Source organism: Anas acuta, chromosome Z (assembly GCF_963932015.1).
Source record: "Anas acuta chromosome Z, bAnaAcu1.1, whole genome shotgun sequence".
Classification (NCBI taxonomy): Eukaryota; Metazoa; Chordata; class Aves; order Anseriformes; family Anatidae; genus Anas; species Anas acuta.
In genome coordinates, this window is record NC_089017.1 from 13,731,162 (window position 1) to 13,853,756 (window position 122,595).

A 122,595-nucleotide genomic window follows, 5' to 3' on the forward strand; every position below is an offset into this window, starting at 1 on the left:
TGCACCTTGGAAAAACATCTCTGGTGATAAAAATATAAAAGATCTTTTTAGAGCAAGAATTAGAAAAAAATGTCAGGCAGGAAGAAACAAATTAGCATAGTAGAGAGACTGAATTTACTTTAGCACAGCAAGAGGCAAGAAGAGAACGCTGAATAGGATCCTGAAGTGCTCCTGCAATACAGACAATAGTAATATAACATTATCCATGCATGTGAACATACTGCTTGCCTGATTTTTCTTTTTTTGATAGCTCATGGTATTGAGTCATGGAGGGAATATCAGGAATATTGAATAAAGATTATGAGCTATAGGTGTGATAAATCCCCATTCATGTTAACTTTTCAAGTGTATGTATCCACACGTTTGCATGCTCAGCTAATGGGGTTAATACGTGTGTACTTTTCTTGGAGCAGCATGGGTTTGAACAGCCCCGCACGGGACTGGGACTTCTTTGTACTTCACTCCATAAGCTCACAGGAAGACATGGTCTTTGTCCCAAAGCATTTTAATGTCTACGTAGAAACAATGGCATGAAACAAAAGGAGGGAAGCAGAGAGGGAAAGGGACAATGAGGTCTCGCAGTTACGTGAGTCAACTCCATGTACAATAGAATTGACCTGAATCATCTGAAAGGCTCCTCGGGTAAATAGCTTTACTGTCCTGGGATGTGTCCGGGCAGCTGTTGCTTTTACACAGCTTTGATGGTCTGTCTATTCAGTTTTTGTTCTGATGTGGAGGATGGAGGATGTTGTTTGCCTTGTAGAAGAAGGAGACCTGGTTTTGAAAAGGGAAGTAGGACTTCCAGGTTTCCATGCCACTGCAATGGTTTTGGGAAATAAAGTGAAACATTGGACATACAGTGTTTTTTACAGCATGTCTGATGAATACAACAAGAACAGATACTGTTTTTATTATCTGTCCTAGACTTTTCCATCTCTAGAGTCTCAGCAGGCTCGGAGATATATTTGGACAGGGAGGATATATTGGACAGGGATATATTTTGGAGTAGAGAGGATCCTCCTGTGATTTAATTTATATTCCCCAAGAAATCAATAACATTTAATTGCAGCTGACAATTAGCAAAATTCATGTATACCTTCTGTCTTATCTAAAAGCATATTTGTGTGAAGAAATGCTAGTCCCAAAATATCTATGTGAACAAAAATGTTTTCACATGAATCTTCCTGGAGAAACAGTTGTGTAAATGCACAAGCCTGCTAGAAACAAACGTCTGGCCAGAGCTGAAAAAAGCATTCATGACTCTTTTGCAAACTTACTGAGCCGAAATAAATCAAACCAACATTATCCGTGTCTTGCTTAGAGCTTCTTCATTAAAATTGGAAGGCTCTAAGATACAGAATAACTACACATCCTTCACTGTAATCAAGTCCCCCATGCCAAACCATAGAAACCAGAAGTCAGACTAATACACATCCTTCTTATTATTAAAGTATTGGAGGTTTGCCTCACAAATGTTCTCCAAGTACTTCGTGGAAGAACATAATCCAACACAAAGGTCACCAGCTATAGCTATCTGGAGGGAGCCCTTGCTCTGGCACAGGGTACCATGAGTGGAACAGCTGGTCTCCTTCTTCCTTGGTTTGCCATCTGCAATCTGTAGTGCCTTCCTGTCTGTGGCAGGAGCAACAGGGAACACTAGCAGTGGTGAGATGCTCATGAAATTTTAAAGGAAGCACCATAACATGGTGAAAGGCTTTTATTATCCATCACACTCCATGCTGTAATTTTCATATGTAAAATGTTCTTGTCTGGTCAGCACAGTCTCATCTGAGTTTCTTTATAAATTACATTGGTGCTTTTTAGAGCGCAAGAGCTACAGGTAGCTCATTTGCTATTTCTCTGTATGTGAGCGCTGCCAGATGAACTCTAAATGCTTCTGTCTCCTTCCTTATTAAGGATGCTATTTATAGCCCCTTTGGCTGCATTCCACCTGAGGATCAGATTGTTTACATAGAGTGAGGATATATTGTGTTTTTCTAAATAGAGAGCACATTTTTTGATTCATAAAAAAAAATTCTTTTCCCTGAATAACATAATGGACAGATCGTACTTCTCACTCCTGGCTGAAATTCCAAGGTGTTCCAGAAAAAAAATAGGATAGTAAGGATATTCAAGTGCATGCAGGAAAATAAAGTGTGTCCAAGTAATAAACACAAATAAATACACATAAATGCAAGTAAAGGTCATTTATCTCAATCAAATGTTTAACACAGGTTTGTGGTTGCATTTCTTGCATCTGGTCCTCTCTGCTACTAACAATATATGAAGTTCTGCACAGTTTTATCTTTCTTAGGCAGTGCTACTGATCCCATTATTTCTTTTTCAGAAATTTTGCTGTCTTCTTTTTTGGATGCAGGATGGAGTCAAGACTTTTGAAGATCTACAAATCCAAACGGAAAAGGAAAATGGTAGATGGTGTACAACATTAAATGGCAGTTTATGTGGATATATAACCTATTATATCTTTTTTTTTCTTCCACCAAGTTCTCCATGTGTTACAAAAGTGATCGTGTCTTGGAAGAACAAAAGAGTCCTTGTATGTGACATGATATGCTTTTTTTCTTTTTCCATTGTTTTTCAGTTCTTCAGCTTCTCCTCACATCACAGGGAAAAATATTACAAACGTAAGAGCTATTCTCTCCATCCCAGTGTATAAAAACATAACTTTAAAAAAATAAAATAAAAATGAGACATTTTATTACTATGGTATTGCAGCAGTTTCCAGGATAGTAACACATGGAATGGGCATAAACTCTCACATGTTTAACCAGGTAGTGAAAACGTATCAGCCAAGAGAGCTGCTTTTGGCATATCAGTTTGATCCTAGGGAATTAAGTGTCCTAAGAAGGAACTCTTATCCAGTATATCACAAGAAAGGCCAGTGTGTGGCCACTGAGCCAGTTACAGGCTCAGGCTTATGTGGAGAATTAAGTTAATTATCTTCTCACCTCCCATTAATTCCAGCCACTGCTGCATCACACAGTTGCAGCCTGCCCCTGAAATGCAGCCTTTTAGCTGCCTTAAAGCCTGGTCTTTTCTTTCCTTTACTGCAAAGTTAAGAGCCTAAAGAAAAGAAATAAAGGTTTAAAATTGAAAAATAGACAGGAAGTTTAAACTGAAGTGGCTGGAAAGGGAGTTTGAGTACCCACCACCCTGAAAAGGCACCCACAAAGCCGAGTGGTGGTGCCCGGCTGTATGGCAAGGGGGAGCAGGCCGGCTGCAGGCCCCATAGTTGAGTTCACTAATGTGCTGTGGGCAATTGGGAGGCTTACTGGGATCACGTCAAAGAATGAACACTGTGGGGCTGGGGGTTAAGGTTGGGTGGTGCCTCTTTCCCAGATAAATCATGTCAGATACCAGAAAAACAAGGGTTTCCAGGAAGCCATCCTGCCTTGGACTAAAACTTGTGCGAAGCTGCAGGTGGGCCACTGGTTCGTGAAGTGACCAGGCTGAGGGCTGCCCAGCCTCTCCACTCACAGCCAAGTCTTTCAGGGCTGTTTTGGGGCACAGCACAAGCATCTCTGCCACCTCCACTGGTAGGTGCCATGCAGCATGGTTCCCTACCTTCTTGTTTATCTTTTTACCTGGTCACTGGAGAGACTGACCAGTGTACTGGAGAGGTCCTGGGAAGAAGAAAGCAATCTATTTCTGGACTGGACCCATAGGTCTCATTTTTAGTTGTTAGTTTTTTCAATTACTGAACAGTAAGCTACCAATACATTTACTACCTCTTACCTTTTTTTCCCCACGACATGTAAAGGCACTGATAAGTATGCTGCAATGCCATATAATACTTTCTATTACAGCCTGTACCATAGGATGTTGCAGACACCATTATGGTACAAAGAATATACCATTTTAGAGTGTCATCTGAAATTCACAGAGGAATAAAAAGCCTATATCCCTTCCACAATTCAAATAATATATCAAAAATATATTTCCAGCATAGACCAACCTTTAATGACAAACAGCCTTATCAGCTTGAACTGTGTAAAACATCTTTAATGCACTTTTAAGTTCAATTTCCTTGTACAAATACATTCATGCAACTGTTGTTAGACATATCACTGCCTAATCACCAGAGTGTGATTAACAGTATAAATTTGCCTCTGTGATCTACCCAGACATATGCATTAGAGCAAACACACTAAAGTATATGTTTTAAAGGAAAATATATTTATTATCACCTCTGTACATACTTGATATCTATTTAAATGGACTGTCAGGTCACAGCAGTGTTTTGAAGGTATTTCCTGACACCTGCAGAGTTGGTAAATATTTCCTGTTTTTGTTGTGTCTGTTGAAAATAGGAATTTTACAAGCTGGAACAGATAACTTGACAAGCACCATGATCCCCAGTCTAGCAGGTCTTAGTGTGGTTTCCACTGGGGTTTGTGACTGTTCAAGGGCTGGACAGTCCTTGATTATCCTTGGGCTGACAAAATGGCATGTTGTTGCTTTCTTGCTCTCACAAAATAGGCACTACTGCTACTCAAGCACAGTCATTTGTGTATCTGTGTCCTGAGCAGCCACCAATGATGCAAAACCCAGCTGTGTGGTTTAATTTTTGCAGAATGGGTGAGCATAGCAATTATATAGGTGACAATACAGCAAGATCTCTGAAAGCTGAAGCATTCTTTCCTGTCTCTCAAGCAGTAAGCACCCTGTGCGTTTCCGGGTTAGGCAAGATGCTCCGTGTAAACAAACAAACCTGTGTTTGGATGAAGAACAAGGCAGAGATTTCCTTAACTTTATTAGTATGCTGTGCTCCTGATCCTCCCTGATCCCCTCCCATCCACCATGCTCCCAAACCAGTCGCAGTTCAGACTCACGTGCTGGCTCCCTTCTCACTTTTGAATGCTGTCAAGTCAATACTCAACTGAAATTCAGAGCAGGAGTTAATTGTGCATAAGCTGATCTTCACTGTTCTAATGAGACTCAATTGATTTTTTCATGAAACAACAAAATTCACATAGTCCTTCTGCTCCCAGCAAATGCCAGGCATATAAAAGTATTATATGATAAATTAGGACAGCCAAAATCATATGAACATTACTTGAAAAAAATCTTTCTTCCTCACAAGAGAAACATCTATTTTTGAAGAACAAATAATGGATTGGAATGCCATTGAAATCCAAACACAATATTAGTATGTTCCTGAAAAAAAAAAAAGGTACAATACTGAGGGAGAATGCACAAGAGCCCTTGCAGCTGTGTCACACTTTCCTGTTTGTTATTTTTAGTTTTCTATTCCTGCTTTTTATTTTGGGCTTTGCTTTGCTTCCTATGCAGCTTCCCTTTAACTCCTGTATAGCTCTTTCTTACATATTTCAAGCACATGGCTTTTTTTTTCCTCATTTTTTTTCTCTCTCTTTTTTTTTTTTCAAAGGAAACCCAGGCAGTACTGTCCAGTTTCAGGAACTTAGTTTCTTTTGGCAGGGGTCGAGTTCTTGGTTTTCTGAAGGCATTTAGGAAATTTACATTGCTAGTTTTCAGCTTTGAACATGATAAGGCTTTATAAGCATAAGAAAAACATCAGCTCACAAGGAGAATGCAAGTCTGCAGTTTGGTATGTCCTGGTCCACTTTGCACCTGGGAAACTGATGGCATCTGGACCAACATTACATTTCCAGGACAGCATTTAACAAAAAAAGGAACAAAAATGGGTTCTGGTTTTAAAACACTGTATTATGTTTTTTTTTTTTTTCTTTCTTATTTATATATTGAAGTATTTGCAATCTTGTACAGACATACAGCTTGTCTTAGAACAGGAAATGTTATCACCCCTTAAAATTGTACTACAAATATCCCATTTCTGAGTAGTTTGCTTTCAGGCCAGGATCTATCCATACATAATTTGTTAAGAACATCAGTTGATGTCTAAAAAAGATATTTGAGGGGTGGTGGGTGAAGAAAAGACTTTATTTCCCTCACAATAAACTTATTGCAGGAAAAGGTTTACGAGTGTGCACAAGTAGACTCAGAAATCGGTAGCCACTTGTTAAAATCCTGGAAGATTTTGAATTTGGTATCTTGATTTCTAGGACTTGGCTCCCAACAGAAACCGAAAGCTTGGGGCTGGCAATATTGATACTGTCCAACAGTAAGTATGAAATTAGAGTACACAGAAAAGAAGTGAAAGTATCTGCTTCCCTCCTGAACCTTTCCTCCCCCTACTTTAGAAAGCTTTTATTGATTGCCAGGGTGGACACAACCTAAGCAGAAGGTGAAATCGGACTCGGCCAACTCATAAAGGCAAATAATGGGACACCAGAAACCTGAAAATTTCACACAGTAGGTGCATAGTAACTGGTCTCAGTTCTGGTATTAGGTAAAGTAGAGCTATCTTTCAATACTGCTGCTTACTTCAGTGAACAGGACAATGCAGGAGCGAGTTAAAATGGTCATACTAGGACAGGCTGAAGATCCGTCTAACCCCACATCCTCTTCATAAATGGCACTTAGCACTCTCACATCCAGACAGACTGCCATTCTTTTTCCCATCCCAGGTGGCACCTACCAGCAAAGGTGGCAGAGATGCTTGTGCTGTGCCCCAAAACAGCCCAGAAAGACTTGGCTGTGGGAGGAGAGGCTGGGCAGCCCTCAGACTGGTCTTCAAGAACTTCATGAACTTCATGAACTTCATGAACTGGTGGCCCACCAGTGGGGGTTGGTCTGTTCTCCCACGTGCCTGGCGACAGGATGAGAGAGAATGGTCTAAAGTTGTGCCAGGGGAGGTTTAGGTTGGATATTAGGAAGAACTTCTTTACCAAAAGGGTTGTCAGGCATTGGAACGGGCTGCCCATTGAAGAGGTCAAGTCACCATCCCTGGAGGTCTTTAAAAGACGTTTAGGTGTAGAGCTTAGGGATATGGTTTAGTGGAGGACTGGTTAGTGTTAGGTCAGAGGTTGGACTCGATGATCTTGGAGGTCTCTTCCAACCTAGATGATTCTGTGATTCTGTGAGTGTGCAGTGGGAAGCCAGTACAGATGTGAAAAGAAAGGTCAAAAGATGAAAAAGTAGAAAATAGAGAGGCAGGCTAAGAGCCTTGGTCCCATAATCCTCATTTCATCATTTGCATCATTCCTTCTACGACATTAATTTCACTGCCACTAGTACCAGCAGGTAGAAGTTTCAAATGATAATGGGTACAATTTTCTTCCATTATAATTTCACGTTGGAAGCTATTGTGTGTGGATCAATCTCTCACAAGGGCAGCTGAAGAAATACAAAAGAATTTTATAAATTGGATGGAAAAGAAAAGAAAGCGTCCCTAAATGGTTTGCAGATGTCTCCCTCCTTCTCCTTTCATCCTTTATTTGCTACGTGTAAATCTATAGGTTACACCCATAGGGTAAATCAAACAATGCCAGGGAATCACAGCCACTGGTCCCTGGCGTGGCAGTGGCCTGACCTGTGAGAGGGCTCCCAGACCTTTCATGTGCTCAGGGATCAGCCAGGGAGGGACCATTCCCAGTGAGCAGTCTGGGCCCAGACACCTTGTGTTGGAGGTGGAGGTGGTTGAAAGACAATGACACAAGCCATTCTGGACACAAGCCATTCCCTGCCACTCAGCTTCAGCAAAGAATGGTCCCCAGCAAATTCACTCAAGTAGATGCAGGCAATGTAAAAGTACTTCTATGGATTTGGGAGCAAAACTGTGCTGAGCTTCCATGCGTAGTGGCTCTGCCATCACCAATCTTGCTCTGTCATTAATGGATAGGCACAACAGTGATGCTTTCAGTCATGTTTTGTTGTTTTTTTTTATTGAACAATAATAACATATACTTTTAAAAATCAACCAGCTTATTAGATTTACATTCAAGAACTCATAATGTCATTTATGACACTTGCAAAATAGTAATAATGTATGCAAATATTTACTACATTCTTTAAATAATTCTCTTCAGTCTGCTGAAGGAACACGGTTTTGATCCTGCTCTCACTGAAATTGAGAAAAGATTACTTTTTATATCAATAGATGAGAAGCAATATCGTTGCCTATAAATATCCCCAGATAATATTATGCTCTCTCTATCTCTCTACAGGTTAAAATGTGGTATATGCTAGTTCAAGATTTGTATTTATGTTTCTTGGACTGTCATGGCAAGAGGACCTGTGCTGCCCTACTGATGTCTGGATGTTTGCTGCTGTTATTGTCCTTTTGTTCTGACACGGCGCGGCTCAGTGCTTCCCTCCCAGCTGAGAGCACACTGCTTTCACTGAAGCTGGCTTTGCATCAGGGTTTGGACTCTTGAAAGTCTTTGGAGTTTCCTGTTAATAGTTTTAAGTTATGTTTTGAGACTCTGCACCAAACCTTGCCTGTGGTACTGCATGCGCCTTCTCTCACTGAGGTCACTGCCAAAGCTCACGTTGCTTTCAGAGGAAATAATTCAATTCAAACTGCATTTCCAATGAGCGTGCTCTGCCTTAGGTGGCAGTTCATGCAATCCAGGTTCACTCAGATATAGCTGCATTCATTTCCATTGTCTGAGGGTCTGGTTGTTTCTAAATGTGTTAGAAAACCCATCAAAGTGTAGATTATTATGTTACAAATTCATAATCCAGTTTGGGCTGAATGATGGACTGACAGTTCCTACAGCACTCTAAAGTAGATAAATTATGGGGCAGGAGCCAATGATGAGGATGGAAAGTACAAAGACCCATTTGCTGATGTCTGGCCTTGATCCCAGTCTTCCCCAAGGAATGCAAGTATTGCCTTAATGGCACCAAAATAGCTGCTTTATAGAAACATATACATTTAAATAATGCTAAACAGCTTTTTTTCTTTTCAGATTATCCTCTACAAATCTGTATAATTTACTGAGCATGTTTCTCTGTACAGAATTCAACTTTAGAAATCACCTTAATACAATATATGACTGCAGTATCTCAGCTAAGTTTTTCATAATATATAAGCTTTAATGCTGTGTGTTTTCTTCCTGAAGAAAGGTGTATTTATCTCCAAGGGATTGTCACCAAATTAAAAAAAAAAAAAAAAAAAAAAAAAAAGAAACAGAAAATTATGGGTGACTAACATTGGCTTATTTCATTCACACTTCTGTGCTCCTACATTGTTATTTATTATTCTTGTCAGTGTGACTCAGGAGGGGCATTGCTTTCTACCCTGGCATTTGTTGATGTGCATTTCTTTTGCAATAGTTTCACACACCCAAACTGTCCACTTAATTCAGTGAGAGCTTTCCTGGCCTGAGGCTGCAAGAATCAGCCTTTGTCATTATTTAAATGAATTGTGTTGTGGTTTGTTGTTTTTTTTTCAATATTACTATACATTCAGCAATCCACAATATGTTTCTCTGTTCAAATACTTATCAAAACAAATATCAAAAATCATATACACTGTACAGTCTATTTTTAAGTAAACATTTTTTCTCATGAAAAACAGAATCACAATTGGCCTTCAGAGGTTACATTTTCATATGATATAGATCTACTTTGTTCTTAAAGTGTGTTGTTGCATATTCAATAATCTGTGAGAAATGCATTCACTTGACAGTCTTACTAGCGTCAGTAAATATCAGCGAGGATTTAGCCATTTCATTACCGGAGACCGAATTGCTTTCTCCTTAACAAATTCCTCTTTTACAGAATTGCCATCCCCTGATGCCATGTCGTTGTCTGAAAATATAATTAAGAAAAAAAAAATAGTAAATTTCATAATAATGAGAAAAATAGAATATTTTCCTGCAGCAATGTTTCTGTCTTGGGGAACACCTAGAAAAAGGTCAGTTGACAACTCTTCTTGCAGGAATCAAGCTGAATGCCTCCAGTTAGCCAGTCATAAAATTTCTGCTAAATTATGGCACAAGGCAGATGTGTTTTCTAATAGTTTAAGCATAAGGCAGGTGACCTGAGTTCAGTTTCCAGTTCTCACTGTAGCACTCATATGTGACATGGGACCAAACCACACATCCTCACAGGGATAGCTACAGCAGTAAATTAAAGATGCCTGCAACTATTCTGTGGCTGAGGCCAGCTGGCATACAATAGCTTGATCCATGCCATTAAGCTCTCTTGTGCTCCAAAAAAAATAAAAATAAAAAAGTAAAAGATATCCCATTTGTCTACTGGAAGTGGTTCCTGGCTCACGCTAATTCCTGAGCTGCGGCTGAGGCTGCTTGGCAGGGCTGGCTGGCCTGGGGCACGCCAACTGCTGCCCTACTGTTTGACAAAGAAGGTGATCACATTGCAATACACAGGAACACACTTTGGCACCCTTTAATTCACTAGAGCATATGTAGCCACAATGCCTATATAAATTAGTGTCAGAAACTCATCCAATTAAAATACAGAAGCATTCACAGCTGTTTTAATTAGCTGAGAATCTGTTCTGGGTTACAGAGCTGACTCTGAAGACCACAATCAAATCAAATCTTGCATGGTCATCCCATGAACTACTGCACACAGAGGTCCTGGTTCAGTGATGAACTTCTGAGGGACAGATTTCAGCATGAAATCTTTACATGGGTGAAAAAGTTCCATTTGTTTCCATGGGGTCAGGATTTCGTCCTGGCTCCTATCAGGCAACGTGGTGAACACTGAGCGTGCTGAAGGCTTGGGACAAAACTCGAGGAAGAGGAAAGGGGTGGAAGCACTGAGGAAAACAGGCTACCTGGGAAGATCTGGAGTATAGACTAGGCACAGAAAAAAAAAAAACAAGACAGGAATGATTTTCATGATGTCTTAGTGCCTAATAATAAAGGCAAAAGAACACAATCACACAGGAAAATCAGGAAGGATCAGGACTGATCCATCTTGCAAAGTGTTTTTCAAAAATCCTTTTAAAAGTAGTAGGAGCATAGGCTCAAGCAGTTTGTTTCTGTCTAACCTTTTCTAACTAAAGAGGGGGAGGAAGATACGTACCAAGGCAACAAACTCTAGATACTTTAATATAACAGGAGAAAATCAAAACAAGGCAAGCAAACTGCAGCAGGAGGAGAAATATAATTCAAAAACTTTGGGGTGAAATTTTAAAGAAGCCAGTAAGATCTAGGATTAAGTCTCTGATATTTATTTAAAATGCTTGTATTTCTTTTCATTTTGATTGTGTTTAAATTTTGGGTAAACATAGTTTGGTTAGATATACCTCAGTGTCATCAAGAAAAAGAGTCAAAAGAGGAAGAAAAATTAATCACAGCTATAAAAAAAAAATATTCCAGCTTTTCACATCTTAAAAAAAAAAAAAAAAAAAAAAAAAAAAAAATCTTGAAAAATCTGTTACAGGCTTCACAAACAGTCTTAAACATAATAATTTATTCCAAAGATATTGGAATAATTAAACTAAGGCATTTCATAAAACAGCTCATTGACATCTGAAAAAGTAGAAAACTCTGTCTTAATGAGAAAAAGATATTATTTTTACTGTATATAGCTGACAGTGGTAAAATAATCTAGTGAAATTGTATTTGGATTTCATCTGAAGTGGCTAATGCAAGTCCTAGTGTATCCTCCCTTTGCACAGGTGGCATCGCACTGCTAGTGCATTCAACAGCTGCAAAGTATTTTGCCCATGTTAGTAGTTCAAAATGTTTTTACCATGTTTTACAGCTCACATAAATCCTTGCCTTATGTTAAGAGAGCTGCCAACAAGGAAAAAGAAAGAAAAAGAAAAAAAAAAAAAAAAAAAAAAAGCTACGTAGCTTGTGTTGTTAGCTGTTTGCACTGGTCCACCAAAGTACACACCACTCATGCACAGCATGCACAGCGTGCTAGTAGATCACATACAAGGCAATTTCTGCTAAAATCGCCTGCCCCACCAAGTCTTACCTGTGTGTGAAATTATTTTTCGTCGATTTGGAGGCTTTGAAGCAGACAGCTGAAAAAACGGGAACTTCAAGCACTTCCCAGTTACTCTGTCACAGATGCCAGATGGACAATTGCAGGTTTTCCTGCACTCCATGCCGTAGGTACCGTAGGGACACTCTGAAAATAAAATTAAAAAATAAAAAAAATAGAGAAGGCCGTATAGCACTGCAGTCATCAGTGATCCAACTCAGCACTCTCAATAGCTGGCCTGCATATAATAGCTGGCCTGAAACTGCTGTAGTATTAAATTGCAAATATAAAGCAATATGCATATGCGAACATGTAATCACAGAGGATGTCATTAAAGGATTAGTATTGCATTTAGAGAAGAACACTTCCAAAAGTTTCTGAGCCCACTGCTTGGGCATGACATTACCTAACCTGGGGGACCCTCAGGACTCGGAGCTGCCCACACCGAGGCTGCCTGCAGCAGGAGCACGGCACCAGCTGGGAGACAGCCACCAGCATGACCCTGAGGAGCTCTCCAGGGTGGCAGTGCATCCTCCTGTCCCCAAACCCCGGCGAGGTGAGGAACGCTCCCAGGGATGTGCAGGGATGTGCATGTATGAAAAGACTACTCAAAGGTCTGCCTTCCGCTGGCCAGCAGCAGCAAGCTCACACACATCTTCAGCCTAGCGAGTAAGTGTGCTCAAAAAGGATCACGGCACTAGAAGGTCTGTCTGCTGATATACTGCATCTGGCCATGTACTGCCCCATTTCTGATCTCCCATCCCTGAGCAAGCTGGCAGAGAAGCACCAGAAGGCAGGTGTCAGGTTGGAAACTAAAGTTTCTTGGCAAAGATTAAATCAGGTGCAGAAGGTTTGCCCCATCCCATGACAGATATAGATTGCTTGATAGGGGATGCTTTGCCTGTGCTAGATTGTGTAATGCTTCAGAGTGTTTAGGCCTGGTGTCACAACACTTTTCATCCTCTCTTTTTCTGTTTTCCTCTCTTTTGCTGTTTGTACATTTGCAGGACCCAAGCTTAAATGATGGAGACAAGGAAAATCCAGTTCCAGCATCCTCTTTCCAAACCACCCAAGAAGAGATCATCCCAAGTGGTGTTTAGGGTGTAGCAGGAGAAGGATCTGTATGCTCAAACTATCCTTTCCAACCCAGGGTGTATGGTCACCCTAAATGAGAAGTCCCAGAGAGTTTCCCTTTCAAGTCCTAAAAGCAGATGAATTCTGTGTTAGACCAAGGATCCATCTAGCCCATGCTGCCACAAAATACTTCAGAAAAATGATGATCATAGCACATATGATACTTTCCTGTCATGACTTACCACATGTGACACCTCCCTATCATGTCTTCCTTTTCTCTCCCATTTCAAGCTCTGGGAATTCCCAAACCAGACATGGTTTCTGTGCATTTAACAACCCACAACACAGTTGTCCTTCTCTGCCCAGTTTCCTCTTGAATCAATGCAAATATGTAGTTTTGCTATACAACCTAGACTATCTGGAAGATCAGGCTAATGAGGCCAACATTTGACAGTTCTCTGCATGCCCAATGGGTATACATTTGTAAAGAAAAAGCACTTTAAAAACAGCCAGCTCCCTCCTGGGCACTGTGCAGTGACTCCCTCCAGCTCAGAGGACCTCACTGAGCTTTGTCACCTTCCCCAGCAAGGGGGAAGCATCCCAGCCAAGGATGCTCTTTGATCAGCAGTTTGTTCACATAAAGCAAAACCCAGATCCTGACCAAAAAAAAAAAAAATAGTCTGCTTGTGCAGAGTCCTCCCTGAAAGACAAGCTGCGAGGGCTGACAGCATGGGGCATTAATCTGCGTGTTGTGGCTGCTCAGCCACCCAGCTCAGCGATGTGGGTTGCAAAGCTGGGCACAACAGAGTGGAAAAAAGCCTGAGTCCACAGCGCTTGGCTCCATGTGCAGTAATCCTGGCCTTGATGATGCTCGTCAGGTCTGGTGAAACTGAGAGATCTGAGTCAATTCTGCCGTTCAAAGGTTATGTTCAGCAGGAGCCTGCTCCTACGTTAATTAGCAAGTAGCCTACCATGATTTAAGTGAAACAAGAGCAGACTCTCACTGTGACAGAAATGTCTCAAACTAAGAGTCTATTTACAAATAGAAGGACAAAGCACCTTTCTTCCTTAGTCTGATTTGGATGATAATAACATTGTTACTGATAAGAATACGATACACTCTTATAACACTTTTTAGATAAGAACCACCAAAAATATTAATTAATACTCAGAAAACTGCTCAGACACACACAGGGCATACTCTACACATTCTAGAATTAAGAAATTAAAGAAAAGAGAACTCAGGTTATTTATCTACAACTCTAAAGTAAATCAGTCACATTAGAGAGAATCCAATCACACTGGCTACATAAATTATTACAAGCATGAAATTTATTAAAATGAGTGAGTGATCTACTATCACGGTTATAAATGCATACTTAAAATAATAATACTTGGTCTGATGAAGTTCACATAGTTACAGAAAGAGATTGCACTATCTCAGAGCTGATATCTCAGAGCTGATCAGAGATTAAAAAGAATAATTAGAAATGAGATATATATATAGTATTATATATCTATAACATCTAGTGCAAATCTGTATATGGGGAATACAAGCTTTAAATACCAACTTAAAGTTTAGCTATGGCTTTATTGAAATCAATGAGAGAGTTTTCATTGACTCACTGGGAGAAAGAATTTTACATTTTCTACAGAGCTTCCAAGACTCAGCTACAGAGATTCAGATCTCATGTCTCTCAGTGTTGCTTTTTTCCCATTTCAAGCTTTCTATTGAAAATACATTTACATGAGGTTATTGAAAAGTACAGAATAGTTCAAAAAACTGTTAAAAGAACTAGAGCTGGTACCTTGCACTGCAGCATTTTTAATACACTGAAGATCAGTCAGCTATCTCTGGAAAATACTATTTTGGTGGGTGCACCAAAGTTACTATCTTTATGCGTAAATTCTAACCTTTAGAGACAAGAGGAGTGTTTTCAGTTTCACCCTCAAACATGCACATTAATACATTTTTACATACCAACGTAAATAAACGTGTGCTCTATGCAAGTCATCCTGAATGATTTTTGCAGCGTCTGGTCCTAAGTCATGCCTTGAGCTGAGACTATTAATACTCCTAACATTTAACTGCCAAAACGCCTCTGTGTTTAAGGAAGTTATTCAGAGGCATATCTGTATCTGCTTACTGAAGTGGTACACGAACACAGGAAAACTCACTGCTTCCACGCTTTGCAAAGCATCAGTTTTACTTACTTTAAAAGCTTTCCTCCTACCTCTCAGCAGCTTGATACCCCCTCTCCTTTAGAAGATTGTCCTTTTTGCACAGAACAACAATAGCTCTTAATTGAAAAATGCCGTCATGACGAAAGACATCAGCATGCAGCCTACCTGGCGTCAGCTGGGAGCAGTGGCTGCCTGCTCCTCTCCCCTCCAGCTCCTGCTCTTTATCCCTGCCCGTCACGCAGGAGGGTCTCTGCCTCCCCTGACCACATCCCCGGAGCAGCTGGGTACCTCAGAGGCAGGAGTGAATGAGGCACGACAACGTCCCATGGCAAGGTTGGACGTGCAAGATTAAGGTCTCTGCAAGTTACACAAAGGCACCCAGCCGCTCAGCAGAAGGGTCAGGACTAGCACCTGTGTCTCCAAAGTCCCAGTCACAAGCCTTATCTCTGTGCACAACCCATCCAGATTTCCTCACAGGTGTCCCCAGGTCTAAACAACACTCTCCCATCAACAAGGCTGTTCCTTCCTACGTGTAACACCTGTTAATACCAGCAGGTATTTTTCACTTTCTTCTTGGCTAGGGGCCTGTTTCAGACCTTCCAAGCAAGAGGCAAGTCCTACAGGTCGGCTGCTGTCAAACTGCCACAGCGGGTGCATGCAAAGTGAAGGTCGTTACCTTTGCAGATACCAAATTCATCACCAAAGTCATCCTCCTCAGTGTAAAACTGGCACTTCAGCCCCGGGCCACACTTGACACCATCCATACCGGAGACGGTGCGGTAGCAAGTCTCCCCCAGCGCGGCCGCGCACACCCTGCAGCAGCCGCAGTCATCCAGCACCGTCCGCTTACAGCGCAAGGTGCTTTTGCACGCATTGCTCTCACAGGGCTCGGGGCAATCTACTGCATATTTCGCACTCCAAGCGGTTCCAGCGTGCATGGGCGTCAGCAGGAGTGTGAGCAGCAGGAAGACCTTCATGTCTTGCGGGGGTCAATGCTCGGTCCCAAAGAGCAGGTTTTAATGTTCAGCCCGGTGCCTGGTGCTGAGGGAAGCAGCAGTACAGAATCCAAAGCAGTAGCTGCACACATCAGCCTACAAGTTTATGAGCTTTATACAGCGTGTTGCCCACATGCTGCACCGTCGTCAGCTTCCTCAATCCGGCAGCGCTGCTCCTGCCAGCCTCCCCTGTTTCAGTTTATGAAATCCAGGATGAAGGTTGGATTAGCACTCTGCTGCCATCCAGGAATTGAAAAGCCTGAGCTGATGTAATCTGTTATGTTTAGTTGGTTGTTTTGCATGAGGACTGAAAACTCTCTCACATCCGTCTCAAATGCTCAAGGACGTCTGCCAAAAGGAAAGAAAAAAAAACACACACAACCAAAAAAAAAAAAAAAAGAGAGAGACAAGTAGGTTGCATACCTTCCTTCAGGACAGGGATGGCTCTGAGGCGGGCGCTGCTGACAGCACCACTCTGCCCTGCACACACAGCTCCTGCAGCCAGAGGAAAATCACACCGACTCGCCTCCCAGCTCAAAAGGATAATTTTGCAAAGAGCAAAGCTTTGCTTTCCCCTTCGAGGGGAGGTGGGCAGTTGCTGCAAAGCGCAACGTGAGATCATGCCATTTAATGTCCGAGTTCAGATATTTCAGCACCGTTTTTCCTGCCTGCTCTGAAATGGTACTTTTTAATAATTATTTAGGTGGGGATGAATTAAACATTTCACTCAGAGGTTATTGCTAGAAACAGGTCAGACAGAAACCAGAATTTTGTGGGATCTTCCGCAGGAAGTTGAGGAAAATGGTCAATGGGATGCCCCTGACCTCACAACCAAAGGGGGAAATCCCCATCTGTCACCAACACCGGCTGCACAGCCCAAATGTGGATCCGGAGGGACTGATTCTCCCCTCCTTTACACTACCTCTACCCTGACCAAGCTCTGTGGGATGCCCTGGTGTTGCTCCTGAATGAAACTAATGTAAATAAACTGAAAATAAGCCTCAATTTCCCCTCAACCCTTCTTAGACTTCATTCACGCTGCCAGAGACTTGACAAGAAACAGCAAACAAGCTAGGAGTTCAACACAACAGACGAGCCACCAGAGAGACGGAAATTTCTGCTCTAGAGAAAGATCTGCAGGAAAGGAGAAAAGGAACAAACCTAATCATAGAGAAATCTCTGAACAGCAAAAATTGCTGCCACCGAAGTTAGTGGGAAGAGAGTCAAAGTAAACTTGTAGGTGGCTAGCTTGCCGTTTGGGAATCCTGCATCTTGCGTGGGCTGAGGATGCTGCCAGGAGGTTGCCAAATAGAAGGAAAGGCTGGAAATATGCTGGAAATACAGGGGATCAGGAAAGCCTTTTCTTCATGAATGCAAATGTTTATTGATAGGTCCTAAACAAAATGCTTGACTCTTCTGCCTTGCAAGGAGGCAAAGAAAACCAACATATAGTACGTTGCATTTTAGGAAATGTTTCTGGTACATGTGGTATATGTGGCCATAACAGAGAGGAGAGGAGAGGAGAGGAGAGGAGAGGAGAGGAGAGGAGAGGAGAGGAGAGGAGAGGAGAGGAGAGGAGAGGAGAGGAGAGGAGAGGAGAGGAGAGGAGAGGAGAGGAGAGGAGAGGAGAGGAGAGGAGAGGAGAGGAGAGGAGAGGAGAGGAGAGGAGAGGAGAGGAGAGGAGAGGAGAGGAGAGGAGAGGAGAGGAGAGGAGAGGAGAGGAGAGGAGAGGAGAGGAGAGGAGAGGAGAGGAGAGGAGAGGAGAGGAGAGGAGAGGAGAGGAGAGGAGAGGAGAGGAGAGGAGAGGAGAGGAGAGGAGAGGAAGTAATAATTCAATAAATAATAAGTAACAATTCAGTACTTCTAATCACAGTCGGCAGATGCAAGAAGTTTACATGCCTGTTTTCACACGTAATTCAAGATGACAAACAGTGAGTTTAAAGTGTAAAATTAAAACATCAGGGCTGAAGTCTCACACAAACTGCACGAGTTCTACCGGTAGCCATGAAGAGCAGTAGTAGACAACCTTATCTTCAAAATCGCATGTAGCTGTCCTCTGGGAAGGGAGGGAAATACTGTAAGCATGGAAGTGAAGACCGCAGCTAAAACTGTGGGGAAACAAAAGTGTAAGATTATAGCGGGGAGATAAATCAGAAATGGATGTACTACCCTCGACCCCGTCACAGTCACAACACAGCCAAAGCAGGGCAGTCACCGTTTCAAGCCTCACGCCTCAAACTCTTTGCAAGGGTGAAATAGCACAAAGCAGCAGGTTGCATACTCAGTGCACAAGACCTTACAGGTCTGGAGCAACCAGGAGCATGAACAGTCTCCCTTAAGTCACTCCCTCAAGTTAATTCACACCTGCCCTTAAATTCAGATCTGCTTGTTCACTAACAGGTAACAGAAGAGTGTGCAGACCCATCCACACATGCACTTTGGCATTTATGCCTGGTAATAAACATCAGCTGGTAAAATCCTTTTATGTATGTATGTTTAGGAAATGCTCCTTGCATGAACACCAAATGAGATCTGAAAAGGCAGCATTTCACATTTGGGTTTCTCACAGGGAAAATGTCCTAGGGAGATGATAAATAAAAAAATTACACACAGATGTGGTGAGGAAAAGAAATCGTAAAAGAAATCAGCACACTCCCCTAGCAACAAGCCAATATTATTTGGAATAAAATGGAAACTGCATTCTGTGCTTGGAGCTAGAAGCCAAAGTAAATTATTACAATGGATCAAAAAATACATGTAATGGAAGAAAACAATATGAATAGATAGAGGTCTGGCTAATACATGAGTGTCATAGAGAAAATAATGACCTTCCACACTGTCCACTGACTGAGTTGTGAAATAAATCCTGTGTTCAATCCCTCTGGTATTAGTGTTTCTTTGTTGTTTTACCTGTTCAATCCATTAAGCTTTTCTTTCCAATGAACAGCTTGATCCTGTAAAGCCCTGAACTAAGTTCTCCCTTGAAAATTGCTGCGATGGGAATTAATGAAGCTTCCCCAACTATCAACAGCAGAAAAATTGGCACCATTATTTAACTTGTGGTACAAATATACTTTAAATGTGGGAGATTTTCTGGATCACATCAGATCAGTGCTAGAAATTTTTCAAATTTACAGTACAATTTGTCTTGGTGCCAGTTTACATCATAATTACATCACCATATATAAGGTTTGTCATTCCTGCTGGAAGCAGGAAGGGTTTCAGCCCTTAGGTCTGACAGGGAACTGAGCGACCACAGCTTCAACATCAGTGAGCTGTGAACTGTGGTTCCAGCTGAGTACTTCAGAGCACAATTTTTCTACTTTGCTAATTATCCATTTCTTAAGCAATAGCAACTTGTGTGAGGGTCTCAAGGTTGTATTTATACCTTATGAGAAGTCTGACCCACTTGTTAAAGATAGTCATGAAATGACACACCTTGTGACACATGATTAACCTGTGGCTGGTACACAGAAGTCTATCCATTAGGCCAATACTCCCAGGCTTAGTTCATTTTACTCTTCAGATCAAGTATCCATCACTTCTAACTTAAGTATTTTGATCGCTGCAGTCATCCAGCCTTTTGAACATGTAAAGTTGGGATAAGCAGGAAGCACTAATACCTCCTTGAACATTGGAAAGGTTTAACACATGACCCTTGTTGCTGATTTCCAAAAGGCAGTCCCTAAACTAAAAATATGATACCATGCATTCCTGAATGATCCAATGTTTTCCCAGGCTTCCTTTACAAAAAGCCATAAGCACAATACTACACCTCAAGCAAAGATTCAAAGGGAAACACCGAAAGGAAGCTGAGCTGCAAAGTCCAAAATAAAAAGCCAGAAATAGGAAGTAAAAGATAAGAATCAGGAAAGTGAGATAGCAGCAAGGACTCCCCTTTGTATGATTTCTTTTCTTGTATCTTTTCAATGAGTTGCTAATTACTCTTTGTTTCGACTGTAGCATGGCAACTGGGCTTCACTCTGGTAAAAATAGATGCTTTGGGACATTTCCTACTTGCTGTCGGCAAGAGGTATTTACATCCTTTCTCCAGGCAGACCAGGTGCTATGCAGAGAACTGGGCAGACTGGACACCTCTATGCAGACTTCAGTAGCTGCTACAGAAATGGCTGGATATGGTAGCATTATCTGCAGAGATCCTCAGGAGCTACAGCCACAGCATGTTCAAAGCATATTAAAAGCAAGCCCAGTCTGAGAAATGGAAGCCAAACTGCATGGGGAAGCAACACAGCTGCACATAACTTTTTGTCTTTCTATCAATTAATTTGTGAATTAAGTCAAATAATTCCACTGAGCTTGGAGAACATGTTTAAGAGACCAAAAAAAAAGTATATCAGAGATGTGGAAAAGGTCTACTACATGGTAACAGTGGTCAGCATTCTCCGAGGCAGGCATGTCTAGGTTTGTCACACACCATAAATATGCAGTTGAATTGGGAAAAGTTAATGAAAAATGTGTTGTGATTCTTTCATGCTGAAGTCTTTATTTGCTACTTTAAAATCATCTACATTTCCAGAGGAAGAAAGGCTTCTCATTACTGACCATTTCTAAGATCTACAACAGTTAGTTTCCTGAAAGTATGAAAAAGTCACATACCTTGTCTACTTCAGAAAATCTACTTCACTGGGTATAATGCTAAACTTGATCCTTCACAGCCCAGACTAGAGCCTCACCTTCACTTCCTCACCACCTCATCAAAAGTTTTGTCAGCAGCTTTCTCTTGTGAGAAAGAGCTACATGTCCACCTAGGAGACTGTGGCTTTTTCCACAAAGAGAAACATCTCTGCTGCTATTCATAGGAACTGATTTTCAAGCACCTGGGGTAAAAAAGAAAAAAAAAAAAATCTTGGACATGAATTTCAGGTAAAATAAACCAGTATGTCAGTATGTGAATAATGTTTTTTTGCATGTTTTACTTAGGTGCTCAGGTGCATATATTTTGCCCTTATAGTACACAGTTTTAAACCTGAGATAATGTGAGAGAGATTTTGCTTCTTGCTATTTCATAGAAGTAGCTGATGTAGGAATATACTGATTGCTGTATTGCTATGCAGGAGTTCACTGTAACACAAGAATAAAACATGAGACTTGAAAAAGCGTTTTAATTAGATTTTTTATTATATAAATTATAACACAATGGTCAACAAAAATGGCATATATCATGAATTTTATTCTTTTCCTACCTGGTATGATCTGTAAATGTATTCTTATTTTACCAGTTTCTGACAACTAATCTGAATTCCTAGATGAAAAATATTTGTTCTTAGCACCTGTACAGAATCTCAGTGCAGCACTTGGTTTTCAGGTCCTAGCTATAAATTTCAGAAGCAAACTTTTTAGGATTGGTGGGGCATATCTTTTTACTTGTAGCCCAAGCTAATTTTGGTCTTTGTTCTTTAAGAAAAAAAAGCAACATCTCTGTACACAATGATGGGAATAAAACCATACCTTAGACATTAGTGTGATTTCTGCTTTTCTGTACTAAAACACGTTTTTGAAAACGTTGTTCCATTTAAGCAGTGTTATTGTCTTACAACATTAACATTTATGAAAACGGTTTAGCTATGCTTTTATTATAGTCGAGACTATGTATATTGACTAAGTAGCTGTTTCCTGTAATGAATGACAAAGCTATTAAAAGCTCAGCTCATGCTGTGCTCCTTGGGATGCCAACAAGAAAGTCTGTGGTCATATGTGTGAGATGTTGTTACTTGTTGTGTTTGGGACAGGTGTCCTCATGAGTTAATATTTCCAGGTACTATTTGCAATATCACTGGGACCTTTCCACTTTTTTTAAAAAAAAAAAAAAAAAAAAAAAAAAAAAAAAAAAAAAAACCTGCTAATTCATTTAGATAAGCAATACGATGAAATGTTTATCAACCATTTTTTTTTCATTGGGAAGAAATCTCTCTTCCTTTTCATAAGTACCCATCTTTGAAGCATAAGCACTTACAAGAATAATTAGATGATCCCAGAAAGGCCATAAGAGGAAATCAGCATCTCCTAGGTGATAAAATTTCAGGGAAGAGGCAGCCAAAGGCTGAAAGCAGCAAGGACACTGGTGGGAGCTATTAAAGAAATTTCCATTGTGATACATGCACCTTCTTTCCCTAGGATAAGTGGCTGTTTTTATCCCTGCTTTTCTCTGCCTCACAATCTTTTCATCTCACACTTAGTCTTAATTCTCCTGTTTTTCTTCAATGCTGACATTTCATTCTCTTTATTTAAATGTCCTCTCTCTCTCTGTTTTACAGCTTTATTCTTCACAAGTCTACTTATGCCACATGCAAAATATCCCCTAAACTAAGAGTGGAATAAGAATATGCCCTTTCAGCCCATCTTCACTGTTTTCTCTTGCTCAGTCATCACACTTGCACACATCTTGGCTAGCCATCCTGAAGCTTCTGAGAATTTGGGCTACCTGGTGCAGAACCTTCTTCAAGCAAGAGAACCTTGACAGTTGTTCTTCAGGCATTTCCATGTTATATGCAATTGATATCTACTTCAGCGAACGGATTTGGACACAATTTAAATGAAAAACTTGGTTTCCATGAAAAAGGTTGCCAGTCAAGGTCTTGCAGAACAATGCCCTTGGTGGGACCTAGCACCAAGCAGGTCAACAGATCCATTTGTTTCCCCAAGGAGTTAGCAGGATTTTCATGTATGCACATGCTTCCTACATCCTTTGTCCTTTGCCTCATTAATCACATGTCTGTATTTTCAAATATTTGAATACATTTCCCTTTTTTTATTGCAGTGCACATATTGTGGGTGAACACAGATGCCCATGACATAAATGTTCTGCCACCCATTTCACTAGGGCCGTGATTTCACACAACGCTTTCAGCACATTATGATCTCCTCTGCTGCAAAGAAATGAAAGACAGTTCAAAGCTTTTTTTGTGTGTGTGTTTTCCCCTCAAAGGAAAGGAATGTTTGCAAACAAGCTCTAATTAGAAAGCAATGAGGGGTAACAGCTGCACATTGCCTGTGATAAGTTTGTGTTTCATTAAACAACAAAACTGCCAGAAAGCTTAGAATTATAAGCCATAAACCTAAAAATGCCTCATCACTTCCAAGTCTATTTTAGCACAGATCTCATTATTTTCTACCTTCTTAATATATTGCTAAAGAAAAAGTCTTATCACTAAGCAGTGTTACAAGTGCAGAACACAACACTGTGTTCTTTTTCAGACAAACTTGCCTTCTGCTTCAGCTCAGGGAGACCTACTATTCTAAATCTGTGCCTAATTTAAATCGACTAAATTAGTGCATAAATTCTGGATTGACTTTAAGATGATTTTTTGTTTACTGATATTTATTTATTTACTTTTATTATTATTTACTTTTATTTATATAAAGAAAAAATTTAATTCAGAGCTGAAAATCTCCTTGAAATGAATTGATTTTCTTTCCTCACTGAAAGAATATACAAAAAACTTAAGCACTGGCCTATTTTAACTACCATCTAATGGCAGGTAAAATATGTTCAAATGAACCAAACCAACTTTGAGTGGGACTTCTTAGAAATTTGGTAATTTATACGCATTTATATTCCTGCAATATATTTGAGTGAATGAAGTAAAATATTGTGAGTTCATTGCTTTACTTTATTCATAGATCAACTCAAATTATTTAATCAGAAACTTGATGTTAATTTTCAGTCATATAATCAAAAGCCCAGAAGCTTAATCTTTTAAGATAAATGCTTGGGGAAAAACAAATAAATAGATGGACAGATAGATAGATATAATTAATTTTTAAAAAAACTAAATTATTCAAAGCTGCAGCTGTTTTCCCAAATTATGAATCTGCCAGGTTGAACATGTGATTTCTGCACAGAGGTATACTCCTCTTTAGCTTTATTTTTTGAATTATCACAGACTGACCACAGGTTATTTTAGCTTCCTGTTGCTGATAAACTACATAAGCCTGCAGAGTTTCTGAAATATTTTGCAATAAGAAATATCAGAAATTAGATGATTTATACAAAATAGTACAGATACCATTCAGCCCCAAATGCTGTAGTCCAGTTGACCCCATGAATCCTTTTCACGGTGCCAGGGGTTGATCTACAATGTGACAGATGTCTGGCTGTTGGGTTATCTCATCCTGCCTGTCAAAGGGGACCAGGAGAAGGCCAGCTACTGATGGTTATTGACAGGAGGAAGCAGCCCCAAAGCTGTGGCCCATGAGATATTCCCTAATATGGATCCCATGAGGGCAGCTTGGCCAGAGATTGGCAACAGTATCTTCAGTTCTACCTTAAGTGGTTTATTCTGTTTTCTAAAATGTAAAAAGCTTTTCATTTCATAAAGCAACGCTAATAAGAAAATGAGCCTGTTCTCTACAACTAGAGGGAAAGGACATTGTTGTTGTTGTCTACTGCCTGTTGTAAGTGCATGAACCAGGACTCATGAATGAGTGCTTGTGCCCATTGAAACCCACCTACAGTCACCAGCAGTGTTTGGCTAGGCAAGTGAGTAATTGTGCACTCTCTGTGAACAATTGTTACTTCAACTCTGCTAAGACCAGTGCTAGGACAGGACTGTGGTTTTTGGAACAGGTTGCACATGCCCTGGGGTGAAAGCCACATCACTGTCAGCATGGTTCGCTGCTATTTGAAAATGCCAAGGCTTTTGCATACAAGATAGTCCTCCTTCTTTTCAAGCATCTGCTTTTATCTGATACCAAGGGGGCTGAAAAGATGATTTATGTGGCTTTGGTAATGGCAGTTTGAGATATGGATGTTCCAAGAAACCTTGACATCAGATTCTGATAGGTAAAGTCCCCTACATGATTTCAAGATAACCTGAGCAACCATGTGCCATTTATTCATTTAAACAGAAATCATTAATTAACTACTCATGCTACTCATGACTAATAATTCTTGATTACAGTAATTTACAAGTGATTAACATTTTTTTTTCATTTTCTGAATCACATTAGTTTTGATTATTACTTGTCTTTTTTTTTTTTTTTTAATGTGGCTGTGAAGAGGCTTGATATTTTATCTAAATAAAGGCTTTGTGAGAGTGTGTTCATAGGGAAGAATTCTTATTTTTTACAATCAAATGTGCATATGAATGAGATTTGTGAAAATCAATTACTTATTCATTGAATCTATGTTGTGGTTTAACCCAGCCGGCAGTTAAACACCACACAGCCATTCGCTCACCCTCTCCCCTCCCTCTATGGGATGGGGGAGAGAAATGGAAAAGTGAAGCGTGTGGGTTGAGATAAAGACAGTTTATTAAGACAGAAAAATATAATAATAATAATAACAATAATGATGATAGTACTACTAATGTGTATGAAACAAGTGATGCACAATGCTATTGCTCACCACCCACTGACCAATGCCCAGCCTAACCCAGAGCAGTCTGGCTCCCCTCACCCCAGCTAGCCCCCCCTACATATTGTTCAGCATGACCCCATATGGTACGGAATACCCCTTTGGCCAGTTTGGGTCAGCTGTCCTGGCTCTGTCCTCTCCCAGCTCTTGCTGCACCCCCAGCCTGCCTGCTGGCAAGACAGAGTGAGAAGCTGAAAAGTCCTTGGCTTGGTGCAAGCAGTGCTCTGCAACAATTAAAACATCGGTGTTTTTATCAGCACTCTTCTCATCCTAATCCAAAGAGATTAGAACATAGAACTCTACCAGCTACTAGGAGGAAAATTAGCTCTGTCCTAACTGAAACCAGGATAACATAGTATGTGCATTTGGAAGTTGCTAAGATCTGTTAGTTTCTGTTCTAATTTTGATTAAAAATAAGGTTTTATCTTTCTCATGGAGTCGCACTTTGTTGTGACAAGGATGTGGGTCTTGCTGCAGCTTTTAGGATCAATCACATTTTTTCTAATTGGTGGCTGATTTATAAGGCACATTTCACAGCTAATTTCAAAGGCTTTGAAGCAACCTGTTCCATGGTAAATTTAACCTACATGCATTTTGATACATATCTGTTATTACATATTATTAGTAAATCCAAGAAGATTTTTTCAGAAGTTTGTGAGGTTATAAACATATTGGAATGGAGGTATCTGAAACATGTGCCAAATCTTTAATAAGATGAGGATAAATTTTGGAAACTGGTAAATCATGACTAAAAGATATTAAGCATTTAAAAATCACATGCTAAAACTTGTCAGCCTATGGTAAACTGACCTATTGAGACTTTGAGTATCCTCTGGGTTTGTCTTTAATTCTCTTTGGTAAATATCCAAGAAAATTATCTGGAAAATCTGATGGCTTTGTTTGTTTTAATTCTGTTCTCTAAATGTTTCTTCCTGATGCCAGATTAAGGTGCCCAAGATGAAAGTTACTTTTATTAGCTTGCTAGACAGGCAGGTGGTTCTGTAGCCAGAAGATAAAACAAAGACTTAGACTAGAAGCTGTGGAGGCTATCCATGCTCCAAACACATCATGTTTTCAGGAAGCAGCATTTGTTGACAATAGATAATGCCACCCTCTATACTGAGAACTAGAAGTTTGTTTAAAGAAAAAAAAATTATTCCCACATTAGACATAAAATGCATTAGATGCACAGCCAAAACAAGTACAAAACATCAGTCAGTACTGCCCAGTACAAAGGCGAGGTGGCAGAAGGAGCTAAGGACTAAAACTAACTAGTATGCACATCCCTGTGAGATGTGTGAACATGGGTTGTCAGCCCCCTCTGTTGGATAGAGAGCTGTTAACCATATAACAGCACAGTGTGCTCTCTGGAAGCGCCATACATCACATGTCAGTGCCATATGTCATGTCATGCATGGTCTGGTCAGCCTTAGGGGCTGCTGTCCATGCCCAGCCATGAGTATGTGACAGGTGATGAACAACAGCTCGGATTCCTTAGCACATACTCCTTAAGAAATGCTGCATAACCCGAAGACCTCAGTAAAAACAGAAACAGTTGCAAATGTAAAAACAAAAGTGAACTCGGGAGAGTCTATGTGTACTCAAAGTTAACTCAGTGTAGACCTTGCTACAAAGTGCAAGTGTAGATGGGAACCTGGTCCTGGCCTAGGGCAGAAGGATTCCTGGGACAGGACTTCTTTAATCCACTGTGAACTTTCCAGTAAAAATAAAAACAGATAGTATGGGAGACCTCATCTGGTGTAAGCTGGCAAGAAATGTGAAAGTGTTGATTTGTGACAGGTTGAAAGAAATAAGACTGGATTCCTCCTGCTGAAGGAAAGTGGAATTGCAAATGCTGTGCTGGAAACCTGAAATCTTCAGTAAACTCCAGCACAAGCTGCTAAGTATGAGCTCCTCTCAGTTGAATAAGAGCATAAGCTTAATTTCTTCAGGCTTCATGGGTATTTGGTATTGTTCAACTGGAGCTACTTTCTGTGGCTTTCCTGTTTTCAGCTCAGTTCTGTGAACCACCCAGCAGAGGTTTCAGCAGCAAGTGATACTAGTGGCCAAGCAGTTTAGCCAAAAACTCTCAGCCATCCCTAAACCTTTGCCTACCCTGTGCTGCAGGGTAGTCAGCTTTCTACCATGTGCTTTCACTGTAGTTAATAAAATGCAGAATTGCAGGGCATTTTGCTTCTCTGCTGCAAAACTCCTACCACAGTACCTGGCCCACACTGCACATAACCCGGAGGGGCTTGTGGGCAGGAACTCTTGCAAGCCACGGGGATCTGAGCCCCTATAACGAGGAAGACGTTTATCACCTTGTTTTTTCTTGGGTGTGTTGACACCCCACAAAACTTTTACAAAATTGCATTCAGTTTCAACAACCAAATTGATGGGTGTTTGTGAATATACAGCTTTCTGAATGTGGGAGACAAGTACTACGGCATAGGAACATTCAGCCTTGCGCCTGTTACACAAAAAGATGAGGCACTGATCTATTTATCTGCATGCAACTATGAGCATGAAAGCATTTGTCTTACAAAAGCAAACTGCTTATTGAAAGCAAGACTAGTTCTGATATTATATGTAGACACGTTTGAATGTGTGTGCATATAAAACCCAGGTGTACATGTACTACCCAGCCCCTAATCCTCATAAAGCAACCCACAGGGAAATTACATTGATATAACTGCCAGCCAGGGAGTTTTGCTCTGAGAACAGGCAGTAACCTCCAAATTGCAGCCATCAAAGTGTACCATAGACTGCAGTACAACAGTATCCCTGCAGCAGCAATCCCTCCAACTAGGCTATATTGACTTACCCTGTGCATGGCAATGGCAGCCATGTAAGAACTGTCATGTGAAATGAAAAACTATATTGCTCTGAGAGCAATCACGTAGCATAAAATGGAGAATAGTTGTAGAGGCAGCAGGATTTATCTGACTGTGCTGTTACTTGCAGTATAGTCTGTAAACAAAGCCAGAGAGAAACAGTTTATAAGAAATATCTGTGGGACTGTTACTATTTCCAATGTAATTTTAGGTGTGCTATTTTTGCTCATTTCCCTCCACTGCCTCAGAGCTTAGTACAGCTTTGCCGCCTATGACTAGTCAAATTACCTAAGCAGCAAGTATGCAATGACCAAAATCCTAGCCAAAAATGAGTGATTTTTCTAATTTCTGCCTTAGCAGACTTCAAGCATTTGCAGGATGGCGGGGTTGGGCTGGCTATATCTTGAGTGAGCCCCACGTTTGGGTGGCTCGTGACGTCAGGGGGATTGCTGGTTACACTGTGCTGCCCACAGACATCTCCCTGTGGACTCCAGGACTCTCTCTCCAGGACTTGGACCTGCAGTGGGCCCAGCTCCATGGGACAAGTGACCGTGGGTAGACTGAGGAGACCCCAGGGACTGCTTGGGGCAGTTAAGGCCTGCTGGTGCCCTCTGGGCCTGGTGGCAATGCCCTTCCACTTGCTACACAACCCATAAAGAAAGATGGTGTAAATGAAGTAAAGAGATTATAGGGGGTCACACATACAGTATCTGAACTGGAATTAACTGCTGGCTTATGGTTTCCACACTGTATCACTTCAGTGAATCTATGACATGGTCCTGGGCCCCTGCTTGAGTACGAGTATTGGACCAAATGGACTTCAGAGGTCCTTCCAACCTCAGCCTTTCTGATATTACCCATCAGTAGCAGGGATAAGACTACTATAAGGGAAATCCTTGCCTTTGGGAGATGAAACACCAACATTACTGGGCTGTGGAGTGTGAAGAGTCTCCTGTAGAACAGGAAGTAAGATATCCTTGCTGTCATTTAACTTACAAAGGTAAAAGGGGCCAAATTATTTGCAACCCCCTTTGGGGACTTCCAGACAAAAAGTGTTAACAGCAATATGCTATTCTTTGCATTTTAATATCATATGCCTATTTTTTCCATTTTTTCCCAATTTCCATCTGTGTTCAAAGCCTCAGCAAATTCATTGACATCTTTTGACAAGTGTCCATGACCTTCAGTGAGAACTGGATGAAACCCCCATAAAACTTATAGGCAAGTTTCATTACACCATTACAGATCACCAACACGGCTTTGAAATGTCCATTTGCTCCTTTATTTGCAGAGCTTTTACAAGACAGCTTTCCTTTGCTCAGCTAAGTGATACAGCTGTTGATCAATAACCAAGGCAACCACACTGAAGTGCTGTAGTTATTTATTTGTGCCTCTGAAAGATCTCAGAGTTTACAGCATTTAATACAATAACCAAAGAACCAGAGAAACCCTGCAGATTGTCACTTCCAAATGCTTGGCAAAAAAAGAGATCTTGAGAATATTTGGAAGGTGATGGGAGAACAGCAAGCTAACCACAGGCTTATTCAGAAACACACCAGGTACTTCTGGTATCAGAAGTTTACTGAAATCCACAGCAAAATCACTGTGCTTTATTTGTTTGTTTGTTTGTTTGTTTGTTTGTTTTTTAATAGGTATTATACAAGCACTATATTTTTTTAGAGAAAGGTAGTTATGCTCGTTACAATGAACAGTAATGCTTTTTTCAACAGAAAATTTTAATTCTTTCTTCAACTGTGAAGAATGGTATCATGGACCAAGATCTGAAAAGAGATGATTTTGTTGATTTGAGCATGAAGAAAGGGAGGGAAAATAACCTAGAAGAAAAATGTGAATTATTTTTTTCACACTAACAATGTAAGATTAGCTGGAAAAAATATTTATCAGCTTATTATTTTAGATCTGAACATTAAATTAGTTAAATATTTAGTAACAGTTAAAGTATATAGTATTGAAAAAAATAAAAGTCAAACTGATGCATTTGAACATTTCAAGTTTTTTTACTAGTTTTGCTCATTCAGTACACATTTCATTAACTATCAGTCTGAATTTGAATTTTTCTGTGAATACACATTCAAAAATATTGCTTTATCCCAGTCACAATGGAAAAGATGAGTAGTACTTTCCAATCACACCAAAAAATAGGGTGAAATCCAATACAAATTGTGTTGTCTAAGAGGCAGTTTCCTACTAAAGATTAGTAAACATTTTATTTATACAAAAGGGAATATTTTCAACTTTCTCATAAACCTGTGGTGGTGTTAGTAAAGGAGTAAAGCTAGGACCTACTTTGTAAAGTTGGCAGTGTAAGGCAAAATCTAGTTCTAAAGCATAGCACAGTATCTATTAAATCTATTAAATGTCTTGCCTGTCTTAAGGCACTCTGTTATGGGAAACTATTTCTTTTATCCAGTCAATATAGTTTTTAGTCAGTCGTGTGTAAACTCCAGGCAAGTGTCCTTTGTGTCCTTTTCCACATTTGTCTCCAAAAGAAACAATCCCACTGTAGTGACCACAACAGATGAGCGGCCCACCAGAGTCTCCCTGAAAGAAAAAAAAAAAAGAAGAAAAAAAGAAAGAGAGCTATCAATGTGTTTGCTTCTATGAAGAGGAAAAAAAGATAAAATAAAATAAAATTTAATAAAATAAAACAATTTTTATTTTTAATTTAAATTTTTAATGAAATTTTAATTAAAAATAATATTTAATTTAATAAATTCAATAAAATAAATGATGTGTAAACACATCATTTTGGAAACATTGCTTCTGATCTGTTCTAACCTATGAAATGCATCAGATGGCATAGGGCACTTCAGGGGAGTTGGGTGAGGTATGAGGTGTGTGGATGCTTGTAAAGCCTGACGGAGTCTTTGATGTAAATGTCGTAGACCAGCACAGTGCTATTATAATCTCATTTCATTTTTTTTCAGTTTGTCTTTTTTATTGTTGTTATAAATTGAGTTACACTTCCGTAACAGCTGGCCTTTCTGGATTATCATAGAATCATAAAATCATAGAATTAGGCACAGAAAATGTCAAAAGGAAGATCTAAGCAGAAATTTTGAATGTACAGTTAAATTTGTACTGTTTGGATGGGGACATCTGGAAAGTATCAGATGATTCAGACTGAAAGTTCTTCTGTCCATCAGGTACAAGTGGATTCTAAGGAGAACAGCTTGAAGAAATGCACCTGAATTCAACTGAAGTAATTCCCAGGCTCAAAGTCCCATACTCTAGATCTTGTTTTGTACAGTGACCAAAACTACCCAAAGATTTAACACTGCTTTTTCGCAGCACTAAAATGTCTTATAAATGTGTTTAAATCCTCTATGAATCTGGTCAGCCTGCAAAGTGTCTAATGCTGCTTTGTTCCTCGTGAAAAGGAACAACTGTTAAAAGCACATCCCCTCATCTTTGTAACTGCTTCTTACCTTGCAAGCATCACTCCTTCGAAACTTCTTTTTCCCTGTAGCACACAACATGTTGCTGGTTATTTTCACTTTTTTTTTAATATACTGTTTTTCACAAATTTTTCTATCAACAATTTTAAGAGTTGTTTCCTGAAGACATTCTGATGGCTTTCGTGAAGATGTAATTCCCCATCCAGCCACCGTGCACTCTGTGCCATGTTTGATATCTTCAACATATTCAGGCAGACGCAAAGGTTGCACATATTTATTCAGATTTGCCACACGATCCAGCTGGAGAAAAAACAAATAAATAAATAAATAAATATGCTTTTTCATGCAGAGAGGAAGGAAGATATATATCACTAATTCAGTGGGCTAAATAGTCTATTTTTATATTTTTTACCAGCATTTTCTCTCCTAATAAACCACTTTTCAATATTTAGGAACTTATTCTGAACTTGCTTGCACTTCTGTGGATCCAGACGTACTTTCCTTATGTCTGTATAGTAATTCCATAACCATGGCAGCATTAATGAGTTCACACCCAGATTTCGCATTGATTACAGCAGGAAATTAAAAAACTATGCAGGTCTCGTTGTTAGATCTGTGTCCTGTTCAAGAACCTAACATGCCACTGAACTGCTGTGTTGAAATCAGTCTGGTGTTTTGCTGACATGCAGACAATTGAAATGGACCAAATAACAAAGATGTAAAGAAAAGTCATAAGCAATTAGATGTGACAGCAGAGACCTAAACTGTGAAAAAGTAGGTCTTGAAGTCTTTAGATTGACAGGCTTTTCCTCTGAGAGACTCAAAAGCGCTTAAATGATTCAAACCTTATGTGTTTTGTTGGCCTTTATGTGACAGATTCATCCTTCAGCATAGGCCAATTAAAGTCTGTAAATGCAAACATAATAAAACATGATTCCATATCCTCAACACATTTACTAAGGATTCGCAGCTACAGAACTAAGCTTATTTTCTGTTTTACACATGATTACTACACTACGACTGATTTCACAGGTGCTTACATGTTTTGCTGAATGGTTGTCAGTTAAATAATTCTGGCTTTATACATTTTTTTATCAAAGGAACTACAATAAATCAGATGTTTATCTCCCTCCAAAAACATGGATTATTGTGTCATATGCTGGTGGAAATTTCCAAAGATAGAAAGTTTATCACAAGTCACTTAACGCTCCACCACAGCAGAACTGTAGTAATGGGAGGTGAGCCCTGGTGCTACCACTATCCCTGTTACTATGTCAAATTCAAACCATGGATTTTATGCTATCTTCATCATTCTGGAACAGGGCTGTAACTTTCTGCTCTAGAAATAACGTTTTCTAGGGATCCATTTTGGTATAGTGTTCATGCTCATCAAATAACTTGGGGTTTCTGATAAGCTGGTGGTGGACGCAGGCACAGCCAGTGACATGAAACTGCCTGTCTTTGCACTGAAGTAGATGAAGAATTGTTACTGACATCTGAGGGAAGGGGCTTCTCATACTTGGACAGCGATAAGTCACTGAGGACACAAATGGCTGTAAACGCTCCAGCTAGTTTCAGAAAGAGACATTGCTAATTTCTTTCCTGTGTCATTACACCAAACTGGTAATAACATCTAACTATGAGAAATCAGGTTCAAGTCATCAGATCTTTTTCCATATAATTCCACCAATTATTTCAGAAGAGTGGTAATATTCTTAATATGGTGTTAAGAGCTGTAGTACTCTTAGTATCAGTTACTTTAAATATACATCTTGTCTTTCGTGTTAAAATAATTCTTGATTAACAGAACATAATATTAAAACATAGCCTGAATATAAGTCCATATGTGGTTTCTTAGGCATTGTACAGAAGTCATGACGTTTCTAAAGATATAGCAAGATGATCACAGAATCATAGAACAGCTGAGGCTGGAAGGGACCTCTGAAGATCGTCAAGTCCAAATACCCTTCAAGCAGGATCACCTAGAGGATGTTGAGCAGGAACAGCAGGATTTGTGTATCTCCAGAGAAGGAGACTCCACAGCCCCTCTGGGCAACCTGTCCCAGTGCTCTGTCACCCTCACAGTAAAGAAGTGCCCCCTCATATTCAGCTGGAACCTCCTGTGCTTCAGTTTGTGCCCATTGTCCTGTCTCTGGGCACAACTTAAAAGAGTCTAGCCCCACCTACTCAACACCCTCCCCTCAGATATTTATACACATTGATGAGGTCTCCCCTCAGTCTTCTCTTTTCCAGGCTAAACAGGCCCAGCTCTCTCAGCCTGTCCTTGTCCGACAGGTGCTCTAGTCCACTCATCATCTTCATAGTCCTCCTCTGGACTCACTCCAGTAGCTCCATGTCCCTCTTGTACTGGGGAGCCCAGAACTGGACACAATACTCCAGGTGGGGCCTCACCAGGACCGTGCAAAGGGGCAGGATCACCGCCCTTGGCCTGTTGGCAACACTCTTCCAAATGCAGCCCAGGATCCCATCAGCCTTCTTGGCCACAAGGGCACAGTGCTGGCTCATGGTCAGCCTGCTGTCCACCAGGACCCCCCAGGTCTCTCTCTGCAGAGCTGCTCTCCAGCAGGCCAGCCCCCAGCCTATACTGGTACTTGGGGTTATTCCTCCCTACATGAAGGACCCTGCACTTGCCTTTACTGAACTTCATGGAGTTCCACTTGGCCCATCTCTCTATCCTGTCCAGGTCCCTCTGAATGGCAGCACAGCCCTCTGGGGTATCAGCCACTCTTCCCAGCTTTGTGTTATCAGCAAACTTGCTGAGGGTGCACTCTGTTCCATCATCCAGGTCATAGATGAATAAATTGAACAAGTCTGGACCCAGTACTGACCCCTGGGGGACACCACCAGCCTCCAAGTAGACTTTTCACTGTCCTCCTTGGTGGCTTTGGACTGGCCCTGAAACTGATGGTACAGGAATCCATTCCTCCAGAACCATTTTGACCATCTACAGGTTTTCTGTACAGACACTGGACACCCTATTCAAAACACCCACGGCTGACTCCATGTGAATCTGAGTGCTGCTTTAATGGAGTTCTCACTGCAGGCACACACAAGGCATGAGCTAGGATGAGCCAGGAGCCGGTACTCAGCAAATCCCTGTTCCACACAGGCATCCAGGATGATGGTGTCAGCTAACACCTTTCCATGCCTCATTCCACAGCATCCTGAGCCTTTTTCTCTGTGTGACCACTCTGTGCTCCTAGAACTGAATTCTTCTATGTCTTTATTATCTGTACTTATACTTTATGTGGACACACAAAATAAAGAATATGTTTCATCCCCATTTTCACTCAGTCCAGCACAATGTATCCCCTCAGAGTACAGCTGTGGCCCAGACTCCACTGTATACATCACTTCAGTACTGCCTTTGATAACTGACAAAATAATGTGATTTGGGTTTTCAGAAGGGTTGCAGCAGTGAGTACATAAAAGAGAGTTTTACAACTGAATGATCTTGAAGTGTCCTCATTGCTCAGCCTGCCACTGATCCTGTAACCTTATCTAGATTAGTAGAACCAAAAACAGAGTTTTCTGAGATGTTGTTAAATAAATATACTCTAATATCAAAGAATAGCCAAAATGATCATCAACAATATTCATTTTGTAATAATAATTTTAAAAAAATGATAATAATTAACATTACCTTGAGGAGCATTATATCATTTGTCTTGGAAGACCTGTTAAACTGGGGATGAGAAAATATATTCATAACCTTAAATATCTGCTGTTCTTTTTCATTTATGGATGCTCGGTGGGCTCCAAGAACAACTCTGAATTCTTCTTTTTTTAATCTAAAATTTAACGAAAGTACAGGAAGAGATGGTCACTACTGGAACAGAGAGCAACATCTCTCAAGATAATCAAAAGCTGTGTAACACAATTAACAATTCCATTTTACAACAACTTATTTAAAAATATAGAAAGATACTGTTCATTTTGATAGCTTGACATGAGCTTGTGTTTTCCTCTACAAAGTAGCATTTCTTTACCTTGAATATCATTTAGTAAAATAACTGCATGATAGCTGACCTTCAAAGGATTCCAGAGTTTTGAATTAATGTCACAGAAAAGCTTACTGACTTTAGGAAAAGTGTCTTGCACAAGGATTGCTGTGGATTGCCAGTGGATTTATGATCTAATCTTGCAAAGGATAGAAACATGTCTGGCTAATAACACAGAGGTTGTCTTACTGGCATCAGAGTGATGTCAATACACACATCAACACTCAGTATTCATGCTGAACATTATACATGAAGGTAAGTGTGAACGTCTTTAATATTAATAATACTTTTGTCCTCAATTTCACCAAATGCAGCTCAGCCCAAGAAGAAGAATGGATGTTGCCTACCTCAAGACATCCCTGAAGAATATTACAAAGTAAGACTGACAAAACCCACAGAAAGTTATACATCCAGTTTCTGATGACAGCTAGTAAAAGTCAAGCAACTCATAAATCTCCCGCTCCCCTAAGATCTCTGAGTGTCATCAGAAACCCATTTATGCAAGTCTGTCTTTCTTGCTTTTGCCCTTCTCAACTTAATGCAGCCCAGTAAGAAGACGCTGCCAGAAGACACACTACTGGGTTCCTGTGCTTCATCTTCAGAATACAAACTCAGTACACACAGGACAACTCTTTCAAGCCAGAATAAAGACTTTATCAATCCAAAAAAAAAAAAAGTTATTTTCTTCATTCATCATATTTTCTTCATTCTAGCTCTATGTCCCAAGGAAAGATACAATTTATTTATTTGTATGTAAATTTTTGCTTGTGAAAATGACTGCACAGACAATGCAGGAGCCTAAAAAATTCTCTTTTTATCTACAGAGCTTGTACAGTGAAAAGTATTTTTTAAGAGTTGAAAAACTCCTTCCCTGTGACTCTTTCATTTATCATCCATCCCCAAAAGAGGTGTAACTTGCTGCCGAGGTATAACTACTGCAGGACTTGTAGAAAGCTCAAGCAATCTGCTGCTGTGCATACAGAGAAGCCTGGGAAAAAGTTAATTAATTAATTAATTAATTAATTAAAATTAAAATTAAAGAAAAAAAATGCCACCTAATCCAGGTCCCTGACAGGTTGTTTGCAGGCCACATAGAAATTCATGCTGCTGTACTCATTCTAATTTGTCTAAGCCAAAATATTTTCAGAAGTGATTATGTGTATCAGATAGGAAAGCTGCAACAACATCTACTAAGAATAGTCTATAAACAATGTATGAGTGGTGTTTTTTGTGTGGTCATCATCATACAGCTCAGAAGGAGACCAGGCAGATGTTGTTTCAGTTTGCCACAGTTAGGCAGACTCAAAGACAGCCCAAGACAATGTCCTTGTCAGAAAACCAAGACAGTGAACAGAGCTGTCCTTTCCACAAGACCAGAGAAAACTAGTGCTGTTTCCACTGAATAGCTCCTAAATCTGAATTTTTACAACCATAACTGACTGGATATCTCTGATCCACTGGCTGAAAAGTGAAAGCCTCCAGCACCCATCAAAACATCCCTTAATTCCAAAGAGGAATGTTTGGATTTTATTTTGTAAATGCCCATAATAGCATGTGCTAGGTGGGAGTATTTCTACCTTTACAAAATAATAATAATAATAATAAAGAAAGAAAAAGAAAAGAGCAACCAAACCTGACTCAGGTAAAGAAGTGAAGACCCGTGGAAGTTAACTTTACTTTGAAAGGAGCACTGTCCTCTATTTCAGACTCATTGGTGGATGAAGACTGGACAAGGTGCCCAAACTTGTGTTTGAGTAGGTCAAGTTTTCACAGTTTTCTTGTAACTGGCTTGCTTTCAGTTACTTAAAATATAGAACAATAATTGGAAAGCTAGAATATGATTCAAGTAACATTTTAGCTAAAACAGGAGAATTTTTCTTCCTAATGTGAACAGTAGATGTCCCTTACTTTGAGTCAGGTGTACGAAATATGTGGCAGCCATGGGGTATCCAACCTGGGGAAGGGATTTTTGCATCCACATTTGAACGGTCAAAAGGACACGGCTTCTTGTCATAGTCACAGCTCTGGCATTTAGTTTTTGTGCACCCAGACAGGGCATTTACAGTGAAGGGAACAGTGGTTACATCTAATTCAGCTTCATCTCAGGGTGTTCTAGGCTTAGTCCCAGGCACAGTGGTAAATTATATACACTTTGCAATATATCCCCTTCTCTAAGACACTGCTGTTTCAAGTGAATAATGCATTGGGTCTGTTAACAGCACAGTCATTGTCCTGCAGCACTAGCTAATCTGACTAGTGAAGAAAACAGTCCTCAATGCAGATCAGTAGTTAAGAAACAACTTAAAGCAGGATGAAAAGAGAGAGAATAGCAGCTTTACCAATCCTTCAATATCCATCTTTCGTCACTTACAGGCTTGCACACCATGCCCCACCTCTGCGCAGCATAAGACACTTACGTACAGTGCGCTGCTGTCAAAACCCACTGGTCACCCACCAGAGCTCCTCCACACACGGTTGAATTCTTTGTCTGGATGGCAGCCATGTAGGGCCGGGAATGGGGAGGCACAGGGTGTCCTCCGATAATGTCACTGCAGCCATCTGAAATGCAAACGAAGGGTAATTTATTACTTACGTGTTATCCAGGTGAAGTGGGAATCTGGATATTTTTATCCTTAGAGGACCACTTACATCTCAGAGGTAGGATAACAGCAATTAGAGAGAGAAGAAGAGCTAACAGCTGGCTGGTCATAGCTGTTACTTCTTACTCATGAGAGCATTGTAAATTACAATACTGTCTTTCTATTTAAATGTTCTCTACAGGATATGGTGGTTAGTACGTTTTATAAAAAGCACTCTCTTGAAGTTTCTTTACTTCCTTAATAGTGCATTGTGTTAACTGCAGCTCAGTTTCTTTAGGTTCCTTCTTTGGGTTTCTTTAAAACCTGTATATTCCTTGAATCCCCACCACTCATCAATTCACATCTCACAGGAACTTCAGCAGACCTCCATGTGTCTGACACCAGAAAATAAATGACCAAGACAATTCCTGAGCATTATATGGGATGAATGTGTAATAAAACTGTAGTATGACAGTTAATTCAACAACTCTTGCAACTCTAAAGAAAGGCAAGTGAACAAATTAGAGAACAAACAAATGGGCAACCTGAAAAGGATTCACAGAAACTGAGAGGGAGAACTCAGGGCATGTGGAGTACAGAGTTCATTCCCAAGCAGTGGGCAAAGCCAGCAGCAGCAGTAGCCATAATCCTCTGCAGAATTATACTGTCCAGGCAACATTTTCAGTTGAAAGGACAATGAGGATTCATACATCAAGTTTAGGAGAGCCACTAAGAGCTGTCAGAAATCTGTTGGTTGATAGCTTAGGAATACCTCACACAAAAAGACAAGCTACACATATGAAAGGCACAGCAAATCGTTTTTTTCTTAGTAATAATTTCTAAGGGTGCAGGGTTCAGATACAGAAACCCCAAGAGCGTCCAAGTGTCAAATGCAGACAAAATACCGAATCAATGATCACAAGAAAAAAGATTAAAAGACCCAGTGGTGGGAGAGACTTTACAGTATTGCTAACCACTCTGTCTGCACCCATGTTTTTCACAGAGTGCTGGTAAACCACTACAAAAATAGCATGCCATCAGATCAAGAACTTAAAAAAATAAATAAATTAAATAAAATAAAAAATCTGTTATCTTAAGTACCCTAGAAAAGAATCAGAAACCAATACGTCTAGCTCTCATTGATCTTATTTAATTCAAGAGAATAGCAACTCTGAAGATTGTTGAATGAAATTGACTATAAAATTGAGATGTTTATTTCTATGACATAGAATCTTAGTGTAAAAATGGAAAATATGTATACAAGGCAACATTACATATTTTGTATTTCAGAAAACTCTTCCAAAGCTTTTTTTAAAGGAAAACACATGACTTTCAGAATTAATCAGCTCATAAAAGGACTAGCACTAGTTACCCCAAAGTCATTCTCCATCTTCAAGCTAATCCTAGGATTTATTCACACACCAGAGGTTACCTCTGCAAATCAGTGCTTTGGCCCAGAGGGTCCTAAAGGCATGATTAGGTTCAAGTTTTTTATGACTTTACCCTCACAGTGGCTTAAGTGGCTGGCTTAAAAAAGCAGTGCAAAACCTACAGCTACAGAGAGACTAAATGGGCAGCAGCCCCATGTTCTTACCAGGCAGGACAAGGCCTGAGCTTCCACAACATAATACCTGATGGTGCTTTATTTCTGTTAGGTACACACAGTTTTATAGGCATGGTGTTGATTCTCTACAAAGCTTTGAGGACTCTCTAAATTAACTGTGCAACTAATTTTTTTTTCTGTGATATCACACAGCAAATAGGCAAAAATAAACCTAGATTATTGCACATAGATGAGACAGATGAGACAACAGAAAAATACTATGACACTGGTATGAAAGAAGAAAGTAAAATAGGCATTCTGAGTAGAAAAGGGTGTTCAGAGCAAGAAATAATGTCAAGTTGAATAAAACTGAAATCAAAATGGGGAGCAAGATAAGAAAAGAGTATTAAGATCAGTAGGTAATGTATGGTTAAACAAGACTAAGACAAGAAAATTTCTAAATGCAAGTCAGTAGACCATAACAAACCTTTAATCCCAGATCGTGACCACATTGAATATTCAGGCAGTTCAAAAGATCATCCCATAAAAGTTAATATAAACGTGGTCGTCTTTGCTCATTTGTTCTGGGGACCTGTTGTTCTCAGGTAAACAAACACAGGATGTAAGTGACAACCATTTTTTCCCAACCTCTTCCAGCTAACTTCTTAGCAACTCACTCCCTTAGTTCAACTCCTTTCTCCACATGCAGGACCCCACCTTGCCAAGACCAAGTGCCAAGGCAGGCATGATCATACCACTCATAGCAGTGAAATAGCAGTGGCCCACGCTTTACCCTCTTGGAAAATTTTGCAAAAATTAATCAGATTGCAGGGGGAGCCAGTAATACATGGTGGTTACATTGTGAAGTGCTTTGTGTTACAGGAACTGGTCTGCTAGAGTGTCAGTACAGAATGAAGAAAGCCAGTGTTGCCTAGGCATGAGTGACAAGCTCGGGATATGTGCTCATTGGGAATCACAGAATCACAGAACCACAGAACTGAAGGGGTTGGAAGGGAGCTCTAGAGATCATCTAGAGATCATCGGGTCCAACCCCCTGCCAAGGCAGGTTCCTTAGAGCAGGCTGCCCACGTAGCTGTCCAGATGGGCCTTGAATATCTCTAGAGAAGGAGACTTCACAACCTCCCTGGGCAGCCTGGGGGAGCCTGTCCATCACCCTCACCGTAAAGAAGTTCCTTCACATGTTGGTGCGGAACTTCCCGTGCTCCATTTTGTGGCCATTGCCCCTTGTCTTGTCCCCGCAAACCCATGAAAAGAGGTTGCCCAAGTCCTTCTGTCTCTCACCCCTCAGGTATTTATACACATTGATGAGATCCCCTCTCAGTCTTCTTTTCTCCAGGCTGAACAGACCCAGGTCTCTCAGCCTTTCCTCACAGGGAAGATGCTCCAGGCCTCGTATCATCTTTGTGGCCCTCCGCTGGACTGTTTCCAGGAGATCCCTGGCTTTTTTGTACCGGGGAGCCCAGAACTGGACACAGTACTCCAGGTGAGGCCTGACCAGGACAGAGTAGAGGGGGAGGATCACCTCCCTTGACCTGCTGGCCACACTCTTTTTAATGCATGCCAGGGAAGATGGAGCTGTTTAGTGCAACACTCATGCTGACATCCTTCAGAAACTTGAATGTGCATTGGAGAAATTTAAGATTTCCTCATTTTCTTTCCATACAGAAATTATCCCAGACAAATAAAGGAAGAGATTATTATTATTACTTTATTTTTTATAAGAATAGCTGGGTTTGAAGCAAAAAGGAGGTAAAATCTCCCATTTATTAGGGAAGTGCTTAGCCACTGGGCCATTACATATAAGATGGGTTGTTATTGCATCTGTGCTTCAAGAAGAGCTTGTACACCATGCCCCCCTCTCAGAGTCAGATAAGACTCCCCAGCTCTGCCTTGCTATGCTCCTGGTGGTGTGCCCACTCTGCACTGCTCAACTTGTGCAGCTGGAGGCTCTGAGAGGTATAGAGCTTAGGTATAAATGGGGCTCCTATATTGGTCCACCAAAGTTGTATTTGGTTTTTGCCTTTAGCAGCACAGGAAGCAGCATGAATGAAAACGAAACACAGTTATCAGGGAAGCAAAATTATCAAAATGACTGTGTATGAGCTAGGAGACAGAGGAGTATTCAACAGTCAGAATGGAGCTGAAAGTGACCCATTGACCCATGCATAATGCCCATGGGAAACTTCCTCAAAGGCAAAGGCTAGAAATAGCAGCTGGAGAGATTTGTTCTTTTGTTCAGGCAGTAGTTTCCACTGAAAGAGTGGCTATGCCTCATGGGCACAGCAGGGGGAAAGAACAGAACATTTTGCTTACATGTTTCAGACTTCTTGAAGTCCAATTGCTTATGCAGCACAAGAACTAATAAAAAATCTTGACTATGCACTCAATGGAGAAAGAAGATTTGCTCTGAGGTTTCCTCCCTTTACACAAAGACTGAGAATATAATCTAAACTTGACCATAAATTAACTTATTGACACGGCCAAAGTACTCCAGCTGACTTGTTTACCGTATGGAAAAAAATATCAAACTTTCAACCTCATCTAAATGAATTACAAGCTGAAGAGGACACTGACAAAAGCATTTGGGTACAAAACTAGAGGCTGATTATGTGCTTGTCAATCTGATCTTTAATACCTATGCAGTCAGTCCCAGGAGTATGTGATAGAGGTAACACTCAGAATGAGCTTGCACAGCTAGCAGTTATTATTTGTGCAATCCCAAGCACAATACAAGTACAGGCTGGCCAAAGAATGGATTGAGAGCAGCCCTGATGAGAAGGACATGGGGGTTCTGGCAGATGAAAAGCTCAACATGAGCCAGCAGTGTGTGCTTGCAGCCCAGAAGGCCAACTGCGTCCTGGGCTGTATCAAAAGCACTGTGCCCAGCAGGGTGAGGAATTATAGAATCATAGAATATCCTGACTTGGAAGGAACCCACCAAGAATCATTGAGTCCAACCCGTGGCACCACACAGATCTACCCAAAAATTCAGATCATAGGGCTAAGAGCACAGTCCAAACACTTCCTAAACTCCAACAGGCTTGGTGCCATGATAATGTCCCTGGGGAGCCTGTTCCAGTGCACGACAGCCCTCTCAGTGAAGAACCTCTTCCTGATACCCAGCCTGACCCTCCCCTGATGCAGCTTGACTCCATTCCCTCGGGTCCTATCGCTGGTCACTGAGGAGAGCAGATCGGCGCCTGCCCCTCCACTGCCCCCTGTGAGGAAGCTGTAGGCCGCACTGAGGTGTCCCCTCAGCCTCTTTTCGAGGCTCAGCAGGCCAAATGACCTCAGCTGCTCCTCATATGTCTTCCCCTCAAGGCCCTTCACCATCTTCATAGCCCTTCTCTGGACACAATGAATGTGTATGTGGAGGCTGGAAGTAGATGATCTTCAAGGTCCCCTCCAACCTGTGCTATGGCTTTAAACTGAAGGAGAGATTTAAATGAGATAGAAGGAGGAAACTCTTCACTCAGAGGGTGGTGAGGCCCTGGCACAGGCTGCCCAGAGAAGCTGTGGATGCCTCCTTCCCTGGAGGTGCTCAAGGCCAGGCTGGATGGGGCTTTGGGCAACCTGGTCTGGTGGGAGGTGTCCCTGCCCATGGCAGAGGGGTGGAACTGGGTGGTCTTTCAGGGCTCCTCCAACCCAAACAATTCAGTGATTATCAAAGAGTAGTCTAGACAGCATATTCATAGTTCTAATCATCAATATAAATGAGGTGTTTAAGAATTAGATAGGATATTTTTAAGGCATGGGTATGCAAACACCTAAGAAATTACAACAAAATTGTCTTTAGAGGTAAATCAGAGTGTATTCAGAGAATGAAAGAATATGGACAGGCCATAAATAAATTGTGTTTAGATGGTAGGTATAGATTTATCTGAGTAGCCTGAAAAATGTCTAGGAATACTTGTTAATGTTTTATTCTGTTTCCCAAATAGTCTTTCCCTGAAAACAGACCAGGTAACAAGAAGATGATATATATAAAACCTCGTTTCTCTACATACTGCACCTCATACAAGAATATTTGAGGACTGTAGTTGTATGAGTTTAAACAGGTCTGGGTTTAAGAAGGTATTTTAAAACTGCCTATTAAAATGACATAAAGTCAGACTTTATCACCTATTTTTAAGTGATGAATGCAAGAATGGTACCTATGTCACTTGGTGATACCATGTTCAGGATAACACTGAAAAAAGGAATGCTAAGAGTGCTTGAACTGCTGATAGTTACCAGGGGTGTGCAGGTAGTGAGGAGAAAACTGAAAGAAAATTAAAAGCTTGACATGGGTTGCAGTGCATGGACCTGTCACTGTGTCACATAGGTACAGTTTCTCCAAAGGGCTACAGCAGTCTGATAAGCTCTGTTATCTCTAAAACTAGCTCTGCTTCTACCTTCTTCAGAGAAATCACCAACAGCTAGCCTATGCCCAGGAAAGAAAATGGCAAATTTGAGCCAGCTGTCTGTCCAGTATCTTATGTGAGTAAAAAGCGTCAGGCTGAGCCCAAAGATGTGACACAGCCAACATGCAGAAGCTTTCTTCAGGCTGATTGCAGTGGGGCTAAAGTCCTCATGAAACCTTCCAGGCTGTGTAGTAATGACACTTCATTGGATTTAGCTAACTATCAGAAATTCCAAATATTTTTAATATTTTAAATTAAAAATTTGATGGAAGGTATTGCTGTATCTGTGTATATATTTGGAAAGGAAGGAAGTGAGGAGCTGTGAGTCCAATAAGACTTATTTGGCTTTCATCCAGTGGAGATCCAATAGCTGTAGTTAGCAGAGCCTGAGAAGTGATTCAGCTCAGATAAACAAGCCTGTAGCAGCTGATGCACTGAATGTCTCTGAAGCATTTCTTCAGTAAATTGACTAGGTAGACTTCAGAAATTACCTTGCAAGCTTAAATTGCAGATGCTAAGGCCTGTGAGCTGGGGTCTAGACTGATATGGTCTGTCTCAGCCTTATGAATTTTTTATTCTCCAGGTCCTCACTCTAGACTACCCAGAGGTGTCTAGACTGGAACTAAACATCTTCATGGAGGCAGCTGAATTAAGCTGAAATTTAGGTAAGCCAAGTTCCACTGTGTAACTTGATTTGTAGTGGCTTGCAAAGATTCACTCTGATGCTCATATTAACTGTCCAGTAATGCTACAGAAAGAACATGAAAGAAAGGAGATTTTGTCCTCACACCACAACATGACGCAACTTCTCACTCGTACCTCTGCTGTGAGCTATGTTGTTGGGGAGGGTTTTCTTTTCTTCAGAGTTACAAATTTCAAATACCCTTAAGAGGAAAAACAAAACCCACATCCTTTTTGTTTTGCTATATATTGCATAGTGAACAGAGGAGAACAGCAGCTAGTAACCATGGGAGCTTTCTTTACCTTGTCGACCTCTGCTGCTGTCATCCTCCTTGTAATTCCTGGAGGTAAGTAGAAAACTAGACGTTTTTGAAGGTAAATGCCGATGCGTGCAGTTCCACTTAAGCAAACGTGCATTAGCATAAAGAAAGTACTTGCAATTGTTATTGTGGTTCTTACAATAATAGAACTCTCTGTATCTCTTTGAGCTTTCATACAGACAAAATCATTTCTGAATGGATAATAATAACTAAAGCTACACAGATGACAGGCTATTTGGAAGAATTTAAAGAAATTAACATGATCATTTTTCCATCTTTCTCTCTACAGGCATGCACTTACATGATTTGCTTGGTTTTCTGCTTTTCTGACAAACACGTTCATGTGATGTTACTTACCATATACAACCCAGTTCCCAAGAATCTGTGTAGGACAGATAATGCACAACATTTATCTGGTGTCAGAGTTGGGGTTCTTACAATGACAGCTAAGAACTTAACCATTGCCATGAACATCAAGAAAATAAATCTGTGCAAGATCAATAATGTTGTGGTGGGTTTGGGGTCGTTCTTCTTTTTTTGTTTTCTTTTTGTCACAGCACTGACCTAATTTTGGTCCTACTGAAACACACAGCAGTAGCACTGCTGAGCAATCTTAGAAATCTAGCCTGAAGACCAGCATTGTGACACACATACATACCTGTGTGTCTGCGTACTTTGTGATTACATAAAATGTTCTTTTCCAGGAGACTGCAGTGCCTGTCAGTATTTGTTAGCCCAGCTGTATGTATTGTGGCTTATTTTTATTTTTAGGTTTATGTGTGGAAATAATTGGAGGAGATGAAGTAAAACCACACTCAAGACCGTTTATGGCCCTAATCGTAAAAGAGAAAACAAAAGTTATCTGTGGAGGAACTTTGATCAAGCCAAACTGGGTGTTAACAGCTGCCCACTGTCCTGTGTAAGTTTTTGCTCTGAGTGGGAGATTGTCCTTAGTATTTTTGAGTTTCTAGCTGCAGGCAAGCACAGAATACCAACACCGAAGTGGTAAATCTGGGGGAAAGACCCATGCCTGTTTTCTCAGTCACTTGGCGAGAGGACTGGCCAGTCTAAATAGCTGCTCAGAAAACAGAAACAAATTCCTGTCATTTTATTCTGCAGAAGACACACTGGGCAACACAGAAAGACAACATGCAATTACAAAGGAGCAAAACATTCTCCAGACAGATGACAGGAATCACTTAGAGACCTCTGCTTTACTGGATGTGTTGCTCCCTCCTGTCTGACTCACGCCGCACACGGCTATTTGGCCCAGCGCATTCTCCCTGCCAGGAGAGATGCGAGGTTCAAATCTCACATCCCACCCATTGCCTCTGCTGGGAGCACTGGAGCTGCTGCTGAGCCAGACCTCACACAGGCTCTGTCAGCAGCCTGCCCAGGAGCAGTGAATCGCTGGGCTCTGCAGACATCAGAGGCTTCTATCCATTTCTCCTGCCACCAGACAGGGAGATCTCTACTACCCAGGCAGCACAGGGCCCAAAAGCAGTAGTATCAATATATGGCCACTATATGGTGATTCCAAAAGAGATCTCTCTGAAGAAAATATGCAGGAAGTAATCAACATAATGATGCTCAGTGAACAGTCACACAGCCCTTAACAGCTGCAGGAACGGGAGCAACCATGTCCTCAGGGTTTGCATTGCTGCAGGAAGAGGCATTTGAGGGCCAGCCTGCACTGACAGGTTTTACCCATTCGGCAGCTGCAGGCATCCAGCTCCCGAGGGTAACAACAGGGGTAGGTTCCCAGTGAAGTACCTGAACCCTTTCTAATAGTGCCAAATTGAAGGTAGAATAGCATCAGTTGTGATTCACTGAGACACTTTCATTAACTACTTGTAAAACAGGGTAATTTTTTACATTTTTCTGAATTACTCCTGCTTTTCAGGCATGAGAAAAGAGATTTACAGCACCACATTTATCAGCAATGAATTATGGACTTGCAACAAGTGAATCCCAATAACCATGTTGTCTTTCTCCTCAGGGAAAATAGCAAGGATGAAGTTGTTCTTGGAGCTCATTCAATAAAAAGAAAAGAAAAAGAAAAACAGGTTTTTAAGATTGCAAAACTAATTCGCCATCCATGCTACTGGCCTGGAAGGTGGGATCATGACCTTATGCTGGTGCAGGTATGTACTTACTTCCACGTCACTCAAGCAATATGCATCTCCTATGATGCACCAGTTTCCTCCTTCTTGTGAGGAAGGGAAATCAAGCACAGGAGTGTCTGGTAACTGTTTCTGCAAATCCAGCTGACTGGGGAACTGGGGATGCAATGGGGACGAGGGCACTCAATATTTCCTGCAATGCATGCAAATACTCAAAGCAGAAAAATTCTGCAGCTTGGCCTACATATTGCAATTCCTGGCTTTTCCGTGGAATAATAAAGAAGCATGTGAATTTTATTCACAGAAAGCAGCATGCTTCAAATGTAAAAAATAAATTGTCTAAAAACCGTAACGTTCTGACTAAAAAAACATTCCATTAAAAATTTCTCAACTCTCATTCTCTTTTTTGCCAGCTTCACTTATTGCTGTTATTTTGCTCTAGGCAAACAGGCCCAGATTCCCTCTTCTTAGGTACCTCCCAATGATATGAGTGCCAGAGAAGGAAAATAAGGTCTTTTCAGACATAATGTTTCAGCAGAAGTTGAATGGGTTTTCATAAGACAATATATACCCATTTTCTTTATTTCTATATTACCTCACTGATTATATAAATCCCCTCACAATCAATTGATGTATCTGAAAGACAGGTTGCAGTAATCATTAATTGCCATAATGGGATAGATCTAACTTTCATGTGTTTCTGTTGGACATAAAAACTATTTGCTATATCTTCCTCAGCTTAATAGAAGAGCAAAACTTAATAAAGCTGTGAAACCCATTCGCCTACCTACCTCAGGTGATGATCCAAAGCCAGGAACTGTTTGTAGAGTAGCAGGATGGGGAAAAGTTACAAATGAATCCAAGGACTTTTCTGATACCCTGAGGGAAGTCAACGTCGCTGTCATCAGCAGAGCAACTTGCAACAGCGCAAAATATTATGAGAACGAGACTACTATAACAGACGGGATGATATGTGCAGGGTCTGAGGAAGGCAAAACGGACTCATGTCGGGTAAGTATCCTTACATATATAATCCCATATACACATAGGTTATATTAAAAATAAAATAAAATACTAGCTTCTACAGACATAGGATCTGCCTATGCTCAGCTCAAGAAGGAATGATCCTAGAGTTGAGAATTTATCAGGGCTTTTTCTTCTAGTATTTAAAATCAAAAATTCACCTTCACGGATGTTGTTTTAATCCAGGCAAGGCAGATAGCTGTTCTTTTCTCCATTCAAATGTTTTTTGATAGAAAAATCTTTACAAGCCCTTTCTCAAGCAGCTAAATTCAATGGAACACCTTCTCTGACACCAGGGGGTTTTGGAACAGATTTTGCTAAAAAAATAAATAAATAAAATATGACTGGATGCCAAGTCAAATGCAAAACTTTGTAAGAACTACCGCATTTTAAAATAATTAAATACTGAAGTAACAATACTACAAATATATATTTATACATATATAGCAATTTCTAGACACCTTTAAAGGTGTCTTTAAAGAGGAAAGTGTCCATTTTTTTCATTTCACATTCATTAAGACCTGCTGTACCTTGACACTGAATTAAATTTATTCCATTTAAATCACACTTGAAAGATCACATTGAATTCTTTTTTGTTGTTGTTTTTGTTTTGTTTTCCTTTTGCTAATGAAAAGTGAAAAGCTTATCCTCTAAGAAGAAAACAAGAAAAAGAAAACACCAGCACTGTCTATGTTTTTATTTTCACTGTGGAGCTGGAGTGAGCTTTATGTAAGGGAAGGATTTTTTCACTTTTATAAATCTGAATAACAATTTTTGTCCTTTCTTTTGCAGGGGGATTCAGGTGGACCTTTAATATGTAAAAATGTGATGAGAGGCATCACCTCTTTTGGGAAAAAAAATAAGTGTGGTGCTATTGGTGCCCCTGGTGTCTACACTCGCCTCACAAAGCAATACATTCAGTGGATAAAGAAAACCATAGGGGGAGACTTATAGACTGGCAAGCAAATTCCTACTTTGTACTTGCATAGCAAAATCTAGTTTTGAAATATACTTTTAAAACAGGTTCATCTTACTGGTAATAATGATATTCCCATGCAGCTATTCCCATGCTGAATTTCACTAGCTTGATGTCCTTATAGATGAAATGGCATACATTTATTTTCAGGACAGATGTCTTTTTAATAGGACCAGGACACAGAACACTCTGGTAGAACAGCATTTGTAGCTTACACTGCCATAGAGTCTATCTATGACTCAGACTTCCAATGTCCTTGTGTTGCATGTTCAAACTGAGCCCTACCTGGATGAGTACATCTGAGCAAGAATCTCATCCAGCCATTTGTGTCCTCACTGCACATTGAGTATATACTGCTCTCTTCTCTATCTTGACTTCTGCAAATAACCCTAAGTGGTAACGAGATGCTAGGTATAACACCAGACACCTGAAAAACTTGTTAGTTATTTGGCAGAAGATCTCCTGATTATATAGGTATAGAGGACTGACAAATTTCAGAAAATTAATTTTCAGCAACTGTTTAGTTGGACTTCTGACCGCGGGATATAAGAACGATTTCCTAACTTTCATGTATTTGAAACCTCTATACTTCATCCCTTCATGTAATCTGCATTTAATAAAGAAACAGCAATAAAACCTATTGTTTGAAGCTGTCCATTTATGTGGAACACAGTGTCTGTTGCAGTACAGATATTCTGTGCCCATAATGTTTTGGATGTGCACTATGTTCAAAGAATAAAACAAGGTCAGCAAAGTTATACTAAAAAAAAAAAAATCAGCTGAAAAGCCATCTTCCCTTTGTTGTTTCTTTAAATGGCAGAAGGTATCTCAGCTGGAGTATTGATATGATAAAGCACTGTTTGTAACATTTAAAAAAAAAAAAAGAATCTTACTTTTGTGGTTTCATTACTGCCATTGACAGACATGCAGTGAAATTTCTGCGTGCTTCAACAACCGCTTGTCAAACATCAAACAGACCTACTGTGAAAAATGTTTCCCCCTATTTCTATATTAACAATCTTGGGTATTTACAATGCCATGAACACCATAAGTTTGTTTCATTGGAAATAGGCATTAGCAAAAAGAAAGTGGAGCACTTTCAAAAGGTGGAGCAATCTTGTATGATTTTAATTTTAAAAATCAGTTGCTGTTTTCAACATGAATATATACATCACTTATAAACACAACACACAAAGGTAGAGATTAAAACTTTTTACAGGACTGCCTCCACCTCATATCTTGTTGAGAAGAAAAAGCAGTTTTGTCACAGAGAATAAGAAAGGGTAATAAGGGGGAAAGGTTTAAACTATGGGGATATCTATTGAAATTTCTGATGCTGAACATCTTCATCTTCTTTGCTGAAAATGTAGAAGCATTTAGTATCTCTGCCTTCTCGGTGTGTCCCGTTACCAGGACACCCCCCTCATTCAGCCAGGGATCCACATTATCCCTAGTATTCATTTTACTGTTTATATACTTAGACAAACCCTTTTTACTATCCTTTATCTCTTTTGCAAACTTCATCAATTAGTCTTTTCCTGAAAACAGACCAGGTAACAAGAAGATGATATACATAAAACCTCGTTTCTCTACATACTGCACCTCATACAAGAATATGTGAGGATTAATCACTGTAGTTGTATGAGTTAAATGAGGTCTGGATTTAAGAAGTTATTTTAAAACTGCCTATTAAAATGGCATAAAGTCAGACTTTGTTACCTATTTTTAAGTGATGAATGCAAGAATGGTACCTATGTCACTTGGTGATACCATGTTCAGGATAACACTGAAAAAAAGAATGCTAAGAGTGCTTGAACTGCTGATAGTTACCAGGGGTGTGCAGGTAGTGAGGAGAAAACTGAAAGAAAATTAAAAGCTTGACATGGGTTGCAGTGCATGGACCTGTCACTGTGTCACATAGGTACAGTTTCTCCAAAGGGCTACAGCAGTCTGATAAGCTCTGTTATCTCTAAAACTAGCTCTGCTTCTACTGTCTTCAGAGAAATCACCAACAGCTGGTTTAAATCCAGTGGAGATCCAATGGTCATAGTTAGCAGAGCCTGAAAAGTGATTCAGCTCAGATAAACAGGCCTGTAGCAGCTGATCCACTGCTGTGGTTTAACCCGGCCAGCAGCTAAACATCACACAGCCGTTCACTCACCCTCCCCCCTCCCTCTCAAGGATGGGGGAGAGAAACAAGAAAACTGAAGCCTGTGGGTTGAGATAGAGACAGTTTATTAGGACAGAAAATATAATAATAATAATAATAATAATAATAATAATAATAATAATAATAATAATAATAATAATATGTACAATAAAAGTGATGCATGATGCAATTGCTCACCATCCGCTGACCAATGCCCAGCCTAACCCTGTGCAGTCCAGCCCTCCTCCCCGCGGCTAGCCACCCCTATATGTTGTTTAGCATGACCCTATATGGTACAGAACTTTGGCCAGTTTGGGTCAGCTGTCCTGGCTCTGTCCCCTCCCAGCTCTTGCTGCACCCCCAGCCTGCCTGTTGGCAGGACAGAGTGAGAAGCTGAAATGTCCTTGGTTTGGTGTAAGCAGTGCTCTGCAACAATTAAAACATCGGTGTGTTATCAGCACTCTTCTCAGCCTAAATCCAAAACATAGCACCCTACCAGCTACTAGGAGGAAAATTAATTCTATCCTCGCAAAAACCAGGACATATATCCACCCCTTATTCCATATGAATTATGTCATGCTCAGGTTACACCCTTTCCAATACATTCCAGTTGACCATCATTTTCATGTATAGTATACAGAATGTCCACTGAGTTTGCATAGTCCATGACTGACTTCAGGCTCCATCTGTCATCACAGTCTTTCAGGGCAGAAAAGATGGTGTGTGACGTTGGATTGTCACACACTGAAGCCTGTTCTCATTCCATCACGTCACTTTGCTTGTCCAATTCTATCAAAATTCATTAATCTGTATCTGCATGGTTGTTACTGCGATACCATTAACAGGAAATTAACATATAGGAATCATGGTAGTGATGACATACCGTGTTATATAATAATTAACATAATATAATTCTACTCATGGGCTATTAAATCCATTAAATCCCAGTATTAAATCCCCTTAAGGTGCACATTGGACCTCCCAGTTCTTTTGCATTGCCCACCAAATGCACCCAGGTCCCTGAGCAAAAGCAATCCCACAAATGGTTTTGCCTTTTCCTGAGGCAGGAGTAGCCCAGACTGTCTTCCCCAGCATGTTTCTTACATGCACTGCAGGAACCTTATCCCCTTCTACAGTACATAACAGGTTTGGTTGTGCAGGTCCAGCTCGGTTGGCAGATCCCCTAGTATTGACTAACCAGGTGACCTTTACCAAATGCCTATCCCAATTTTTGAATGTCCCAGCACCCGTTGCTTTCAATGTAGTCTTTAACAGCCCATTGTATCATTCAACTTTCCCACAGGCTGGAACATGATAGGATATGTGATACGCCCACTCAATACCATGCTCTTTGGCCTGAGGGTCTATAAGGTTGTTTCAGAAATGAGTCCCATTCTCTGATTCAATTCTTTCTGGGGTGCCATGTCGCCATAGGACTTGCTTTTCAAGGCCCAGGATAGTGTTCCGGGCGGTGGCATGGGGCACAGGATATGTTTCCAGCCATCCAGTGGTGGCTTCCACCATTGTAAGTATGTGGCGCTTGCCGTTGCGGGTGTGAGGGAGTGTGATGTAATCAATCTGCCAGGCCTCTCCGTATTTATATTTCAGCCATCGTCCTCCATACCAAAGAGGCTTTGACCGTTTGGCTTGCTTGATTGCAGCACATGTTTCACAGTCATGAATAACCTGTGCTATAGTGTCCATGGTCAGGTCTACCCCTCGATTACCATCTGTATGTTGCACCTCTGCCCTGATGGCCCGAGGTGTCATGGGCCCAACAGGCTATACATAATTCACCTTTATGTTGCCAGTCCAAGTCCACATGAGCCACTTCAATCTTAGCAGCCTGACCCACCTGCCCATTGTTCTGATGTTCTTCAGTAGCCCGATTCTTGGGCACATGAGCATCTACGTGGTGTACCTTTACAACCAGGTTCTCCACCCAGGCAGCGATACCTTGCCACAATGCAGCAGCCCAGATGGGTTTACCCCTGTGCAGCCAGGTGTTCTGCTTCCATTGTTGTAATCACCTCCACAGGGCATTTGCTACCATCCATGAATCAGTGTAGAGATAGAGAACTGGCCACTTTCCTCATTCAGCACTATCTAAAGCCAGCTGAATGGCTTTCACTTCTGCAAACTGACTCGATTCACCTTCTCCCTCAGCAGCTCCCTCTGTACAAACTTCCACCGCATGGGTCGTGTACACTTGACTTCATCTGGATCTGTGGATGTTTGTCCGAGGTCTGGGTCCTCATAAATCACCTCCAGTATGGCTAATTCCCTCAGGTACTAGATTTCCTTCTCCATAGTGGTCCACTTGCCTGGTAGACATACAAGTTCTTCCTTGAAGGGATACCTTTCCCTCACAGCTGACAGGAGATGCCTCCAGAGGCTGTGAGATCGTGCTCCATCTCCAATTGCTTTGTCAATGCCTGCGAATCTAGCAAGAGATCCCAGCTGCCTGGTTTCCCCGCTCTCTAATTCCACACAACTGGCTCCAGTGTCCCAGCACCAGAGAGGCCAGGTGACAAGCTGCTCACCTATACATTGACTGAAAACTTTTCATATATCTTATAGCTCAAACTCGGATAGGTTTTGGCTAGATACTGCTGTTCTTGCGACGTCCTCATCTTCATCCTCCTGCTCCTCTGATGGCTCGGCCTCACCTTCTCTACACCTAGACCTAGCAGAAGACTCTCTGCGTGCTCAACAACCTGACTCTCTATACCATTTTTTCACCTTGGTTATGGGTGCAACTGATACTAGTACAGTTTGTTTCCCTGGCTCAGCCGTGGGGCCCATTTTAAACTTAGAGTGGCCACTGGGCCTGTCTCAGAAGTTGAAGTGGCCACCAGGTCTGTCACTGGGGTTATATTGGCATTGGGTGCAGCTCGGTAAGCATAGGCCAAACCCCAGCACGTTGGAGTGATTTCTGTATGTCTGGTACTGCCAGGGTGATGCCACACCTTTTTCAAGCACTCTACCACTTTTTTAGGATTTTTCAGTTGTTCGGGGGTAAATTTCCAAAGCACTGCAGGTGCCCACTGCTCTGGATTCCTGCCCATATCCTCCCACTCTCCCTGCCACTCATAACTATCCTGCCTCAGGACAGATCTCTGGATGACACTCTTAAGTATTTGTGTAACCTTAGACAAAACCTGAAGTGCATTCAGGAGACATAACAGTGAGAACATGCTGGTCTGAACACCCCAAGAATATTCAAAGTTTTGGAAAGCTACCACAACTCGCCTGGAGGAGAAAAATGGAAGAGTGAACAAATGGGAAAAAACATCTTCCCCTGACCCCTCCATAGATTGGCTCCCTGAAGAAAAAGCATGAAAGGTGTAATTATTAATAGTTTCTGAGGTAGGGTTCCCAAAGTATGGAGTTGATGACAATGCTGAGTACAAATACCAGATTAGTCTCATGGCTGGTAATTTTATCATATCGTAAGCCAGTGTTACATACTACAGCAAAATAATAACCCTGTACAAAACCCCAGAAGTGATAATCAACATGACAGGGAAAACACACACTAAGTAATGTGCTATATAACTCAATTTGGAAAACAGGCACAGCAGACTTGAGATCACAAAAATCGGCATTGTGATTAGTAACTATTAAACCGATGTAATGCTTATCAGAATTTTGTTTTAACACACTCTGGTCAGATCTGTCATTGTCTCAACCCTTTGTGCCCCACGTTGGGTGCCAAAAAGACTGTTGTGGTTTAACCCGGCCGGCAGCTAAACACCACACAGCCGTTTGCTCAGCCTCCCCCCTCCCTCTCAAGGATGGGGGTGTGAAACGAGAAAACTGAAGCCTGTGAGTTGAGATAGAGACAGTTTATTAGGACAAAAAATATACTACTACTACTACTACTACTACTACTACTACTACTACTACTACTACTACTACTACTACTACTAATAATAATAATAATAATAATAATAATAATAATAATATAAAACAAGTGATGCACAATGCAATTGCTCACCATCCGCTGACCAATGCCCAGCCTAACCCTGAGCAGCTGGTCCCACCATATCCCGGCTAGTACCCTCTATATATTGTTCAGCATGACCCCATACTGTACGGAATACCACTTTAGCCAGTTTGGGTCACCTATCCTGGGTCTGTCCACTCCCAGCTTTTGCTGCACCCCCAGCCTGCCTGCTGCCAGGACAGAGCAAGAAGCTGAAATGTCCTTGGCTTGGTGTAAGCAGTGCTCTACAACAATTAAAACATCAGCGGATTATCAATCTTATTCTCATCCTAAATCCAAAACATAGCAAACTACAAGATCCTAAGAGGAAAATTAACTGTATCCTAACTAAAACCAAGACATCCACTGAATGTCTCTGCAGCATTTCTTCAGTATATTGACTAGGCAGACTTCAGAAATTACCTTGCAAGCTTAAACTACAGATGATGAGGCCTGTGAGCTGGGGTCTAGACTGGAACTAAATATCTTCATGGAGGCAGCTGAATTAAGCTGAAATTTAGGTAAGCCAAGTTCCACTGTGTAACTTGATTTGTAGTGGCTTGCAAAGATTCACTCTGATGCTCATATTAACTGTCCAGTAATGCTACAGAAAAAACGTGAAAGAAAGGAGATTTCTTGTCTTCACACCACAACATGACGCAACTTCTCACTCGTACCTCCGCTGTGAGCTATGTTGTTGGGGAGGGTTTTCTTTTTTTCACAGTTACAAATGTCAAATACCCTTAAGAGGAAAAACAAAACCCACATCCTTTTTGTTTTGCTATATATTGCATAGTGAACAGAGGAGAACAGCAGCTAGTAACCATGGGAGCTTTCTTTACCTTGTCGACCTCTGCTGCTGTCATCCTCCTTGTAATTCCTGGAGGTAAGTACGAAATGAGACGTTTTTGAAGGCAAATGCTGACGCATGCAGTTCTACTTAAGCAAACGTGCATTAGCATAAAGAAAGTACTTGCAATTGTTATTGTGGTTCTTACTATAATAGAACTCTCTGTATCTCTTTGAGCTTAAAAACAGACAAATTAACATGATGGTTTTTGATCTTTCTCTCTACAGGCATGCACTTACATGATTTGCTTGGTTTTCTGCTTTTCTGACAAACACGTTCATGTGATGTTACTTACCATATACAGCCCAGTTCCCAAGAATCTGTGTAGGACAGACAATGCACAACATTTATCTGGTGTCAGATTTGGGGGTTCTTACAGTGACAGCTAAGAACTTAACCATTGCCATGAACATCAGGAAAATAAATCTGTGCAAGATCAATAATGTTGTGGTGGGTTTGGGGTTGTTCTTTGTTTGTTTTCTTTTTGTCACAGCACTGACCTAATTTTGGTCCTACTGAAACACACAGCAGTAGCACTGCTGAGCAATCTTAGAAATCTAGCCTGAAGACCAGCATTGTGACACACATACATACCTGTGTGTCTGCGTACTTTGTGATTACATAAAATGTTCTTTTCCAGGAGACTGCAGTGCCTGTCAGTATTTGTTAGCCCAGCTGTATGTATTGTGGCTTATTTTTATTTTTAGGTTTATGTGTGGAAATAATTGGAGGAGCTGAAGTAAATGCACACTCAAGACCTTTTATGGCCCTAATCATAAGAGAGAAAACAGAAGTTATCTGTGGAGGAGCTTTGATCAAGCCAAACTGGGTGTTAACAGCTGCCCACTGTCCTTTGTAAGTTTTCGCTCCAATTTGGAGATTGTCATTAGTGAGTATCTGTTTTCTCATAAAAAAAAAAAGATCATATTGCTGGTGGGTGTGTGCAGTTAGTTTGATCATGATCATGTTCTGACTGCTATGTTTAAAAATTATATTGACAGCTGTGCTTAGGTGAGTAAAAAATACTGTAACAAGGTATGCTGTTCTTTGTTGTTTCTAAAGAGACATTTCTGAGTTTCTAGCTGCAGGCAAGCACAGAATACCAACACTGAAGTGGTAAATCTGGGGGAAAGACCCATGTCTGTTTTCTCAGTCACTTGGCGAGAGGACTGGCCAGTCTAAATAGCTGCTCAGAAAACAGAAACAAATTCCTGTCATTTTATTCTGCAGAAGACACACTGGGCAGCACAGAAAGACAACATGCAATTACAAAGGAGCAAAACATTCTCCAGACAGATGACAGGAATCACTTAGAGACCTCTGCTTTACTGGATGTGTTGCTCCCTCCTGTCTGACTCACGCCGCACACGGCTATTTGGCCCAGCGCATTCTCCCTGCCAGGAGAGATGCGAGGTTCAAATCTCACATCCCACCCATTGCCTCTGCTGGGAGCACTGGAGCTGCTGCTGAGCCAGACCTCACACAGGCTCTGTCAGCAGCCTGCCCAGGAGCAGTGAATCGCTGGGCTCTGCAGACATCAGAGGCTTCTGTCCATTTCTCCTGCCACCAGACAGGGAGATCTCTACTACCCAGGCAGCACAGGGCCCAAAAGCAGTAGTAAAAATATATGGCCGCTATATGGTGTATACCTCAACCCTGCCTGTTCCTGGCAAATTGAAGGTAGAATAGCATCAGTTGTGATTCACTGAGACACTTTCATTAACTACTTGTAAAACAGGGTAATTTTTTACATTTTTCTGAATTACTCCTGTTTTCTAGACGTGAGAAGAGATTTACAGCACCACATTTATCAGCAACAAATTATGGACTTGCAACAAGTGAATCCCAATAACCATGTTGTCTTTCTCCTCAGGGACAAAAACAAGGATGAAGTTGTTCTTGGAGCTCATTCAATAACAAGAAAAGAAAAAGAAAAACAGGTTTTTAAGATTGCAAAACTAATTCGCTATCCATGCTACTGGCCCAATCGTCAGGATCATGACCTTATGCTGGTGCAGGTATGTACTTACTTCCACGTCACTCAAGCAATATGCATCTCCTATGATGCACCAGTTTCCTCCTTCTTGTGAGGAAGGGAAATCAAGCACAGGAGTGTCTGATAACTGTTTCTGCAAATCCAGCTGACTGGGGAACTGGGGATGCAATGGGGACGAAGGCACTCAACATTTCCTGCAATGCATGCCAATACTCAAAGCAGAAAAATTCTGCAGCTTGGCCTACATATTGCAATTCCTGGCTTTTCCGTGGAATAATAAAGAAGCATGTGAATTTCATTCACAGAAAGCAGCATGCTTCAAATGTAAAAATAAATCGTCTAAAAACCGTAACGTTCTGACTAAAAAAACATTCCATTAAAAATTTCTCAACTCTCATTCTCTTTTTTGCCAGCTTCACTTATTGCTGTTGTTTTGCTCTAGGCAATCAGGCCCAGATTCCCTCTTCTTAGGTACCTCCCAATGATATGAGTGCCAGAGAAGGAAAATAAGGACTTTTCAGATATAATGTTTCAGCAGAGGTTGAATGGGTTTCCATAAGACAATATATACTCATTTTCTTTATTCCTATATTACCTCACTGATTACATAAATCCCCTCACAATCAATTGATGTATCTGAAAGACAGGTTGCAGTAATCATTAATTGCCATCATGGGATAGATCTAACTTTCATGTGTTTCTGTTGGACATAAAAACTATTTGCTATATCTTCCTCAGCTTAATAGAAGAGCAAAATTTAATAAAGCTGTGAAACCCATTGACCTGCCTACCTCAGGTGATGATCCGAAGCCAGGAACTGTTTGTAGAGTAGCAGGATGGGGACAAACTCAAAATAATCCCAGAAAGACTTCTGATACCCTGAGGGAAGTCAACGTCACTATCATCAGCAGAGAAACTTGCAATAGTGCAAAATATTATGGGAACAAGCCTACTATAACAGACGAGATGATATGTGCAGGGTCTGAGAAAGGCAAAAGGGACTCATGTCGGGTAAGTATATTTACATATATAATCCCATATACACATAGGTTATATTAAAAATAAAATATAAAATACTAGCTTCTACAGACATAGGATCTGCCTATCCCCAGCTCAAGAAGGAATGATCCTAAAATTGAGAGAATTTACCAGGGCTTTTTCTTCTAGTTTAAAATCAAAAGTTCATCGTCACGGATGTTGTTTTAATCTAGGCAAGGCAGATAGCTGTTCTTTTCTGCATTCAAATGTTTTTTGATAGAAAAATCTTTACAAGCCCTTTCTCAAGCAGCTAAATTCAATGGAACAGCTTCTCTGACACCAGAGGGTTTTGGAACAGATTTTGCTAAAAAAAAAAAATAAATAAAATATGACTGGATGCCAAGTCAAATGCAAAACTTTGTAAGAACTACCACATTTTAAAAGAATTAAATACTGAAGTAACAATACTACAAAAAAAAAAAAAAAATAGCAATTTCTAGACACTTTGTGCCTTTCAAGAGGAAAGTGTCCATTTTTTTCTTTTCCCGTTTATTAAGACCTGCTATACCTTGACACTGAATTAAATTTATTCCATATAAATCACACTTGAAATATCACATTGAATTCTTTTTTGTTGTTGTTTTGTTTTGTTTTCCTTTTGCTAATGAAAAGTTAAAAGCTTACCTTCTGAGGAGAAAACAAGGAAAAAAACCACCAGCACTGTCTATGTTTTTATTTCCACTGTGGAGCTGGAGTGAGCTTTATGTAAGGGAAGGATTTTTTCACTTTTAGAAATCTGAATAACAATTTTTGTCCTCTCTTTTCCAGGGGGATTCAGGTGGACCTTTAATATGTAAAAATGTGATGAGAGGCATCACCTCTTTTGGGAAAAAAAATAAGTGTGGTGCTATTGGTGCCCCTGGTGTCTACACTCGCCTCACAAAGCAATACATTCAGTGGATAAAGAAAACCATAGGGGGAGACTTATAGACTGGCTTTTGAGCAAGCAAATTCCTACTTTGTACTTGCATAGCAAAATCTAGTTTTGAAATATACTTTTAAAACAGGTTCATCTTACTGGTAATAATGATATTCCCATGCAGCTATTCCCATGCTGAATTTCACTAGCTTGATGTCCTTATAGTTGTTAGTTGTTATGTTTTGTTGGACTTCTGACTGCGGGATATAAGAACTATTTCCTAACTTTCATGTATTTGAAACCTCTATACTTCATCCCTTCATGTAATCTGCATTTAATAAAGAAACAGCAATAAAACCTATTGTTTGAAGCTGTCCATTTATGTGGAACACAGTGTCTGTTGCAGTACAGATATTCTGCGCCCATAATGTTTTGGATGTGCACTATGTTCAAAGAATGAAACAAGGTCAGCAAAGTTATACTAAAAAAAAAAAAAAGATCACCTGAAAAGCCATCTTCCCTTTGTTGTTTCTTTAAATGGCAGAACGTATCTCAGCTGGAGCATTGATATGATAAAGCACTGTTTGTAACATTTAAAAAAAAAATAATCTTACTTTTGTGGTTTCATTACTGCCATTGACAGACATGCAGTGAAATTTCTGCGTGCTTCAGCAACCTCTTGTCAAAAATCAGACAGACCTACTGTGAAAAATGCTTCTCCCCATCACTTGGGGACAATCTTGGGTTTCTACAATACCATGAACACCATAAAAATGGATTTTATTTTGCGTTGCTTTCAAGTTTGTTTCATTGGAAAAAGGCATTAGCTAAAAGAAAGTGGAATAGACCCCCACTTAGGTACTGGAAGGCCACTACTAGGTCTCCCTGGAGCCTTCCCTTCTCCAGGCTGAACAACCTGAACTCCCTCAGCCTGTCTGCTCTGGACTCACTCCAACAGGTCCATGTCCTTTTGTTGGGGGCCCCAGACCTGGATGCAGGACTCCAGGTGGGGTCTCAGAAGAACAGAGCAGAGGGGAAGAATCATAGAATTTTCATAGAATTTCAAAAAATGGCACAGGTTAGAAGGGACCTTAAAGGTCATCTAGTTCCAACCTCCACATTCACATTCATAGTGTCCAGAGAAGGGCTATGAAGATGGTGAAGGGCCTTGAGGGGAAGACGTATGAGGAGCAGCTGAGGTCATTTGGCCTGCTGAGCCTTGAAAAGAGGCTGAGGGGACACCTCAGTGCGGCCTACAGCTTCCTCACAGGGGGCAGTGGAGGGGCAGGCGCCGATCTGCTCTCCTCAGTGACCAGCGATAGGACCCGAGGGAATGGAGTCAAGCTGCATCAGGGGAGGGTCAGGCTGGGTATCAGGAAGAGGTTCTTCACTGAGAGGGTTGTCGCCCACTGGAACAGGCTCCCCAGGGACATTATCACGGCACCAAGCCTGTTGGAGTTTAGGAAGTGTTTGGACTGTGCTCTTAGCCCTATGATCTGAATTTTTGGGTAGATCTGTGTGGTGCCACGGGTTGGACTCACTGATTCTTGGTGGGTTCCTTCCAAGTCAGGATATTCTATGATTCTATAATTCCTCACCCTGCTGGGCACAGTGCTTTTGATACAGCCCAGGATGCAGTTGGCCTTCTGGGCTGCAAGCACACACTGCTGGCTCATGTTGAGCTTTTCATCCGCCAGAACCCCCACGTCCTTCTCATCAGGGCTCCTCCCAATTCCTTCTTCACCATTCTAACCTCTAATCTAAATTCCCCCTCTCTAAGTTTAAAACCATTCCCCCTCGTCCTATCATTATCTGATTGGGAAAAGAGTCACTCTCCATCTTTTTATAAGCCCCCTTCAGGTACTGAAAGGCTGCAGTGAGGTCACCCCAGAGCCTTCTCTTCTCCAGGCTGAACATCCCCAGCTCTCTCAGCCTGTCTTCACAGCAGAGGTGCTCCAGCCCTCTGATCATCTCTGTGGCCCTCCCCTGGACCCGCTCCAACAGCCCCACATCCTGCTTGTACATGGGGCCCCAGCCCAGGACGCAGCACTCCAGGTGGGGCCTCACCAGGGCAGAGCAGAGGGGAACAATCCCCTCCCTCCACCTGCTGCCTAGCCCTCTGTTGGTGCAGCCCAGGATGTAGTTGGACCTCTGGGCTACAGGCACACACTGCTGACTTGTGTCGAGCTTTCTGTCCACCAGAACCCCCAAGTCCTTCCCCACAGGGCTGCTCTCAATGGGTTCTTCTCCCAGTCTGTGCTTGTGTCTGGGATTGCCCCAACCCAGGGGCAGCACCTTGCACTGATCTCTGCCTCAGTCTGGGTCTAAACATGAGTCAGCCACATGCCCGTCCTGATCAGAAAGCTAATGGTCTTGTTCTTGGCTGCATGAGGCAAAGTTGCGCCAGCAGGTCAAGGGAGGAGATCGCTCCACGCTACTCAGCACTGGTGAGGCCACCTACAGCACTGTGTCCAAAGATGTGGACACACTGGAGAGGGCCCAGTGCAGGGCCACCAAGATGATGAGAGAGGATGAGCCTATGAAGAGAGGCCGAGAGAGCTGGGACTGTGCAGCCTGGAGATGAGGAGGCACGGTGGTGGGATCTCAGTATGTATAAATACCTGAAGGGGGCTGGGGATGTAAAGAGGACAGAGTCAGGCTCTTCCCAGCAGTGTTCAGTGACCAGATGAGACAGTGTGCACAAACCTGAGTTTCCATCCAAACATCAGGAACTTGCACTTCCTCACTGTGTGCATGAGGGATCTCCTCCTTGGAGATCTCCAAAAGCCACCTGGACATGGTCCTGGGCAGCCTGCTCTGGGTGTCCCTGCTGGAGCAGGGGCTGGGCCAGATGGACCCAAAGGTCCCTGTAAGCTTCAGCCCTTCTGGGATGCTGTGCTTCTGTGAACCACAGGCTACACACCTAAACAGCAATGAGCTAAAAATATACCACATTTTACAGGGAAGAAGTCAAGGTTTCACATTTTGCCTGATTTCAGATGTTAAGATCTCAGAATGAGGCAGCCATGCATGAACATTGATCTACCAACTGTGTGCTCTATGCCTGTAAGTATTCAGAAACAAACTAAAAGTTTAGTGAAGCAGAAGCATGCTACCCACTCAAGTCCTCAAATTTCTATTACAGCAAGACAGATATTGGCCATGTGAAAGGAACTGACAGTAGAGGAGCCCATTTAGAAAAGAAGCATATCCAGAAAAGGCATATGTTTAATTTGTATATGTTTAATTTGTCTCAGATTACAGAATCACAGAATGTTAGAGATTGGAAGGGACCTTGAAAGATCGTCTAGACCAATCCCCCAGTTAGTCACAGTCTCGAGTTTAAATACATGTTTAAATGCTTTCTTAGGCAGGGTCATAGAACAGAGCTACAGTGTGCACACACACACAGTTTCAGATATTCGTTTACTGGCTAGTTCTAGAGAAATCGTTGACTTCTCCCACTTTTAGGTATTGTGTTAAAATACGTCCAGGGCCAACACAGCTTTACAACTCATTAATGAACAAGGATAATTGACTAAGTACTGAGCACTTCTCAGTCTGAAAGTACGGTAGTTTTTTTTTTTATTTTGACAGTTGAGCATCCAATAAAATATGCTTGAGTATTAACTAACTCCTTCTCCACCACAACTCCATCCTCTTTTCTTTTGTTTGGCAAACCAATATCATTTATGTACCATCATAGGAAGGAAAGAATTTCTGAGGGCATCCCAGAAATATATGAGTAAAGAACTGAATGTCATTGCTTTTTTTTTTTTCCCCAATCATAAACCTAAAAAAAAAATATATACTTTTAACCTTTAAAAAAATGGTGTTTTGAATATTTAATTCATATTCTAAACATTTGATAAAATCAGCTGCAGGAAACATGCTCATATGAGAAGACAGGCACAGTATAAGTTATTTCCCATTCTTAGACATCTTCACAGTCATTTCTAAATTGATAATCAATGTTCCCATTTTCGAGCCTCTTCTGAAGACCAAGCGAGATGACCACAGAAACCAGTAACTTGGTGGCAGATGTACTGTAAATTATCAACTTCTTAGGCAAAAAAGATGAGTGGTCTCAACCTTCCAGACCTAAAGTTAGTGACCACGTGACTTATGAACGGCAGATGAGGTTTTAAGAATGATGAGAACTAAAGACATGACAGTTTCACATTCATTTCCAGTGATGCTTATGCCCCTTTAACGTTGCCTATCTCTTCTCAAGCATTTTGTCACTGCTTAATTTTCCATTGACTGACACTGTATCTTCCATTTTCTCCCAGTTCATCTACAAGAAATACTCAAAACATATTTAACACTGGGGGGTGAGGGGAAGGGGGCAAAAGCAGTATGGGTTTCTGAGCTCAAAGGGTTTTTAATATACAAAAGTAAGAGTGAATTTTTATGTCTTTGTCCCCTGCTTCTCTTCATTCCCAATAATGAAATCAAAGCTCAAAAGACATCTGTGGTTAGAACATGCTTTCAATAGCACTACTGAGCTGCACCTGAATAGCAATGAAGACCAATCCTGACATCCTTACTTAGCTGTTGACAGTGTACAGGTCTTATGCAGACAAATAAAAGTCCAAAAGGTCTGGTTCTTGTGAGCACTAAATAAAATTCATACAAGAGTAACAGTTGCCAGGTTTTCTGACACCCAGAATTAAACTGGTACCTTTAAGGGATCAATGAACTAAGTGCTGTGTTTGATCCAAACAGAATACTTCTTTGGCAATGCCCAGCTGGCTTGTTAGCCAGTTGATTACAACATTATGCATATTAATATAATTATTATGCAGTTATTTATATTTTCAAACATCCATCAGACACAGTAGGTGGGTAAAAGGAAACAATTCAAAATCCAATACAGACAGTATTTCTAGTAAAGTTAGTTATCATTAGCACTATGAAAACAATAAAGAATTCCAAAGAAAATGTTTCTTTTTAGTTAGAGTCATATATTTAGCCAAGATCTCTAGAAATATTTAGACAGATTTTATACCATGATCTATGTGATATATGGAACAATCCAGTCCCCTGGACTGGTATCTGCTGATCCCAGCCCTTGAATGACGCAAGCCAATTTACACAGCCTGGCATGCAGAGACATTAAAATCATGTAAAACAACTTACAAGAGTTATAGCTAAAGGCAGGACCTAAGTCTTTATGTTGGCACTTGACAAATGGTGGATTCCATCCATGCTTGCTAGTTTAATGAAAATAAATATGATGTTATTCTTCAGAGTTAGAATATTTTTCCTCTAGGCTAAGAAAGACAAGCTACTAACATTTCATATGATGGATAAAAAGCAAAAAAAATTGCTTTACTCTTGGAAAAAAGAAAAAAAAAAAAAGATACTATCTTTTGCCATGTTTCAATTGGAAGGAACACACATATTTTGAATTTTATTGAATTGATGAAATACATTTAATCATTTGCTTTCAAGGAAAAGAAGTCACAGGAATGAGCTCTAATAACCATTATAAAAAACCTTGCTGTTGTGCTTGCTCTTCCCAGACTTGTGGCATTTCCACAGACAAGCTATCCCATCAGCCGCAACTGAAAAGAGCCTGCTCTGGTCTGGGCTCAGGGCTATATGCAGGACTCTACCTTTATGACCTGGAAGACAAAATATGTACAAAAAATGCAAGATATAGCACAGTTTTACAGAGAGAATGTCTATCACCTTTAGCAGAGGTTGTTCTGCTTTTACTGCATCGGGTTGATATGCTTCACAGGATGTGTAAAGATAGCCTTTTTTATAGAGTACTTTCACATTAAGAAAGAACTGAAGGCAGTATTTTATTTTTAGGGACCAAGCTTTAACTGCCAGTATTGCATTGCATTGCAAAGTAATTTCTGTCAAAGAAAAACATTAAACCTGAACTCATGATTCTCCACTGCATTTACAACATCAGTCTCATCTGTGTTTGGTAATGTCTCTCACTCCTGAGCTTTCCCATCTGGCTGCACATGCCTTGCAGACAGTTTGCAGCTGATCCAACAATCATGAGATAGTGTTTCCAGCTGCTATGTTATTACTGTTAAAAGGATCTTTTAACAGTGATCCCAATGAATAATTTATTGAAATTGAGCACATTTGAGTTTGTCTGCAGTTGTATTAAACTTTGGCAGCTAGATATTGAAAGCCAGAAGCTATCCCAGCCTGGCAGCACAAATAATGTACAAAAGGCATTAACCTGGTTATACAAGCATCTCCCTTGGTAGAAGTAACTGACTTTAGAAACAAAGAAAGAAAAACTGTTTGGTATTAAACTAAGACTACTGAGACCTGTATTTACCTCATTACTCTGCCATAAGCCTTTGTGTGATCTTATGCAATGCCAGTGCTAAGGTTTTAGGCACAAAGGGGCACAACAAATTAGAAGCTTTTCTATTTTTACTTACTGGCTTCTTTGGGTTGATGAGTTACTGATGGTCATATAGTTGAGGTCATCATCCACAGGGGAAAAAAAAAAAAGACACTTTTGAGACATAGTGTCTCTCACCTAAAACAGACAAGATGAACCACATCCTAAAAAGAAGTGTGAAGGTGTGAAGAAAGTCCTGGGTGACCAACTTGAAGGAATATAGATGATCTTTGTACCCACATTCTCCATGAACACAATGGGGAAATAGTATTAATCCTCAGAATGATATTATGAGGATAAGCATGTGAAGACCTGTAAGACCCTCTGACACTGTGGAACTTACCACAATGGTACCTGATGAAGATACTCAGGAGTGTTGTGGACGGCCAGGCTGCCCTAACTTTGTGAAGCTGCTGCAATGGCTTTTTGACTGAAAGGAAGTTTCTGCTGTCCTAATGCTGAGAAATATGTGTCCCACCTAAACTTTGTAATCAGAGTTTCAATACCACTACTAAATTATTCCAGCAGATATTTTTTGAGGCTTTGATCCTTCTTAAGACATTGAAGAGTACACGATCTTTGTCAATATCAAGGACCAGGAGTTTGCAAGCCAGGAATTTCCTTTCACTGTCTCCATTCAGTGTCTGTAGCAATTCTGAAGGAGCAGCTGCAGATGTGGCCTTTGTAAGCATCCAAAACTATTCACAATACTGACTGAAAACTAATTACTAGTTTCAGTCAAAAAGAAGAGAAGAAGGATCAGAAGAAATCAGAAAAGTTGAAATTATTCATTTCCATATTTTCTGAGTAGAGAAGGCTGGGGTTTTATTCCTATGTTTCAAGATCACATCCAGGTGCTTTTCACAGCAATTACATGTTTTGGTTCCTTATGTGTTTTCTTTGATCTAAAAGAACTGCTCTGAGGGAGGACATTTATATCCAAAATGCATTTTTTTCTAGTGAAACTAGAAACTCTAATAGTTCTGTCAGAAGCATATCAGAGATGGGTTCTGCAACAAGAAGGTTACTATCTTTCACTTGTTATTCTGTTCTGAATATGTTCAGCAATAGGCAATACTAAAGAACTCAGCAGTAGTTGTTGATGATCCTGAGCACTTTCAGGATTTTCAGAATTTGGCAGGATTCAACAATAAAATTCAGTTACAATTTATCTATTAATTTCTTTGGGTGTAAGACTCGTGTTGAAGAATGTTTGAGGCTGATTTTGAACCATGTCATAATCATCCATTACAGTGTTTTTTCTGAACATATTTTGATACATTTTAAATTATTTCAAGCATTCACTTGCTTACAGTAAGTTAGTAAGTCTTCATAAGCAGAAATATATCTGTGTAAGAGCAATCTGGTCTTTTTATTCAATAAAATTATTTTAAAATAAAATTATTTTCTTTTGCAGGTGAAGTAAACTGAATCAGAAATAGGATGATAACTAACCCTCCAGCATCACCAAGTTACCAACATCTTTTACTTATATGGTAAACGTTTTACACCATACACTGTTCTCAAAGGTAGATCTAGGTTTTCTTTGAAAAACTACATTCAAGAAAAACTACACTCAAGAATTGAGAAACCTTAATGCAACAGTTAAGACTAATGATCATGTCACTGTCCATATTATTTCTTAGAATATCACATGCAATTATCTGCAATTAATTATTGCAAATTATTTGAAATTATCTGCAAATTAATTATCTGCAAATTATATGCAATTAAAAGAGCCATAAATATCCCACAAATGAGTAGGGATAAGGAAGAAAAAGCAGCACAGATAAGCAGCACAACACAAGGATAATCTGTAACCAGATAAACAAATGTCTTTGCTGACCTCTCTTCCTTTTGTCTTTGTTTTGACTATTCTCTGATTTTCCCTTACAGTCTAGTACTGAAGTCAGGTCACTGGTTCCAAGGACAGCATGCCAGGATAGCACACATCAGAAATTTAATAAATGCCCTCAAATGTAATAATAGGGTATAAAAAGCATTTGTTAATATAAACTATGTCTGTCAGGTTAAAAATGCAAAGCTTCATTTGTTATATCTTGTCGATGAGTGTGAAAACCAACCATACTTGATAAAATCCAGCCATGTGCAAATTTGTGCTTTCCTTTAACTTCAGATTGTCTACTGGATCACTTCAGCTAACACTGGAACAAATAAAACACAATGCATCTGACTGACAGCAAGCTCCAGCAACAAAAAAGGCTTAGTGTCAAAAAACAACTGTGATACGTAGCTCTGCAGCTTCATGGACCAATACAGAGTTGTAAGGGAATTCCAGCGCATGTCAGCATGGCACAAGGGAAACATGCTGCATTACATTGCTTCACAGCCAAAATCATTAACTAAAACTCAGACATAGAGATTTATTTCAAACTTCATTTGGAAGCTGGTTCAGTATCCTGGCATGACCAGCTGTAAAACAGTAATCCCACTTCTGGTTCATTTTATATAGAAGGCCACCAGCCTACAATATACTGGCAACAACACTCAGTCCAGGCCCAGCAAACCTTAGGGTGAAGACACCCCCAACATCCTGCACCTGGGGTGGTGTCCTGGTTTCAGTTAGGACAGAGTTAATTTTCCTCCTAGTAGCTGGTGGAGTGCTATGTTTTGGATTAGGATGAGAAGAGTGCTGATAACACCCTGATGGTTTAATTGTTGCAGAGCAGTGCTTACACTAAGCTTCTGACTGTCCTGCCAGCGGGCAGGCTGGGGGTGCAGCAAGAGCTGGGAGGGGACAGACCCAGGACAGCTGACCCAAACTGGCCAAAGGGGTATTCCGTACTGTTTGGGGTCATGCTGAACAATATATAGGGGGGGCTAGCTGGGATATGGTGGGACCGGCTGCTTGAGGTGAGGCTGTGCATTGGTCAGCAGGTGGTGAGCAATTGCATTGTGCATCACTTGTTCCATACACATTAGTAGTAGTAGTACTGTTATCATCATTATTGTTATTACTATTACTATTATTATTATATTTTTCTGTCTTAATAAACTGTCTTTATCTCAACTCAAGGGCTTCACTTTCCCGTTTCTCTCCCCCATCCCAGAGAGGGAGGGGGGAGGGTGAGCGAAAGGCTGTGTGGTGTTTAACTGCTGGCTGAGTTAAACCACAACAGGTGGCCTTAGAAATGATAAGAGAACCCCATCATTAAAACCAAGGAATTTTACAGAAGCAACTTACGCCGTTATCTTAATAAGTCAACCTTTACAATTCCATACATCTGGATTCTGTGAATGAATGTATGCACGTAGGTAGTGACAGGAAGTGTGGGCGACTGCTCTTTTTAACTTTATTTTACTTAAAAGTATAAGGTTTGCATTTGTGAAAACGTGTTGATTAGACAGGAAGATAGCTAATTGAAATAGTTAAAACTTTTAACTGAAATACTTGCCATAGAGTTTCAATGAATTGACAAGCATGGGATACTCCCACATTTTCATCTGATTTCCAGGAAGGCCTTGTCCAGTCATCAGTTCACTGGTTTTAGGTAACCAGAGCAAGGAACAAATCTATTGCAATGTAAAATAATGTTTTAGTTTTCAGAAAGGCTTGATATACACCATTCAGTAGATCTGAAATGTTTTCTACAGTATTTAAACAAGCCGAGAAGTAGCCCCAACAGAATATTTGCTTATTTAGAAGGATCTTTCCATTTCTTGCAATACTTGAAAGCACAGCTGTTTTATTGTCTAAATGTGGTAATAGCCTATCAGTATAAAACCAAAGCCCTTTAAACACATCTTCAGCTAAGTTGTCATAGCTCCAGGAATATCAACAGTTATGCTGCTTTATTCCAGCCGACAATCTGTTCTTCTGTCTCCGAATATGCAAACTCCAGAGACTGATGTTTGCCCTCTGACTCTTAGACTTCTCCCTACACCAGCACTCTGGGATGTTTCCTTCCCACTCAATGTTCTCTCCTCATGAGAGTTTTGGCCAAAACCATCATTGTCACTACGGAAAAGAAGATAAAGAGTGTCTGGCTGTGAGACCACCTCCTCTTCAAGCACTTCTGTGTGGAGACAGAAGTGGTGAATTAAAAACAACAAACTGCTTCTGAGTCCAGCCATACACTGCGGTGCTGAATGTAGCACAATGCTACAAGAAGCAGATCCAGAGAAAATCCTGCTGTTCCTCTGTCCACAGAACCACCCTCAAAGTCAGTGGGAGTTTGCCAAATGAGCACAGCTATACAAGAAGAGCCCAAGCATGCAGACATTTCATCATTTCACCTGAGAATCTGTAGCTGCACTTTGGATGATTTTCTCACGGTTTATGTCCCAGACACGCAAAATCCCATCTTTCATTCCACCCCCTGTAGCAAGGACTTTGGACTGCCAAGGACACCAGTTCATAGCCTGAGAAGAAAAAAAAAAAAAGAAAAGGAAAAGAAAACATATGCCAGAACAGACTAGGAGGTTAGCTCAAAAAACAGAGAATAGATTTTGCTTAAAAGCCTAACTGGAAAAATGAACTGCAACAAGCACTCAGAACGTATCTTTTTTTTTTTTTCCACCCTATATCATTCTCCTGCTTCCATATACACGCAGAATGTAGGATCCCAAACCTCCAAGCATTCCTTCCTTTGACATTGCTTCACATTAGCACCCCCTCCATCACACAAGCCCATTACACTCTAGCTTCTCTGCTTCCCCTTCACAAGTCACAGAAGTACCAGAAGAAGCCAGCAGAATACAGTCTGACTTAACTGTCTGAAAAAGCCATCACAGAAGCTTCAGCAACATGGCTTACAGGACTTGAAAGAAAGATGACCTCTTCGAGTTATTTCCTCAGTATGCCTAAGGCCAAGTCTCTACCTGAAGAAAAGCTACTAAGAACTGAATTCTACCTGTTTCAATAACCTTCTCTAACCCTTTAACATCAGTGTTTCAAGCCAGACACAGAATTTTCTGGGAGGAATAACAGTTCATATATGCTAGACTCCTCCTTACTGCTGATACCTGTCCTGTCTCCCTCACAGACTGGGACTTTATAAAGTCAGAGAATCTAAATTGTCCCGTTTCCAGTTTCTCAGTTCAGATCCTTTGTTACCATCAATCATAACCTGAAATGCGAATATGATCAGGAGGTCAAAAGAAACCTCACATTTAAAATAATTTCAGCAGAAGGAAGTTCTGAGAGACTTTTCCAGAACTCCTATTATTGAAAGGTCTTGTTTGGTAACTTTTAAGTATTGTGCCAGTGAAGTCTTCTGCACAGGATAGAGAAGGAGGGGAGCAGGCTGTAGGTTTCATTGCTGTTTGATATAGTATTTACAAAGGCCTACTGATTTGGTAACATTTCCTAATCAGTCAAAGCACTAGCACACTTATCTGCATGAGAACTGGTCTGAAAATTAACTGCATTGGAGTCGGGAGAAGAAGCTAACAGAAATCCAAAGAAACTGAAATAATCTGAAAAAATCCATAACTGTTTACATCAACAACATAATTTCATGAGATCAAATACAGAAAAGATGTTCCTCCACCATATACCTTAACTGCTGAAGAGTGAGGTATGGTCTTCAATGGCTGTGACTGCACTTTCACACCAGGGTCACTAGGCCAGATATTCAACGTACCATCATTAGATCCACTTGCGAGCAGCTGGTCGGTTAGTGACCATTTCAGGCTGCAAATGCTTTGTTTGTTTTGGCAAAGAGTCCCAATGTGGTGCTGAGCAACGCGAACATCATGATGATGAATAGATCCCAGTCTTGAACCACTTTAAATGAGAAAAAGACAGCTTACATTTGATGTTAATGACAGCAATCTACCTCACCATATTCATGTTTCTTCAGTGGTTTCAGAAGCAAACCACATCAGAGCAAAGCATGCATGCAGTACAACAGTACTTTGTCGGGGGCGGCTCACAACAGAAAGGGACAAAGCGGCTGCTCGGAACCAGCCAGGCAAAATACCTGTTCTTCATCATGGTTTTCATTTGCCTGAATCCACATTGCCACCTATGCCCGCTTGTTCAACAGTTAACCACTCAATGTAAACTCTTTCCATTCTTCAAAAAAAGTATTTTTGCAACATGAATTTTGCCAAGGCTGGATGCGACTCCACACCCAACAAAGAGGCAGTGTAAAACTGCACTGGCCTGGGAAAAGGTTTACTAGTCACTGTGTTCTTCCATCCTGTCCCCCCTCTTGGCCCCTTTCTCTTTCCCTTTTCCAGGTTGAATGAAAGTCTGCACCAGTCACCTCTACCCGTCACAGCATATTTCCCCTCTTTGTCTGACACTGCTGCACTAGTTACCTGTTAGAAAATGGGTGCATGGTTTTATCTGTCCTGAGGGTCCACTCCCTCAGGCTGTGCTCTCCCACGGATACCATGGCCAGAAGAGTCAGTCTACCAAAGGAAGGAAGAAATACCCTGTCTGGAAGCACAGCTACTGTTAGAGTTTATCTCCTGGATGTGGGTTTTACTCATCAGTGGTTACTGCCTTTCTAAGGATATTACCTACATTAAACATATACCAAAACAATAGAGCCTCCTGCTGGAAATTAACATTTCCTGTTCTGATGACACTGAAAAAATCAGCAAATTCACTACCTACTTTCTGGGTATCCGAGAAACAGGTATCTGACATTACTGCAACAGATCCATTTCAGGCAATAACAACTGGAGACCTTCCCATACTGACTCTTAAGAGATTTCTCAGATGCAAGTAGAGTGATTTGGAAGCTCTAAAAATGCACAAAGTGACTGAATGCCACTCTATTGTGCTTGGATTACCTACCTGCCATGCTTTTGAAGTCTACAAAAGCCTGAAAGATTTCAACCAAGCAGTGCACTAGTGAATATTAAGCACATCTTTATGGAAAATATTTATAAATATACATAGCAGTATATGCATTATATGCAAAGGCATGATTATTTATCTCCTGAAGATTTGTATATATTTTTCCTCCTAAATAATAAGCATTAATTCTAACCAAAAGAGATGAATTGAATGGCCAAATTAAGGTTTTCAGTTATTGTAGTGGTAGAGATGGGAAGGAGCCTGGCTCCCGAGAATCCTGTTTGAAAATAAAGTTTTTTATTTGGTATACTAAGAAATCAGAATTATTTGCTTTTGACAAAGAAGATAGTATCTGTTTTGCTAAAGACAAATAGAAGCTAATAAAAACTTGGGACAAGTTAATTTGTAGTACTGAAATTTATTTAGAGGTTCATTATTTTGAGGATGTATTGTTGGGCAATTTTTAACCACAGGAATTAGTGTGCAATCCCAAAGTATCAACTGTTGATATTGAAGTTTTCTGTAAGAATTCTGCTTTTATTTTAGTTATAATGAATGCTAATTCCATGCCTTTTTTTTTTTTTATGGATTATTTTAACTGTGCAGTAATGAACTGGTTAGATTCAGACCTAAAAAGAGAAATCTTTTATCTGAACCTAGATTATCAACAATAACTGTAGTTCACAGATCCACGTTGAATTTTATAATCATTTTCTACTCAGAGATTTGTAATGCTTCTGTTGTTTTCACTACTTTGGCCAAGCTGAAATGCACACTGAAACTAATCATTACTGTTACAAGGTTATGCCACTTGGCACTGACAGGTGTTGAAGCTACACCCTTGTAGCTTAGCCCACCACAGTACCTACTTCTGCAAGAGCCACAGCACTTTATTATCTGCTTGATTATCTGGTATCCTTGTACCTCACTCCATCTACCACACCCAACAGAACCAAAAGCCACAGCATCATATGAAATAAAAATAAAACTACCTCTAGTGTTCTTATCAAGAGATACTTTCATCTTGAGGTTAACAACAAAGTTAGTCAACCTTTGCTATTGTTTCCGTGTTGCTATGTAACTAAAAAGACAGGTGCTGCCATGATATCAATAGAGCCTAAGATACAGGCCCTCTCCCTTGCATAGAGTAGGCTAACGTTTTTGGAGCCCAGACCCACTGGAGACAACATCATTTAGAGCTCAGGCTTTTCACAAAACTAGAACCATAGTCTCCACATCCTAGTGAGATTCTGCAAGTGCTGACAGTTTTCTAAAAGAGTGAGAAGAAAAGACTAAAGAAGTGGGCTAAATTCCCTTTGGCTTCTATCCTGCCATTAAGGAAACCTACGTATTATTCCTGCAAAGTCTGTCAAGTCACAGGATATATCACCTACAAGCAGAGCCAACAAAAACAGCTAAAATGAAAGCTTGACACTTGTCTAAGTGAAAGCATCAGGACTCTTTCTGGGAACATGCTACACCACCCACCTGCTCAGAATATAATGATTCCAGCTCAGAGCACCAACTACAGACAGGTGACCAAACATATTTCTCAACCTCTTTTTGGTTTCAATGTCCCACAGCTGCCAATCCAAAACAAACAAAACAAATACAAATTTAAGAGGTAAAATATATACATATATATAGTTCTCATAATTTGTTTGCATGTAAACCACTGCCCAGTTCTAGTTTGACATATGGACAACTTCAAGCTCATTTATTTCACAACTAAGACAAGAAGGAGTATTTTCAAATTTTACTGTGAGGGAATGTGCATCTCTGAGATTAAAGCCATTTATTTATATGGCTGTGTTTGGAAGTGCATGTTTGAAAGCACTGCCCTTCAGTACCTTCAGACTGCTGACTCAGAACTGCAGCAGGTAGATCCCCATATTTTCTAGCATCTCAGCCAAGGTCCAAAAAAAACTTTCAATAACAGGACTGCTCTGTAACAGCAGCCTGAGGGGTATGGGTATAATCAGACTGAAGTCAAATTCTGCATGTAAGTGTGTGAATCCATAAAGAGAATTTTAGCTGAAGTTCTAAAGGCATCTGTCAGTACTGGACAGATCTCTTTGCAAGAGATGTACAAGAAAGAATAGCCTGTGCTGAGAAAAAAAATAATTTAGAGTTACTCTTACTTTTGGAAAAATTCTGACTCTTTGGACAGCTGAGTCTTTAGTTCAGTCACCAGCTCTTTCGTAGCTTCATAGGCTCCATGTAGATAATAGTGGATAGCATTTACTTATTCAATAAAATGCATGTTAATATGGGATAAGTGCTAAATGTTGTCTCCAGAAGGGTTTTTCTGTATTTCAGCCAACCTTTCTGTTTTGTTTCAATTAAAAAAAAAAAATACATATTGTCTTGTGGGTATTTTAGCTAGAAATGGAGAAAAGATTGAAAAAGTAAATTATTAAGTACTTGCACTTCTCCATCACTAGTGCCAACTGCAAGGCAAGTTCCTTCTTTTATCCAAGCCAGAGATGAAATGTATTTGGAACAGGAATTCAAACCAATGCTTTCAATGCCTTGAAGAGTTCTTCCATTCAAGATGTGTGCAGCAGGTCCTACAGCAACAGCAATGAGATTTTCAAGGTTCCAGTCCAGTATGTTCAGATCTAGAAGAAAGCTACTAGAAATCACTGCAAGAAGGTTGTAGGTAGGTGATGGGAGAGATGTGCATGGTTTTGGGGGAGAAGTGTTGTTGTTTTGTTTGTTTTTCAATAGCTATGGGAAAACTTCAGGACATTGTTTCTATGAAACCATTACTAGCTACTGTTCGATGAAGACACCAAATGAGAACTAAATGAAGGAGAGTATTTCTAACAAGTCAAGGTCTTCATCAGGCTAGTGTCCACAAGCTGGTACACCTGTACAGCAGAACGTGACTGACAGATTCCTCATCATTTTTTTTTGCATCTATCATACACCATTTTGGATGCTCACATCACTCTAATTTCTGCCACCAGAAATGAGGGTTCTTCATCACTAGTTGTTTGCCAGCTGTTTGATTAGAGTCCTGGTTGCTGCAGTCAGAAATAAGTATTACAAAATCATTTCCAAAGACTATTTATGCTTAATCTTGGGACACACTTTGTGCATAATCAGTGTAAATGATCCAGGTAGAAATCCAGCCTCAATCTGCATGCAAATAAACCTTTGTCCTGCTCACAGATTTACATCTAAAGAACATTTGTAAGGACATGTTAAAAGTTGAAATAAAAAAAGCACGGGGACACTTTTTAACACTTTCATATACAGGGTTGTTAGAACGTTGGAAGTGTTAAGACACATACTTGGTGCTTATATTTATTCTATTATTATTATTATTATTTTATTGTTATTGTTCTTATTATTTTATATTTGGTGCTATATATTTAGACCAGAAATCCATGCATGTTCAGGTGTAACTTGTGTATGCTTAATTTTTGCCTATACATCACCAAACATGTAAGCGAGAATTTAGTTCAGAAGGTATGTGTCATCTAAACTATAGACAACAGCAATGATGTCTCCCTAAACCAAGAGATTTCAAAGTCTTCTCAATAAACCTGCTGCTGTATTAACAGTCTGCTAGACATCCAAAGCTGATATCTGAAATGTCCTCTGCTTAATTAATAAGCAGGGATAAGTATATTGGTTTGACTTTAAAGTTGTATTGATACCTATTGCTGAAGAAAGCTGCATGAGATGGAGGTGATACTGATTCTTGGGTTTGATCGGTCATCTCTACATCCTGAGTCAGGCAGTTTTCAAAGGTGAAATGTTATTAAAAAAAAATTACATTATGCATAAGTCTTGGAGAGTTTCCATTTGATCTGAAGGGGACACATATTTGCCATCTTTCTAGATGCATATATCAGTATCCCCAACCTCTGCAGAAGCCTTTGAATAGAAGAAAGTAACTTACAGTAATCATCGCGCAAACCAGCAATATGAAGCCTCATTTCTGGCTCCAATGACATGGGTGACTTCACAGTGGTAACAGCTCTAAACTCATTCTGTGTCCTTTCTTGGCATCCTGTATTTGAAGATGCACCATGCACAGTTCAATAATGCAAAATACCACCAGTTTTTCTCATGCCTAAGCCTTTCACACTGACTATATTAGACTGTCCATTGTCCATAGCATTCCAGAAGGGTTTGATTTATCCTGTGTAGGCCAAAACACTGCACACAAAAGTAGGTGAAAGCTACCTTTTAACAACTCTTTCAAATCTCCATGGATGTAATTTGCTAGAGTGAAGAATAGGGTCCACTATATTTTATTTAAGTTGTCTCACAGCTCAGTGCAGATCATGGTTCACTTTGTCTTTGGTTAGCTTTCTGTCAGAAGTTGTTATTACCAGTTCATATGGACTCTCCCACCTTAAAACCCTCTCAGACAGCAATTAACCTTTTTGCTTTCTGATGTTAATATCACGTTAAAAGGTCTCTCCCACCAACATCTAACCACAGGAAAAGGTTTTAATGCACACCCACTTTGATCACAGCACACTAAGCTTGTGACAATGCAAAAGTGAGAAACAAAAGCAGTAGCAGTAAAAAACAGGTATGAGCAAACAGAAGAGTAAGCCCTTGTGGTCATAGTCTACGGTACGCTGCAACTGCTAAGCATTGTAGGAAAAGATCATTAGCACCATGAATCATTTAATGCTATATTTTTATGAGTAAGAAATTGTCTTTTTGTAATATGCAGAGAAAAGAGCTGGAGACTCATATTTCTGCACTTTCCTCTGTTTTGACTTCATTTTTGAACTATTCTCCAGAGAGGAATACTTAGAAAGAATGCCAAAAGCTTCAAGGGCAGAATAGATTATCTACCTTGACAACTAACCTTTTCTGTTCAAAAAAAAGTCAATACTCACAAGTTTTTGCACTCTGTAACACAAATACATGCATTATCATCCCACACGGAAGTCTTATCAATGACAAATTGTGGAGAACATTTCACACACTCCTTTCCTACTTTGTCCTTAGTCTTCTTCCCTAATCCAAAATGAATTTCTGCCAAACAACTGTTTCTCCTCTCGACTGTAGCACCTCCCCCCTAAATGAAGACTGTAGATTAGCAAGAAGTAGGCCACGGTGATTTTTTTCCAGATCTAAGTCTGTGGAATTAAAAAATTAAGCAGGATTGCAGGAACAACTGAGTGTGAGACCTTGCTTGCCCTATGCAGTATGTAACACTTCTTCCTAACACTAAAAATGGTCCGATAGCACTGAAATAAGATTTGTCTGGGCAGCAATATATATTTCTAATATCTAGATTCTGGGTTATTTTTTGAAAATTTACTGTTTCTGAACCCAGACAAATAGGACAGTTCAGGGAAGCTACAGCACTTAATTATAACAGTTGGAGAATGACAACTTTTGACACAATTTGAAAATGATTTTCTTCTTTAATATTGGTAGCTGGGATTAAGGATTGAGATAAAAAGGATGAAATCATCTGTGTAACTCATTTCAGCTTTCTCTTCTCTCACATGCAATTTATCTACCCCAAACTCGTATTGATACGATTTCAGCTCTATTCACATGTCCATATATGGACACATGAATGTGCATAACATACTTTCTTATTAGTGGAAAATAAGCTTTATTACACCATTTTGTGTTATTTTGCCTGAGTGCTAGAAGATCATCACTGTTTTTTGATAGGATTTCAGGTCTCAAATGCATATGTCACTTCTCAGAACGAGACTCAGGAAGAGGTAAGTAGTCATCACTGGCATGTAAGACCACTTGATCAACAAGTAGATATGTGGAATAAAACCCAGTTTTCCTGATACCTATATTCATTTGCCATTAAGAAAAAAATACTGTGACTATCCCCTATACTGTTGCTATTGACTGCTTTGAAGCAAGTTTTATGTGCATGGAAAAGAGTAACAAATGAATATACACCAGTCTCTCACATGCCCCCGAACTTCTTCCGCATGAGCTGAACTCCAGTCATATAGAGGTTGTTTCTCACTATTTTTACATGAGCATGAATCAATCTCTGAATGGAAGGAGTCCAGCACAGAAATAGCCAGATCACCAAAACAGATTACCTAAGACAGAACACAGTAAAATTTTGGTTTGGTATCTTACAAAGTGTTGCATACCCAAAAAAACTCTGGGAATATCTGTATTATTTGACAGATTAGATTCTCACATCTCACCTGGCTTCCAGTCCCCTGATCATTCACACTCTCTGTATGCTCATTCAGTCCTAGGATATTTTTGGAGTGAACTAAACTAATCAACTCCCAGTCAGATGAAACCAGAAGCAATGCTAGGGACAATCTGTTCCAGCTACCTTTCCCTACAGGTAGGTGCAACAAGATTCCACTATCTCTGTATGTTTTACACTCTCATGTACCTAGAAGTCCATCCAATACTTACCACATTCCCTATCTGAAAGTCAAAAGGAATTCATGTGTCTGATCGTGCCCAAAGGAGAGCCAGGTAAAATACTAGGTGTTAACCACAATGGAAGAGGTGGGTGCTATTGCTTCAAAGGCAGTGGCAACTGAAGGAGAAGTAGCCTGAAGCTGCGTACATCTCAGCCACTTTGTATTATTTTGCAACACTTTTTGGAACAGATGTTTTTTTTCATGGTAGATGCAGCCTACTCTATCTTCCTGTTCAGTGTGCATGGGGGTATTTGCTATAGTGGAACACAGGAACATACCTTTCCAGATGCAACTGCTATTTTCACAAACCTTCATGTCTACACTTTTGACCATGCTACATCCAACCTCTTGGACCACTGGAAGCTGAGTAGAACATCTCTGCCAATACATTGAAGTGAAAAGATGATTGAATGAAGAAATGTAACAAAATGTATTATTTAAATATAAAGGATAGCATAAAAATCAAAAAGACACAATATTTTTTACATGAATGTTTTAGAATGACTTGACTCTTGGATGGGAGATCAGTTAAAAATACACAATACCACTGTCCAAATCATATGCTCTGGCTAGAGTTATCATCTTTCCTTCCATAAAACACCAATTCACTGCTAACAATCATACAAATTCTAACAAAGCTGTTTGAACAAGGCCATCTTACCAGTGGAAAAGTTCTCAGGCTCTGTATGTGTACATATCACCTACTGAAACTTAGTGCCTTCTTGCCCTCTTTTAATTCGTATTGGCCTAATTTTAGCAGCATACAATGATAGATTTTCTACATGTAGGCAATATGTCTGATGCCTCAGGCTTGCTGATCAGTTTTGTAATGCATACATTGCAAGGTCCTTGATACCAACATGAAACCTACTCAGACCAGGGTCCCGGGGTCTGGACACCACGATCCCATTTCTTAAACAAGTATTAAAATTTGAATCCACAGGTGCTAAAAATATAAACAGGATGTTATTTATATAAATAACAATTGTATATGTAAAAATATAAGCAGGGGAATAATAATTTTTATAAAATTTCCTTGTGTGTCAGAGAAACAGATAATGCAGCAGACAAAGATAAGAAAAGGGAGATGTGACATGTTATTGGAACTCTTCCCTTAAAAAAAAAAATAGGTTAGGCCCTAGTTAGGTTTAGGCAAAATCAGGTAAAGGCTCAGATCAGTCCCATAGGATATGAATCCCTACACCAATCTCTAATAATATGCATTTCTTCCCAATGTTGTTTCACTTAATTGAACACTCTGATGTTAGTTGTCTGGTCTGTAATTCATTATTTACAGTCAGGTGGAAGTGCAGCTGATGTTTTTACCAGCCACTCAGTATGCTCTTTCTCCAGTGTCTGTGAAATCTATCTTTCCAAACACATCCAGTGTTACTCTTCTTAAAAACCCTGTTGTAATCACGATAAGAAATGTCTTAAATAAATATAACTGGAAAAAAAGGTTAGATTTTTATACATCCCATCTGTTCTACAGCAAGCCTTCAGCTCTGAGAAGCACTTTTTGCATGATTTATATAGACAACTTGGCAGAAAGCTAATCAGATTGCTTGGATCTGTGTCCCTCTAAAATAAGTACAGACATTTCTATGGAAAACCTATTGTGTGTACAGGAAAGTAATCTTTTGGCCCACAAGGAGACCACACACATTCACTGGAATGTGAAAAGATTTTATCCCACAATGTTATCTCAAAGACCCCCACATCACACTTACAGGAAGTTATTGTGGTCCTTGATGTAAAACTCTGAATATCTTAGTTCTAACTCAACTTCTGATGTCAGTCATAGTATAATTCTAGGTACTGTAGAGATGAAAGACTGACACAGAAGAGTGAAAACAACAGCATGCACGTACATCTTTAAAAATGCATTGAAATTTAAGAAAGGAAGTATGTTTTACAAATATTACTTCATAGAAAGTTTTTACCTTCTTACAAAAAGACTTCATTAAATTTCTTTGTGAAGAAATACTACTTTGTGAAGGGAAGTGATTGCCCTGAAAAACAGGTTTCCCAGAATGATGTAGAAAGCATCAGTCCTTTTGCAACATTCAATAACCTTCAAGAGTACAAGTTTTAAAAGATAACAACCAATAAGCCTGTTAGCCCAGCTATTCTGATACTAATTCTTCTTCTCGGAAGTTGATCTTCATACCCTCATGAAAATTTCTCAATAATATTAATAAAAAGTATAAACCAGTACAAGCAAGGACATTGAGTATGCAGCTATGAAGCATCCTTACTCAACAGTTATAGTCAAAATGTAATCACTTGAAAACAGCTGTCATGGTCTTCAGTACTGATCTTGCAACTGGTGCAATCAAGGAGAGGACCAGTGAGAAAAAAGCATTGTGACTGACCATAAGTTTACAACTTAATATACAAATAGTTGCAATCAGATAGGACTAAAATCAGGAGGTAGCTTTGAGGGTAATGTTACGGTAATAACTTTTCCTAACACAGATAAGTATCACTGTGATTCACATGAGAAAACAATTTTCAAGAAGTTAGTTAGGGGAAATGGGTGGGTGTCTGGTGCAGAGGTTTATTAAAGGTGACCAAACAGCAGCAGACAAAGCCCACAGAGAAAAAAAAGGTGTGAAAGGTTTGTCAGGGTACACTAGCAAAAATGAATGGATATAGTGGACAGCAATAAAAAGCAGCACCAAAATGGGAGGAGAACTGAAGTCTTCATATCACATGGTAGAGATTTCTTGTGTTCATTCATCTTTGGCCAAGAATCATTAAACATTACTAACTAGCCTTTGAGTTTCTATTGTCGTGATAAAAAACATTATTCACAGAAAGCTATTTTTTGGCAATTTTTTACAGCATCTCATTCTGTCTACGTGACCAGAAGAACCGCAACATCCTGCACAATTGAAGAAATTATCTTCTTCATGCATAGTGGTTATTAAGCATGTGAAAAACTGAGTCATTCGTGGTCTTTATGCGCATTTTTTATAATACAGGTTTTCCCTCTGAGGTCACAAGTGCATCTTGAGGGCTTCATTAACTTGGTTTCAATTTTAGTTTGCAGGACGACAGGCTGACAGAAGGGGACAGAAACTGAATCAAACAAATGATGAAGCTATTGTTCCTGTCATCTTTTTAGCAAACATTTCCTAAATGGATCTCCTCTTGTTAATGTTCTCCGTGTTAATAAGGCAGCATCTGCACAACAGGTTCCAGACCAAAGATAGGGTTAAAGAACACATCGGGAAAACAAATATCCTACCTGTGCATTTTAATGTTGTGTTGCATACCTGTTTCTTTCCTATTTTAGTTCTCCTGTTATTTCTCCATTCTAAGCCTTCTGCAGTGTGACTGCAGGGTAGAGTCACAGTTGTTTCCCTCATGGAGAGTTTCTTAGGTATCTGAGGTGTCACTGAGAAAAAAATAATTTTAATGGAAACATTTTACTCAAAACCATACATAGGGGTATTGTCTAGAACTTTTTCAGAAAAGCATTTATTTTCTAGCAGCAATATTCTCAAAGCTGACTGGCACACTAAGTGGGACGATACAAATGCTGGCATTTGATTTAGTCAGTCTGCTCTCCCTTTCCTTCAGTGTCAAGGAAAAGAAACAGATGCCTGTACAGCACTGTTCATCTTGTCCTAAAAAAGACATCTAAAAAAGATCGGATTGGTCATTCCCTTTATAAGCTGTATATATTTACTTCTATAACACATATCTATTGACTGGCTACACCAGAACCTACTCCACACAAAATCAAAGTCTGATTTCCCACAACCATAAAGGCTTTCACCACTGCTGGTGACGCGAGTATGCAGTACTTTCTGTTCTAGAAACCAAAGCAGGGAAAAATTCAGTTTAGAACATGAATCCAGCTTTTGAACGTGAATTTCCCAGAGCTGGGCATGCATTATGACCACACTGTTGAAGAGTATTCTGCTCAGCGTAAGATAGAATGGCACTTTGTCTCCAACAACTGTGGCCTCATAGGAATACATCTTGTACAGCAACAAGCACCTTTTATTTGTTTTCTAAAGATTTCCATGATTAATCATGAAATGTGCCTTGTTTAGTTCCCTTGCTCTTCCAAGAAATTCTTCTAGTACATGCAAGACCCTTCTGCACTTTACCACTGCTGGATGTGGGAGTGAGTTCAAAGGCTTATTTAGTCTTTCTTCAGCTCCCTCTGTTGTTGATGGAGGGAAACAGCCTCTTCCAGAGTCAGTTCTCTAGACCTAAGTCCTGAAAGTACATGTACGACTGCGCTCTGAATGACAAACATGCCTTACCCTACGGTGTGTTGAGAATAAGTGTCTACTGGCAGGCAGGACTTTCGTCAATACCTATAGCCTTAGATATTGGAGGGGAAACTAACTTAAGGCACACGTCTCCTTCAGTGGGTCATCACAGAGTATACACAGCACCACATCCAGGCATGCAGACTGGTCGAAGTTCTGCAGTTGTAGACAGGTCTCGGGTAGCCACGTGCAAGGCAAAGGGAGACCTTATCACGCTCTACAGGTACCTTAAAGGAGGCTGTAGCAAGGTGGGAGTTGGTCTGTTCTCCCACATGCCTGGTGACAGGACAAGGGGGAATGGGCTAAAGTTGCGCCAGGGGAGGTTTAGGTTGGATATTAGGAAGAACTTCTTTACTGAAAGGGTTGTTAGGCATTGGAATGGGCTGCCTAGGGAAGTGGTGGAGTCACCATCCCTGGAAGTCTTTAAAAGACGTTTAGATGTAGAGCTTAGGGATATGGTTTAGTGGGGACTGTTAGCGTTAGGTCAGAGGTTGGACTCAGTGATCTTGGAGATCTCTTCCAACCTAGATGATTCTGTGAAAGGAAATAAGTATGCATGAATTCTCCTACTGTCCTGCCAGCTATGGATAGCTTTTTGAGGTGCAAATGTGCAGCAACAAACTGAGCGCTGTTACAGCCCAGTGCAACTTAAATCCAGCCCCACACACACCCCAGTGTAAAGGCAAAAAGGTTTATCTGTAACAGAAATTACTTGGCTGGGGATGAAGTTTTGTCTTTTCTTTTGCCCTCACCCCTGATGTTTACTGTCTGTGTGACCTACCGTCCTAGTCTGCCTGCACACTGCTAACAGCAGGCCTGGCTTTCCTCTCGTTCGCTGTCAGCAGTGTAATTCTGCTGAAAGGAAGCTGGCCCTGAGCTTGCCCTGCCTGGGGAGCGCTACACAGACTGCAGCTGCTGCACGCCACAGCCCTTGTCCATTGGACACGGGGAAACGTCATCCCACAGAATTACCCACATGATGCCATCCTGTATGTGAAAATAACTCTTTGCCTGACCTGGAGTCTCCCCAGGTGTGTCTGCAGGCTGGGCCCCCCCAGGGGTACTGTGGTGGGCCCTGCAGGCCCTGCTGGGCTCCTCAGCGCGGCCTCCTGCGTGCAGCTGCTGCCATCTTGTGACAATGGGGCTGCTCGCCACCGGGCCCCTGGCCACCAGCTGCTTCTTCATGGAGCTCTTAAACCTCGCGTACGTCGTCCTCTCTGAGGCGGCGACCTGCACAAGTGGAGGGAGCCAAAACACCAGGGTCAGTCATCGCTAAACACTGTTCTGTCCCCTCATGCTGTTGCAAATCTGTGTGGGCTCGGCACAGCTCTGAGCAGCAGGACATGGCGATGGGCATCGGGGTGGCTACACGGTACACAGCAAGTGATGGGATTTTTCCTACATCACACAGGGGAAGCAGCAACTCCCAGCTGCAGCAGAGTAACTCAGGAGCTGTTCAGAGCTAGGAGCAGTCACGACTGTCAGGTAGCTGATCAGCACAATATTTACCTTTCCACAGAGAAATACTCAAAGAAACTGAAGTAAGGAAGTTAAGAACTGGAAGGATCTAAGTATAAGTACATAAAGTGTGAGGAGAAAAAGAAAATGGAGAAAGAAAGAAAGAAAAAAAAAAAAAAAAGAATGAAAAGGGAAAGGGGAAAGGGGAAAAGGGGAAAAGGGGAAAGAGGGAAGAGGGGGAAAGAGGGAAAGGGGGAAAGGGAAAAGTCCTATTTAGGTAGGTAACCCTGAATCATTTGACAGGTAGAGACAATATCAGGTTGAGACAATAGATAGAAAACTAAATAAGGGCTGGCAAAAGTTCAGGCAAAATTTGCAATTCTTAAAATTGCATCCTAAAAGATGCGATTCTTGTCACAGTCACATAGAAAGTCTGCAGCACAGAAGAAAACCAAATTTGTATCACTCATGCACTAGGATACAGCACTGACCTTAGAAAGACACAAAACATTTTCAGAGGTTTAGTTTAGCATCTTTGGGCTGGTCTCTCAAAGATAAGAGCATTCAGCAAACCTATCTTAGCTGTCTGGAGCCAGGTTGGTTTTCTGATCTTTTCCCAAAGAAGGACTTAGCACATTTCTGATTTCTGAATCTTCTCATCGCCAGCATGACACGCTCATGGTGTTATATTTAATGTTACACTTAATTTATTTAGCCATACTAAATTAAGATCAAATGACAGATTTACATTTCTTACTTTTAATTCCATACATAAAAGACAATTATTAAACAAGAGAGTCAGAGAAACTGAATAATACTGAATACAAGACTGCTTTTCAGTTTCAAGGCTATGTTTTAGGGCATCATGTGAAAGTATCAACAATACTAAGGAAGCACTGCAAGTGTAATAGGCTTCAGAATCATTGTTTGACACTTCTGTGAATATTTATAGTATATTAAGCATTAAGTTTTGTTATTTTTTCCCTATTTCTGACATAATGTTCTGTGCAAATTACAAGCTATCAAGATGTAACTTGAACTCTAGCATCCTGCATGGATTTTCTGAAATCAAACACACTCAGACTTGCTTTTGAAGTCAGCATCAGCAATCTGTGCTTGCTTTCTGACTACAGCTTTTTTCCTTTCATCAGACAAGTCTGCACCTTTTCTGTCCCCTCTACTTTAACTCTGAGGGTTCACTGCCTGGCAGACATCAAGCCTCACATAACCCCTAGGTCAGAAGACACATCCATATAAATACTGAAATTTCATAGTATATCACAAGCATCTCTCTGTATAGAACTGTATGAAACACTTTATAAAGTCTTGTTAAAATAAATGAACACGGACCTTAGCTAGAGAACGTTGTAGAAACTGCTGAATGTACCATTATGGTATTGTACAAATCAAAGGTAGTTGAGGTAATATCTAAGCCCACAAAAAACAACAGACACCCAAATCCCAGGTTTCACCTTTGCAAAGTCCTGTTCTATTCTCATCCCTAAAAAGGTACCCTCTGATTGAAGGAAAAAAAAATAAAAAAGGAGTGAAAAGAAAAACAAGAGGCTAAAGGCTAGTTCAGACTGGGAGCAAAAGAAAGTTAGACAAGCAACAAGGATGTTAGACAAGCAACAGGCAGCAAAGATGGAGATAGCTTAGAAAAGCCCAAGGACAGAAATATGAAGAGGAAAAAAAAAAAAAAATGAAAATGAAAGCTGACAGAAAGGCAATAGCAAATGGACAGAAAGAAAGAAAGAAAATCTAAACAAGACATGAAGAAAGAAAGAGAAAATTATGTTTTTTTCCATGATTTGTCACCACTACATGTCAATGTACCTTCAGAGACTGAGAGCAAGAAGCAAACACCTTTAAAACAGAAAACAATTAAAGGCAGACAGAGAAGTCACTAGAGGTGCATGGCTTTGAAGTTGAGAGTTTCTTTCACAATTGCCTCAGCAAAACATCATTGGAGCTGCATGGCCAAGGTCTGAGACTCAGCTAACTCATTTTGCCCTTGTGCATACCTTGCATCTTCTTATCTCCCCATAGCTAGCAGCCAGGTAGGCAGTAGCAATACAAAAGCAACCTATTTTCCATCATGTTTTCTGTCCCCCCAATTAAATGTGTGTGTGTGTGTGTGTGTGTGTGTGTGTGTGTGTGTGTGTTTGTGTGTGTGTGTGTGTGTGTGTGTGTGTGTGTGTGTCTGTGTGTGTGTGTGTGTGTGTGTGTGTGTATTTGTGATTTTCTTCCCTTTTGCTAACCTATAAAGAAGGTTTTCTCTCTGCTCATGTGATGCAAAACCGTTTTACAAAGCTGCCTGTGTCACACAGCATCTCATGCAAACAGGCTTCTTCAATACTGCTCTCCTTGTTAAGGTCGGGGGCACCTGATGGGCCGAGGAGATGTGCTAGAGCTGCATTACAGACGCATCAATGAGGCCCTAGGCAGTTCTCAGGACAGTGTACAGGCGAACACTGCAGTTACTCCACACAGCTCAGCCAAACAGAGCAATCTGCATCGCTAGGTGAAGCAGCACACTGTTCATTCAGTTCTTTTTTCCTAGCAGGAGGCATTTCCCTACTCTACCGAGCGCCCTGGAGCCCAGCAGAGGCACTGTGAAGTGAAACATCTGCTTCAGCAACAGGGACAAAACGAGCAGCGTGTCCTTTTTAGTCTGAGTTGCAAGTTTCGAGTTTCAGCTCCTCCTTCGCATTCTGGGCCTGCCCTGGCTTCTCTCCCAAGTGTTTCGAAAATGGAGCCTCTCACAACTACTTACCCTCTGAAATATTCAGTGCCCAAAGCCAGGGTCTTTGTCGTTTTTCTGTCGATGGTTTTGTGTACTGCAGTTCTCTGCATACTGCAACTCAGATTTTTTAAACCTAAATCCAAAGATTTTTATTCTTTCGAAGTCAAGGATTCACGAGGAAGGATCGTTTCATTGGAGAAGTACAGAGGGAAAGTAAGTTACAACTTCATTTTATCTTTTTCTTGAATCTTTACTGAAAAACTGACATCCATTGGTAAGAAAACAAAAAGGTTGATTGTGGGAATTTACAGCAGAGATTTGTCCTAACTTCCTGTTATGTAAACAGTAAGCTACAGATAATATTATTTTTTTTAGTCCTGCTTCCAGAATTAACTATTAGAGCTAATAAATGAAGAAAGAATTACTATAAATCAGTACGATATAAGAATTGAATTTGTGCATGTTAATCTTAGTTAAGAATGATGACATGTTGCATTGAATTTTAGACACTGATCTGAGAAATATCATTTTAATGCCTGCTCTAAGTATCTGTTGTTGTTTTGTTTTTACATGCTTATATTTAAACAAAGCTGTCAGTTTAAGTTTATCCATTTACAGGATGTTTAAAGAAGGATGTCTCAAAGTAAATACCTCCAGCAGCTATCACTCTTATCAGTTTAATGAAATTATGACCAGAGTCTAGCTCTCAGGTAGGAATAGTGTGGTAGTGTGATATGTCACGTTAAGATTTAATTGAAATCTCTGTGCCATCTCAGGGTTCTTCCTCAATGTTCTGACTTTATTTCTTCAAAGGCAACTTTGGTTGTAAACGTGGCGAGTTACTGCCAGAACACAGACAAAAACTACATCGCCCTGCAAGAGCTACACAGGGAGTTTGGTCCCTCCCACTTCACTGTGCTGGCCTTTCCCTGCAACCAGTTCGGAGAATCAGAGCCCGGCTCAAGCCAGGAAATAGAGGCTTTTGCCAAAGGAAACTATGGAGTAACTTTCCCTGTTTTCCACAAAATCAAGATCCTGGGATCAGAAGCAGAACCCGCCTTTAAATTTCTAATAGGTAACTATTTTCTTTGGTATATTGAGCTGCCTCTAACCACAGTATTCACCCTCCATTCCTGTAGGAGTTTGTTTGACAGGCCAAGTCTGAGCACACACCATAGCCTATGGAGAGAAACAGGCACTATGCACACATTTTGCACACATTTGTCTCATTTTAATGTGGATATTGAGGAATACAAAGGTTAGAAGACCCCGAAAGCATCTGTTTCTCCCCACTGAGGATAAAAACAGCTTACTGTGACCAGCCCAGCTAGAAACATCCAATCTGATGGATATGTAAACCAGAGTGCAAAGACCCCCCCCTACAAAATCCTGCTTCAGATTATATGACATCTGTTGGAAAACAACTTTTCTTACAGAGAAAAGTGTAACTATGGGTGTCTTAATATTACTGGAAGATATTACATAAATGCATACAGATAAGAAGATTCCTTTTTAAGCAAAGAGCAACCAAGAGCATACAGTAGGATATATAACCACTAATTTGCATTAATTTATCTTGTGACCTTAGGGCCCAACTTGTAAAATGGGCTTGCATTGTTGGGAAGCCCTGTTACAGTAAACATTTACTGAGCCTCATACTCTCATAAGCAAAATGAAATTCTACTTAGCTGACCAAGAAGCTCACAAACCTAAAGCTGACTTAAAAAGCCTCCCTGAATTTGCCTCCCTGAGCTTTGGCCAGGTCTTTGATCCATACTAAACACCAATATTATGAAAGAAAGGATACTTAGGACATAACCATCCTCTATAACATCTTTTTAACTAGAAAATGGGGTAGGAGAAGGCCCGAACTTTTATTCCACTTCCCTGCCCCAGACAGGATCACAAGTACCTAACCAATATTATAGGTGCTTCTCCAAACTATTACAGTAGTCCTGTAAGAAACTCCAGAACGTCCCAGCCTGTTGCAGTTCTTCACAATCCCTTGTCAGAAAGCTCTTTCAACATCTAAATGAAACGTCTCACACCACTTATGCCTATTGCTTCTTGCTGTATTCTCTGTGATACATTTTATGTTCTTGAAAATTATTATCATGGCCCTCCTCACTTACGAGCCTTTTAAGTGGTCAGCATTATCACTGCCACTGTGTTTCAACCCACCTCCTCTTAGGCACGTTGTCACCGAAGACGTCAGGTAAAGCCTCATCACCCTGAGTTGCCCTGATGTCCAGGGGAATTTCTGAATGCATTCTGGAGGTGCTTCTCAGTTCATTATAGAAGAGACTAGGCAAGAAGGTATCAGAGTTGGGTGGGATGAATCCAGGCCTCAGACTCAGATTCTAACTCAAGTGCAGTCAGCGTCAGGCTTTAATACCTACACAGAAACAGCATTGTTACATCCACACATTCAGTTCTTACTTGATATGCTGTTTGCACAAAGGGAGAAGGATTCTCTGGTACTTAAGTATTTTGACATAAAGTCTATCTTTCCCCGAGTTCCTTTGCTTCATAAGAAATTCCTGTGCATCTTCAATTAAACAAGCAACTGTTTACTTAATTTGGTTGTCTAGACATACAGAGGGTTGAACATCTCCATGCTACATCCCCTTCTGACTGTGACTGCTAGCTAGCATTTTTCCAGCACTGTCAGTCTGGTGCAAAAAGAATTCACTGGCAGTATAACACAATGCCAGGGCCTTCACACAACTACTTGTTGCTTTCACAGCAGCAGGGCATTTTGCCATTAAGATCATGTCCAAACTTCTAGGAAAGAACTGGGTAGGATTGCTTCGAAATAAATAGCTGAAGAATCACTGCAGGATAATGAAACAATTAGAAGAGTAAGGGCGTCACTAAAATGATCCAATACCATTCTTACAGATTCTTCAAAGAAAGAGCCTCGGTGGAATTTCTGGAAGTACTTGGTCAGTCCTGAGGGTAAAGTTGTGAAATTCTGGAGACCTGAAGAGCCCATAGAAAGTATCAAGCCAGAAGTAGCATCATTAATCAGGCAAATCATCATGAAAAAAAGAGAAGACCTTTGAAAAAGCCATTCACTCCGTGAATCCATTCAACAATGGATCAAAGCAATCCAACAGCATGGTTGTACAGCCTTACCACATTCCTGAGAAATGCTGCTAGAAGTTAAACCATCAGGTGATTTATTTTTTTTTTCTCTTTAGTGTTAGTATTTTCAGCTACACTATGTCAATTAATGTCGGGTTGGCTCCTGCAACAGCCTTGAGAGCAAGCCACTGAGGTCAATGAGGATGGCAAGATACTTGGTACTTTGCAGGCATGGACGTTCAATTTGCATAATGTTTCTGAATGTTTATTTACATTTGCTAACAGCTAATGTCAATTTTCACCAGCAGGAAGATAGCTAAAAGGAAGAGGATTGGTGATAAATTACTCAGTATTTGCACAGCAGACGTTTTGTTTCCCATCTACCAGTGACAAATTGGTTTTGAGACAAATGCAAGTGACCATACTAGCTTTACAATATTGACAGAGGAAAATTAATGAACTGTGGAGCTTTCAACTAAGTTGTAAAAACCTGTACATAGAAAGTAATATTATTAAAAGAAAAAGAAAACGAAAAAAAATGCAAAACTGTTTCCTTGCCCACTTTCTGTGTTTTGATTCAGCGTGCTTTTCACCCTTACAGCAACACCTTTAACCTCTTTAGCCTTCTCCGTACATTGGCAGTGCAGTACAATGCCTTGACTGTGAGCACATGCCCTGCTGGATTTCCTGTCTTCTGACCTGGGTGAAGGCAGGGCTTGTGTGCATAAACATGGCAGCTTACAGCAGGAGCCAAAGGGCAACAAAAATCAGCAGCATGGCTCTCTAACATCCTCAAGCACAGCTTTCTGAGGCTATCCAATACAATGCTCCCGAGCCACCTAATAAACAAAGTCTTCAGGTAGAGACATTTGAAGGGGACAAAGGGTCTTGCCTCAAGCCTTGCTCTTCTCACCTTGCAGTTTCCCCTCTCCAGCATATAACTGCAATGCCATTCCCAGTTCTATTCCAGTGTTCTAGTTCAAACTGATATTCTGATTGACCTGTCTGATGAAGGGAGAAAAATTGGAATGAAGACCCTATGCCAGCTGTCTGAAAGGAGAGCTGAGAGGACAGGAACAAGAGAAATCAGTATCTCCTATATGAAAGTGAACAGGCAGAATTAGTGCTGCTCTGTAACGCTAGCAGTGACTGAAAATAATTGAATTTGTAAAAAAAAGAAAAACACTTTTACCTGAGAAAACATTCATTGAATTTCTTACTGCTTGGTCAGAATCTGATATATCTATCTGTATAGAAGTGTGAGTATAGGTACCATTCTATGTAGGTACCGTTCAGTCCTGAATCTGAACAGATTCAAGGCTTACTGTTTAGTAAGTGTTCCTCCAAAAACTCACTATGTTTGTATTAATTGTTCTTCATGAGAAATGCCAACTACTCCAATGCAGTATTTAAGGCAGATCACTGGTAAACTAAACACTTCCTTCTTAAAGTTATTCCAAGATAAAAACAAAGCATCTTTAACTGTCAAATTTGCACAGACTTAGAAAGAATAAATAAAAAGCAAGTTAGAGCACTGTTATACAAGCACACATTTACCTATGCTCAAAAGTCAGCACAAGAATAGATCTATGCATGTTTGTGCCCACTTATAGTTTAAATTGGATATTGCATATAAAATATATGTACTAAACTAAAATCACTATGAACAGATTAAAACCTATTTATTGGACTTTTCAATAATCCCAGCAACTTCAGCTACAACTGCCTTTAAGGTTACCAGAATTCAGTCCACAAATGTTAAATTTTCTTCAATTCCATTTAAGCATTAACTATTGTAGCCTTGATCCTAATGATTCCTTTATTTCTATCTTTCACTCTTTAGGTCTCTTCTTTTTCTCCAACAAATACCATTAACCAGCTCCTATTTCCAAAAATTTACCCAGGACTGCAAATATTCTAAATCTACTTCAGTCACTGGACTTGTCCCTGTTAATGCAAGCATTATCAGAAAATATTTGTTTGCTGAGCCCATACATCAATGTTCCAGTAAATATGAGCAATATTAGCGGAGCTGTGAAGTCATAGGATGACTTCCAAAACAAAATTTATGTCAGACCAGAACCCCTTTTTCTCATTCTGTCTCTGACAAAAGATGATGATGTTACTTGTACTCCCTATGGCGAGCAGTCTACAGACCATGTTATCACCTGACCTGTCTCAGTCATGGTGAAGCCAAAAAAATGCCAAATGTGCAAACAATTACACAAACAGATCCTGAACTCTGGCTCTGGACAACATATTTACATGGATGTTGCTCCTGTCATTCTGAAATCCCACGTGAATGACCTGTAGCTCTAGCAGCAAAAATAAATGCTATTTCCACATTTGAGCATGTCCCTGGAGCACAGTCACTAAGGAAGAAGGGCTCTGCAGAAGCACTTCACATCAGTCCTTGTTACAGCAATACATTTCTTACTGCTGTCTGTGGCTCTAGTTTGGTTCTACTACTGTGGAATTGACAAACTTCTCAGCACCTACGATTCATGAGAGATTTCTTTCCCTAACCCCCTTTGCTCATTTTAAACTATTTTTTGATCAAAGCAAGCAAGTTGCAGAGAAACAAAAGTGCTGCTTTTCTGCTAGCTCCCATTTAAGTCAACTCAGCCTAAGCTGAAGCCACACTCCTCTCCCGCAGAAGGACCTGCAGCTGTTAAGAAAAAGCTGAAAGTTTCCAAATCGCTTCTGTGGTTCCACTGCCTGCTTCTTGACACTGCCCTGACTGCTCCAAAGGCCTTAGCCTTTGTTTGTAAGGCTCTGTTTAGCCTTAGGATCATATTTAGTGGTGGAAGAAAACATACTCACAAGGGGCCCAAACCTGAAACTTTTACTGAAGTTACTGAATTTACATAAATTAGTAATCTCTTTAGAAACCAATTGGATTAGCTCCATAATTGTGTAAAATATATTAAATATATTTTTATAGATGCACACAGTTTGTGTAACCTATCACACCTTCTTTCAGTCAGGGGAACTAGTCTAGCACAGGGCCCCACACCAGCTAAGGATGCGATGAGGTATTCATAGCAACAGTCTTGATATTCTTGTCTCAACAGTGATGCAGTGATGTGCTGATGTGGCAGTGTAGTTAGTTGCTGGTGTATGGGGAGCAGCTAACTAACAACACACTGCCTAATCACCACACACAGCACTAGGACCAACCTAATTCTGGAGAGTTTCACAACGTTGTTCCCATTTCTCTTCCTAGAAGGCCTTCATTTAGACGGTTTGCAAGGCACATTACTTGCTTTGTTTGAGTGCTCCTATAACAAAGAGTTTCTTTGGCATTCCATAAAGACAAAGTGCAGAGATGAGGACAGAGGTAACGTTCTGATGCCTGTGGCAGTATGTTTGATAGAAGCTTACAGTGTAATATGAATCAAAAGGATCCATTTCCTTCCAGCCTCTAACCTGCCAAAGAATAATATATGTCCTATTCAAACTCCTGTTGTCTCCTGGTGAGAATATGTGCAGTTTTTTAGGGCATCCATGTTCACAAATTAAGCCATTAAGCAAGGAGAGAAAAAAAGCTTTAAAAATTACTTCTGTTTTATAGAATGGAAAGGTAATTATTGTTCAGTTACAGCCTTCAGGCAGTTAGTGAAATGTGATTTTAAGCCTTTCCAACTTCTAATTACTCAAAGCAAAAAAAAAAAAACATTTAATTAAATTTAAAAATTAAATAAATAACGTTTTTAATTGTTCTTTTAAGAAAACTTCCAGAGAAATTAAAGTGGTTTGATTTTTTTTTTCAAACCTGAAATAATTATTGAATTAATTACCTGCCTGTTTCAAGCATTTATAAACTTCCTACTACCTTGGTATATAAAAGCAGACACACAAAAAAAAAAAATCTAAACCAACCAAAAATTCTCTCAATTCTTTGGATAAGGGGAATACAACATACAACTATAATACTGAAAATGAGCCTGACAGTCAAAAAACAATAATAATCAAATGGATCCAAAAGTTTCCATATACAAAACTAGCAGCTCTCCAGTTTGATGCTAAAGGTATGTGTATCAGGATAGCAACTGCATGTTAGCTGATGTCAGAATTTCAACCAGCTAACATACACTGCCATCCCGTCACACACAGGTGCACCACCTCCCTTACTGGAAATTAGATTCAACATAAACAGCGATGGACTGGCCCTGCAGCTGGTGACAGTGCAGTAGTGACTGCTACACCCAAATACAGCAGCCACCGAACAACACACTGCCTACAAGCCACAGAGTTCATGCAGAGTGAGATTTCTCCTGAAATGCAAGTACCTGGAGACATCTACCTAAATTCAGCATTGTGTACCTCTTTCAAGTTTCATGTTTCATATACATATAAATACACACGTATGTATGTTCAAGCAGTAAATACTTACATACAATGCATGACACAGATAAGTTTCCGATTCAGTAAGACTTGAATTAAATTAATTGTACAAAACCCACATGGAATGTGAGAAGTATCAGACTCCAGACTATCAAAAAGGAATGCGAAATTGTTGTAAACAATTTCTTGCCTTGCCTTGTACCAGCACCAGTGTAGAATGTTGTCTCCACAAGTAAATTAGTATCATACACACTTACTTCAGTCCTTTTCTTCCTTGAGCATCCATATTGGTCATTGTGGGAGCCGAGGCCTGGGACTAGATGAGCCAGGAGTTTAACTCAGTGTAGCTGATTTTCTTATTTTGAAATACGAATCATTACTGATTACTTCATAGCACAAATTGACTTCAGGTGATGAGGCTCACTGTACCTCCCTTTACAGAAAGATGCATAAGGACTCTAAGATTCAAGCTCATGGATTTAGGCTGGATGGAGGTAAAATTTTACCTACAACATCCATTTTGAAAGAAAACCCTTTGAAGTCATGCTGAAGTCAGTCACTGAGTTAAATGTCTTGGATCAAAGCAAATTAGTACCAAAAATTAATACCAAATTTGAAGACTTCTCTTTGTTCTTAAAAGCAAGGCTTAGGTCACTGAAAATAAATCTCACCAACCCTGAATTCTCAGTACAAAACAAAACACTAAGACATTTACTTGTCAGAATGCTGCTGTTAGCAGCTACAGAGTAGTGTTGGCTAATTGCTTTCTGGTTTGTCCCACAGCAAGAGGAGGCCACCTCTGAGTTTTCCACGATGCTTGTGAATGCAACAATATGGAGTGCAGCTAGCAGCTGTTCACACCTCTGAGACAACAGCCAGCTAACAGGCACTGCCAGACTGCTACAATCCACTGTTTTGGCCATTGGCTCCCCCTCAGCCCCCAGTCAAACCTTCTCCTAGAGCCCAGTCGTTGCTCACATTAACTACACAGCTTTTCCTGTGGGGTCACTTACAGAACATTTTTATTTTGGAGTGACATTCTAAGCATGCTGGCAGCAAAATTTATTTTACTGTCACATCTATGGGTGCACTGCTTATCCCCTGTTTCGTCACTTCCAATACGGTCATTTCCCTTTACACCTTCACACAGTCCATCACTTTATGCATTCCATTCTCACTAGGTTTTGCGATACTTGTCAAATCCATAAAGTGCAAGCTGCCTGTTATTTTGCATTTTGCTTATTGTCAAGCATACAGTTCGTGAATATCATGTTTTTTACCTATGTACCTACCGTATACATGAGTTCTGTGTGGTTCTTTTTATCTTTACCACCCCCTAAATGTGGACAAGTCAGCTTGAAGTGCCAGTAAAAAGACAACAGAGTAAATCTGCAGAATCTCTTCAATCAAATCAGGCAGTGCTTGCTTTTAAACAGCAAGCAGTCCCCCTAGTGCCAAGAGAGAATCCCACGTGTTTCTGAATCCTTCCCTCAACAGATGTCACCATCATAACCTGCGTCTTTCAAACGCTTCAGATCTTGAAGTTAAGAAAGCGTGGTAAGGATTAACAGGAAAGGAAAATATATCATTCCTTTTCTCAAAATCGCCGATTTTCCACAGCCTCCTCCTCCTTTCCCTCCCTCCACAATCAAAAAGAGCAACACTAGTGCAACACAGACAGCGGGGAGCGAAGGTCTGTGCCTGCCCTTACCTCGGTCACCTGCTGCAGGCTTTGCTCTCTGCTCCGCTTCAGGTCTTTTCCGAGCGTCCCCATCACTTTCTCCTTCAAAGGAACAGAGGCACAACGCTTAACACAGACACCTAACTCAGCAGGGCTGCAGTTCCCTCACCCTGCATCGCCTGTGGCCAAGCCCAGACACTTGTGAGGCTTCACCACCCACGGAAGGGGCTGGTGGTGGCCGTCCACCAGCTCCTTGGACATGACCGCCCCAGGCCACCAGCAGCCTCCCATGTCCCTACAGGGCACCCAGAACACAGTTACCCATAGCAAATCCTCATCCGTCCTCATCCTCCTCGCAGCAGATTTCTCTAATTTCCACTCCATCTCTGCCGGGCCCGCCTGAACCCGCCAGCTGGTGGCTGACACACAGGATGGGGGACAGCAGCGGTGTGGGGAAGGCACGCCGGGTGGCAACTTGTGGGCACCGCAACTTGTGGGGACGGCGACTTGTGGGCTCGGCGACTTGTGGGCACAACGACCTGCCTCCAAGCCTTAGGCCAGCCGTCCGGCAGCCTGGTCCTCCCGTCCATTTAAGCACAGGCCGGCGTCCCTCCCTGTCCCCCCCCCGCCCTGCGCTGCCCGCCGGCGGGACGCGGCGCTCCCGGGCTGAGCGGCGGCGCCAAGGAGCGGCGGCGGCGGCGGGGAGAAGCGGGGCAGGGGCGGGAGGGCGGCCGCCACCCTGGGACGGGACCCGCTTTGGGCCCGCGGGGGGCTGAGGTTTTGTGGCGTGGCTCCCCAAAGCCGAAGCTGAGCGGAGGCTGAAGGGGCTGTAACGCGAAATCAGTTTGCTGTAATGTCAGAGATAGAAATCAGCGAGAAGCCGCGCAGGAGCGTGTTATCCCGGCAGGTGAGTTGCTGACTCACTTGTTTTAAGGTCACCCCTAGTCACTTAGTCACTCGTTTCATCCCCAACTACAGATTTGGTGGGAAAGATGTCAAACGTGTGTTTGCTGGAAGACAGGTTTAGATAAATCCAAAGAAACAGGAGCAGGAAAAACAAAACAAAACAAGAGTTACCACTACATATATGTTCCATATGTTACCCAAAATAAGTTCAGAACAGTACTTTTTCAGCCTTTATAACATGTATGTATGAAATTTTGGAGCTAGGCCACTTGAGTTTTCAAAGCTGAGAGCCACACAGCATTGTAAAAGAGCCCGTTTTCCCCCATTCTAGCTTTGTGTCTTAGAATCAACATTAAAGGTGTTAATTTCTAAAGTGTGAAGTGCGATGCCAGTTACAGAAATGCAGTCAGTTTCCTTCTCTTACGGTTTCACTCTTTTGCCCCAGAAGAGATTTTTCTGACTTCCCAGTTGGGAACGTCCTGTTTGACAAAAGAAGAGCTCTCCTGCAAAAATCTGCTCCTGTAAAGTCCCGTTTTCCCAGTCAGTTCAATTCCTATAGCTGCCTGTGTAACACCTGGGAAAGAGCATCATACAAGCACAATAACAGAGGGGAATATTTTTATTAATACCTATTAGTTCTAGGCAAATCTTAGATATCAGAGGTAGAGCTATTATGCCAAATCAATGTGAAATGTTCAAAAGCACTATTTTATTATCTCACTGTTTATTGGTAAGGACAGAGCTAAGGACACCCGGGCTACAAAGTGGCTGAGTCACTCAAGATCATTTTAATGCTTGCTGTGAAACAAACAATACACGTAGCACGGCAGGGCTTCCATCACAAAGGCTTGTTTGCAATGCTTCAGGTGTTCGTTTAACTGAACATGAACTCTTCCTACAAGAGTAATGTTCAACAAACATTGCCAGAGAGTTCCTCTGCACAGCCACTGCCCAACAGCAGCTGCTGGCATGCACTGCAAAACCACCTCCTTTTAATACACAGTGAATCAGCAAGACTCAAACGAAGCGTATCAAACAGTTACCTATTAGACCAGTGTCTGTGCCTCTGATGAAGCTTTTGCTTAGTGAAACTTAATGAGAAGCTTCTTTCAGATGAGCAAGTCTGTAGCAATGCCATTTTACATGGGACTAATTTGTCTCGCACTGCAAGGAAAGGGTTTGCAGTCTGAGAACTATATGGTCACAAATCGGAATAAAAGCCAGAAGTCTTTCAAAGTCAACAAACTTTTGTTTCAGCAAAGTAGAATTAGGATTAATCAAACTTCAGTGGAGAGAATATTAAAAAATATTTCACAACCTTTATCCAAAATAATTATTATAAAGCAGTTTTCCAGTTGTCATAGTCAAGTCCAGTATGTTCCTAATTTTATTAAAAAGTGAGAGCTTTAACCTGGTGGGAAAGTGTGTAATTCAGTTTTATAGAAACAGAAGTCCCTTGTTGAATATGATTCTGTTAACCCCACTTGCTGATGCTTTCAGTATGCTTTGTCCTGTGGAAGCAACTCTAAGTTCTGTTGAGAGCCTGTTTGTGTTCATCCCCTGCACACAGACCTGGTGAATGAATCACAGGCCAACACACACATAGGCCTTAGTCATTTTTTCTGTGCGTCATCTTCGTTACACCAGGCCTGAATTTACTCATCTTGTAGCTCAAACTCTTCTTCTTGCAGCTTGAGAAAAATAAATGAGTTGCAGACAAAGGGCAGTGCGCAAACTATTCCCAGCGGCTGAGTGACACCTGGTAACTTGTTAGGCCTCTTGATGATAATGTAGCTGCTACCTGAGAATCCAAGAGGGAAAAGAAGGTGAGATTAGCAGAGGAAGTTGTTAAAGAATAAGTATGTGACCCACTGCAACTGGTTTTACAAGCAGTGATTCCTGCCCGACAACCTTCAACTCGTGCATACAGATACTGTGAACAAATTTTTAAGAAAAGATTTGGAGGTTTTTCTATAAAAGCTTCTGAACACTGATTAACAAGTAGAAAACACACCAAGATATTCTGTATGTGCTGGTAGCTTTAAAAGAACTAGATCCTGAAATAAGTTGATAGTAGAAAAAAATCCAAACATAAGCAGCAGTGCCGTAGTGTGGCACATTCACACCTGCAATTGTGAATTGCTTTGTGTTTGTTAAAATTGATGTATTGGAATGTTGGGTAGGTTTTGTAACATGAAGGATATCCTTAAAACTCACTTCTTCACCTGAAGTGCCTGCCATTTAGGAAATGACCTGATAGGTGAGAGCTCTGTTGTCACCTAGGGACATGACCTGAATTTTAAAAAACACAGTTTTGTTTTCAGACAGCTGTTCATAGCTGAGCATATAGCTTCTGAAGTGTTTCTAGCATTTCACTAAAGCTTCTTCAAAGTGAAATAGAAATATAGAATCATTAGGGTTAAAAAAGACCTCCAGGATCATCTGTGCCAACCATCCCCCTACCACCAATGTCGCCACTAAACCATGTCCCTAAGCACCACGTCCAACCTTTCCTTGAACACCCCCAGGGACGGTGACTCCACCACCTCCCTGGGCAACCCGTCCCAATGCCTGAATGTTCTTTCTGAGCAGAAATGTCTCCTCGTTTCCAACCTAAATACCCCCTAGCACAGTTTGAGGCCATTCCCTCTAGTGCTATCACTGGTTACCTGCGAGAAGAGGCCAACCCCCAGCTCCCCACACCTTCCTTTCAGGTCACTGTAGAGAGCAGTAAGGTCTCCCCTGAGCCTCCTCTTCTCCAGACCAAACACCCGCAGTGCCCTCAGCTGCTCCTCACAGGCCTTGTGTTCCAGGCCGTTCACCAGCTTCGTCGCCCTTCTCTGGACACGCTCCAGGGCCTCGATGTCCTTCTTGTAGCGAGGGGCCCAAAACTGAACACAGTACTCGAGGTGCAGCCTCACCAGAGCAAAGTACGGGGGGACGATCACCTCCCTGGTTGTGGAAAGATCATCATGATTAAATATCTTCATTTCACTGCAGACTCATTTTAGGCTCCACACTATGGAACATAGGCAGACAATTGCTAAGTTATTTCACTTACATACTGGAAATGTAGATTTCCAGTATGGAAATCTAGTATTTCCAGTATGGAAATACTAGATTTCCAGTATGGAAATGTAGATTTCCAGTGCTCAGTTTTGAAGTTCATTGTAAAAGCATTCCCTTCGCAAACTGTGCAATTTGTCTCTGATGACAGTAGATGGTGCTAATATGTTGCACTTGGTAAATCCTTGAAAGAAAGGATCATCAAATCACCATCTCAATCACATAGTAATTTATGTTTTTTTTTTTCTCATCTTCTTATCCTTGAGGTGTCCATTCTAATTTGTCATCAGCATCAGCAGACTCAGAATTTACTGAGGTAAAATACCAGTTTACAGTTTGAAGGTGAGATGTGGATATCAATAGCAAGCTTCACATGGTTATCAGAGAATTAAGCAGTGGCTGAAACAAGACTTCAGGAAAAGTGGATTCCTCACACACAGACTGCTGACCAAGCAGTAGAGGTTCAGGTATCTCAGGATGTGGTAGTGAGGGTGCTCTTTGCCAAATGCTTGCTGACAAGAAGTGATGCTAGCCTATGCTGAGCTCTGACAACTAGAAAGATCACAAGAAGTCATAGAAAATTGTCTTAAAGCAACTGAATCACAGAATATCCTGAGGTGGAAGGAACCCACAAGTATCACTGAGTCCAACTTCTGGCTCCACACAGGACCACACAAACATCAGACCTTCTGTCTGAGAGCATTGTCCAAATGCTTCTTGAACCCTGAAAAGGAGGCCCCAGCTTTGTCTGGATCTCACAGAGCAGAGGTCTTGAGATATGGACATTTCTTAATTTTTCTTCCTATATTTATTCACTGTTCTCTCTAGTGTTCAGCCAGTGTCCCAGAAAGATCCCAGTCTTGTTGCCTGGTTAGTTATTTCAGTGCTGAGATACCTGTGAGTGGATTAGAGGAACGGTTCTTACAGTGGTGCAGAGCAAACTAAAGACTGGCAGTACTCATAGACAGTGGTTTCCATTTGCAAAAGGCACCTTTGACCCTCAGGTGTTTCTGACGGTTGTGGTAAGGAGAGAAAGGGTGGGGAAGGAAGGAAGGAATCAGGAAAGGGAAGGGATTTGCTTCAGTTCATGTGGCTGTTCTCTTCCCATCATTTCACACTTCGTGAGCAATCATTGTTTAGGTTCCAGTACGAAACGTTGTTGACTAGGCAACTGGAATATTCTGGCAGTGAACTCACAGCTTCGTTTTAGTGTACAAATCATGGGTTATTAAGATGTCCTTGAGAGTACAAGGGTGACAAAAGTTCCTGTTTCTTTGCTGGGGCTTACCTTAAGCCATGCACTTAACACCTCAGTCTGGTAGTTTGCTCATCAGACACTTTCTTTCACTTACCTTCACCAGCACAGTGAAAGTGGATGGGAACATATGGAGAGTGAGCTCTGGAAATGCCTGTCCACTGTGCCACCTCAGTTGACCCTTAACACCTCAGACACTGAGGAAAATTTCATTTCCTATGCAGACAAGCAAGAAAAATAGACCTATTCCTTACGTGCTGCATTCTGTCGCTGCAAGTGACTGCTGCATTTTCTGGATGGCCTGACATAAGAACGATGGAGCACCATCTTTACATTCTTCTGTCCTTTGTACGTTTGTACCACATCTTCCCATTACTTGAACTTCTGTTATTTCCAGTGTTAAATTCAGTGATAAATACTAGCCTACTCAACAAGTGTGCATTAAGTAGACCAAAGATCTCCTTAGTTCAAGGAGGAATTTGTGTCAGCTCTTAAGGGTTCTCATTGGTATAAAAACAAGAAAAAATAAAAACAAGAAAAGAAGTGTACCAAGTGATAACTGCTGGGAGGGAGGCTGTTTGACTTCTAATGCAACATCCTGTTGACTTCCAGGATTGTTGCTTTTAATGTCAGCTTTACCTTTCGTAAACAATACATTTCACAATCAGTTTTTTCAGTGTCAGAATATAGTAATTTCTTCTTCTCTCTGTTCAGCTGGCAGATCAAGAGCTTTCTTTCTAGGTCATCCTTCTCTGTGCCTTCCTGCTAAGTTTCTCTCTTCAGTGTACACCCACTTTCTCTGTTTCTATGCACATTAAGAATCCGTTTTGGCAAGGCACTGCTACAAAGACTGCCTAAGGTAGGGCTCCCAGCACGGCAGAATCCCGCGCTTGCCCTGCGGGCTGCGCACAGCATACTGCAGTTTGTTTGCCTTGGCTGCACGCCAGCCCAACTACTGAACCTCTGTGTCTGTTGCCAGCTGCCAGCTGTGTGTCTAAATGGTATTTCGACCTGGAATCCAGACATTCTGGATTAACAAACTGCCAAAATGCTGCCAAGACACAGTTCTTTCCAAAGCTTCTCTAGCAACTTCTGTTGGTAGCACAGGACCTAGTCCATTACTGGTACCAAACCCCTGTAAGTCACAACAAAATTACATTACCTAAAAGCTAATTATGTGTTTGAATAATTACGGATTGCAATATCTCTGAGGCTTGAGGAACTTGTAGATAATTCTTCTCAGGTTATCTTCTGAGACAGGGCAAGGTTTCTAATATCATTTCCTGTGTAAGGGCAATTAAATATACACACTTAAAAATGACTATCATCTCTCTTTGCAAACATGTTTCAATTAAATCATTGCTGAGAGCTTCAGCTCCAACACCTGTGAATATCTGGCTACTTTTTTTTTTTCAATCTCTTTTATTATGATGACTGAATTTACGAAGATCAAACTGAGGAATAGAAAGCCAGAGGTCAAAGTGATTTATTAATAATTGGCAACTTTAACATCAGTTTTGAAAGGGTGTGCTTATTCCCATTGATGCCCTTGTTACCACTAGCTTATTCGTGTGTGCTCATCTGATTTTCAGTAACATATGGGATATTGCTCTCTTATAACTTTTTGAAAGCATGGCTATTGAAGGAACATGGAAACCTGTATGGTCACATCTCATTTTCTAGTTCAGGGATGCATATTGAGAAAAAAAGTGCTGATTACTGTCATTGTCAAACACTTTAAACTAAACTGATAAAAAAAATAATAATAGTCTTCAGGGAAGTATATTTACAAGCCTTTAAAAAGATCTTTGTTTTGAAACATGGGTATTTACTGTTTATATTCAGTGAAGGTTAATGTACTACCATTGTGAAAAGGAGATGAGTGGTGAGCTTCTATTCCGTGATGGACAGCTGTACCCTCTAAGGAACTGTCTGAGGATTCACTAGATTGGATCATAAACTCAAAACTGACTGTGCATTATAAATGAGCTGTGAAGAAAACAGTTCCATAAAAGTGAGATAAGTTAATTGAAGCAATTCTCCATCCAAAACTGAATTTATTTTGTTAACAAGAGAAATATTCCTGAAATTCTGTCACATCTCTATGCCACTTCACATGGAGAAAAGTCTCCAGCTTCCATTCAAGAAAACAGTATTCAGGGAATTCAGACAGCCTATATTGTAAGCTAAGTTTTAAATTACAATATATTTCACTGTTTCTGTTGTTGTCATTCACTTGTTTGCTTGTTTGTTTGCTAGCTTTGGTTGTTTTGGTTGGGTGGTTGGGTCTCTTTGAAGACAGTCAAGACACTGACCTTGCCTTACTATAGATGTTCATCTGGTTCAGCTCTTCCAGCTTTCTAAGCTTCCAAAACCCTTTCTTGATATTTAAGGTGTGGTTATAGGTAAAATATCTCTGTCCATCCACAATGTGTGAAATTCTCTCACTTCATAGTAGATACAAGCCCATTCTGGATCATCTTAGAGGGCCTGTTTTCTCCAGTTCTGTAAAGACTTCAGCACTGCTGGATTCCTGAGCCCACTCAAAGAACCTCTGAGATAAAGGAGGTGTATGAATTTTGCCAGGAAAAACAAACTGGCTAACAAAAGAAGAGAGGAACACAACACCAAAGTGCATACAAATTGAGCTATATTGGGGGCTATCAGACCAGGCAAGATGATAGAAATGATAGAAAACATTTATCAATAAATGTACCTGCAGCTGCATGTATTATTAGTAACACCTTTCACACAAGCAACCTACTGTAAGAGGTTCATCTATTTTTAGCCTCATCTTTTCCTTTCTTCTTCAGTTTCCTAAACACACTTGTTCTGCACTGCACACCTCTGGATATCCTGGAGCACATGCTGCCCACTACTGTGATATGGGATAGCTCTACTTAGAGTTCTGAAGAATCCTTTATAGACTTGCCGGTTACATGTCTCTTACCACCTGTGCAGTCATCTGTAGGAAACCAATGATTGCAACCAAAATGATAGGATTTTCCTAAGAGCAGAAATAACTGATTCAGGGCTTTAAGATTCCTGGTACATCACAGGTTGGATAGGGCCTTTGTAGCATTGTTTACCTCTCACTACTCAAAAGGATGCAAAATGCCCCAAGGATGTAAACAACAAAATGAAATGTGTTAGAAAGCTTCCTTCATCTATTTATTTCTACCTGAGAACAGTCTGAGTTAGAGAATAACAAAAAATACTGCTTTGTTGCTGTACAGTGGGATGCATTAAGCACAGAGGGGTTAACCCACTGTACAATTTATTTCCATGAGAGAATGACAATATAGACCGGTTTCAAGGGAAAACTTGTCAAGTCATGTAATGTTTTCAGGCATTCAGCATTGGTCTATATTAATAAACAGTCCTATGAACTCTTCGCAGGATTCATTTAAAGTTAGAAGCACCAATACTTGAAGCAGAGAACTGATCTGCTCATTTTGAGTTAGAGTGATATTTTTCTGTGAATGTTATAATTTCTTTTTTCCTGCCAGTACCAAACGACCATCCACTGAGACATCAGAACAGCTACAGACCACTCCTGCCAGCACAGAGTCCAGGTGGGGACAGTGCTTGACTTTCTGCCCTGCGCTGAGTACACACAGCGACATGCACTGGGATCACCTACACAGGGCCAGAGGGAGAAAGAGGAGCACCCCAGAGGAGATACAAGGCCAAGAAATTCCCCATGCTAAGCTGCCTGAGGGGTGCATTAAGCACAGGAGGCTAACCCAGCATTGCAACACCAACCTGCAGCCACCTCTGAATTCGTAAGCTGAAGATCCAGGACCCTTCCTGAGGTTTCTTCCAGCTGCTCTTTGAAAAGGCTGAGAAAGACTTGCTGTTTCTTGTCTTAGCACACTCAGGTTAGTGCTGCTTTCCACTACCTACATTTTATACAGGAGCCTGTTAAAGCAATTCCCCCAGGAAAATGGGGAGATTTAGGTCCTGCACCCTAAACTGAAGCTAAGAGGTGCCTCAGCCCCCGCTGCCCTGATGAGTGTTTAACCTTGCCTGTGGGGGCTGGTTCCTGCTGCAGGAATGTGGGATTTCTTCCTGTCCCCAGGGACATAATCACTGCTTAGTTTTACCCAAACTAACTAGGTAAAAAGAGAAACTATGTCCCTGTGCAACCCTGATGCTTTGACTGGTTGTCAGCTCTGTGGTTATGTTTTGGAGCATGGATGTCTGTGGTCTGACCTCTTTACTGGTGGATCTGTGAAAGCAGGATTGCCATCCCTCAGCTGCCAAATGGTCTTTCATGAAGCAGTTTCATCCATTTACTATTACCTGAAACCCTCTGAATGGTGGTTGCTTCATGACACACTGTTGGGTTCTTGCAGTTCTTTCATTAATTCTTGCTCATTAGACCCACCGATTCTTCGGAACATGCATTCTTGAAATAAAACTCCTATTGTCCTGAGCAGATTTGTTTCTGCTTTGTGCCTGCTCCCTTTTTGTTTTAATTCTCTCAGCAAGTTCTTTCTTTCCAGCCTGGATGATTTCCCCTCTGATTGATTGTGATCTGAAAATAGTCCATTGTGTAACCTAAAAGTCCCATTATTAACGAATATTTGGTAAATGTGGTACGGTCTGGCTGATTGCAATATTCTTTGCTGGCATAAATTGGATATGAGCTGGAGTAAAATCTGTTTACAACAACGGAGAACTTTGCTTTCTGCACTGAAAATTCACAAGTTTATAAGGTTATGTGGTCACCCTCAATGAGACCTTCTGGTTAAAAAAAAAAAAAAAAAGTGTCATTGAAATACAAATACTGCTCGTAGATTTAGACATAGATTTAGATAATTAGATACCTGCAAGTTAGACTCTGACATAATTCTTTTGATATCAAAAGCAGTTGAAACAGATTCTATGGAGGCAAAGTATCAACATCTGTAGCAGCAGCAGAAGTAGCTGCCAGCCAGGCATTTGTGCAAAGATGGTGATCAGACATACGGCAGCGTTTCCATACTGGGGTTGACATTGTTTATGTCAAATTAGGAGTTCCTAGTCTAGGACACAGCTGCACAGGATCCTTGGGGAGTTTTATGAAAGAGGATAGTCCTCCAGAGAAAAAAATATATAAAATAAAATAAAATAAAATAATAAAATAAAATAAAATAAAATAAAATAAAATAAAATAAAATAAAATAAAATAAAATAAAATAAAATAAAATAAAATAATAAAATAAAATAAAATAAAATAAAATAAAATAAAATAAAATAAAATAAAATAAAATAAAATAAAATAAAATAAAATAAAATAAAATAAAAATGAACACAGTGCTAAAGCCACCATCTCTATCATTATCTGGTGCCCTCTTTGGAGACATGAGCAGAGATTATCACATCTAACCTCAGGCAATTTCTTTAGAAATATGTGGTGTGCAGTAGTCTTCTAAAGCAGCAAATAAAGTTACTGCCTCTATGTACTATAATGAAAATTCAATTTTGTATTACCTACTTCTAATTTGTCCCTAACCTTTGCCTTCACCTTTTTTGCCTTAGCTGTAAATACTGCTGCTATATTTCTTGCTTAGTGTGTGTCATCTCCCTCTGCTTGTTCTTAATGCTTGTTCTATGAATTTAGTGTTTTCTCATTGAAAAATCTCGACTGTGAGCATTAAAAAGCAGTGTAAATCCCTCAGTTCTGTTCTTCACATACTGTTTTGTTTCAGTATTGATATTCACTGAAGAACTTTTGCTTGTGGTCATAATCATTTCTAAATCAAGGCCATGTGTATTTACTGCAATGTAAACATAATTGACAAACACTGATTATCTTGAAATTATGACCCACTTGCTAATTTGCACTGTACTGAATGCTGGTAAAATGCCCCCGTTGTTACACGGGTATGTTTGCCTTGCCATAAAACATACTTGGAAGTGTTTCAATTAAAAACAAAGTGATTTGATTAGCCTATGGGGCAATTTTCAAAAGCATCTGGCACTCCTAATATTCATTAGACTCATTGACTCTTCCCATGTGTTGCTGAAGACTTGGAAGAAGTCCCCGTGATACAGAAAGCCTTAGTGGCTGATCTGGAAGAAGAACATGGGCAATGCCACAGATGCCAACAGAGTTCTGCTTTTTTACACCCAAATCTTTTTCTGTAATAGCAGATAGATGTATACCAAATGTCAAGTAACAAAAGCCCAGTTTTGTTGCCTCCACCAGTTCATGGAGACTAGATTTATCAGTAAAACTGAAGAAAACAGCCTGGTATACTTGAGAAGTTCATGCCTTCCCACCTGTGTAGCCTGATTCAAAGGCCACAGAAGGGAGTGACTGTCACATTTATTTCTTTGAAGGGGTTGTGGCAACTATGAACAAGCCAGGAAAAATATTAAAGAACATTCAAAGAGATTCAAGAGGACCATGGGGATTTCCAAGTTGATATCTTAGTAACTAATGAGGAAACAAACAATTGGGACATTAATTATTTCATAATCTTCAAACTTAACTTCAGATGCTGAATGTGTGCTAAAGTAAGTTAAAGAATTTGTGTAGCACATGTAGCAAACTTGCTTGTTTGCCTTTGGGGAAATTGGGAAAAGCCTTTCTAAATACCCACATCTTTAATTCTTCTTACCCAGTTGTTTGTTGAACCTTTCTGTGAGAGGTTGGTTGGAATTGGGGCTCTTTGCACTAATGGCTTAGAGAGGAAGTAGTACAAAAACAATTTGATAAGGAAAAAGTTCACATGTAATACGCTTAGTTGCATTAATATCTTTTTTTTTTCTTTTAAATAACTATCCATGAAGTTCTGTGAGTTTTCTGCCACCAAACGGATCATAAAAATGAGCCAAAAGGATGGACACTTTCAAAAAGTGCCTTTGGGAAGAGACTGAGCTTATAGAACATACAGCAAACCAGGACTCTGCCTTTGTGGCTCAGGGCACTTTTGACTCAAGGCAAGTAGAGAAGCATACTTTTAAAAAGGAGGAAGATGGTGAAGAATAAATACATTACTGAGAATTTTTTGGTTTCACTTAAAATGAATTTACATATAAACAGACAAGCTGTATGTATTTCTGTATGTATTTCACGTATTTTGCAGCTGATGACTTGATAAACTAAATTAAAACTTAGCTCCTGGTGCTGTGTTCACATAATTCGGTGTAAATAAAGCTGCAGCTCTCTGTCTAAGCTGTTGCACATCATCCACCATCCATCATAATCTAGGAGGTCTCAGAAATGACCATTATGCTCCTATCACCTCTCCTCTTGCTGAGAAGAGACAAGTTTGAATCCTTTATCCTCACCAGAGCACAGCTTGCCAGCCTGCAAGTCTGAGCAAAGGGAGAGTGGCCACACTCAGGATTACCACTTAAACATAGTGTCCAGTTTGCCTCTACTGATGATTTTGCCTCTACTGATGATTTTTGTGATGGCTCCTCCATCAGTGGGCTGACAGTTTCATTGCTCCACTAGAAAGCAGTTTTCAAGGGGAACTATGACTGCAGACAGAGAAACAGGTAATGGGTAATGAAGACTATCTCTAACCTGTCTTTCTAACTCAGGAACTCTGTTCAATGGAAATCCTGTGCAGAGAAATGCACTAGGAGAATTGTTGTTTGCATTTTTTTGCTCAAACTGAATCATTTCCAAAATTACAGTAAATGGACCTGAAGTTACAAAAGCAGATGGCAGATGTGCAGTGAGGAGCAGTGGTTTGTGGTTTCTTGCTTTTTGTTCTTCCAAACCCAAAACAAGCACACTGGATTTTCAGGAGCAGTTTGTAATCTGGTAGATCACAGGACTGCAGTCCAGCCTAAGGTAAGAAAAGGAGCAGTGTACATGGATAAACACTGTGATTCGCCTGTTTTTCTAACATCTTTGAAGTTTCATATTTTCCATTTCGCAAAAATTTTAATGGCACAAATCCAAACAGAACAGAGAGCCCTTTTACATTTTCTTTGCATTTTTGAAGTGCTTAGGTTTGATCCAGGAAGAAAATCATACACAGGTGAGATGAACTTTGCTTATCTATTAACACCACACATGCTTAGCTGCAGTTCAAACCTTATAACTTTCATTGAGTGACTGTCTCTTGTTGGACATGTGTTCAAATGCCTTCGTAGGATCCCAGAGTCAATGTTGAAACTGCTGACTAAAAATAGTGTAACAATAAACTGAGGTGTGTCTTTGGTACAATAAACAGATTAATCTGGCTAAATCTTTCATTAACATGGAAAGAGTTTAGGATAGTAACATAAATTATATTTTTTTTGCTTTGTTTAAACAACTCTATACTGTTAGCAAATTATAAAGAATACTTTTTGTACTGAGGTTTAATTTTGGCATGCTAGATATCCTTTCTTACAGTAAAATAAATAAATCAATTTAAAAAATCACCTTACATAATCTTAATAATTATTAATATATCTTTAAAATGTTTGACCGCTTGAAACTACAGCTCAGTCATCTGCTGTAGACACTCAAAGGATTATTGACAGTAGTAGAAATTGAAGAGCTTCCCTTGTCAGCTCCACCTCAGCTAAAAGAAGGCGAATCGGGGAGAATGAATTTGCTTGTTCATGCTGTATTTGTTACCAGGATTGTAGACAATGGAGCATGAACAAAAAAAAAATATTCCAAAAGGAGCTACGATTCAGAGTTGAATTGTTTGGATAACATCCAGTGGTAAGTAACACAGGGAATCCAGTATTTCATAGCACCTGCTAAACAAATAAGTGTAAATGATAATAATTCTTCTATTTCTGGGCATCAAAAAAAAAGTTTCTGGGCAGCTTTTTGCTGATGACGTATTCATAAACTCAGTCCTTTTTTTCTAAGTCAAGGTTGTGTAAGAGTTCACACAAAAGCAACAAAAGCAGCAGCACAGTGTTTATGAATGTTTTCCACGGGTCATGGTTATTCTTGTAGGTGTTGATTTTGGCCTTAACCCAGAACCCCAAAATGAGGCACAAAACCATTTAATTTTGAGGATGTTGAATCCATTCCTGACAGGGAATTCTACTTACAGCAAATATTTAAGGTAAAACAAATACCTAGCTGCAGATCCTGATTCCATCTGCTCTGAGATTTGTTAACATTTAAATGGGATTTTTCTGTGACATGTGAAGAAGCAGACATGCTGTCCTAGTTGATCTTTTTGAAAGGTAGCGCAGTACTTCAGAGGCTAAAGCAAGTGTTATAATCACCTACTGCCTTGGTTTTAATGCCATACATACTGAAAACAACAGAAAGCTTTACTGTTTGTAGATATTCCACTCATTTTTGTTTCCCTCTTTGCTTTACTTCTTCTATCAGCTGGCCCCCCACCACACTGGGGCTGTGGCAGGAGGGTGCAGGAGCTGAACGTGGGGTTACGGTGTCTGAACACGGGGTTACGGTGCCTGACACGACTCTTCTGGTGCTAGCCTGTGTCCTGGTGGAAGAACAAGGTGAGATGGGATGACCAGAGAGGCAGAGGTGGCTACCTGAGACTACTCGTTAGCTCACAGGGACTGAAGGCCTAGAAAAAAGGGAGAAACTTTGCTGCAATGGATGGCAAGCAAAATACATTAGAAACTCTTCAACTCGCCTTCCTGGTATCCTGCATTCAGAAAATGTTTCTACAGGGCTTCTCTCCGGTGCTGTGATGCCACGCTTCTGCCCCAGCCTGTGAGCATAGGGCCCTGCAGAAAAGGAATTGCCATCACATTTGGTTAAAGGAGGAAGGTGTCTAGCAGGTCTCCGTCTACCTTTCCTCAGCGCTATCATAAATGGGAACTCACACCATGTCTGGGACAACTTGGATTTCGGGGCAAATCCTCAAGCTTTACCAATCTGTGCTGCAAAGCACTGACAAAAGGGCTGCTGTGCGGTGCTAACCAGCTCTGCTTAGAAAAGAGGATGTTTCTCTGTTCAAGGATATTAAAGAGAGAGGATTTAGTCACAGTAAATGCCTTCCAAGAGAATCAGCCTGCAGATTTCCAGCTACCCTGTTTCAGCAAGCTACCCAGGCAAGAGATCCCGAGGCTTTACCAAGAGTGATCACCACGTGTGAATAAACCTGAAGACACTTCTTAATTTTATTTTCATAGTGTTTCCTTGAAAAGTATAAAGTAAATATTGAAAATAAATAGTCACTTGCTATCAAAGTTTGAACAGGTGCTGGATGTGAAGCAGACTGTAAGACTGCTTCTGAAACACCTATGAAACAGCTGTGCCAAAGCAAACCACAGCCTCTTCTGACCTCACTAGCTTTATTTTTTTGTTAAGACTGTACAATGCAAAATGTAAATAATGGCCACTGACCAGAAATTAATGTTTAGAAAAGATGAGGAGGGCTGCGGCTGTCATATAAAACTGACTGCAAAATACTTGTCTTCTCCCTCAAGTTAGATATAGTCGTAACTGTCTTTATAAAAATATTCAGGAAAGCAAGGTTAGACGTGTCAGTAAAATTCCATTTCCAGAATCACTGGACAGAAGAGCCAAGCCCAACAGTGTTGGCTCACTCCTAGTGCCGTAGCACCATAGCTGCATTGCGACCTGGCCTCTACAAGACTACAAAGCCTCCATGCCACCCACCAACATCCAGGGGCTGTGGAAAACCCATGGGAGCACCCGGTGAATATTTCTGTGGAACTCAGCTCCGTATGAATGATGGTTGTAGGAATATGTGTGCTTCAGAAATGGTAGCCAGCCTAATTAAATGAATTGTAGAATGGTTTGGGTTGGAAGGGACCTGAAAGACCACCCATTTCCACCCCCCTGCCATGGGCAGGGACACCTCCCACCAGACCAGGTTGCCCAAAGCCCCATCCAGCCTGGCCTTGAGCACCTCCCGGGATGGGGCAGCCACAGCTTCTCTGGGCAGCCTGTGCCAGGGCCTCACTACTCTGAGTGAAGAATTTCTTCTCAGTAATGATTCTGTGGTTATGTGTAAGTTCACACCAAAGAAAGTGCATTTTTATTCCAAATGTCTGGAGAATATCTAAACTTTGTGGACAGGCAATGCTTCATCCGTAGGACACATTGAATGACCTCAGCAACCCTCCAGGAAAGTGCTATGCTGATATCTAGCCTTTGGGCTAGACAAAGAAGCAGGCAATATTGCCAACAAAAACTGCTTTCACAAATTATAATTATACCAGAAGCACTACGCCTTTTCTAAATACATCTAGTCAGGTCTCCTTTTCCTTTGCTATCTTGAAGCTACCTAAAATTTTTGACCTGTCATGCACCTATTTACTAAAAGAGAGTTCCTCTTTCTAGTATTTCTTTTTTATCAAGCTGTATGTAGAGATTTGGTGCCATGTTTTAGTTTACTCCTAAACATTTTTATCCAATGAAAAGCCGAAGTGTCCAGAACAAGGCTTACTTGGACTTGTCTTAAACTCAAGACACAGTCCTTAAAACTGTTCTCTGACACTGCCCCCAAATTAAAAGTTGTTCTCAAATTAAAATCTCCTCCTCAAAGTGTCCCCAGGTGTCCTCAGCTCTGCACCACCACACTGCATGGATGATGCACCTCCCTGGAGGGCGTGAGGAAAGGAGAATGAAGACAAACCACATATCCATGTGCTGTTCGGTGCACCATGCCTGCATTTAGTATCCTTGCCCCATGCATTGCGGCACATATCCCACCCCATGCACTAAAGCTAGATCTCATTGGGCATGAGGTTTCCTAAGTATATGTGAGTCTATGCCCAGAGGTGGTGGCCTCCCAGCTTCTCTGGGGAATTGAGGCACAGCAGGAGCAAGTGGGAAGGGGCTGAGCTCCATCCCCTCTCCCCAGACCAGCTCCCACCTGATGGGAAGGCAGAGCGCAGGTAAAGTCATTGTGGAGCTGCTTTCACCCGTGCGAGAGGCTTGGGCACTTATTTTGGAGTTCCTGTATAGGAGCGGATGGGTAGGTGTGAATGTAAAATAACACCTTGATGTTTTAACAAGGAAAAGTTGATATTTTAACACAAATATGTTGTGGTGTTGCATACTACATGATGTTACATACCAAACACCTCCTCCTTTTCCCCATTATTTGTGTCTGATGATGCTCCCCTGAGTCTCAGCGAGAAGCACTTTGGCCTCATTAGCCAATTAGCAGCCTGTCCGTCTAACAAGGATGAAGATAAAACCAGCCAAATGACACCTATGATCATTTTATATTACTGCTCAGAATTAGTCCAGAATATCTTTAACATGGAAGCATTGCAAATAAAAGTAGCCAGCAGAAACTTTTAACAGGTTAACTGCAATAATAAGAGAGTAAGCATGTCCCTGTAATTCTCAAAGGATGAAATAGCAGCAAAAACAATGCTAGCAATGATCAAACTGTGATTATTTTTGCATCCTACTGGAATTGTGCAGTTCTCATGTGTCACTATTTCTGAAGAATTAACATACTTACGAGAATTATGAAGTTGTTTGCACTACACGTGTTGAGTTTAACTTCCTAAAACACATGGAGAAGAGCTGTACTTATCCGTACAAGCTGCCTTATGTTACCAGTTTAGTCCCTGATAAATTTAATGCAGCCTGGTGCAGGTTTTTCCTCTCCTGTCTGCTGTTTTCATGCAGCATTTCTGCCAGCGTGGCAAAGGTCTTCTGCAAAATGAATGGCTCTGGATTTGTCCCAGGGTGAGCCTCAGCATGCCTCACCAGCACCATCCCTGCTAGAAGGTGCCACGGCTGCAGGCGGGGAGGACCACAGCTAGTGCTGGACCCCAGATGTGAAGGATCCCAGATGTGAGGGGCCAAAAATACAAAGGACCACAGGCACTCAGCCCTTTGCAGTTTCCTAGGAGCCACGTACCAACACATCGTGCTGACGAGAGGAGCCATTCCCCATCCTACTGCTGCCTCTGCTTGCCAGAAGCACAGCACTGAGGATGGGGTCACAGCTGCCTTAAGAAACCTCCCACTAAATGATGGTTTGCTGTTAGTGTGCATGGGCCTGCACAGGAATACTGGGAAATCTGAGCACTGAAAAGGGGAAAAATTGGTCTTTCCACAGGTACCAGCTCTCCTTCCTGGGCAGAGCACAATGCCTTCATTCATTGATGTGCCGCAGAAGACACCTCTGGCAGCATTTCACACGTGGCATTGGTGTCTCAACTTTCGAGGCAGTGGGTGTGAGTGAAATGTGTCTGCCTAGAAAGCCTTTAATTAATGTCATCCACTCTTCTCTTTGCTTGAGATAACATCACTGCACAGTAACAGCAGTGTGTTGCACTGTAAAGTTTCCTGCTTGAGCACATCGAGCAAGGAAAGGTTTGCACAGACACTCAGCTTTCTGCTGGTTTTGCTCCGATGAAAGCACACGTCCATACCTGGTGCAGAACGCTGTGCTTGCATCACACCAGTACAAACCAGGGGTCATTTTATGCACGATTTAATCATCACACTGAGTGCACATACACATCGACAGCAGCACACATGACTGACACACGTGCAGCTTGTAAACACTGTGGGTTTAACCACCACGACTGGGAGGCCGTGCTCCTTCCGACACAGCCGCCCAGGATCCCCATTCTCTTGCAGTTCAAGTTTCCACCGAGAGTTTTCTTTCCCAGCTGCAGCCCGGTGAGCAAGCCGGGCAGGATCTCGTGTGAAGGTGGCTCTGAATTCACCGTGCTCCTTAGCAAGCCACTGGTGGCGGGTCCCCAGCCGCAAAATCTCCATCCTCCCTGACACCCTGCGCTCGGTGCGAGGATGTGCAGAGCCTTCCCCTCTGCTCCCCCAGCCGGGAGAAGACCCTTTGCAATGCCTCCAGCACCGGTGAGACGAAATAAAAATAATAATAAAAATATTAAAAATTTAAAAAAAGCCTTCGTGCGCCATCCCGGGAGGAAACCACCCGGCTCAGCGCGGCACCCATCGGAAGCGGTACCCTCCGGCGGCCGTGCGCAGGGTGAAGGCGTTTCCCTGCGGGAAGGACAGCGTGCGGATGCCGCCCTCCTCCCCGAGGGCTGCCCGCAGGCTGCCGGCCCCCGGCAGCTCCCCCCGGCCGCCGTCGGAGGGGCGCGGAGGGGCGCGGGCGGGGCGCAGCCCGCGGAAGGCGCCGTGCAGGCGGGGCCGCTTGGCCGGGGGGCTCCCCGCCAGGCTGCGCAGCGCGGCGCGGCACTGCTCCGACACCGAGCGCAGCATCGGGCCCACCCCCGCCGCCCCCTCGCTGCCGGCGGCGGGAGGAGGAGGAGGAGAAGGAAGAAGAGGAGAAGGAGGAAGGGCCGCCCCGTCGGGGCACTGCGGGAGCATCAGCTTCTGCCGGGGAGAGAAAGAGACGGCGCGGCTTCAGGGGGCTGCCCCGCTCCGCCGCCACCCTGCTCGGCCCCGACGCCCCCCCCCAGCACGGCCCCGACCCGGCTCCCCCCCCTGCCCCGCGGCGGCAGCACTCACGTCGAGGACAGCGGCCAGCTGCCGGGCCTGGCTCGCCAGCTCCTTCAGCTGCACGTTGCTCTCCCGCAGCGTCGCCAGCTCCTCCTGCCTCTGCGCCAGGGTCTCCTGCAGCTGCGGGCACAAGATGGGGACACCCCGCTCGGGGCGCCGTGCAGCCTCCCCGTCGGGGGGACAAAGGGCAGGGAAAGCCCCCTGGGCCCTACCTGGCTGTTCTCCTCCAGAGCCTCCCCCAGCGCCCGCTGGTGCCGCTCGGCCGCGTCCTGCCAGCACGGCTCGGGGGGCTCCGGGCACGTCGGGGGGCACCGCGGCGCCTCCCCGATCCCCATCTGTGGGGCGCAGGGGCCGCACGTCGCCTCCTCGCCCAGGGACAGGTCGAAGTCGGGGCAGTCCAGCGGCGGCGGCATCAGGGCGGAGGCTTCCAGGGGGAAAACCCGAGGGTGTTAGCGCGGGGAAGGTGGTCCCGGCCCGCTTCGCCCCGATCCCACCGCGCCCTCCCCGTCCCGAGCATCTTCCTCCATCTCTGTGTCTCCAAAGCACTTCTGCGCCACGGCGGGCGCTGAACCCTCTAGGATTTCGCTGACACCCCCGCGGCGACAGCACAGGTGTGACCCCCCCGGCCAGGGCTGGATGAGCGTGCACCCAAAAATCAGATACACCAAAAGCAGGAGGAGACCGAGCGTGGGGGACGGGCAGGGAACGAGCCCAGATGCGCGCATCCCAGATGAGTTAAAACCAGCCACTTGCCAGATATGAAATCGTCGACGGCATCTCGGAGCTCCTGGAAGTCAAACTCGGGCTCATCCCTCAGCAGCAGCCCCTGGGGTGCAAAAGAGACGTGAGCAGGGCCGGGGCTGTCCCCGCAGCGCTCCCGCACCGACGGCTGCCCCGTCCCTGTCTCCCCCGGCCCCGTCCCGCTGCCCCCGGCCAGGGGTTACCTGCAGCGGGGCGGCGGGGGCGGCCGGACCGACGGGGAGGACGGGGCCTCGGGCTGCCAGCTCCTGCCAGTCGCGGGTGCTGAGCGCTGGGGACAGCGAGAGAGGGCGGTGAGGACGAGATGGGGGCCGGGGGCAGCGGGGCCGGGACGCTGCGGGCGGACTCACCGGGGGCCGGGCCGGCGGGGGCCGGCGGGGCGGCGGCGGCGGGGCCGCGGCGGGGCCGGGGCGCGGCCGGGGGGATCCGCGCCGGCTTTTTGGCCAGGCGGGCGGCCGGGCCCTGCACCCGGTTGGGGCAGATGCTGCCGAAAGCCCGGCGGCCGCCCGGCTCCATCGCGGCCGTTCAGCCGACGGCCGGCCCGGGCTCCGCGCTCCGATCGGCGCCGCCCCGAGGGTGCGGGCGGGCCGCGGGGGCGCGGGGGGACGGGGCCGGGCCGCGGGGTGCCCGCCCGGCCGCCCGCCTTCCCTCCGGCCCGGCGCGGAAACCTCCCGCGGCCCCGCAGCCCCCCCGGCCCGGCCCCTCCCGGCCCCCCCATTCCCGTCCCGCCGCCGCTCCCGCGCCCGCGGAGCCGCCCGGCACCGGCACCGGCGCTTGTTGGACGGCGCGGCCGGGGCTGCGCGTCCTAAACGGCGGAGGAGGGGCAGGGAAAAGGCGAGCGGAGCGTGGCGGGAAGGCATCCGGCGGTCCTTTGGTGCGGGACAGGCGATAAAATAAAAAAAAAACGGGGTGTTTGGGGGCTCTACGTCTCTTCTCTTGGTACCCCCCCACCCCGTGTCGCAGTGCCTGCTTGGTTAAGTACGAACGGAGACCGGCTGGAGCAAGGAACTATTTCTGCTACTTGCTTTATTGTGTAGTGTTTTCCTTTCTTACACTGTGATGAGTGCACCTTTTTTTTCTTTTTTTCTCTCTTTTTTTTTCTTTTTATTTTTTTTTCTTTTTTTTCCTTCTTTTCTTTTCCTTTTCCCTTTTTTCTTTTCCTTTTCCTTTTTTCTTTTCCTTTTTTATTTTTCTTTTCCTTTTTTATTTTTTTTTTATTTTCCTTTTCCTTTTCTTTTCCTTTTTATTTTTTTATTTTCCTTTTCATTTTTTATTCCTTTTTTTCTTTTTTTTTTCCCTTTTCCTCTTTTTTTTTTCTCTTTTCCCCCTTTCTTTTCTTTTTTCTTTCCTTTTTTTTTCCTTTTTTCTTTTCTTTTTTTCCTAGAACCATTACCAAGCCAGTGCACACCGTATGAAATGGAGAGTGATGCCAGCGGGCTTAACTGCTAATTAACTGCAGGGAATTGATTGCTGGGTTGATCTCTCCCTGTGCCCTCGTATTTCCACACACACACACCCCAGAAGCGCACGCACCCCGCGAGCAGACAAACAGCCGCAGGAGGTAAGTGGGAGAGGAGTTTATTTCGCGTCCCTGCGGCTCTCCCCCCCGCAGCCAGGGGCACTTCTGCGCCACGTCGGGCGGCAGCACCATGGGCAGGGACTGCCCGTTGAGGGCCACCAGGAGCTGCAGCTCGGCCATGCAGCCCCGCAGCAGCCCCTCCCGGTAGCCGCTGACCCGCAGGTCCAGCGGGCGGCGGTGCCGCAGCAGGCGGTCTGCCAGCCCCAGGCTGCCGGCGGCCAGCAGCGACGGGGCGTACTTGGTGAAGGCGTAGTCGGCCAGGCTCAGCTCCGCCACCCCCCGGGCCAAAATCCCGGCGTCGGAGGCTTCCCCGGCGTCGGCCCCCGGCTCCTCCATCCGCACCCGGGTGAAGTGCTCCAGGAAGAAGCTGACGGTGGGCGCCGCCAGGCTGAAGCCCAGCTTGTGCAGGACGATGCACTCCAGGTTGCAGAGCTGCTGGCGGCTGAAGGCGTCGCAGCAGAGGGCGAGGAGCTGCTTGACGCTGGGCGGGTGCACCTCCACCTGCGGGGGAACGGGAGAGGGGCTGCCGGGGGGCGAAGGGGCGGCCGGGACCCCCCCAAAATAAAAGTCTGGGGCTCTGCGCCGTACCTGCTTGCAGGCGATGAGCAGCGCCGTCACCCCCAGGAGCTGGAAGCAGTCGGCGGCCACCGGGGTGGTGGCGAGGAAGCGGTCGAGGGTGTTGACGGCCAGGCAGAGCGCCTCGAAGGAGACCCCCAGGTGGCGGTGCACGGGGATGAGCCAGCTCACCAGCTTGCAGCGAGCCTCCGCCGTCACCTGCCGCGACCGGGAGAGACAAGAGGGGACGGGATGGACGGGACGGGACGGGATGGAAGAAGGGGATGGACGGGACAGGAGGGGACGGGATGGACGGGAGAGGAGAGGATGGGACGGGATGGATGGGAGAGGAGAGGATGGGACGGGATGGATGGGATGGACGACCCCCACCTGCGGCTGCCGGGCGAGCGGCTCCCGGGGCTGGAAGCGGCTCTCCAGCCCCTTTCGGGAGCGGTACCAGCTCTCCCCGTAGTCGCGGAAAGCCTGCAGCTCCAGCCGGCTCTCCCCGGCCGCCTCCTTCTCCTCCTTCTCCTCCGGCCGCCGCCGCCGCCGCCTCCGGTCGGGTCTCGGCGGGCAGGAGCCGAGCCCGGAGCCGAGCCCGAGCTGCGGGGTCTCCCCGCGCCCCCCGCCCGCCGCTTCCACCATGGGGGCGGCCGCGCTGCCGCCGCCGGGCCGGTATTTGAGCCAAGGGGGCGGCGGGGGCGGCGCCGGTCTCCAAAACACAACGATCGCACCGCGGGGATGCGGCGGGGCCGGGAGGAGCAGGGCAGCGGCTGGAGCCAGCCCCAGCCCCAGCCCCAGCCCCTTTGGCACTTTGTGCTTGGGCCCTACCGAAAGGGACGGTCTCACGGGGAGCGGTGGCTGCTTTAGGTCACGCTGCACTGGAAGCAAATGAATGGGATGAGACCAGGAAGCACAGCACAAGTGAAAAAGGAGAAAAATAAAAAAATAAGAGTGCTTCAGTTCTCGATTCTTACTGACTGCTTACATCAGGGAGCACTATTTTAGACAGGTGAAGGGAGGGAAATCAAAGCGTTCCTCTAGTCTGACCCCTGGTTTACACAGCAGAGCTGAGGCCAGACATGGCAATTTTATCAGATATGGTCACACGATTCAGTGATTGCAAAGGGTAAGTAGAAGGAAATGCCCCTGGGTCAAAGCAGACTGAAGAAGTCAATAGGAAATGGTGAAGAGGGATTCAAGCAGCCCACAAACACAAGGGCAAAAGGGAAGAGAAGACAGGAGCAACACAGCTTACGGGACGGGAGCAGGAAACACTCAGAGGACGTACCCAGACCAAGAGGACTTTGCGCCTCTGGCACAAAGCACATTCCCCAGAGCACTGCAGCAAGAAACAGACACGGATACCAGCTCTGTGTCCGACGCGCTTCAAGAAGAGTGACACAAGTGTATTAAAAGAAGTGTTTATTAAATAAAGGGAACAGAGGAGAAAGTTCATCCATCCAGGAGAATACAGGCACAAAAGCTGCTCGCATACACTGCAGAAACAGAAAGCCACTGTGGTCTTTTTCTATCCCCATGTAAATTTTATAACTGTGCTTATCTATACACCACAGTTTGACCTGTTTCATCAGTTTTGCAGAAAACTGTTGGCCACTTAGGACAGTAACCAGTGCCCTAGTTACTACAATAAAACCCTTAGAAAATGAAAAAAAAAAAGATATTTCTGTAAAAGATTACAGAGCAGGGCATGCTTCAGAAACACAAAGAATACCTCTGAACTTCAACATTAACATACATCTATGAAATTGAAAAAATATATTCACCATGGTTAAGTAAGGGAGAAAATCCTCAAGGAAAATCAATGCTCTCATCACTAGGATTTAGCCATTTTATGACACTGATTTATGTGTGAAGTTCAAATCCAAAAGAAACAGGAGCCCAACAGTTCTCCAACTACTGAAATCTATCTCCAATTCATATTTCTAAGGATAGAAAAAAATACCTCAACTAGAACAAGAACTAGGAAATCATTCACTTTAAATTTGGCTAGCTGGGATGCAGATTTATTTTTCATCTTCCAGGAATGCTATTTTTTTTTTATTATTTTTAATATCTGCACCTCTACTACAAAAGAAAAACATGCCTAGGAATGGTGTATAAAATTGAGGTTTTAAGATCAAACTTATCTGTTTAAGTGCTTCCTTCTCTAAGTGCTGGATACTTTGCAATTAAAAAAAAAAAAAAAGCACTCCCCCTCTTTTCTAGGTAAGCTGGACTATGACTAGTTTATCACAATTCTTAAAACGATAGCAGATGTGATTATTACTTTTCCCTCAGAGGCCCTAGGAAACTATTAGAAGAACTTGCCTCCTTGCCGTGTTGAGCGTACGCTAGCATTCACAGGCTAGTTTTCCTTTCATCTTACGGTTTCCTTTTGGAGCAGCAGCACTGGTTCTGCTATTAATCATTTAACTGGGTATCTCCGTATGCTTTGCTTGGTCTATTTCAAGATCATGCAGTTCCCTCATTGTCCTTTTTTGTACACTACTCACCTCTGCTGCACAGTATTTGTTCTTTCCAGATGAAAAAATCTTCTGCACTATGTCTGTACATACGGAGTTTCTCTGTTTGACTGCAATTGTTGCATGGCAAAAAAGTAAGAAAAACAACTTCCCCATTCTGAAAGCTGTTTGTGATCTGAAAATTT

At 41.7% G+C, this 122,595-nt stretch overlaps 8 protein-coding genes and 1 long non-coding RNA gene across 11 annotated transcripts; 4 read left to right on the top strand and 5 right to left on the bottom strand.

The window, feature by feature from the left end:
- Window positions 1-7,756: 7,756 nt before the first annotated feature.
- On the bottom strand, window positions 7,757-16,412 carry ESM1 (endothelial cell specific molecule 1). The gene is made up of 3 exons (XM_068666027.1): window positions 15,752-16,412; window positions 11,809-11,964; window positions 7,757-9,660 (listed from the first exon to the last, which is right to left on the bottom strand). The coding sequence occupies exons 1-3, from the start codon at window positions 16,050-16,052 to the stop codon at window positions 9,560-9,562; spliced, it is 558 nt and encodes a 185-aa protein (XP_068522128.1). The 5' UTR covers window positions 16,053-16,412; the 3' UTR covers window positions 7,757-9,559.
- A 13,528-nt stretch (window positions 16,413-29,940) lies between these two features.
- Window positions 29,941-38,498, bottom strand: LOC137848352 (granzyme K-like). Its single transcript, XM_068667399.1, has 5 exons — window positions 38,371-38,498; window positions 38,139-38,280; window positions 35,364-35,511; window positions 31,730-31,999; window positions 29,941-30,842 (listed from the first exon to the last, which is right to left on the bottom strand). Exons 1-5 carry the CDS (start codon window positions 38,429-38,431, stop codon window positions 30,672-30,674), a joined length of 792 nt encoding a protein of 263 aa, XP_068523500.1. The 5' UTR covers window positions 38,432-38,498; the 3' UTR covers window positions 29,941-30,671.
- A 6,667-nt stretch (window positions 38,499-45,165) lies between these two features.
- On the top strand, window positions 45,166-50,026 carry LOC137848392 (granzyme A-like). The gene is made up of 5 exons (XM_068667469.1): window positions 45,166-45,295; window positions 46,040-46,187; window positions 47,268-47,412; window positions 48,130-48,402; window positions 49,207-50,026. Exons 1-5 carry the CDS (start codon window positions 45,235-45,237, stop codon window positions 49,366-49,368), a joined length of 789 nt encoding a protein of 262 aa, XP_068523570.1. The 5' UTR covers window positions 45,166-45,234; the 3' UTR covers window positions 49,369-50,026.
- A 6,232-nt stretch (window positions 50,027-56,258) lies between these two features.
- LOC137848347 (granzyme A-like) lies at window positions 56,259-60,631 on the top strand. The gene is made up of 5 exons (XM_068667395.1): window positions 56,259-56,413; window positions 57,085-57,232; window positions 58,251-58,395; window positions 59,112-59,384; window positions 60,180-60,631. Exons 1-5 carry the CDS (start codon window positions 56,353-56,355, stop codon window positions 60,339-60,341), a joined length of 789 nt encoding a protein of 262 aa, XP_068523496.1. The 5' UTR covers window positions 56,259-56,352; the 3' UTR covers window positions 60,342-60,631.
- Window positions 60,632-63,625: 2,994 nt separating this feature from the next.
- CDC20B (cell division cycle 20B) lies at window positions 63,626-98,020 on the bottom strand. Its single transcript, XM_068667079.1, has 12 exons — window positions 97,764-98,020; window positions 97,473-97,544; window positions 85,140-85,353; window positions 83,113-83,234; window positions 80,110-80,209; window positions 77,341-77,451; window positions 75,852-76,048; window positions 74,916-75,010; window positions 72,173-72,401; window positions 70,910-71,035; window positions 70,069-70,186; window positions 63,626-65,900 (listed from the first exon to the last, which is right to left on the bottom strand). Exons 1-12 carry the CDS (start codon window positions 97,824-97,826, stop codon window positions 65,752-65,754), a joined length of 1,596 nt encoding a protein of 531 aa, XP_068523180.1. The 5' UTR covers window positions 97,827-98,020; the 3' UTR covers window positions 63,626-65,751.
- On the top strand, window positions 88,150-97,057 carry GPX8 (glutathione peroxidase 8 (putative)). Of its 3 annotated transcripts, none has more exons than XR_011091188.1 (4): window positions 88,150-88,540; window positions 89,141-89,402; window positions 91,229-91,504; window positions 96,545-97,057. XR_011091188.1 is itself a non-coding variant. In XM_068667077.1 (3 exons), exons 1-3 carry the CDS (start codon window positions 88,334-88,336, stop codon window positions 91,390-91,392), a joined length of 633 nt encoding a protein of 210 aa, XP_068523178.1. In that variant the 5' UTR covers window positions 88,151-88,333; the 3' UTR covers window positions 91,393-91,953. The 3 variants fall into 3 exon arrangements, 1 of the variants encoding a protein (XP_068523178.1); XR_011091187.1 differs by lacking the exon at window positions 96,545-97,057 and adding an exon at window positions 95,531-96,497; XM_068667077.1 differs by lacking the exon at window positions 96,545-97,057 and having other exon boundaries at window positions 88,151-88,540; window positions 91,229-91,953.
- Window positions 98,021-98,156: 136 nt separating the features above from the next.
- Window positions 98,157-111,328, top strand: LOC137848130 (uncharacterized). The gene is made up of 3 exons (XR_011091189.1): window positions 98,157-98,349; window positions 105,125-105,301; window positions 106,179-111,328. It is a non-coding gene; the product is annotated as an uncharacterized lncRNA (long non-coding RNA).
- A 5,178-nt stretch (window positions 111,329-116,506) lies between these two features.
- On the bottom strand, window positions 116,507-117,648 carry MCIDAS (multiciliate differentiation and DNA synthesis associated cell cycle protein). Its single transcript, XM_068666434.1, has 3 exons — window positions 117,244-117,648; window positions 117,041-117,151; window positions 116,507-116,905 (listed from the first exon to the last, which is right to left on the bottom strand). The coding sequence occupies exons 1-3, from the start codon at window positions 117,442-117,444 to the stop codon at window positions 116,507-116,509; spliced, it is 711 nt and encodes a 236-aa protein (XP_068522535.1). The 5' UTR covers window positions 117,445-117,648.
- Window positions 117,649-119,228: 1,580 nt separating this feature from the next.
- On the bottom strand, window positions 119,229-120,714 carry CCNO (cyclin O). The gene is made up of 3 exons (XM_068667203.1): window positions 120,315-120,714; window positions 119,958-120,143; window positions 119,229-119,870 (listed from the first exon to the last, which is right to left on the bottom strand). Exons 1-3 carry the CDS (start codon window positions 120,567-120,569, stop codon window positions 119,229-119,231), a joined length of 1,083 nt encoding a protein of 360 aa, XP_068523304.1. The 5' UTR covers window positions 120,570-120,714.
- Between the last annotated feature and the right edge of the window lie 1,881 nt (window positions 120,715-122,595).

Bases quoted from the DNA above. Each gene is read 5' to 3' on its own strand.
- ESM1 (XM_068666027.1), bottom strand. From the start codon at position 16,052: ATGAAGGTCTTCCTGCTGCTCACACTCCTGCTGACGCCCATGCACGCT. The intron at 11,965-15,751 runs GTAACGACCTTC...TTTTATTTTCAG, and splicing joins TGAATTTGGTATCTGCAAAG to AGTGTCCCTACGGTACCTAC. The intron at 9,661-11,808 runs GTAAGACTTGGT...TTATATTTTCAG, and splicing joins AAAAATAATTTCACACACAG to ACAACGACATGGCATCAGGG.
- LOC137848352 (XM_068667399.1), bottom strand. From the start codon at position 38,431: ATGACCAGCCAGCTGTTAGCTCTTCTTCTCTCTCTAATTGCTGTTATC. The intron at 38,281-38,370 runs GTAAGTGGTCCT...TTTGCATTTCAG, and splicing joins TGTTATCCTACCTCTGAGAT to ATGGCTGCAGTGACATTATC. The intron at 35,512-38,138 runs GTAAGTGTCTTA...GTTAAATTTTAG, and splicing joins TTGACAGCAGCGCACTGTAC to ATTAAAAAAAGAAGAATTCA.
- LOC137848392 (XM_068667469.1), top strand. From the start codon at position 45,235: ATGGGAGCTTTCTTTACCTTGTCGACCTCTGCTGCTGTCATCCTCCTT. The intron at 46,188-47,267 runs GTAAGTTTTTGC...CTTTCTCCTCAG, and splicing joins ACAGCTGCCCACTGTCCTGT to GGAAAATAGCAAGGATGAAG. The intron at 47,413-48,129 runs GTATGTACTTAC...TATCTTCCTCAG, and splicing joins ATGACCTTATGCTGGTGCAG to CTTAATAGAAGAGCAAAACT.
- LOC137848347 (XM_068667395.1), top strand. From the start codon at position 56,353: ATGGGAGCTTTCTTTACCTTGTCGACCTCTGCTGCTGTCATCCTCCTT. The intron at 56,414-57,084 runs GTAAGTACGAAA...TTTTATTTTTAG, and splicing joins CCTCCTTGTAATTCCTGGAG to GTTTATGTGTGGAAATAATT. The intron at 59,385-60,179 runs GTAAGTATATTT...TCTCTTTTCCAG, and splicing joins GCAAAAGGGACTCATGTCGG to GGGGATTCAGGTGGACCTTT.
- GPX8 (XM_068667077.1), top strand. From the start codon at position 88,334: ATGGAGCCTCTCACAACTACTTACCCTCTGAAATATTCAGTGCCCAAA. The intron at 88,541-89,140 runs GTAAGTTACAAC...ATTTCTTCAAAG, and splicing joins TGGAGAAGTACAGAGGGAAA to GCAACTTTGGTTGTAAACGT. The intron at 89,403-91,228 runs GTAACTATTTTC...CCATTCTTACAG, and splicing joins CGCCTTTAAATTTCTAATAG to ATTCTTCAAAGAAAGAGCCT.
- CDC20B (XM_068667079.1), bottom strand. From the start codon at position 97,826: ATGGAGTGGAAATTAGAGAAATCTGCTGCGAGGAGGATGAGGACGGAT. The intron at 77,452-80,109 runs GTATGTTCCTGT...CTTCAAATACAG, and splicing joins TAGCAGTTGCATCTGGAAAG to GATGCCAAGAAAGGACACAG. The intron at 72,402-74,915 runs GTGGGTGGTGTA...TCTCATTTAAAG, and splicing joins AATCATTATATTCTGAGCAG to TGGTTCAAGACTGGGATCTA.
- MCIDAS (XM_068666434.1), bottom strand. From the start codon at position 117,444: ATGCCGCCGCCGCTGGACTGCCCCGACTTCGACCTGTCCCTGGGCGAG. The intron at 117,152-117,243 runs GTAGGGCCCAGG...TTGTGCCCGCAG, and splicing joins CTCTGGAGGAGAACAGCCAG to CTGCAGGAGACCCTGGCGCA. The intron at 116,906-117,040 runs GTGAGTGCTGCC...TCTCCCCGGCAG, and splicing joins AGCTGGCCGCTGTCCTCGAC to AAGCTGATGCTCCCGCAGTG.
- CCNO (XM_068667203.1), bottom strand. From the start codon at position 120,569: ATGGTGGAAGCGGCGGGCGGGGGGCGCGGGGAGACCCCGCAGCTCGGG. The intron at 120,144-120,314 runs GTGGGGGTCGTC...CGGTCGCGGCAG, and splicing joins CGCTCGCCCGGCAGCCGCAG to GTGACGGCGGAGGCTCGCTG. The intron at 119,871-119,957 runs GTACGGCGCAGA...GTTCCCCCGCAG, and splicing joins TGCTCATCGCCTGCAAGCAG to GTGGAGGTGCACCCGCCCAG.